The 144,179-nt window shown below is 45.4% G+C and overlaps 2 protein-coding genes and 1 pseudogene across 5 annotated transcripts; 1 reads left to right on the top strand and 2 right to left on the bottom strand.

Moving 5' to 3' along the window:
* Positions 1–17,477: 17,477 nt before the first annotated feature.
* Positions 17,478–22,061, bottom strand: LOC308434939 (large ribosomal subunit protein eL13-like; annotated as a pseudogene). Its single transcript has 3 exons — positions 21,873–22,061; positions 17,859–18,110; positions 17,478–17,717 (listed from the first exon to the last, which is right to left on the bottom strand). The product of its transcript is annotated as a large ribosomal subunit protein eL13-like (transcript).
* Positions 22,062–23,821: 1,760 nt separating this feature from the next.
* On the bottom strand, positions 23,822–60,232 carry DRAM1 (DNA damage regulated autophagy modulator 1). The gene is made up of 7 exons (XM_080935057.1): positions 59,995–60,232; positions 48,675–48,742; positions 43,161–43,303; positions 37,613–37,790; positions 29,981–30,039; positions 26,258–26,350; positions 23,822–25,757 (listed from the first exon to the last, which is right to left on the bottom strand). Exons 1-7 carry the CDS (start codon positions 60,123–60,125, stop codon positions 25,713–25,715), a joined length of 717 nt encoding a protein of 238 aa, XP_080791183.1. The 5' UTR covers positions 60,126–60,232; the 3' UTR covers positions 23,822–25,712.
* Positions 60,233–78,887: 18,655 nt separating this feature from the next.
* GNPTAB (N-acetylglucosamine-1-phosphate transferase subunits alpha and beta) lies at positions 78,888–138,233 on the top strand. 3 transcript variants are annotated; one of them, XM_080935908.1, is made up of 21 exons: positions 78,888–79,216; positions 93,457–93,542; positions 103,247–103,366; positions 103,887–103,925; positions 105,612–105,817; positions 108,436–108,503; positions 109,321–109,455; positions 118,068–118,229; positions 118,975–119,154; positions 119,356–119,526; positions 120,916–121,039; positions 121,999–122,202; positions 122,609–123,627; positions 125,056–125,255; positions 125,446–125,665; positions 126,378–126,491; positions 127,912–127,997; positions 128,239–128,337; positions 129,719–129,886; positions 134,723–134,813; positions 137,018–138,233. In XM_080935908.1, exons 1-21 carry the CDS (start codon positions 79,100–79,102, stop codon positions 137,093–137,095), a joined length of 3,687 nt encoding a protein of 1,228 aa, XP_080792034.1. In that variant the 5' UTR covers positions 78,888–79,099; the 3' UTR covers positions 137,096–138,233. The 3 variants fall into 3 exon arrangements, with proteins under 3 accessions (XP_080792034.1, XP_080792036.1, XP_080792035.1); XM_080935910.1 differs by lacking the exon at positions 93,457–93,542; XM_080935909.1 differs by lacking the exons at positions 78,888–79,216; positions 93,457–93,542; positions 103,247–103,366; ... (6 more) ...; positions 119,356–119,526; positions 120,916–121,039 and having other exon boundaries at positions 122,066–122,202; positions 122,697–123,627.
* Positions 138,234–144,179: the final 5,946 nt, after the last annotated feature.

Here is a 144,179-nt window from a genome sequence, read left to right as displayed (position 1 = left end):
GAGAGTAAGATCCTGTGCATTTTAACACAATCTTAGTTTTAACACTTTTTTTTTGCAATAGCCTGAGGCTATACAAAAATTTGAGCTCAGTGCATACATCTATAAAATGGATGTATGGGTTTGTTTTTTTAAGTTTCAAATGGAAATGTATATAAGCTTAATTATCTATCCTAGTGCAATAAGACTTGGGAAGAGAACAGTGACCGGCTATGATTTCTCTGATGAGCTGTTGATACCGTAACACCCACACCAGTGCAGCCAACATGACACTATGCCCCGGTGCCCTTGTGCTGCCATCCTTCCCACAATGTCCCAGTGCTTCTTCACCGGTTCATCTGTCACAAGATTCACAAAGGGACATGTCAACCACAGTGCAATGACAATCTTTAGTCTTTGCTTCCCCCCTGTGCTTAGCCTTAGATTATTCCAAAGTGCTTGAAGAAGTAAGCATCAGGAAATTTAGCTACCTTAAGTTTGCCAACCTCCATTCTTCCATCCCATTTACTGAATACCTACAGTGTTCCATGCACGGAGCCACAGTGGTGACAAGGACAGCCATCATTCAGTCATTAGGAGGTATATAGTCTCATGATTCATCTGCTGTGGCCATGTCTTTCATTACTCATCACCCTAAGCTTGTTTGTTTCTTTAGAGTTCATTTGTTTGTGAGTGTAGCATGCCTGAGTGCACATATGTATACCATGTTCACTTAGGAACCTGTGGAGATCGGTCAGAAGAGGGCATTGGATGCCCTGAAATTACAAGTACTGAAGACTATGAACCATCGTATGAATGATGTGAGCAAAACCCAGGTCCTCTGCAAGAATAATAAGTGCTCTTAACCTCTAAGCCATCTTTCAAACCTAGGGACCACCTGGTATCACCAGGAAAAACTGATCTTACTCGTTCTAGTCAGTGAATTCTGCTTTCTTATTGGCAAAGCCAGGGCAGAGCAAACTTTACCACATCATATGTGTTTTTAGGGAAGTTGCTTCAGAAACCATGATGCTACCCCTTGAGGGATTGATATGCAAGCCCCCCCTGGAGATTCTGAGAAGCAGTAAAATGTCACTCAGAGCCTATGGTCTGCCGTGGGACCCTGGCACCCACCTCCTCCTTCTGGATTTTCTGAAAACATGAATCAGAGTCTACTCAACAAGTTAGTGGGTACCTGTTGGCACCCAAATCTAGTCTGTCATCAAGCTAAACATGTAAGTTGAACCACAGAGTTCCCTATGACCAGGCTGCAGATAGTTTGAAAATGGTTACTCTAGATGGATTTCTGTAGAGAAATTTTAATCCAGCAGTATGGCAGCTCTGACAAGGGATCACATCCAAAGACTTTTTAGGTCTATAGGATCCAGCCATAATGCAGACTTGATCATACTACAGTATGATCTGGTTGGGATGCATACTCACACACTCTTAGTACACATCTTGAATCCCTAACAGTAAAGGCAAAGTTAGTTTGGAGAAGGAAGCAGCCATATTTGAAAATGACATGTAGTTGAGGGGCAGACAAAGTGATGAATCAGAGAAAGATTTGACAGAAGGAGTCAGAGATAGGATACACCCAACTCACACAAGAACAACTCAGGAAGGAGGGGTTTCTAAAAAGCAGTGGGAAGGATCTGTGGTGTGTGCTTGTGGCAGTTTTTCCTCATCTTATCCCATCATCTGAGGAAATAAAAGTGAAATTCATAGATATCAAGGCCTGTCCCCAGCTTCCTTGGCTGGGAGATGAACTGAAAGATAGGTGCAATGTATGGGCTTGGTAGATGTTCTTCATGCAACTGGGTACCAGGTTACCCCACATGCACTCACACACACACTCCCCCCACCACACACACTTGCTACCCTCCCCCTATTTCAGCAATAAAAAATCCTCTCATTTTTAACTGGTCATAAGGTCATACAGAATAATGTCTGTATTGACGTTTGCTACTGTAATTAATGGGATCAGTTGGGATCAATGTATAGTGCAGAGCTACATGTAGGACTAGACTAATAACTAACCAACTTCCTCTCCTGTCCCTGTTGCACCCCCTACTTCTTGTGTTATAAAGGTGGTGCTGAGGCTCTATAATCTATTTTCCATGTATATATACATGAAGAGCCCTGGGGCAGAGCAGGTGCCTTGAGTGTAGTAGAACCCTGCGTCCTGACCTGTCCTCCTCTAGAGTCTGTATAAAGAAGAAAATGGCTTACAGAAAGCTTCAGCCATGCTGTTTGAGGCCCTGTCATAGATGAATGAATCCTCACTGATACTGTTACCGTGCTTGGATGTGTGGATTCTGTAGTTAGACCGTCTGGGTTCCACCACTTAGAAGCTCATGGGCTGAACTTGCTTTTCTTATCCCCTTCTGTAAAGTAGGAGTGCTAAAGACGGCGTGATTGCCTTCTGTGGTGATTAGAAAATGGGCTAAAGCATGCAATACCTAAGATGTATAAAGCCCAGTATGTGGTGGGTACTTAATATATATGGACTTTTTAAACATCGGCTATTTAATATATGAAGCTATTCCCCAATGGGGCAAGGTTGAAGGTTAGTCTCTAACATCTGATGCTTTCTCAACCTCTCCCATAACAACAATAGCTATAATAGTGATATTCTTTAAACATTGAGCTGGAGATACACCTTAGTGAGAGCATATACTCAACATGCACAAGGGCTGCACTGATTGGTGTTGTTTGTTTGTTTGTTTGTTTGTGTCAAGTTGATGTAGGTCAAAAGCATCTGAGAAGAGGGATCGGCTTAAAAAGTTTCTCCATCAGTAGGCAAGCCTTTGGGGCACATCCTTGATGGATGACCAAAATGGACCACCATGGGAGGTGCCACCTCTGGGCAGCTGGGTCTGAGGTTGTACAAGAATACAGGCTGGACTGAGTGGTGGTGACTCACACCTTTAATCTTAGTACTTGGGAGGCAGAGACAGGTGGATCTCTATGAATTTAAGACCAGCCTGCTCTACAGAGCAAGTTCCATGACAGTCAGAGCTACATGGAGAAACCCTGTCTTGAAACAAATAAACAGAAATGCAGGCTAAACAAGTGGTGAGGAGTAAGTCATGGCTCCTGCTAGAGTTCCCACCTCAGGGCCCCTCCTGGAGTTTCTGAGCTGAGTTCCCTACTGCTCCCTAGTGACACATAAGACAAAGTATACCTTCCTACCCAAGTTGGTTCTGACCACAGCCATAAAAAGCAAACGAGGACAGGGCTTTATTCCCTTGTACCGGTAAATAAGCACTTTTTTTTTTTTTTTACGTAGCATTTAGTACATTTACCTAATTGTAGGTATTACCGTTGCTGTTGCTTTGAAACTGAGTCCTATTGTATAGTGCAGGCTGGCTGGGACCATGCTGTGTAGACCAGCGCATGAGCTCATAATCCGTCTCCCTCCCACCTCTCAAATGTTAGCTTTAAAGGCACACACCACCATGCCTGGCGAGTTAGGTATTATTACTTTTATTTCACAGAGAAGAAAATTGATACTCAGAGAAGTCAAGCCAAGGATTACACAGTTGCTAAGAGACACTGTTGATATTTAAACACAGATCTTTCACTTCCAAATCCCCTACATTTTCCACAAGCTGTCGTTTGTTCTTCCTTACAAACCACTGCACCATTGACCGCCGTGTCTCCCTCCGTGTGATCCATGTGTACGAGTGTTCTAAAGGACTAGATTTTTTTTCTACTGAGAAAGAGACACATGGAGTGTGCAAGTCTGTGTAAGAAATGGTGTTTTCTCATTCCTGGCAAAGCCCTGATGGGACTAGGCCCTTCGTGTGTTTACATAAAATGTTAGTCCTAGAAAATGCTTTAGAAAGCAGATCCAGCTGAGGCTTGGCTTGAGAGTAAGAGGGAAGATGAGCCTTTCTCCATCTTGATTGCCGTCTAGATCCCCGGACTTGATTTGGAGTAATATTCAGGCTAAGCCTGAAAGGGGTTCAAACAACAGTGGAGCATCTGGGGTGGGGCCCAGCTTGAAGACAGCGCATGTGTTTTGAATTGGCAATTCTTTTAACAGAAGCAATTTGGAACCCAGACAGGGAAGTTGCTCTTGCTGGGACTGTTACAGCCATTTTCCGTGTCCCCTGAGGGCAGTGCCTCTGAAGGGACTTCAGTTAGATGCTAGGGAGAACTTCTTTTCACTCTGGTGGTTGTGAATGACATTCGAAAGTTCGGGGGGGGGGGGGGGGGGCAGGGTTGTTTTTTGTTTTGCCTCGGGTTGGAACTAAAAAGTGAAAAGGGGTACTGTTGATAAAATGGTTCCCAGCAATGACATTGTCATTTGACAACCTAGTCCAAATCCTAGCTTACTGGTTCAGTAACTGGGGTCAAGTTTGTACTCCACGGTGAATCTCGGTTTCCTCACCCAGAGCAAGGAGACTGAGACTTTATGGAAGGTGTTCGAAGGGTACTCATTTAATCTTTTTCTTACGAAGCTTTTCCTAGGCTCTGACTCTATGATTCAGCACTTCCTGGAATTCTAAGGCACCAGTAACTTTCCAAGAGTGCAAACCGGCTCGCCTCTAAGGTCCAAGCTCTTCCCAGCAAGGCTGTGAGAGAGGTGAGGGGCAGCGACTGATCGGAGATCTGCACACTGACCTTGGTGCTCCGCGTCGGTGGACCCTCACGCTGCATTTCCTCTTCTGCTCCCATTTGGACAAAGACGGAAACTGTCAAAAACAAGTTGTTTCACAAGGTAGTGGAATCCTTGTGGGGTGTGATGTGATGCCTCGCACCGCATGCTGCGAGTGAAGATTAACATCTGGAATCTCTGGACCAGCCAGGACTGGGTCTATGGTTGTACTGCGAGGCTGCACCCCTTTGGGAACAGGGGTCAGGACCTCAAGCACTAGTAAGGCTGGTACCCATCTGCCTCCTTTGAGACCTTGGTCACCTTATATATACAAAGAAACAATGCTGTTAGGTGAATGGTGAAAATCCTCCAAACTCAAATGTTCCTGTGGACCAGTCATGTACAGAGTATCTCTGTGCGGAAATCTAGCCCTTGTCTGTGCCTATGGGCTACCCTCCAGTTCCCGCATACACTTTCTTTGGAGGGAAAGCTTTTACAAGGCTATGTAAAGGATTCATCCCAAATGGAGCCTTTACATACAGGGAATATTGTTTGGAAAGACAGAACATGCACAGAAAGAAAACAGTAACCTGCTAAGTGTTTGCTGCTGACAAAGGGCTTGAGTGTAGCTCAGTGGCAGAGATTTTTTCCTGTATACACAAGCCCCCAAGTTCAGTCCCCAGCACCCAAAACTGAGAAAGTCACCCCATGAGTTAGTTGTGTTTAAGCTGGACTGCCTTCCTTAATATGTGTCACATGACAAAGAAGATAAAAAGATACGTATGTCCATTCCCACCCCCAAGCCCCTTATAGCCTGTCACGCCATTAAATGCAGCAAAGTTATAGAACATTGAGTTTTACTAAATAAAAGAAAAATCTATCTTCTAAAGAAATCTGTCTCTCCTCTGTATGGATAGCAATATTTAGCCCAGGCCATCCTCCTGCCTCAGCCTCCTGACTGCCAGGTTTAGAGTCATGCAGATCTCGCCCTGCTCCCTCCTTTTTAATTTATAATAAAAGAATTTATCAAGAAAAGAATAAGGCCTTCCATGGTCAACTGCAACTGGCTCAAAGTGGATGAAAAGTTTTGCTTTGTGTGTGTGTGTGTGTGTGTGTGTGTGTGTGTGTGTGTGTGTGTGTGTGTGTTTTGTCTGTCTCTGAGGATAAAGGGCAGAAGCTATTTCTTTACTGGATTCTCTCCCTTACCACCACCACCACCATTACCGCCATCCAGAAGAAACAGAAACCCAAAAGGAATAGGAGCAAGCTCTCAGTAGCTTTCCATTCAGTTGAGAAAGGAACTGCCCAAGTGCCTCTGGCTGCCACAGTTCGGGTTTGCCTGTCCTTGCCAAGTCTGCAGTGTGGCAGCCATTACGACAGTGCACTAGCGCCCCCTGTGGTCCATTCTAGGAAACTAGCCATGACCTATAAACTGCCGAACCTTTTAAACCTTTCTAACAAATCTCAGGATTTCAAAATCATAATTGCAGCTTTTATTCCCCGAGGAACAACTGGAAACCACGTCCCATGATTATCTCCTGGACATACAGGATTCTGGGCGGTACCCCCTCTGAAGCACCCAGCCATGGAACAGAGAAAAAGTATGAAATTAGAAGCATTATTACGTAAGGCAAACGGGTTGGGAAATGCTGGGTTAAATAGAATTCAATAAAAATTAAATACAAAGGCTGTTTTCTGCTCTTCTTTGGAGCATTTGACACAGAGTTTCTATCTCTCAAGGGGAAATGATATCTCCCACTGCTAGCAGGAAGTGTAAAGAAATTGTCACTTAGATTTGTAAACTGAGTCCCAGGAAGGTGACAAAGGTTCCTTGGAGGTGGGTTTTTACTACCATACACACACATACACACACACATACACATATACACACACACCTACACACACATCCACACATACACACATACACACATACACACATACACACACACCTAGACACACACACACACATACACACACACATATACACACATACACACATACACACATACACACACACCTAGACACACACACACATACACACACACATATACACACATACACACACATATACACACATACACACACATACACACATACACACACATATACACACATACACACACACCTACACACATATACACACATACACACATACACACACATACACACACACACATACACACATAAACACACATACACACATACACACACACATACACACATACATACACACACACACAAACATACATGGGGTGAGGAGAGAGGGGGGAAAGGAGGAAGAGGGAGTTCAGTGTTGTTATCAAGCACAGTTATTTGTAGAACAGAAAATGGCATTGCTTTCAACCAGCATTATTGGGAAATCAAGTAGACCCTTTTTATGTTCAGTTTGGTCCACCTCTTCACGGAGGATTGTTTCCAGTTCTCTGTTCCGAAAAAAACAAACAACAACAACAAAAAAACTCTGTTGTTATATGCAATTACCTGTTCAATAAATACTTATTAAGCATCAACTGAATACACAAGCAAAATAACACATGATCCAAGAAGAACAAACCTTTGGTGGATTAGGTTCTGGAGCTGCCGTGTGCTAGCTGTGTTCTTGGACAATCTATTTCTTGTCCGTAAGAGGCCAATAAAAATGATAATAATAGCTCTTTTAAAAAAAAAGATTTACTTATTATATATAAGTATGTATTACTTATATAAGACACTGTCGCTGTCTTCAGACACAGCAGAAGAGGGCATCAGATCCCATTACAGATGACTGTGAGCCACTATGTGGTTGCTGGGAATTGAACTCAGAACCTCTGGAAGTCAGTGCTCTTAACTGAATAATAGCTCCTTTGATGGAATATGCGAAGGCTTTAATCAGGGATTCTCAACCTGTGGGTCCATGACCCTTTCACTGGGTTTCATACCTGCATATCCTGCGTGTCATATATTTGCTTTGTGATTCCTAACACTAGCACAATTACTGTTCAAAATAGCAATGAAAATAATTTTATGGCTGGGGGTCACCACAGTGTAAGGAACTGAAGTAAAGGATCATAGCATTAGGAAGATGGAGAACCACTGCTTTAGACAGGTAACATCCACAGAATGGCGAGCACAACGTTAGCATATAGAGGAGACTCAGTGAATATGTACCCCTTCTGTTATTGTTCTTATTGAGATAATTCAGGAATGGCCTCTGCCCTCAAGGACCTGATCGTCCCATGAGAGACAGGTGACAGGGACACTTGCGTAGCAGTATGAAGGAATGGGTCAGAGAGAGTGATACCACTTGCCCACTCCGTCCTGCTTTTAGTGACTACCTCAAATGCCATTTAAATTCCATTCTTGATGACTCAGTGGTTAAGAGTTGTGGCTGTTCAACTCCCAGCAACCACATGGTGGCTCACAACCATCTATAATAAGTTCTGATGCCCTCTTCTGGCACACAGGTGTACATGCAGATAGAGCATTCATACATAAAATAAATAAATATTTTAAAAAATTAAACTTTATCCTTTTCTAAATTTGTTATCGGCATGTATTAGTAGCACATGATAAATGGGTTGTATCGTGATTTGCACATGACATAATTCACTTATGTTCTTTCCCCATTAACTTCCTTCACCCCAGTTCTGTTGTACTCATACCCTTTTCATCTTCTCCATTATCTTTTACTTTCTTCTTTCTTTTCCTTCTTCCCTTCCGCACTGCCTAGTTTTATATCAAGTTGATATAAGCTAGAGTCATCTAAGAGGCGGGAACCTCAACTGAAAAATTACCTCCATAATATTGGGCTTCAGGCAAGGCTGTTAGAGCATGACCTTAATTAGTGATTGATGGGGGAGGGCTCCGCCTCTTGTGGAAGGAGCCATCCCTTGGATGGTGTCCTGGGTTCTATAAGAAAGCAGGTGGAGCAAGCCAGGGGAAACAAGCCAATAAGTAGCATCCTTCCATAGCCTCTGCATCAGCTCCTGCCTCCAGGTTCCTGCCCTGCTGCACTGACTTCCTCCAGTGATGAACAGTGATCTGAAAGTGTAAGCTGAATAAACCCTTTCCTCCCCAACTCCCTTTTATGGTGTTGCATTGCAGCAATAGAAACCCTAAGTAAGTTACTTTCTTTCCATCTTTTCCTCCTTTCTTTCTTTTATTTGACAATGTCTCCTGTAGCCCAAGTTGGCCTTAAACTCTTGAACTCCCTGGCTCAGCCTCCTAGAACGTCTACACAGCCCCACCATGCAGAGTGTTATTCAGATTCTCATGCCTAGAGTCCCAGCACTTGGGAGGCCAAAACAAAATGGCCACCAATTCAATGCCACCCTTGCAAATCAAGGCCTTGTTTCAAAAATAAAAAGCACCCAGTAGTACACCCTTTAATCCCTGCATTCAAGAGGTAGAAGCTAGCAGTTCTCTCCCAGTTCCAGACTAGCTAGCCAGAGCTACATAGAGATACTGTATCAAAAACAAAACACCCCACCCAGACCCCCATGGATGTAACTCAGTGGTAGAGAATTTATCCGGAATGCATAAGGTCCTAGGTTCAATCCCTAGAAAAACAGAGAGAACAAAGCTTTGACAGCTATAGAGAGGAAAATGTCACAGGAGAGTGGGGCAGAGGTATGTGGTCATGTGGCACGTATTTGCTGTTCTTAGAACAAGTGATTAAATGATTAGATCAATAGATTCTGAAGGCGGGCAAACTGATTGTCCAGGAGGGTGAGCTGGTCTGGAGTAAAATGGAAAACAGTAACCCGAAAGGATACAGTTGTGTGAGTAAAAGGGTAAGACCCAGCACATCCTGTACAGGGATAGCAGATCTAGAGGGTTTGATGCTAAAGGTTTTCTTTGTAGCTATGGTAACTGGAGATACTGCACGGTTCACCCACCATCAGATGGGCCGCCTGTGGTTCTAATGAGCTCCCTCATATACATGGAGTCTAGATCTGAGGGAAAACAACGCCATTCTGTCTCTAGTCACAGCTCTGCTAGGAAGCTGGGAAAAGGTCTTTGTCACAGCCCTTGCTCTCAAAGAAAACTCCTCCATGTTAAGTACATATACTGCAGACTCCTGTGTCCTCCTTATGAATATCTCCCATCATGCATCATAACCCTGGGAATCTAAGCTTCCCAATACATACACATGGGGTGGGGGGCTCATTGAAAATGAAGAAATTAAGAAGCAACCCATCAGAAACTACAGTATTGAGGCATGGGATGCTTCTCTTCTGTATCCAGCACTACAGTGGCTTCAGGAGGATATTTCTCAAAGGTGACTTGTTAAATCCACCCAATAAGCATGGGAAGCTTTGATCTTCCTAACCTGTGCTAATGAGACCTTATCCATCCATTTGTTTCCGTTTGAGTGTCCCCTGTGCAGATGGCACCTCTTTGCTAGGACTTAGTTGGTTACAAGAGGTGGGGTCCCAGTCAGACTCATCTAAGAGGAGGGGGATATTAACTTGGTGAGCATGAAATCCCATGGATAGGAATGTGCCTGGGGCTTAAAAAAAACTATAACCAGGTGGTGGGGGTAAATACCAGAGGACTGCTCTCTTTCTTTGCTTGTTTCTTAGGCTCCCTCCCACTCAGCTCCTGCTAGAGATCCGTGGTGAAAGGCATAGGGGCCAAGGGCTCCTAACTTTACTAGTCCACTGCAAAGAGACTAAATGTTTTCTCTGGTTCCAAGACAAAATGTCCCAGCAAAGACCTCTTTGACATAGCATGAGTCAGTCCAATCTGGAGAATCACGAGATGAGACAATTCAGCAGTTTTCGTGGGAGACGGGGGTGGGGGGCACAAAAGATAGGGGTCGGAGAGGTGAAACCTCCAGGAAAGGGGAGACTGAAATGTTAGGCAGCCAATATAAAGGTGCCTGCTGTGTTCTTTCCTAGTTCTCACACAGTGTGGCTTAAAGGTGAAGGTACTTTCATGGATCTCCAGTTGGCAGTGACGATCCAGGATGTGTTAGAACCGTCAAGGGGAAGAGAGTTGCTGGGGTGATCTTGGAAAGTGATCTTCAAGGCTGGTTCCAGCCTGGGCTTTCTGCTTCTTGATCTAGGAAGATGTCTATACACCGCAGCACAGGTTCCCATGATGATGGTTAGATAGCCACTGAAGCCAGAACTCAGAAGTGACCCTTTCTCCCAGAAACTGTTTCCATTTATTGTTCTCTCCCAACAGCAAGGAAAGCAATATACACAGCAGTTTAACTTAGCAATTCTTCAGTTGTTCAGCCGACCGACAATTCTATTAATTTAGTGAGCATCTACCCTCTGGCTCGATGCGTGCTATAGGTGAGGGTCGGTACTAGGTCTTAGGAAACTTTCAGTGCTTTTTTTGTAAATAATCTGTTCCTCCAGGGTGGGGGGGGGGATGCTAAGCATTCAGAAATAAAAAGAAATACAAAATATGCTTGGCCTGGGATCCTTAGCAATTCATCCTACAACTAGAGAAAGAAAATTGTCCATGTAGCAAGCTGTATGTCATCCATGATGGGGCAGAAGGTTCCAGGTTAGAGAGGCCAGAAGGGTCACTCAAGAAGAGCATCTTGGACACATCGATGGTTTTGCAGGGTCTTTAGAGGGTAAGGGAGCTTTGTTTACAAGTGCATGTGTTTAGCATCCAGTATTTTCACAATATTGCACCAAGTAAGACCATCTGCATCTGGAGCCATTCTAGGGCACAGCCTGCAGCCAGCAGCCTGGTCCTTGTTCAGAGACAGGACTGCCACCCACAACTCTCCTGATAGTCTTGTTTTTAGTTGTTATGGCCCATTGGATCAAAGCCGCTAAGTTTGATGCAAGTTCAAAATAATTTCCTTCAAGGATTAACTCATCTTTCTGGGCTTGGGGAGCTACACAAGCAACATCTGGTACAGCCTTCAGAGGGCTTTTTCACCCAAGGAGTTTCAGATTTCAATATGTGAGCCATCCTGCTGAGTAACACCGGCGGGGGAAACAGCTCTGAGTGCCTTTATCTTGTAACAAGAGCCCCGCAGAACGCCCCCACAGCCGTGTTTTGCACACGACCATAATAAATGGGTGCAAACCGTAACAGGTTCCTTATCACTCCGTTTCTTGCCAGAGTGACTGAATTCCAGCTGTTGGGCTGCAACCCCCTTGTGAGTTTTCTCTGGGGCTATTCCATAGCCCATCCTAGGACTATGAATAACACCCTCCCATGTACTGACTAGCCCTTTGCTCACATTTTAATGTAGCCTCGGGGAGTCTGTTGGGTGGTTCCTATCATCAAACTCCATCTACCACATCCGTGACTGCTTATGTCTGCTTAGGACCATCTCCTTGCCTCTTGGTAATCCCTGGCTATTTTTCTCCACGCACTATGTTTGGTATTCCCTGCTCTTTCCTCTGCAACTCATGGTCTGGTCCAGCCATCCCTGGAGTTTTCTCTTCTTAAAGATGGGGCATTACAAAGTTGACTCGGGTATTGTAGCAGAGATACTCAGAATGAAAATAAAGATATGATGCTGTGCCTGGAGCTGGATGGTTAACAGTACATACTGATCTCTCAGAGGACCCAAGTTCGATTCCCATCACCGACCTCAAACTCACAACCACCTGTAACCCCCATCTCCACAGGAATCCAATGGCTCTGTCCTCCTGGGCATCTGCGCTTGTTACGTATACCCACACAGAGACACATAATTGCAAACAAAATAATTTATTTTTAAATCACATCTGGGTCTTGAGAGATGGCTCAGTGGGTAAAGGGTTTGCTACACAGCATGGAAATCTAAATTCTATCCCCAGCACCTGCATCCAAAATATTTAGTTGTTGTAGTACTAGTGAGGCAGAGACAGGGAGACCCCTGGGATTGACTGACCAGTCCAGTCTAACTGGGTCATTAAGCTTTAGGTTCAATGAGACATCCTGTCTCAATAAAATAAAATAAAAACACCCAGTGTAAACACCTGACATGCACACATGCACACGTGGGCATGCACGTGAACATATATACATAGTCACATACATACTCAAAATCAGGTCCTTTTTAAATCTGAGCCTGCTCTTTTTAAAGTATAAATATAAATAAAATTATCTGGATATAAATGGCCATGGAGGTTTCTCCTTCCAAATGAGGGGGGAAAGAGAAAGGGGAAAAGAACCCTGAGAGTCATGGCCTGGATTCAAAGGAGACACGGTCAGCTGTGTCTAAAGCAGCGAGGTCTGACAATACAGATGTTACTGGCACCAGGAAAGCTGCTAGCAAATGTCTTCTCCCCCAAATGTCAGTAGTAGGTCTGGAAAAGGTTTCTGAGAAGAGGGTAGAGAGTACAGATCACAAACAAACAGACAGAGAATTGTTTTCATCCACTCTATTGGAGAGTCTGGGCCTGGTGCCCAGGGCTCATGTCCTGCTGTACCGTCTAGGTGATGCTGGCCCAACTGGAACTGTGGGGCTCTGCCTTCACCATGCCTCCAGCCTAGGTCCAGTAATCCCATTAGAACTGGCCTGTGCTCTGGGCTGTGTCAAAGCTCTCCCAATGATTCTGATGTGCAGCCGTGGTTGAAACCCGCCGCTGTGGAGAGAGGAGACAGTTGCTGGAATGGACCAGGGAGGAACGGGAGGGCTGGTCCATGACAGGAGCTCCAGCCGGGCCAAGCATGGTGCAAAGGCTTGGTTGGCTCTGCAAGTGTCCACGATCATGTGGGTCATGGAACATGCTCTTAGATGCTTGGACTCAATGAATGGCTTTGTCAGGGGGTTGTAAGGACAGGGCTGTGACTCAGATGCCACCATAAGTCCTTCCTTGCAGTTACGAACACTGTGGCATGAAGGCAAGGAAGTGGGTAGAGCTGACTTTAAAAATGAGATTTTGTTTGGTTTGGGTTCTTTTGGGAGGGGTATTTTTGTTTCTGTTTGTTTGTTTTTCAGTTTGGTCTGATTTGATTTGGTTTTTGTCTTTCAAGGCAGGGTTTCTCTGTGTAGCTTTGGATTTCCTGGAACTCGCTCTGTAAACCAGGATGGCCTCGAACTCTCCGAGATCTACCTGCCTCCACCTCGCCTGGGTGAAAACGAGGTCCTTTCAGACAGAATACTAGATTTTTAAAGGGAAATATAACAAACTTTTTCTCTCTTTTTTTTTTTTGAGACAGATTCACATGCATCCCAGGCTGGCCTTGAACTCACTAGGCAGTGAGGATAACCTTAAACGCTGGTCCTCCAGCCTCTACCTTCCAAGTGCTGGGACTACAGGCATCACATTAAGTCCTATGCGGTGTCCGTGTTGGAGCCATGGCAAATGCTAAGAAAGCTTTGCTGACCAGGCCACACTTTCAGCTCTGTAACTGTGTTCAGTGTATTGTCCAACAGTACCCAGAACACTGTATGGCCAACGTTACTACGCATCCCCAGAAATCTCTCATTTTACCAGACAGAAACTCTCATCACTGCCTGCCCTCCCCCACCCCTCCCACTCTTTGCCTTCATGAATCAAATACATGTTCTTTATCACTGGTTCACAGTGGGTCCCAAAAGAGGTGATGGGTCTGAATTTGACCAAGGGATTTCCTCGAATTTATGGTGTCTCTAAGTTAGCCACACCTTCTATTTCCAAAAGATACTGCCTTACTCCCAAGTAGATTCTCTCTTGTACATTCCAACTCCTCTGAGACTTGTACCTTTTCCCTCACAACCCCACTCACTTAGCACTAACTTGGCCCCAACCCCATCCCAGTCACTAGCCAAGCGGGACCAACCTGAGAGATCTAAATCAGATACTCCAACCAGTGTGTCCTCGTAGACCAAGGTTTCAAAAAGAAAAACAGCAACTGGATTGGCTTGTGAACGCGTATGTGTAGATCCAGTGAGCTAGGTGCAGAGGCCTGAAATTTCTTTTGAGCTCTCCAGTGAGGGTGAAGATGGTGATAATAATGATGGTGGTGGTGGTGGTGGTAGAATGGTGAGGGTGAGGATGGTGATGAGGGGGAGGAGGGTGATGAGGGGGAGGATGGTGATGAGGGTGAGGGTGAGGACGGTGATGAGGGTGAGGATGGTGATGAGGGTGAGGAGGAGGATGGTGATGAGGGGGAGGAGGGTGATGAGGGTGAGGAGGAGGATGGTGATGAGGGGGAGGATGGTGATGAGGGTGAGGGTGAGAACGGTGATGAGGGTGAGGATGGTGATGAGGGGTAGGAGGAGGATGGTGATGAGGGGGAGGAGGGTGATGAGGGGAAGGATGGTGATGAGGGAAAAGATGGTGATGGGGGTGAGGATGGTGATGGGGGTGAGGATGGTGATGGGGGTGAGGAGGACGGTGATGAGGGGGAGGATTGTGATGGGGAGGATGGTGGTGGGGATGAGGAGGACGGTGATGAGGGGGAGGATGGTGATGAGGGTGAGAAAGAGGATGGTGATGAGGGGGAGGAGGGTGATGAGGGGGAGGATGGTGATGAGGGTGAGGAGGAGGATGGTGATGAGGGGAAGGATGGTGATGGGGGTGAGGATGGTGATGGGGGTGAGGAGGACGGTGATGAGGAGGAGGATCGTGATGGGGGGAGGATGGTGATGGGGTGAGGAGGACGGTGATGAGGGGGAGGATGGTGATGAGGGTGAGGAGGAGGATGGTGATGAGGGGAAAGATGGTGATGAGGGTGAGGAGGAGGATGGTGATGAGGGGAAGGAGGGTGATGAGGGGGAGGATGGTGATGATAAGGGGGAGGTTGGGAAGGAGGGGGAGGATGGTGATGAGGGGGAGGATGATGATGAGGGGGAGGATGATGATGAGGGGGAGGATGGTGATGAGGGGGAGAATGGTGATGGGGGAAGATGGTGATGAAGGGGAGGATGGTGATGAAGGGGAGGATGGTGATGAAGGGGAGGATGGTGCCGATGACTATGTAGCCAGTTGTCAGCCCCCACTCTGTGTTAGTGAAGCCTGTGGCTGAACTCCTTCACAGTGATACATTTTACTAGTATCCAGGTGGCTAATTCTCACTAGTCCATGGTAAACATCTTGAGAACAGAACTCTATCTCTTCATTATGTTCCCAGACTCCAGAGCTGTGAGTGGCTCAGAGTGGCATTTAGGAAATGCTGAGTGAATGGACAAACGAAGGAGCTCAGAGGCCGGAAAGATTAACGGGATCTGCGGGGAAAACCTCCAAAGCTGTCCTGGGATACTCAAAATGTATCAACTTACCGGCAGCCACCAGAGGATTTTAAGTGAGCACACAGAATGTTAGATGTGTGCCCCCGTGTGTGATGTGTAGAAAGGGATTTAAACTGGAGATGATAGCAACCTGAGTGGTTGTCAAATAACTAGGAAGGCAGGAACTAAAGCCGTGACGCTGGGCCTGAGGAAGGAACGCACGCAGGAGCACACACCTAAAATTCTGGCACTTGAGCAGCAGAGGCGAGAGGATTTCAAGTTCGAGGCCAGCCTAAGCTACATTGAAAGACCTCTCAAAACAAAGACAGATCAGATGGATGGGCTAATCACGCATCTCCACTGCCTTCAGAGCATTTGTTCTGAGTATAATTTGTTCTGAGTATAATTTGTTCTGAGTATGGTAACACCCTCCCCTTCATCCCCCAAAGCACCGGGTTTAAATGGTATTTACGTGTCTGTTCTGTACATGGAAGATAAAGTTAACAGACCCTGAGGATGTGGGGAAGTATAGAAGAGTCTGGGATGATTCTCAGTTTTCTACCCTGATACCCAGCATCATTGACCAAACCACACTGCCCAGAAAATGGAGACCTCACCTGTCTTTGAATGCACTTAACTTGGAGAGTTACTGCAGCGTGGAACACAGGGCAAGGAATTGTGTCAGAGACACACAAATGGCTGCTGTTTGGAACACAGGTTGGAAGGCATTACCCAGGGAGAATATCTTCCGGGAAGCTCGGGGTTGAATCCGTCCCAGAGATTTTATTACAGTGGAAAGCTGCCTTGTTGGCTCTCGAGACTGACCGAAGGAAGGGTGTCAAAAGCGTAATTCATCCCGGTTCCCATTTTACTCTCCTCCCTGCAGGTCAGCAACATGACTGCTTCTGTTGCTGTTCCATGCCTTCTGAGTGTCTTTGCCGTGAACTGGACCAGTTGGCCGCGGTCATTTACACGGCCGGTGTTAACTACTTGCCACATTAAGGCCCGCTTATTTGAGTTGGAAGAATGTAGACCCTGGTTTGGCGGTTCTGAGCCAAAACTCAGGGACACAAAAATGTCCTCCCTCATTTATAAGCCCCATGACCCAAGACCATTACTAATCCCTAACCATCCGTGCCAGAACAGCACTTTCCACTGCCCCTTCAATGTGTCAGCAACTAGGTAATTACTTAATAACATCAGGAGACCGCCTTGTGCTTCCTCGATTGGCAAGTGATAAGTGAGTTTCCCAGTTTCAATTTCAAGGTGGCCCTGACTTAAAGGTTCTGAACGCAGTCAAACGGAAGAATAAATACACCTGCGGCCACCGTCGAGGGACCATTAAAACAATACTTGACTTTTCAAGTACTAAGAAGAAATGAAAGACAGCTAAGTTCTCTGTCCATTTTGATGCGTGTATTAAGATTCTGTTAGCAGCTGGCTAAGTGCTGGCCAGTTCTTAACATACCACTGAGCTTCTTGAATCAGATGACTACAGTGGTACCCAGAACTCTAGGTTACCCCAGCTGAAGCATTGTGAGAAAAGGTAAAATCTGCCTTTTAATATTCTGATAATATTAGAATCATTGGTTCTAATCGTATCCTGGTAAAAGGTCGAGCAAGAAAGCTGAAGCCCAAAATAACATGTCCCTCTGAGCTGAGTCTAAACTGTGTCAGGAGTCAGATGTCAAACCTGGATGTTTGAAAGTAAATGCTGAGTTAGTTACACAGCCAAATTCCTTTTTATTTTATTTCTGTATCTATTTATTGCTTTATGGAAAACTTATTGCTACTCTACAACCGCGCATTACTTTTTTCCCCAAATTCTTGTTCTGCAGCTTCCTTCGCCCTTTTTGACCTGATGCCAAAGAGCAGGGCACTGGCATGGGCCATGTGAAGACTGGCAAGAGCCTTAAGGTTCTTTTCTTCTTCTGTGATGACTCTAGTCTTTTCCTTTTCATACACATTCTGGATGGACATCACAGGTCCTGTTAGCTGGGTGGCCAATTTAAGTTCTTCAGCAGAACTGTCTCCCTTCTTTGGAGCAGAAGGCTTCCTGGGGAGAAGTATTAGCTGGGAGTGACACTCTTTCAGGTGCTACTCGTTGGCCTGGAGTGATTCTGTGGATTTGTTTCACCTCCTTGGGTCCACAGAGATGCCGACAGTGCAAACCATTTTCTTTTGGATACCAGCCACCCTGAGTTCCTCCAGGCTAAAGCCCCTGCCAGCCTGGCCCTTGGTGTGGTATCAACTGTAGGGCATCTCACTATGGGCCTGATGGAACTGGAACGGGACAAGGGGCAATGGGGCGCGCTTTCGTCTACCGGGCCTTGCGTCTGCTGATCTTGCGTGCCGTCTGGTTGAACCAAGTGTCTGCTTGTGGAAGTGGGGCTTCAGGCCATTCCGGCCGGGCGCTATGGCTGCCTCCTGTACAGGACAACAGCCGAGCAGAAAGGCACAGCCCAATTCTGTTGAGGTTTAGTCTGTTGCTAAGTATTGTACTGGCCCCAAGATCTGGTTGCCCCCAATGAAGAGATCCTTAGAGACAAGGAGATCCTCAGGTATGGCAAATAATGCGGTGTAACCTTGTGCCCCAAGTTATCTCCGATTGGTCAGTTTTAAAAATGCTTACAGCCTGCAGCTGGGCAGAAGAGAGGAAGGCAGGACTTCAGTTTCCCGGCCTGGAGTCTGAGGAGAGACCACGACCAGAGAGGAGAGAGAGGAGAAGGAGGAACTCATATGGTGTGGGTAGATCATGTAACCATGTTGGGGTAGGAGCGGCCCAGGAGGAACACGGCAAGTGTATCTCAGGGTTACTGACAGGGAAGCAGCTTCAGTGCTTTCAGGCTTATTATAAATATAAACACTTTGTGTCTTTAAAAAATATTTATTTTATATATAAGTACACTGTAGCTGTCTTCAGACACACCAGAAGAGAGCATCAGATCTCATTACAGATGGTTGTGAGCCACCATGTGGTTGCTGGGAATTGAACTCAGGACCTCTGGAAGAGCAGTCAGTGCTCTTAACCACTGAGCCATCTCGCCAGCCCGGTTTTGTATCTTTTAACAAAATAATCTAAGGTGGGATAAAAACTCCCAATTAAGAATTACTACCACACAGTCCCAAACTAAGCAAAGTACTTGACTAGGTATTTCTCCAGAAATAACACCCAGCGCCTCTAATCACTTAGGAAAATGGAAATGAAAACAAACAAAACGGAGCCCCATCTCACACCTGCTATGATGCTACTATCAAAATCCCAGAGAAAGGCCAAACAGCAGAGCTCATAAGGAGAGACTGCAAATGTGTTCACTGAAAAAGATACAATCATTGTGAAGACTGTGTAGACTCTCCTACAAAAGTTATAACCGGGAGTATAGCTCAGTAGCAAAGAAAGGGAGGAGAGGCCTAGAGAGGTGGCTCAGCAGATACGAACACCGACTGCTCTTCCAGAGGTCCTGAGGTCAATTCCCAGCAACCACATGGTGGCTCACAGCCATCTGTAATGGGACCTGATTTCCTCTTCTGGTGTGTCTGAAGATATGTGTACTCATATAAAGAAAAGAAATAAGTTTTTTTTAAAAAAATGGAGAGAAATGACAGACAGACAGACGGCCCTAGACCGAGTGGGGTAGATAAAACCAGGCATGGTAGCTCATACTTGCAACCCCAGTACTTGGGGGGCTGAGGCAGGAGGATAACATTGAGTTCCAGGCCAGCTTAGTCTGCAAAGTTAAACCCTGTTCCAAAAAGCCAAGGGGTGGGGGAGGGAAACATGATTTGCAAGATGATGTAACAATCACACTTGAGAGTATATACTCAAAAGACTCTGCGCAGCTGTGTTGACAGCAGCGTTATGCATAATGCGGACGCAGCTAGTGTCTTTTGGCTGGTGATGTTGTGCAGTGAGGTATTGTGTGGCCTTATTGATACTGTCACTTGCTACAAGGCAAAAGAACCTGGAGGACACGTGAAACCCGTGCCAAGTGAAACAAGCCAGTCAGTCAGAAAAAGGGGAGGATTACCTGATTCCAAGTTCTAGAGGTGGGAAGTAAAATACTAGTTTCTAAGGCCTAAAGAGACTGAAGAATGGAGAATTCTTGAATGGCCTCTTCTGGTGGTGGTGGGGGTGCGGAGTAATTAACTAAACCTAGTGATATATACCTATAACCCCAGTCATTGTGAAGAGGAGGATCAGGAATTCAAGGCCAACCTCAGCTACATTAGAGAGTTTGGTAGCAGCCTGGTTTATATGAGACCCCATTTGAGAATCTCCTTGAGGGCGCTGCAGGGGTGAGCTAAACAGTCTTCTTTCTGAGACTTTTCCCTTAGGAATGCTAAAAGCACATGCTTCTTTGTGAACACAGCCAACTCCTGGACCATCCTGCTGTGCCTCCCAAAAGTGGAGATTCCAGTGGTGCCCCAGGGGCCTGAGAAACACGGAAAGCCCCAACCCCAGTCAATCAAACTCCTTGATCAGTCAGAGCTCCTCCTCAAAGCCCAAGGGTGCTAGAGAGCTGACTATAACCCCACCAGATAACAGCCTAACAAGCTCTCTCCTTCCTGTTTCTGCTGAACCCACAATCTTAGATATCCACAATCCAACCAGGAGATCTACCCTGTTAAAACAGCAGGTGGGACAGTTTACCTGTTTTCCCAAATCAATCTCTCTCTCTCTCTCTCTCTCTCTCTCTCTCTCTCTCTCTCTCTCTCTCTCTCTCTCTCATTTATGGAACTAAAATGATGGTTCAGGGGTTAAGAGCACTGGTTGCTTTTGAAAAGGACCTGGGTTTGGTTCCCAGCACCCACAAGGTGGCTCACAACTATCTTTTTTTCCCTTTCCCCCAACCTACCTCCATCCCCCCCTCCACTTGTCTTCACAAAGGTGCACTCCCTCCTGATCACCCTCTCCACCCCATTGCCCTGTCATTCCCCTACGTTGGGAAAACGTGCCCTCCCTGGACCAAAGGCCTCTTCTAGCATTGATGACAGACACTGCTGTCTTCAGCTACATATGCAACTGGAGCCATAGGTCTCTCCATGTGTGCTCAAAGGTTGGTGTTTTCGTCCATGGGAGTTCTGGAGGGTTTGTTTGGTTGATAATATTGTTCTTCCCAAGAGGTTGCAACCCCTTTCAGCTCCTTCAGTCCTTTCTTTAGCACCTTCATTGGAGTTCCCGTGTTCAGTCCGACAGTTAGCTGCAAGCATGCTCAGCTGTATCTGTATGACTCTGACAGAGTCACAACCATCTTTAATTCTTTAATTAAGCTCCAGGCTTCCCTCCCTCTCCTTTCCCTCCCCTCCCCTAGTCTCGCTCCTAATTTTTACTAGATCTGGATCATATTCACCCTCTCTCCAGCCCCATGACCTACCTTCTCCACCCCCATTTGTCCTTTGTTGTGTTGTTGTCGTGTTGTTGTCGTTGTTACTCATCAAGTCCAACTTATACATCATATATTCTGGGGTGTGTGCCCTTCTGAGGTTGCTCGACTCACTAGGGGCTTCACTCTTAAAGAAAAGTCTCCTTCTCCCTGCAGAGATCAGTTGCCAAGAGCTCCCACCTCCTTCCCTTCCTCTCCTTCTCTGTGCTGAGATTTCATTCGTAGACCTTATCTTCAGGGAAAGGGATAAAAATGAATAAATGGGGACACTGCAAAGCAAAATGGCTTCTCGGGGCATACACCGTTTGATGCTGCTGTGAAGCTTACCTCAGCAATATATTGTTGAGTCAAAATGATTCAAACGGCTAGGAATACGCACGACCAGATCCCACTTACCTCGGAATTATTTTCTGACCATACAGTGAGCAGCAGTAGGGGACAGAACTGTCATTGGCAGGACCCCAGCTTAATTGTATCAGTTGGGAATCTTACAGGCACAGCGTCAGAATTGTATCTTGAGCTGGCTATAACGGCTCCCACCTGTGACCTCGGCAGCTCGAAGAAACCGGATTGCTGCAAGTTCGGGGCTAGAGAATTAGCCTCAGGCCAGCCTGGGCTCCAGAAATAGATCCTGTTTTCTTTATGGATCTTTCCTATCAGAGAGCAACAATCCACTTCTCGCTGAAAAGAACAGGTTAAGGGACCTGCTCGGGGCCGGAGGGAAGCACACCCGATTGCTTGCTGAAAGGGTCTACATCACAGGCTTCCCAAGGTACCTCTGGGCACCCTGGCCTCAACTTCATACAGATTGCTGGTATCTCCCTCCGGCCTTTTGCGAGCATCGACTTTGGAGGTCGCTGCCATCTCCAATATAAGAATGGGGGTTCTGTTGCCCTTCGATTTCGACCTCGAGTCCGCTGGGGGGGTGACCAAGGGGAGCCAGAAGCTTCCCCTCCAGGGCCTCAGTGCGGTTGTTCTCTTGTGCAACCGACATGAGGCATATGCATGACATTCTGGACTCGGGAATGTAGGGTATTCAGAGCCAGACCAAGAGTATGTGTGTGGGGAGACTGCTGGCGTTACAGCTTGCCAGAATGCGGGAGAGGGAGAGGACTGGAGACCACTTATCTCCCTCCCACTCCCCTCTCCTCATTCCAGGCTCAAACACCAGACCAGTACGTCTCCAAGCAAGAAAAAGAAGAAAGAAAAAAAAAACAAATGGGAGCACGGGACAACGCCACACGTAAGGGATGTTAGGAAACCCAAACACAGTTCAGCACTGATGTACTTAATTTGGTTTATAAAATGCAATTTGCAATTTCTGTGGAATCCTGTGAGTGTTAAGAGGGAAAACAAAGGGGGCTCAGTTGAATAGAATCGGGAAAACAAGAGTCGGGACTGGAATCTGTCACCATCATCTGACTGGAGTCTGGCTGTCAAGCCGGAGACTGCTCACAGGTCGCTGGACCACTCTGTTAGTCTCCTCGTCTGAAAAACGTGATCATTGCCTAGTCAACTTTACAGAGGTCGGATAGAAACGTGGGAGCCTTGACTTACATGGTAACAAAAGGCATGTGTGTTTCTGAAATGACTTATTTCTACTTTTTAATCTGGAAGATTACTAGTGAGTATAGCTTGGTTTACTCTCAAGCAACTTGGGCTTTTGTCTGTTGACCTGTCCAAGGCCTGTATCCTACATCCTTTCTTCAGAGGAGAGCTTTACGCGGCATAGACCCAGAGGTTTTGGATGGTGCTGACTATTCCTTCGCCTAGAGGTAGACATGTGGCCAATCAGAGCAAACCCTCCAGCCACATGACCAGAGCTAACCAATCAAGAGGCAACAAATTTCAAGTCTGAGCATTTTGGTGGAACTGGTTGGTGAATCTCCTCGCTGGAGCAGGCTGCAGACTCTAAGAGTTCTAGAAGTCTCCTCACTCCTCGGGAGGAAAGGCTGCCTAAAAAACAGTAAGCAGGACGAAAACAGGGCAGCAGGTGACGAGTCCTAGTGGTGCCTTTTGATCCGGCAGTCCCTAATCCCTGATACGCTGTGACCTGAGATCCGATGCTCTCGTTGAACAGAAGTGGATTTCTGAAGCCAAGTACCCCTAGGAGTCTTGACTGATTCAAAATTCTAAGACAGTCTGAGAATCTACAAAGACGAGCCGATCGCGCACACGTACAACCACACTGCGTGAACTAAGAAAGGAAGAGGGTTAAGACACATCTTTATTTTTATGCATCTATTTCTGGGGTGTGTGTGTGTGTGTGTGTGTGTGTGTGTGTGTGTGTGTGTGTGTGTGTGTGTGTGCACAAAGGCCAAAGAGTATCAGGTATCGGCTTCTTACCACGCTGTCTCATTCACTAGGGACAGGACCTCTCTCTGAACCCAGTGCTGTTTTTCTGCTATGCTGCCTGACCAGCAGGCCACAGGGATCCTCCTGACTCCCGGTCCCCTCTCAACGCTGGGGTGGCAGACTTCACTGACACGTTCAGCTTTTATGCAAGTGCTATGGAGCCAAACTCAGGCCTTCATGCTTGAGCAGCGGGGGCTCTCAACCACTGAGCCATCTCCCCAGGCCAAGCCACACCCTTACATCATCATCCAGCAATCCAGAATCAGCCCAGAGAGCTCTACTTCATAATAGCCCCCAGGTGACGGCTTATAACATAACCGAGACAAATTACTAAAATAAAGAGATAATTTATTTTATTTTCTCAGGTACAAAGTCCAAGGAAATACACATTTGTAGAAATTAAAAAATAACACCAAAACTGGGGATAATATTAGAAGTCGCGTGAAATCTGCAGAGTGTGACCTGGGGTGATTGGGGGCATTCTCGGTTTGCCAAGACAGGTCTAGCCTGTGTAACAATTTCTGTGGTATCTGTCCAGAAGAGAGTTGTTACAGAATCACGAAGCCCACACAACTGGAACAGGTTAAAAGGAGAATAGTTCACAAAGCGAAAACAGGCATTACTAGTTGTCACAGACTAGCTGTTGGCATTAGGATGGCCGTGAACTAGAGTAAGTAAACCCCTGAGCACCTCAAACATCCCTAGTCACTACTTGAATTGTTCGTTCATTTATGCATGCATACATTCAACGGGTATTTATTAAGCACCTATTGTGTGCCACGAGGCACTGTGTTGCACCCTGGGTAAAGGCGCGTTGTCGGGTCCCCAGTGGGAGCGAAGGGAGCCATGTGCATTCTGGGAAAGCATCAGCAATGCTCCCCCTCAGAGCAAAGAACAGCATGGACTCGGTCTACCATGGCTTCCAGTGGAAATGTATCAGGCCCCTCTTTCTCTTCAGAATGACAGCCACTGTCTTTCTGCTTCAGGATTACACAGAGGATGCTCGTTAACTGTGTGAAGTTACAGGGGACTCGGAAATGGATGTCGGTTGCCACGTCGGCACACTGAAGAAGACACAGGTTGTCATGGCGAAAGTGGCTGCTGAGCCACACCCATCACTTAGCAACCAGAGGAGGCACTGCTGCACACCCCTCGATCTCCGGGTGCCCCTTCACCAAGGCTGCCCAAGGGGCTGCTCCGCCCTTGGCATGTGCTCCCACTCGCCCAGACTTAGATGTAGAACTTGGGGGTCTTGTTAGCCACTTCTTCCTCGATGACAGCTGGTGTTCCTCTGCCATTGGTGAACGGGATGAGAGGTGGAGTCTCGGGGCCTGACCCACCCCCCTATAGTGTCATAGAACAGTGGCCACAGGCATTGAACCAAGCACATAAACAGTAGCCTACCCCTGGAAGTTTCTGTGGTCGCTCGTTCTTTCTCCCTGATTTGGATCTGCTTTCTCTTTGACTGGCTTACAGGGAAACTGAGAAGGGAGTTTAACTTGTGATGCCGGGTCACAGTGGAGGGCAGTTTTATCTTTTCTAAGCTGCCCTGATGAACCCATTCCTACCTGGCATTGGCTCTCAGGCCCACCAGTGAACAGCAGCATTAAGCTGTGGTTCCCTGGGAGAAGCATATGAAGAGGCTGAATTTTCAAACCGAAGTCTTCAAACATTCACTGGTTTGTGTGCATTGGAAATGGTCTTGAGACCTTAACTGTAAAAGCACTTGTTTAATGCACGGAACATTCAGAGTGATGCAAGTGTTCATTTATTACCTAAATCTATACCATTAGGATACATAATCACTATGGATTGAATTGTATAAATGCTCTTGTGATGAGAATATATGCAGGTGACTGTAGTGTAAAAAAAAATAAAATTTTAAAGTGAATGTCCCCTGATTTGGCTTCTTTAATAATAAAAAGTACTAAACTTAACATTCTTTTCCTCTTAGTGTACTTTCATAAATCATTCCTACATAAAAAGCCCAAAGAATCTATACAAGAATAATCCTCTTCTCTCTGTAATGCCTCATCTTCTCTGCATATAAATTCATTCCTAAAAGATTGCCTAAGAAAATATAAAAATATTGCTACAGTGTCTCAGTACTGAACATTGTCCAGGGAAACATACCTTTGTAAATTAAATAACTACTGGGAATACTTAATGAAATTCAAGTCCCAGATGTGCCACAGATATGTCCCGACCAGGATGACATCCAAGCCCGTCCATCCTCTGTCCACTTCCAGAAACTGTGACACTCCCTGAGGGAGACAGGGTTCTCACTCTTTCAAAAGTCATCATTGATTTCTGTGGATATCCTTAGGGTGGCATTCTACAGAGACGGGGGGAGGGGGGGGAGAGGAGTATCAAAGACAGAAACAACTCCAGAGTTAAGACGCTCTCGGAAGCCTTCTCCCACCTAACAGTCGACTTCAAACCGGATCACAAAGGATTCTCTTGGCTTTATCATCTTAGTCAGTGACTCACTGGTTCTAGGAGGTGAGAGTGTCCCTGGGGTCAAATGTCCTGTATTACCATCCCTGGGTCTTTGGCATGCTTTTCAACAAGATGACTTTTTTTTTTTAACACACAGTCATGTTTTCTGGCCTTTGGGACTAGTGAGGTCTACCTGAACACAAGCTATCGAATGGCACAAAGCATCAAAGGAACCTGTTACAGATGTGTCTAACGCAGCCCCCTTTGGAAGCAAGCACCCAAGCACATTATAAGGGGAAAGGGGAAGTGTCTCTCAAAAATCAGGAACTTTTCTAAATTTTTATTAATCCTAATCATCAGGGATTCATAAAACATTTGAACCGATTAAATCCTTACCTGAAAATCTTGGATGAATGTTAGGAAATAGAAAATAAAACCAAAAGCAACGGTCCATTCACAGATGGCGCTCACCACGTGATATATATAATCCTAATAGCAACAATAAAGAAACAAGAAGTTTAGCCAAAACGACCTCATCGGAACAACATCACCTGGAATAGGAGATAATCAGACCAGAGGACAAAGCTGTCCAAAGACATAAACTGTAACCTTGAGGAAACGCCAGATCCTTCAGCAAATCCTTCAGCCCAGAGGTCAGAGACTGGCCCCTGCGGCTGATGGGAAGGAATGCAAGCCGCGCCCAAAGTTCTTTATAGCTCTCACTTCTAGTTCAAAGTAAGCTGCAGAAGTTCTAAAGGTAAATTAAGAATGGCTGAGACCACAAGGCATATTTGGACCGCGGTGAAGAACGGGTTTGGTTTTGTTGCCCTGCCCTGGAAACCCCATAGTTGAAGGACTCTCAGAAGTGTCTGACCTGCTCTCCCAAGGATCTCCCCAGAATGAATGTGCGCATGCCTAGAAGACCTGCTTGGCACCCAATAGCCTTTTATGTCTGTTACTGTGGGTTCTGATTCTGCAGAGTTCTGCTTCGCACAGTAAGGCGAATACAGCTGCAGAGCAAATGCCAGCAGCAAGACACCGGTCAGATGACTGTTCGGGGAGAAAATGGATGCCAAGAATCAGCTGTGTCTGGAGTTGAGCAATAATGAAACAGGTGGTGGCTGCGCTAGACAAGGTCAGACCCCGTGTTTCATCAATTCAGCCCATTCCTTTTATTTTATTTATTTTAACATTCATGTTTATTTATTTATTTTTGTGGTGTTGGGGCTTGGACCCAGAGCCTTGCATAAGCTAGGGAAGTGCTCCTACCACTGAGCTACACTGCCAGCTGACAACACTTCATCTTCACAAAATAGGAAAACAATATGCCAGTGCCTTTTCTGAAGTAAAAAGGCCTCCATGTATACATGAGTATCCCTCTGTCTGTCTGTCTGTCTCTGTGTTTGCCTTTCCCTCCCGTCTTCCTGTCTGCATGTGTGTATGCGTATGTGTGTATGATGTATGTATGTCTGTTCATCTGCTTTTTTAGATACTATGATTTATTTAAAAGTACTCTCAAACTCTCAAACTCAAACAAGCATTTTTTTTTTTAACCTTCATCTGCATTCTGATCTGCTTACATGCCAAGACTATAGACACTTGGTCTGAGGCCTGTGCTGTCAGGTAAGCAGGTCGGTTTTAGGGCGACGACTCTTTCTTTGACCTTCTCCTACTCATCCACAAAAATTTAAAGGATGACATCAGTCTCTGCTCTACAGACGTCCTCACCCAAGGTCACAGCGGAGGAGGGCCTGGCCAGTCTGATTAGGGACAAAGAACAGTGCCCACTCACTAATGGCTGGTGCCAGCAGCAGGCTCAGAGGTTAAGAGGTGCCCTGCAGAGGATGGGGGAGGGGGGCCTGTTTCCCAGCACTCACATGGTGGCCCACAAGTGTCTGCATCTCCAGTTCCAGGGGATCCTAAACCTCTTCTGCCTTCGGAGAGAGCACCAAGCACGCACATGGTGTGTACACATACGTAGAGGTAACACACACACACACACACACACACACACACAATAAATATTTAAAAACTAAATAAGGGTAAGACTGGCGGGTGCCTCGTGTTTAAGGCACTGTGGCCAAGCCTGATGAACTGAGCTCAGTTTCTGGGGCCCACATGATGGATGGAAGCAGAGACGTGTGTGCGCACGTGTGTGTGTGTGTGTGTGTGTGTGTGTGTGTGTGTGTGTGTGCGCTCGCAAATCATTTAAGAAAGGTGGGGCCACATGATACTGAGAGGGCATGGGATCAGAGTTCTAGCTTCTCCACTCTACTCTAAATGCAGAATAAACTATATGAATTGCAATGAGTTACATCCTCCCCTTCAGGTACACCATACAAAGTATACAAGGAAAACGTAACACACTACACGGAATTCACGGCAGGGCCTGACTATTACACTATCCAGACAACTGGCTAAAGCATTTGCCCTGCAGCCATTGACACTGGAAACAGAACGGCATCTGAGTGCTTCAGTAAAGAGAAAACCAGACACTAGATAATTTTATGATCGTTTTGTTAAGGCGAAAGTCTCTACGTAGCCCAAGCTGGTCCTAAAGTCCTTCTGCCTTGGCCTTTGGAGTCCTGGGATGGCAGGCATGAGCCACACACCGTGTCCTGCTCCTTTTCACGATTTCATACAGAAAATGGAAGACGCTAATAGATTTTCAACAGCCAAGGGACCTGATGAGCCTGTGACTGCACTTGATTTGTGGTGAAACACTCCCACCTAGTGGTTATAAACCTAAGTGCATCTGAACTGCTCTATGGACGGCATTCCTGTCAGTCTCCTTGTCCAGAGAGCTAGTCAAAAGAATCGCTTTTAGAAATCCTAGCTGGAGTGTTCTGTCCTTCGGCATCGTCCCTGTAGCTGTTTTGATGGCTTCCATCGAGTTCCAGAATCGTCTGTGCTTTTTTTTGACAATTCTTGCTCTAATCACACCCACCTGCCCCTCAATGAGCCCACGCCCTTCCTCTCACCTTTTACCTTTGGCCTCTCACTCAACGTTTTGCCAAAATTGCTTTTCTGAAAAACACGAGTGACTTACTTGCTGCTCAAATCCAGGACCCTCGTTCCCCAAACTGCTCAACAGTGCCAGCCACGGACAACTGTTTCCTTTGTTTTAAAATGTCTTTCTCTTGGTCTCTGGGACAGATACCCTGCCCTAGTCTGAGGTAAGAACGAACTGTTGCTTCGGTGGTTCTACTACACACCATCGGACTTCAGTTCAGAGGACAGCTGCTGTTTGCCCACTGAACTCCAGGCCTCCTTGGGAACCCACTTCCCCACAGCTGTCCTCCCCCTGGACATTCATAAACTCAGTTCGTGAGAACTGTCTGAGACCAGCACAGTTCTGGTTCTCACACTGGCCTGTTTGTCTTCTTGTTTGCTTTGGAGGGAGACATTCTTCTTGCCCCTTGAAAAGTCCCATCCACTCCTATCTACCTGTGTCCTGAGCATCATCTACCGCTCTGGCCAAACACAGTAGGTAGATCTCCAAACTAACCAGCTTCCCTGAAAATGAGAGATTCGAGAGTCAGGGTTAAAAAAAAAAAAAAAAAAAAAAAAAAAGACCTTTTGCTTTTAAGAAAACCCAAATGCTGGGCAGCGGTGGCACACACGTTCAGGAGGCAGAGGCTGGTGGATTGCTGTGAGTTCAAGGCCAACCTGGTCTATTCAGTGAGTCCCGGGATAGCCAAGGCTACACAAAGAAGCCCGGTCTGGAACAAAGAAAAAGCAAAAAGAAAACCCAAAGCAACAACAAACCCCATGTTCCTGTACTGCACACCTGCCCTGATCATGTCCTGTGCATGCGTGCTCTCGAGTGTGTGTGTGTGTGTGTGTGCGCGCGCGCGTGCCACAGCTGCTCTGGAGTACTAATCTTAGACCAGAAGCTGCTCTGGATTCACGAAATGCAAACAGTGGCCAACTGCACCTGTACCTCGCTTCCCTGCTGACTTCTGGAGCTAATTAATTATCACGGAACACAGCAGGAACTGACTCCGTGGCACGTCGAGTCTACATTTTCCCGCCCATTTTAAGAAAGGACAGTGATCCTTCCTGGGATTCACCAGCCACAGACTCGGGATCAGCAACTACACTGAGGGGAAGGGTTACCTTTTCTTTTGGATTCCATTCCAGCTTGGTTATAGGAATTAGGGAAGCACAGGCAATCACTTATAAATAAAAGGGGAGTTTGTTAAGGAAACAGCAGGAGAAATCGGATCCTTTATTACTATTAAAACTATCCTATTAACATAATGATTATACAATCTTTAAACATAACTTTTCTACCAATCAGACCAGCGAGATGAACATCTTGGACTAATCTTAGACCTTCAGTCACGACAGTAGCTAATTTACAATAAGGAGACAGAACATTGCCTAGCATTGCCGTGGGTTCCGTTCCCAGTACCGTAGAGAAAGTGCATAAATCAATAAATAAATTATAGTACGGAAATGCAATTATTCCTTAGCAATACTTTTTGGATGCTTTGGCGGTTTGGATAAGAATGGCCCTCCTAGGCTCCTATATTTGAATGTCACCAGAGAGTGGTACCCTTTGATGGTACTAGAAGGATTAGGACTGTGGCCTTGTGGGAAGTCACAGCCCCACCCTCAGCCCAGTATCTTTTTCCTCATCAGCTCTTGGATCAGGATGTAACCCTTAGTTACCTCTCTGGCACCTTCCATACCTGCCTGCCACATGCTCCCACTGCCGGGATGATAGTGGACTAAGGCACGCCCCCAATTAAACACGTCCCTTTGTAAGCACTGTCATGGTCATGGTGTCTCCTTCACCCTGCTGACACCGGACAGGCCTTTTTTTTTTTTTTTTTTTTTTTTTCCATTTCTGTGACTGAGAACGTATTTTTTCTAACATGCCATTTTTCAAGGTGGAGAGCTTTTGTGAAAACTAACAGTTTATATACAAAAATAAAGCTACTAAAGGGCTGGAGAGATGGCTCAGTGGTTAGGAGCGCTTCCTGAGGATCTGGGTTCAATTCCCAGCATGGCAGTTCACAATGGACTGCAACCCCAGCTCCAGGAGATCGGACATCTCACACACATACATACAGGCAAAACACCAATGTGCATAAGTGAATTATTTTTTTAAAAAAGGGAAATAGAAAGCTCTGGAAAAACAATTTTTAAAAACACAGGGTATCAGTCTAAAGTGCTGAGCCAAGGCCACGTTTTAAGCCTTCTCTGCTGAATTCAGTCAGCCCGGCCTTTCCTGGCCCCTTCCCCTTTATGCTCCTGTGAAACTCAGCACTTCTCACTTTCTCGGAATAAAAGCAGCCGAGATCATGGTTGATCCCTTGATTGTCTAATGACCTGCTTCTACTAGTTTCAAAGTCTATTAATTCATCTAATTACCCGTGGCTCCCTCTTGAGGGAGCTTGATACCACGCTGAGAGTAGCCCGGAGTTCAGTTAAGCAGACTTAGACAAAGCCCAGAGACCACGGTATGCCCAGAGAGAGCAGGACACAGAAATGGCTCAGATAAAGAGACATAAATTCATAAGCCCTGGCATCTGGGGTGCCACTGAGTGTGTCAGAGTTCAGCTTCATCTGCACTATCAAGTTTGAAGGGCTCTCTAGAGCAGCCCCAAGCCCACAGAACTATAATCTGTTAAGTTTACATTTGCTGGTACCTACACTTTTTTAAAACTAAAAAGAAGGGGAGAGGACATGGTGTGGCATGCCTTTTCAATTTCAGTACTTGGGAGACAGAAGTGATCATATTTCTTAAGAGTTCCAGGCCAGCCTAATCTACAAAACGAGTTCCAGGATAGCCAGGGCTGTTACACAGAAAAACTCGGTCTCAAATAATTTAATGAGTGAATGAATTGATTGATTAATTAATGCAATGAAGAAGGAGGGGGGAGAGGGAAAGGGAGAGGTAGAAGGAGAAGAAGGAGGAGGAGAAGGAGGAGGAGGAGGAGGGGGGGGGAGGAAGAGGAGTAGGATGAGGAGAAGGAGGAGAAGAAGGAGGAGGAGGAGAAGGAGGAGGAGGAGGAGGAGCAGCAGCAGCTGGGAGATGGCAGCACACACTTTCAATCCCAGCACTTTGGAGACAGAGGCAGGCAGAAACCTGTGGGTTTGAGGCCAACCTGGTCTGCAGAGCAAGTTCCAGGACAGCCAGAGCTACACAAATGAAAAGCCTCATCTCCGAAAACAAATTAAAAAATTAAACATGCTACTTAACCCAGCTTCCTGTGGCTACAGTGATACTGATCGATCATTTGGTGTTATCTTGGGAACTGACAGGAACATATGTCCATTTACCCTGATATGTCGACTAATCCTGACAGCAGTGACACAGGAGACACGCCTCATTGTTACGGTGTGTGCTCTTCCTCCAGAGGACATCGATTTGGTCCCCGGCACACATGGTGAGCAGCTAACAACCACCTATAAGTCACAGTTCCAGGGGATCTGATGCCTCTTCTGGCCTTTGTGGGCACATACACACAAACACACACGCACACACATGCGCATGCACACACACACTTATTATTATTAATTATATTAATAATATTTATTAGTGTAAGATGGATGTGGTGCCTCGGTACAGTAATCCTAACACTCGGAGGCTAGAACAAGAAAATCCAAAGTCTGAAGCTAGCCTGGGCTACACAAGGAGTTTAGGTGTTTAAATCCACTCCCCACCACTCACACAAATAAATGAATGAATGAATGAATGAATGAATGAATGAATGAATAATGAGGGGGGGAAAAGGAGGGCAAGCTAATGAGGTCAGGGGTCATCTCCTCAACAAAATTCCTCTTCTCTTATCAAATCTTTGAAATGACTGTGTACTTTAGATTTAGGAAAGATCTCAATCTGGGCTAGCCATATTTCAAGTATGCAAAAAAAAAGTTTCATAAGTACCATGCTGAACCAATAGCCCAACTCTAGGGTAACCCCTGGGATGAGCACAGCAAACTTAGAGAAGAGGAAGCCGCCATGCCTAGAGGGGGAAAGTGTGTCACAATGCAGCTGAAGAAACAGGATCTGGAGTCTCAGATCACATGTCTCACGAAGCCTGTGAAGGTACTTTCCTTTTTTCCCTCCATTCCTTTCTCATTTTGTGTGGTTTCTGTTTGAGGCAGGGGAAGGAGGAGGACGGTGAGCAGGGTCTCATTATGTATTCTGTCTGTCCACTTTGTAGACCAGGCTGGCCTTGAACTCGGAGATCCACTGCCTCTGCCTCCCAAGCGCTGGGATAAAAAGAACAACCTACCCATGTTCAGCCTTTTTTACTTTCTTCTCTTTTTCTCCTTCCTTCCTTCCTTAGTCAGGTTGGGGCTACTACCATTATATTATGCCTTGCTTCTGTGAATTTTTTTAAAGTGTTAGAAGTTGAGGCAAGATAGGTCAATAAGCAGGAGAAATTTAGAAACCTAATACAAAATGACTGATGAACCCCACACTGCGGGTTCGAGGCCAGCCTGGTCTACAAAGAGAATCCAGAACAGCCAGAGCTACACAGAGAACCCCTATCTCAAAAAACAAACAAAAAAGAAAAGAGAGAGGAGGAGGGGAGGGGAGGGAATGGGTGAGGGAAGAGGGGAGCAGAGGGGAGGAGGAGAGAAGAGGAGGGGAGAAGAAGGGAGGGGAGTGGAGGAGAACAGAGGAGAGGAGAACAGAGGGGAGGAGAGGGGAGGGGAGGGGAGGGGAGGGAAAGGGAGGGGAGGGGAGAGAAGAGGGGAGAGGAGAGGAGAGGAGAGGAGAGGAGAGGAGAGGAGAGGGGAAGGGAGGGGAGGGGAGGGGAGGGAAAGGAAGGGGAGGGGAGGGGAGGGGAGGGGAGGGGAGGGGAGGGGAGAGGAGAGGAGAGGAGGGGAGGGGAGGGGAGGGGAGGGGAGGGGAGGGGAGAGGAGGGGAGAGGAGAGGAGAGGAGAGGAGAGGAGAGGAGAGGAGAGAGACTGAAGGACTAGTCTCATTCAGTGGTTCAGTTTCTTCAGGGGTCAATGAGGCTGTTTTCTGTCATAAAAATGTTAAGAAGAAACACCGGTGTTTTAAGGAGCCTTAAGGTCTTTCCAGAGAAACATTACTACCATAGAAAGACTGAGGGCAGAGACTTTTCACGAGGAAGCTTGTTGACTTCATTCAGCTTAGCCTGTTGCAGGGACATACAGAACCTGACTTTGGTCTCTGACCCGTTGGCGTGGCTAAGAGTATGAACCTCCTGGAAATGGAAATGATGGGAAGGGAAACTGAGGCTCAAGGGTCCCGGTGTGCTGTGACTTCCTGGTTTTAGGATCGAGAGATTTGCCTCTAGGAGTTGGAAGCAAAGAAAGATTTCCTACACAAGAAACTTTACAACACAACAGATACCACTTATTCATACACTTGGCAGTCAGCGTGTCCTGAAGATTTAAGGAAGTCTATTTTGAGAGAAAGTATGAACATTTTTCAAACTATTAACAGAACAAGGAAATGGGGAAGGGATTGTCTTAGAAAAAAGGCATGCGTTTGGTAGTAAATTTCTCAGTGTCAGGGCTTAGTTCCGCCCTGACAGTAAATCTTATAAATTTTTTTCCCTCAAAACTGGGAGGAGAAAAGCAGGCAGGTGGTATACGCCTGCAATCCCAGCACTCAGGAGACTGAGATAAAAAGGATAGCCACAAGTTTGTGGCTAGCCTGGGCTACAAGTAAGACTCTATATCAAAACAATAAGAAATAAAAGCAAAAGCAAAATTGCATACTTAGTCTATCTGGTGTCACTTCTATTTTAGGAGGAAAACAGAGGCCGGAGTTTGGAAGGACACAATGTGCTCCGAGGTTTGACCACTACATACCATGACCTGGCCTTTATTGCTTACAAAACACTGTATTTTTTTTTCCCTGCAATCTGACATAAGATCAAAAGATGGAGAATTTCCACCCTCGAAATACCAGATCAGTTTCCTGTTCTTGGCTTAAACACTTCATTAAAGAAACAAAGGGAGGCAGGTACGCAGCAGTCACAGTGCATAATTGGGTGAGATGGGTTGGTTCCTGGCAGGCCTAACTTATAGAACAAGACCCTGTGTCTCACACACACACACACACACACACACACACACGAATGGGGGGAGGGATATTTCTCCTTCTTTGCTTTTTATTGAAAATAGGCTCTTCTCTCATACAACCCCACCTACCCCACATCCTCTCCTGCCTCTATTTCCCTTTGGAAAAGAGCAGGCCTCCAAGAGACAACAAAGAAACAGGATAAAACAAGATAGAGTAAGACAGGGCAGAAGCCCTCCTATCAAGGCTGAACGAGGCAACCCAAATAGGAGGAAGAGATTCTTGGCTTTGGTTTGGTTTGGTAAGACAGGGTTTCTCTATGTAGCCCTGGCTGTCCTGGAACTCACTGTGCAGACCAGACTGGCCTTGAACTCAAGGATCCTGGGTGAAAGGACAAAGGTCTTTCTTAGGATGCCAGTCCCACAAGCCTAGTCTGATCCCTGCCAGTGTTACAGTAACCTCTCCAACCTAAATAAGCCCGTGCAAAGAAAACACAACTCAATTAATATGAACACAAGCAGTGTGCCTAGATTGGGCAGATCTACCCCTACACTACTCTGTTCCCCAGCTGTGAGATTCCTTATAACTTGACGTTTCTCCAGGCCGCGTGCTTCAGCTCCACCTTCCTTCCACCTCCTCCTCCGTCGACACCCCCCCCTTACCTTCCCCTCAAATTTTTTTCCCACTCCACCTTTCCTTCCCCTGGCCAGTCACCAGCTCTAGCCTTTATTTCACAAGTTAAAATGGGGAGAAGGGTCCGATGAAGTCACCAGAGTATATGACTAGGCAGTCCTTCTTGGGGAAGCGGAATTATCATCAAAATACAAACAGCACCAAGGCAACCACAACATGTATCAGGCACTAGAATTACATACAGCCTTGAGCCACCATGTCCCGATTTCTTTAATTTCTTTTAGGTCAAAATACACAAACATGATTAAATATTCATTTCCTTCTTCATTGCTAAATTAGAAAATGAGTGAATTTCATATCGGAAACAAGACCACAAAAAAGGCTAAATGCATTTTGGGTTGACTTAGGTCATAAGCAATAGGAATTTAAAACGAAAGCCCTCAGTACAGGTTAGTAAGTCAAACTGTCCTATCCCCAGCAAGCATGAAGTCTGGGCTCTTGGGCTACCTCAAAGCTCATTCCTTTAATTACAGTGCCAATATTTGATGTCTTTAACCAAGCACTACAAAAAGTTTCATAGTTTCATTTGCCTTGCTTCCTGAGGAAGGAAGGCAAACAGACTCAAGTGCTCCTGGCTTTGTTTCTCTTCCCCTCATTCACTCCTTTCCCCCAAAAGATGTTTGAATCTAATACTTCTCTAGTGTCCACTTTTCTCCTAAAGAGTATGGACACTTGGTATGGCTTCACGGGCAGGGGTGAAGAGAGAACATCAAACTTCTGGAACACCGGGACAAAGATTCATTGCTTAACTGAACTATGCAGCCGGGATCCTGAACCTCCTGGGCCCATATCAACATAAAGAACAATTTAATTAAAATATAAATATGAAGAAAACAAGATCACCTTAACTACATCCTGATTAAGGTTAGTTAAAGTTAATGTGGTTTGAGTAAGAATGGCCCTCATGGTTCCTATATTTGAATGTTCGTTTGACTCTCAGTTGGTGGAACTACTTGGGGAGGATTTGGTGGGTGTGGTCTTCTTGAAAGTGTGTCAGTGGGAGTGGGCTTTGAGGTTTCAAAAGCCTGTGCCATTCTCGGTTAAGCCCCTCTGCCTCATCATTGTAGACCCAGCTACGGCACTCGGGCCATGTGTAGCTGTCTGTCTGCCTGCCATAGTGCCCACACATCGACAATCACAGACTCTCATTCTCTGAAACTTTAAGTCCCAATAAACTCTTCCTTCTATAAGTTGTCTTGATCATGGCGTCTTCTCACAGCAATAGAAAAGTTACTAAGATGGTTAACTCTAAAGTGTCTCCATCTTACCCCCAAAGGTTCATGTGTCAGCTGGGGGCTTGTCCCCAAATGGGGACACTACTGGGGAGAGCTTGGACTTATCTGGAAGAAGCAGATCACTAGAGGTGGGTCCTTGGGCAAGGGCTGGGGGCATTATGTCCCTGACTCCTCCACCACCACACCTGACTCCTCCTGTTCCTGTTTCTGTCCCTTCTTTTAGCCCCTTCCTCCCCCTCTATCTTTTGCTTTCTCTTTCCTGTTCATGAAGTGAAGAAATTCTGCCCCCATATGCTCTGGTTACCATAACATTCTGCCTGAGCACGTGGTCTTAGTGACCATGGACTGAAGACTCAGAAACAGTAAACCAAAACAAAACCTTCCCTTTCAGTTGTTTGCATCAGGAATATTGTCACAGTGACACCAAGCCTAGTAGCCCAACTGCCTCCCCATTGGTGTGAGCCCCCTTCCCCCTTCCTTCACCATCCCTCTCCCTGCCCTAAGGCTGCCTGATTTTCCTGAAATGTCTTGTGCAAGAATCCCATCAGGGAAGTTTAGCCACTTCATGTTTTTTCCTAGTTCTCTTCTACACCGCAACCCCCAAGCTACTCCCTGGTTATAAACTCCCACTTACCCATGCCATATTCCATGAACCTCTCCCCACTGCAAAGACCCCATGTAAGTAGCCCCTACTGTAGCTAATGCTATGGCCAGAAGTTAAAGCAATCTTCCCTCTCCCTCGCTGGCTGCATGTTTGTTTATTTGTTTCTTGTTTTTACAACAGACCGGTGGAAAGGATACTGGGGACGACAGCTGCACAGGAAACCGCAGAGATGGCCATCCTGACGTGGCACATGGAGAGGCTGTTCCACTGGGGACATGATTTGTAGGAGATGATCGATTGCAGGAGCGTGTACAGCACACCGCAGATGAAAGCCAGAAGCGCACCGCCATCGTGAACCACAGGCACAGCTAACTCCTGCGGACATCACAGAGATGGGCTGGTACTCCGTGGGAAAGTGCTAAGCAACCCCTGCAGGAAAGCTCTAAAGCAATGGCTCTCAGCCTTCCTAATGCTGTGGCCCTTTAATACAGTTCTTCCTGTTGTGGTGACCCCCGCCATAAGATTGCTTTCATTGCTACATCATAGCTGTAACTTTGCGACTGTTATGCACTGTAATGTAAATATCTGTGTTTTCTGATGGTCTTGGGTGACCCGGACCAGGTGAAAGGGTCTTGTTCAACCCCCAAAGGGGTCAAGACCCATAGGTTGAGAATCGACATCGGTCCTCAGGAAAGTGGTGCCCATCTAAAAGAAAAGCTTCCAGCTGCTGATCAATGCCAACTGCCTAAGACAGTCCTCCTACTCCGGCATCCTAACTCTGCCATGAGATCTCGTCCTTAAGGAAATTACAGCCTCCATCTTGGTCCTATCATCAGCTCAGTCAAGACAATATAAAACTTGTGTTTACAAGCCAAGGTGAGGCCGTTTAAAGCCTGTAATCCCAGCACTTGGGAGAATGAGGCAGGAGAATCACCGTGAGTACCAGCCACAATTGCAGCCACATCATGTTACTCTCCTTAACTAGGATATCTAACATGGGCGTATGGATATAGTTATATATGAAAAAGTAAGGAACTTTCTATGCATAGCTGTGTCCCTTTAAATACTTACAGAATTTAAGAAGATAATCACTGGATGATGTAGAGAAATATGTTGAAGATGAGAATCCTATATATGTATGTCTTACCACAATTTAAACAATGAAGAGAAACAAATCCATGTTGATGCTTGAGTGTGAGGCGTATTTGAGCGAGGTCAAAATAGAAATTAATGCATTTTCTGCTAAAGAGTCACTTTCAGGAATAATCAGAATTTTGGTACTTTCCACTTTTCTTTTATAAGAATAGACATCCTGAATTTCAATACTTGGTCCCTCCCACTGTGAGGAAATTTCCTTCCTCTGCCCTGGCCATTTTGACACACCCTTTGGGGCTAAATTCGAAAACTTGGAAATGTTTATCCTACCATGATCTTATTTAAAGTCCCCTGTATCTCTGATGTGTCTTCTTCACAATGACATGTAGTTTATCATTAACACATAGGACAGCAAGAAAAGAGGAATCAAGGGTTCAAGACCAGCCTGGGCTACATAGTAAAATCTCTCAAAATTCTCCATTCCTCTCTCCCTCCCTCCCTCCCTTCCTCCCTCCCTCAGTCTCTCTCTCCCTCAGTCTCTCTTTCTCTCTCTCTCTCTCTCAACAGAGCTTGATGTAGCCCAGGCTGGCCTCAAACTCCCTCTGTTGTCAAGGATCTTGAATTTGTATTCCCCCTGACTCTACCTTCAAAATGTCATCAGCAGACTTGCACCATGCCCAGAATTTAGGACGTTAGGATTTTGTGCATGCTAAGCAAGCATTCAACCATTTGAGCTACATGTCTAGCCCCTGTCTTTTAAAGGGGGGATGGTTCTTAGGTCAAACATAAATTTGGGGTGGATGACGTGAAAATTTGGCATATTCTTTGGACTCACTGTTAGGAACATTTTGCAAGTTTCAAGGCCAAAAAAAAAAGCACACACCAAAAAAAAAAAAAAAAAACCAAGAGAGTTGAACCTTAGATTTTTTTTTTTTTTTTGGCTATAATGAACATCTCAACTTTAAAAAGTTAGTTTTTAACTTATATATTGTTTATGTAAGTTCTGTATATGTTTATCACGTGAAATGACTAAGATACTGTATCTATAACTTATATCTCTGGGGTGCAGGGCTTACAGATGTGTACTACCATGCCTGGTTTGTTTTATTTATTTATTTGGGCAGGTTCTTGCTATGTAGCTGAAACTGGCTTCCAACCCATAATCCTCCTTCCTTAGCATCCGGAGTGATAGAATTGCAGGCGTAGGCCACCACACTTGGCTCACAGTTGGTTTTTGTAAAAGAGACAGAGAAACTGTGTGTGTGTGTGTGTGTGTGTGTGTGTGTGTGTTCTCACCTGTGCATGTGCATGTCATTGTACAGGGTCAGAGGACAACTTTGGAAGTCAGTTTCCTCCTTCATGAAAGACCTTCAGCTGATGAGCCATCCCACTGCCCTGGTTTATAAGGGTTTACTTTCGTTTTGTTAATGCTTGCCCACTTGCTTTCCTCGTTTATTTATTTTTGGTTTTTCAAGACAGGGTTTCTCTGTATAGCATCCCTGGTTGTCTGAAACTTGTTTTATAGACCAGGCTGGCCTTGAACTCACAGAACTCTCCCTGTCTCTGCCTCCCAAATCCTGGGATTTAAGGGGTGTGCCACAGGTCCATAGCTTACAGTTTCTTTTAAAGAATTATTTATTTTATTTATGTGAATATACTGTAGCTGTCTTCAGACACACCAGAAGAGGGCATCAGAACTCATTACATATGGTTGTGAGCCACCGTGTGGTTGCTGGAAATTGAACTCAGGACCTCTGGAAGAGCAGTCAGTGCTCTTAACTGCTGAGCCATCTCTCCAGCCCCCAGTTTACCGCTTTTTCCCTCTTGTTCTGGAATCAGCTACCCTTGTCTTACATAAAATAGTGTTCTCATTTCAGCAATTCCAAATTCTGTGCGTGAAGGAGATCACATGATATATGTCTTTTTGTGTCTGGTTTATTTCATTTTGTGTAGGGTGATGATCCTAAAGTGTGCACATGTGTGTATGTTCATGCGTCCACATGGATAGCAGATGTCAACCTCAGGTGCCCTTCCTCAGGAGCCACCCACCTTGATTTTTTGAGACAGGGTCTCTTACTGACCTGTAACTCACCAATTAGGTTAGGCCAACTGACCAGGGAGCCCAGGGATCTGCCTGTCTCTGTTTCCCCAGCCTCGCCTGGACTCCATGGGTCCTAGAGATTTTAACTCAGGCCCCCACGCTAACCCAGAGACACTTACTCTGAAGTCAGAGAAAGCTCCCAATTGATCACCCAGCATGTTCTACTTAACACGTCAATGTGCTATGTATTCATCTCAAAGGACAATTTCACAAAGAAAACCTCTTGAGAGACAATGAAACGCTGTCAGAAGAGATAACAAATGAGACAAACACCAGGCAGACGACCTGCCCACCCTGTTGGGGAAGTGGGTTATGAACATCTGGTCCGTGGGGTTTGTGTGATCAAGAACTTCCAGAGACTCTTCTCCAGATCTGCATGCTAAAAGGTGAACCCTGAGACCTCAAGCAAGGAACAAGTAGGAAAACATGTCTGGCAGTATTGACAAGGTAGACAGTTGACTCCCGTGCAGGTTGTAAACATCCTACGTCTGGAGTTTGTATAGACTTACCTCAGGGAACCCTTAAAGGAGAGTGGAAAAGAAAATCCATTATGTAAACATCTATGTTTTCCTTATAAAGTCTGTCCTCTGTTATTTAAAAAGGACCGCATATGTCTTATGATGCTTTTCGGGGAGAAAGTGATGGGATAAAATGTTTACCACCTTCCCACCCAACAACTTATATTCACACTGAAAACTAATCTTTGGCATTCTAGGTCTCCTCCCGTCTTTAGCTTACTTTCTGATGGCAGGCCCGTCATTTTTCATGATCCAAGGTTCTACGAACCCTTCTCCATCCCTGGACTGTGTGGGTCACCCCTGAATGTGCTGTACCACAGAAGGAAGGGGGTTTACACCCTCACTGTTGGCCAACAGCCCTGAGTTTCCTGAGATGCTTTATCATGATACCCCTACCCATGTGCTGACAGAGGGCATCTCCCCAGAACAATGCAGAAATGGTGACTCTGTGGGGCTCATGAGATTCGTGTCAAACTGAGGTCACCGCAACCACGTGGTTCAGTTCCGTACAGGAGTAGACATTAGAGACGAAAGGACAACAGCTCATTAGAATTAAAGCCTCCATCTTTTTGTTAATATAAGCATCATACAAGACCATTGCTGGTGGGGAGAAGGGTAAGGAGATTTCCCCCTGGGAAGTATCCAAGGCCACCTATAGTAATGCACCCTGCTTTCACGTGGAGGCAACAGTTAAGAAGAGAGCAGAACCATCACAGTGTCTGACGAGGACAGCCCCTAAGTATGAACTGCTGGCTGCCGTACCCTGGTTCTCTCCCCAAACCCTTACAGCAGTCTTATGAGCTGGGTACCCTCAGCAGTACGAAACACAAAGTCCAGTGGATTTTTCTAAGACACTAAATAGCTCTCCGTACACAGACAGGTCAAACACTTTCTTGCAAAAGATTATGGGATGGCTGGAGAGATGGCTCGGCGGTTAAGAGCACTGACTGCTCTTCCAGAGGTCCTGAGTTCAAATCCCAGCAACCACATGGTGGACACAACCATCTGTAATGGGATCTGATGCCCTCTTCTGGTGTGTCTGAAGACAGTTACGGTGTATTTATATGTAATCAATCAATCTTTTTAAAAAAAGAAAAGATCAATGTTTAAAATAAAAAGATCATGGGATGAGCAGGAATGTACAAATTAGAAGGATAGTCACTGGAACAGTAGCTGTGTTATGGCAACGCAGACTAATTCCATGGAATAAAGCTGAGCTAATGATCTCATCCCCATAGACCAGTCTTCAGCCACAAAAGGGCGTGGTCAGGTGCTTCTCTTGGAATTCCAGACAGATCACATCCAGTGGTAGATCAGTGAACTTGCACCCTGAGGAAAACCACTTGCAAAGTGGAAATAGCTCTTGCTTTAGGCTATATGAACTGCAAAGCCAGACGTGGTATTTCATGTCTGTAGTCTCTTAGAAGGCTGAGGCTGAACTCAGAGTTACTAGTTTTAAGGATAATATATGCATTTGGGTGCATATCTGGTGTCTGTGTGCATACATGAGTGTGTGTGTGTGTGTGTGTGTGTGTGTGTGTGTGTGAGTTCCAAGCCAAGTTGGGCCAGATATGGGGGTGAAAAAGAACTCTTTAAAAAAGTGAAGAAGGGGGTTGGAGAGATACTTCAGTGGTTAAGAGCACCGAGTGCTCTTCCAGAGGTCCTGAGTTCAAATCCCAACAACCACGTGGTGGCCACAACCATCTGTAATGAGATCTGATGCCCTCTTCTGGTGTGTCTGAAGACAGCTACAGTGTGCTCATATACATAAAAAGAAATAATTATTTTTTTAAAAATGAAGAGGGAATGGCGCCAAACCTGTCACGCCATCGCAGGTCTACGCTCTCATCTTGCAACTATAAACCCCTTCTCTCCCAGTTCCCAAGCAAGATTGGCAGTCATGTCAAAAGCTCATCAAATCCTCATCCACCGGCCATCTCATGGTTCTGTCACACAAGCTGGCTTCTCTCATGCATCTTTCTCCACCGACACTCGGAGCCCCCCCTGCCCCGCAGCTCACACAGGCCGTACCTGGAAGTTGGCTACGATACCCATCCCAATGCATCCCACCAGTCCGAGCACCAACGACAGCAAGTTAAAAACGGGAGTGCTGAAGTAGCAGGTCTCGTTCTGCTTCTCCACTATCTTATATCTTGTGTACATTGTCGCTGCACCTGGAAAAACAGTATGGTTTGATTACCTGATCCTTCTGATGAAATGCAAGAGCACATCGGAGAGTTACAGCTGGGAGTGTGACATGAGGGTTTGATTCCCAGCACACACATACACACATACACACACATACATACACATACACACACATACACACACATATACACACATACATACACACACACATACACACACACACATACACACATACACACACATACACACACATACACACACACATACATACACATACACACACATATACACACACACATACACACACATACACACACATACATACACATACACACACATATACACACACACATACACACACATACACACACATACACACACATATACACACATACACACACACATACACACACATACACACATATACACAGATACACACACATACACATACACACACACATACACACATACACACATATACACACATACACACATACACACACACATACACACACACATATACACACACATACACACATACACACACACATGCACACACTTACACACACATACACACACATGCACACACATACACTCACACACGCACACACACACTTGGCTATTTTCATGTTAAAGCCATTCCATTACATGTGTCACACTATGACACGCTTTTCTCACTTAACAGTGTACTGTGAAGATCGCTGTGAAGTCAGTCTCCATGGTGATTTTTGGGAAGTTTCTCTATGGTTTGTGGTCTTATCTCTATTTCACCCTTCTCTTATAGACGGATTTCTACTCTGTTCCCTGGGTTTTCCAACCATAAGCAATACTCAATCAGCATCCCTGATTTGTAGGTTTGGGGCATGTTTTCAGAGTAGTAGTCTAAGGTTTAAAAAAAAAAAAATTAGGCGTGATCAATATGCTGAGATATTTGCTCTGACTCAGCCGAGGTAGAAGAATAACCACATACATACACTTTTTCAATAATCAGCCCTCTAATGAGGGAGTGAAAACTGGAATCTTTAATTGGCATTTCCCCCCAGTGAGGGTTAACAATTCCAGCCTTCTAAAAACTGACTTTCGTCTAGTTGTATGTCCTCGGAGACATACTCGGCCTCATTTCTCTCAGTTTCCCCCCTTGGGTTTAAACTGTAATGGCTTTGACACATTCTGCACGCCAGAATCCGGTGTGCTGCAAAAATTACAAATTTTCTTCTGGTCTGCCTTTAAAATGTACAACACACATTATGGTAAGGTGGACTTCATATGTATTGACACAGTTAAGGCGATACTGGGCCTTATCTCCAATCTGTAAAAAGTAAAACCCTTAAGAAAATGTAAAGGAGGCTAGCAAGTTGTGGTGGCACATGGCCGTATTCCCAGCCTTCAGAAGGCTCAGGAGAGAGAATGGCATGTTCCACCACTGATTGTGGTAAAACAATTACTTGCACCTCTAAGCCTGGTTTCAAAGACCCATAAACAGGCACTGGGCCTGGATGGCCCTGTATTTCTTTCTCCCTCTCCTTTCTTATCTCCAAACCCAAGAGGAAGCTCCCATGAGTGGGTGAGCCAGTGAAACATTAACTAACTTCGAAAGTGGCTTGCTCCCTCAGTGGGAGTCCCAGAAGTTCTCCTGGCTTCTCTACAGGGAAGAGAGGGAGGTGAGCGCTGGTTTCACAATAGGCCCTGATGGTTCAGCAAGGCAGAGGATAAAGGAGGGGCTGAGACCTGCATCAGATACCCATACACTCAGGTCCTCCAGTAGAAGACAGTTTTGAATCAATGGCAAAGTGAATGGAGTCAGTGTGTTACATTAATTGGCTCATGATGAGATTGCATCCCGTCAACTGAGTCTGCAGTGTGTCTGAGTTATTGAAAACAAGCAAACAAACAAAAAAAATCATGCCTGGAACAGATACAAGCTAGCTTGGTTTTTCTGTTTCCCATTACTCCTAACAGATCAGCAACTCTCAATATATAGAAAGCATCCAAGTCCCCTAAACTGGTTTGGTTTGGTTTGGTTTGGTTTTAATGCATGGTACTAAGAATCAAACCTAGTACTGCTTGCTCACAGGCTGTGATGGTTTGTATATGCTCGGACCACGGAGTGGCACTGTTGGGAGGTGTGGCCTTGTTGGAGTGAGTGTGTCACTGTGGGTGTGGGCTTTAACACCCTCTTCCTAGCTTATTGGAAGTCAGTTGTCCACTAGCAACCTTCAGATGAGGATGTAAAACTCTCAGGTCTGCCTGCACCATGCCTGCTTGGATGCTGCCAGGTTCCCATCTTGATGATAATGGACCGAACCTCTGAACCTGTGAGCCAGCCCTAGCTATATGTTGTTCTTTATAAGACTCAAATAGGCCATGGTGTCTGTTCACAGCAGCAGCACCCTAACTAAGACACATCCCAAGCAAGTGTTCTACCACTGAACTACCCTGGCTCCAAGTGCATATTTGTACCAATATTCTATCCCCCGGTAGATCTGTAAGGTGCATGCAAGCTGCCCTCAGAACACATTTTTAGACCCTGCTTTCTGCACTGGATTACACAAGTGCCTTGGATAGACACAGTTTTTTAAAAACAAAATTACATGAGATTGCAAAGTTTCTGCAAGTCTGAGGACACTGTCAAGAAAACAAAATGGCAGCCAACAGATTGGGGAAAGATCTTTACCAATCCCACACCTGATAGAGGTCTAATATCCAATATATACAAAAAAAAAAAAAAAAAAAAAAAAAAACTCAAGAAGTTAGACTCCAGAGAATCAAATAATCCTATTTTAAAAAAAAAAAAATTCTCAATTGAGGAATATCAGACATCTGAGAAGCACCTAAGGAAATGCTCAACAACCCTAGTCATCAGGAAAATGCAAATCAAAACAACCCTAAGATTCCACCTCACACCAGCCAGAATGGCTAATATCAAAAATCCAGATGACAGCAGATACTGGCAAGGATGCTGGCAAGGATCCACTGTTGGTGGGGTTGTAAGCTGGTACAACCACTCTGGAAATCAGTCTGGCAGTTAGTTCCTCAGAAAACCAGACAGTACTACCTGAAGACCCAGTTATTCCATTTCTGGGCATATACCCCAAAGATGCTCCAAAATACAATAAAGACAAATGCTCCACCATGTTTATAGCAGCCTTATTTATAACAGCCAGAAGCTGGAAAGAATGCAGATGTCCTTCAGTAGATGAATGGATACAGAAATTGTGGTATATTTACACAATGGAGAACTACTCAGCTATTAGAAACAATGACTTTATGAAATTCCTAGGAAAATGGATGTATCTAAAGAATTTCATCCTGAGTGAGGTAACCAAGTCACAAAAGAACAGACATAATATGCAGTCACTGATAATTGGATACTAGCTCCAGAAAACTCTGAATACCCAAGAAACAACTCACAGACCATATGAAACTCAAAAAAAGAAAGGCCAAAAAGTGGAAGCCTTAGTCCTTTTTAGAAAACAAACCAGTAAGTGTATAGCACCCTCTCAGAGTGAGGTACACCTAAACCTTAAATCATTAATAACTCAAGAGCTAAGAAGATAGCCTTGTGGCAATTTTTGGTATTTAAAAAATACACGTTTAATCTTTACACACCAAGAAAACGTTGACTATTTCCATGTTATGTTTTGTTTTACATGTATTTTATGCTTATGGTAACTAGTAAGATTTCGATGCATACTATCAAACCTTTAAAAAAATCAAGTACTGACAAAAAATATATTTGTACAGTTTTATGCCAAAATGCTTTAAAAAATCTGTACATGTATGTCTTTTTTTTTAATAAAGCTGTAAGAAAAAAAAAACTAAATTACACTGAAAATCTACTTCAGGGCTAGAGAGATGACTCAGTGGTTAAGAATGCTTGTTGCAGGTCAAAGGTTTTGTAGCTGGGTTGGTGTCCTGATCCCAACACTCAAAATCTTGCCTGACCACAGAAGATGTTCAGTTCAGGCTCCAATATGGTTCATTATTACTAGGAGTCCTCACTAGGGTCACAGTGAGGTCATAGATTTGGGGAAGTTTCCACTGCACTAGGTTTTTCCATAGCCCCTCAAACCCCCCTTATTACGGTCATCTCACCCAATACTCTGTCACATCCCCATGTGTCCCAATTTTTCCTCACCCCCAGTTCATTCACAGAGTCTGTTCTATTTCCCCTCCCAGGGAAATCCATGCGTCCTCCACCCCCACCCCCCACCTGAGCCCTCCTGTTACTTAGCCTTTCTGGGTCTGTGGGTCATAACATGGTTATTCTTTATATAACAGCTAATATCCATTTATAAGTGAGTATAATGCATGTTTGTCTCTCTGGGACTGGATTACCTCACACAGGATAAGTTTTTTTTTTCTAGTTCCATGCATTTGCCTGCAAATTTCCTGATGTCATTTTTTGGACAGTTGAATAATACTCCATTGTGTAAATGTACCACATTTTCTTTACCCATTCTCCAGTTGAGAAACATCTAGTTTGTTTACTCTTTCTGGCTATTATCTTGTTGTGACATGTTTGCTTGATGTCCGGTTGATATCCCTGGGGTGCCTGCTCTTTTTCTGAAGGGAAATGGAGAAGCCCTGGACCTGGGAGAAGAGGGAAAGTTGGGGCGGTAACTAGAGGAGGGAGAAAAATTGTCAGGATGAGAAAAGAATAAATACATTTTTCTATCAAATGCTTGTTGCTCTATCATGAGGGCTAGAGGTCAGATCCCAGCACCTACACTGAGTCACAAGGGACTGTGACTCTAGCAGGTCTGACTCCCTCTTCTAACTGACACATGCATGTTTGTGTATACACACAAATAGTAAATATATATATTATAACACATGCACATTGATTGGTACATGCACACAGAATAAAAATAAATCTTTTTGGTTTGGGGGGGTTTGTATGTTTTATGTTTTTTGGTTCTAAGGGTTTTATTTGGTTGGGGTTTTGTTGTTGTTGTTGTTGTTGTTGTTGTTGTTGGTGGTGGTGGTGGTGGTGGTGGTGGTGATGGTGGTGGTGGTGGTGGTGGTGATGGTGGTGGTGTTGGTGGTGTTGGTGGTGGTGGTGGTGGTGGTGGTTGTCTGTTTGTTTTTCTAGACTTTCTCTGTGTAACTCTGTGTAACTCTGGCTGTTCCAGAATGCACTGTGCAGACCAGGCTGGTCTTGAACTCAGCGATCTGCCTGTTTCTGCCTCCTGAGTAATAGGATTAAAGGTGAGCCCCACCACTGCCTGGCATAAAATAAACATTAGATAGAATAGAAATTTTAATCAGACATTTGTGATTTAAAAGTACCTCTTAAAATTCTGCCTCTGATTACCAGTACACTCTTTAATGAGGCTATACATAATTTAAAATAAAAAAAAAAAAGCTTCTCAAAATAGTAAAAATTCTACTTACCAAGAAATGCAGAGAAGTTTATCATGAATCCAAAAATACCACTCTCTGGAGGAGTTGTTCCTGTGTCACTGAGAAAGAAAATAATAAATATTTGAATTATTTCAAAAGGAATCTCAACTCCAACACCTTGGCAGATAATTGGTCCATTTTATATTGATCTTTAAAGGTGTCTAGACACTGAGTTGCAAAAGTATGAACCAAATTCATCCTAAAGAATTTTTGTTTGGCTTTTTTTCTACCATAAAAAAAGATTACATATAGGGTTAAGAAGCTGTTAGGGAAGTGCTCCTTGGATAAGCATAAGGCTGTGAGTTTAATTCTCAGGACCCATGTTAAAAAAAAAAAAAAAAAAAACCCTCACATTCAGAATCCTAAGGGAGCTGCCTGGCTGAATCAGTAACAAACTCTGTGGTCTGAATGAAATTGGCCCATAAGGAGTAGTGCTTTTAGGAAGTGTGGCCTTGTGGAAGTAGGTGTGTGTGGCCCTGTTGGAGAAAGTGTGTCACTGTGGGGGTGAGCTTTGAAGTCTCCTAAGCTCAAGCTAGGTCCAGCAACACAGTCTCCTCCTGCCTGCAGGTCAAGCTCCATTGCACCGTGTCTGCCTGGACACCGCCATGCTTTCCACCATGATAATGATGGACTGAAACTGTAAGCCAGCCCCAAGTAAATGTTTGCCCTTATAAAAGTTGCCTTGGTCATACCTTGCCTAGTGTCTCTTCCCAGAAATAAAACCCTAAGACCGAGATCTGGTCTTGAAAACAGATGTCACGTTGCACACCACAAGCATCCACACCTGCACGTACATATGCATTCGTTCACACATACAGGAGGACACTCCGTACACCGATAAAAGCTAGAAGATGTTTAAAAACATGACTGCTTCTCAAAAACTAAGTGATACTATTCATCCCTACTGAGTACTTATGGAAAACCCCACCACAAGGAAGCCTCATTCATAGCTGTCCTCAACCTCAAGCAGTTTTTAAACCATGAGTTGGAACATACTCGTTAGTTAGTCTGATTGATTATCTTAAAAGAGGTTCCCATAGGAAAAAAATAGGTCTTAGGTGCAGTCTACCAATTCCGGAGGTGACTCAGAAATAGTACTGAAGACCTGGGAGCAAGGCTCCGTATCAAAGTGCCTAGGGCACAGGCACCCCCGTTCCAGTCAGAGAACTTGTTTGGCACGTCCCCTATTTCCTTTTCACTGGTATCAGGTTACAATAGGTCAAGCTGCTCACAAAGCTAGCTACCTTCCTAGTTAAAAAATGTTGGGACAATGGTGTTTCCGACGTGAAGCAACTTGTACCGGTTCGGGGGTACTTCCACTTTTAAAAATAGCTCTGAAATGTATATGTTGAAAACAGGTCGCGTTGAAAAGGCACACTTCCCATCGTGTGGAAAATTCCACCAGAAGCCCTGTCCCAACAGAAAGCAGGAACCTCTTGAGTTTTGCCGACAGAGAACTTTTAAAGAGGCTCGCTCTGCTGGTTAACAAGCACCTTGACTCCCTGCTGTTTTCATTGTTACCTCAGAGCCTGACAAGGAGGAAATACCCCCACGTCTCCAGCTTCCAACCCTGGAGGAGGGCTGGAGCGGGCGACCAGTGCAGGTTGCCCCTTTGAGCCCAGGGCTAAGTGGCCCAGGGGGAAGGGACGAGAGCCAGGGAGCCTGAACCCTTGGGCAGCACTTTTGCCAGATGATTAAGTCTGTGAAGCCTTCCGGTCTCCACCTTAGGGTATAGAAAAATAACCGCCAGGGAGGCGAGGCGCAGTGCTTGACAATCCTCTACCACCTCACACAGACACAGGGCAAGGACAGGAGCTAGGGCACCTATGCCTGTGTTTGGAAAGGGAAGGAAAGGATGACGTGACAGGTTGGTATTCAAGAAAGTATGTGGTTGGGGTGTAAAAACATTCTGAAAGGTCATGAGAAAACAACTACAACTTTACTGCCGGTAATTTCATCCTCGTGAGCCTAGTCGAATGTGTACGGTGTGTCTTCAACAAACTCCATTTTATTCAGGAAGAAACCATATATTTGAGAGGGCTCACTGTCGTTAATTAGATTTCTCGGCTCATGCTCGGACAAACCGCACCGAACCAACACGGTTCCACGTGGAGAGGTTTAATAGAATGGGACGGGGCAGGGGTCAGGGTCAAGGGAAGGAGAGAGGGGTGGGGAGGACGACGACGAGGAGGAGGGGCTTCAGTCTTTTATAGGGGTAGTGACGTCACTTGCTCCCAGGTGAAGGTGGGTTTTTGAACCGAGGTCTCCTGAGAGTGTTTTGGCTGTTTCCATGGCGATGGATGTGCCAGGTTCCTGTCACCTGTGGGTGGCGCCATCGCTGGGTAGGAGCCGTCCTAATGCCACAACTTGTTCAAGTCACAGAGGAATCTATAGCCAATGTCCTGCTCCGTGATTCCAGCGGCAGTCAAGCAAAGCCCTCAGCATGAATGGGCAGAGGAACCGTGGCGTACAGACGAAGGCCATTAGCATCTGCCAAGTACTTGGGGCAAAGGTATTCGACGCGTGGAACATAGACTACCAAAGTTTAAGACGCGGAACATGGAGTTAGAAAGAGAAATCCGTGGATGGCTCTCGGGAGGGATGCCTGCTGACCCCAGCACACCAAGGGGAAGTACAGCCCCAGCACACCAAGGGACCCCCGTGCCTTTGCTGTGCACCAGGAAAGGATTAAGTAGGCGAGAGCTCTAAGCTTCTCAAGTAGCTGAATTAAACTGTACAGTCTCTTTGACAAGCAATGGCATGCATGCTATATCCGATTTCTCTCCAGAATTGTGAAGGCGAACAGCCACTATCGATCTGTCGGCCCATACCCAGTAGGCTCATACACCACCCCCACTTTTTCATCACCATAGGTGATTGTCAACAACACAACTACTTAAAAAAAAAAAAAGAAAGAAAGAAAAGAAAAGAACTTTGCCATGACTCTACAAATAGCATTATGATTTATTCACTTATGGAGAAAACATACTCAAAACAATCAATTTGTCAACCAAAAGTGGGTATGGTTTGTTTACTCTGTTTTCAAAGCAGATGAGAGGCTAAGGCAAGAAGATTACCTCAAGTTCAAGACCAGCTTAGGTTTATGGTGTGAAACTCTCTCTCTTCCCCTCTCTCATATATCTCTCGTATATCTGATAGATAGATAGATTGATAGAAGGATAGATAGATAGATAGATAGATAGATAGATAGATAGATAGATAGATGGATGGATGGATAGATAAATCCCTGGACAGTAGGAGAGAGACTGGAATTCCACACTAGGTACACTTTAGCATAAAGAACTCAAAACCCACCTGCACAATACACACTTCCTCAAACAAGGCCACACCTCTTACAATAAGGCCACAGGTCCTAATAGTGCCACTCCCTGTGGCCAAGCATTCAAACAAGTGAGACTATGGGAGCCAAATCTATTCAAACCATCATACATGAACACATGTACGTATATGTATATATGTATGTATGTATGTATCTATGTATGTGTGTGTGTATTCCATAACTGAACTTGTCACATTGTATGCTAACAATAGTAATATTATTATATAACTATTAATAGTGATAATAATAAACAATAGTATTGCTTGTTCATCGTCATTACTAAAAGTGAAAGGATTCGTATTATCTTGGGTGTGGTTATGCATACCCCAAACCCAGCACTCAGGAGGCAGAGGCAGACATATCTCTGTGAGTTCAATGCCAGCCAGGGCTACATAGCGATACCCTGCCTTGTAAAAAAGAAAGGAAAGAACTCTTCATAAATCTGTCCGGTCTCTGATATTGCATATTACATGGTAAGTAATGTTGAGTAATACCTTCCACTTGATGTGCAAATGCAATGAAGAAATCTTATGGGTGAGCCTTTTTTATTTTCCTGTTTAAGCTCAAACCCAATGATACCATCACACGAGGTTGGAGGGAGAGTAGCTGGCCAGCTATGGCTGTCGACATATATATTGAATTCAGGGAGTTGGCCAAGCAAGAATCCAAGACCCATTTTGAATTGCATGTATACTGAGTTCCCTTGTCATTATCTTCTAAACATTACTTTTCATTGGCTTTTTTCATAGTGTTTACTTTATGTCCTAAGTAATGTAAAGATGACTTAAAGTATACAGGATGCTGTTCAGGGTTTTAGGCAAACCCTAACACATTTGAGCAGGCATGGACTTCAGTATCCTCAGAATCTTGTACCCTGAGGGTGTCTAGGAATCAGTCCTTCACAGATACCAAGGGATATGTTTAGGTTATATAGGTATATCTGGGTGCCAGATTCAAGAGACTGGGAACGTGAGAAGGCAACCCAGCTGAGATAGGTTCATCTTGCTCCCAGCCGATCATTCTTCATCATGTGGCTTCCCAGAGTGCTTGGTCCTACCCTAATCCTACCCATTTTACTGGTCTTCTTAAGGGGGTATTAGTGGCAGCAACTAGGTGAGAGGAAGTAATGTTTCATTTGCTGGTTTAGAAGCTGTTGAAGCCATCCTACACACAGTAATTTTAAAACAAGTTGTACCTGGGAAATCGATTATGACCATATTTCCTGTGTTTGCATTAATATAAATTAAGCCAACTTGGGATAATTCCAAGAAATTAGAGGAGCATACTCCAAACTAACTGTTTGCTAAGACAGTGAATAATCACTTTATGCTGGAATGATATAAAAAGCAGATGTCTAGTGGGACATGCCTTTCCCAAGCATGGACAACCGGCATTCTTTATCACCAGATTCACGTGATTTTCCTGTGAAGCCAGGGGTTATGGCTTAGTGGGGGATGTAGATGCTGAGCACATTATATAATATTATATGTCTTGAGGCTTGTTAGTCTAAGACTAGATTCAGTGAGAGACCACGTGTCAATGGAGTAAGGCCTCTGGGTATATACATTGCCACCCACTTTGCATACGCACCATAGACAATAAATAAATAAATATAAATATAAATATACAGGCACCAGAGGAGTGTCTAGTGACAGCCTAAACCTGGACATCCAAACACTGAGGTGCTAAAGCAGGGAGATCACGAGTTCGAAGTCAGCCTAGGGAATTCTATCTCCAAAAGGCACAACTCCTGGAATGGCTGCTAATGTTCAACCTTTAATCTCAACTTGAAAACAGGAGAGCTCCTAAAGACCTCTTGACACTTCAGTCTATGGAGAACACATTAGAGAGCTATCGTAAGCCAAACTCAATGACGGCTCCAGAAGAGCCTGCAAACCTCTGACTGCAAGCACACAGGCTATGCTTGAAGGGCAATAGGGGAGGGAATAAGGAAATGCAACATAGGCCAGTGGATAGGAGTTCCTAACTGCGTCCATTAAAATTAGATCTAGATAGTTCTAGATAGTTCTAGATGTTCAACCTGTCTTCTCACTTATACAGCATTGAGCAAGTCGCTTTTTAAAGAATTTTCTTTTTGGTTTCTGTTTTTGTTTTTTTTTTTTTGGGGGGGGGGAGATGGTTGTTTGTTTGTTTGTTTGTTTTGTTTTTTGTAACAATGCTAACTACTTTGCATTGGGTCTTTTGTTTTTGTTTTGAAGTTGTGTCTCATTCGATAACCCTGGCTCAATTGGATTTCACTATGTAGAGTAGAATTTACAGTAACCCACCTCCACCTACCTCTCAGGTGCTGAGATTGTAAGCACAAACCACCACACTCAGTTTTATTTTTGCTTAAGACAGGCTCTTGCTATGTAACTGGGCTGGCCTTAGACTCCCAGAGATCTACCTGCCTGTGCCTGCAACTGAAGGTGTACACCACTACATCCTGTCATAATTATGATTTTAAATTAAAAAACCGGGTCAAACTTTTTAAAAAATATTTATTTAATTATTGTATAAATGCACTGTAGCTGTCTTCAGACAACCAGAAAGAGAGCAGATCTCATTACAGATGGTTTTAAGCCACCACATAGTTGCTGGGATTTGAACTCAGAACCTCTAGGAAGAGCAGCCAGTGCTCTTAACCACTGAGCCATCTCTCCAGCCCCTGGGTCCAACTTTTTATGTCATTTACTCTGAAACTCTGGTTCCCACTTTAAATGGTCTGAATTCTATAGGTCTCTCGGTTTCTGCCCCTTGTTTATTGAGCAGAAATTATGGTCACGAGGAACAACATAGGTGGTTAAATGCTGCATAGTCTGTTGAGCGAAGCCAGACTCCTCATAAAAAAAGTACTTACAAAAGCCCAGTTCAGGACCCAGAACCTACAAAACCGTAAGAGTATGGGATCACATGTCAGATACAACCACACTTCCAACAAAGATTTAAAAGGGTAGCCTAGATGTTATGAATGGAAGCCCATAAGGATAAACTGATACGTGAGGGCCCGGAGAAGAAGACACTCTAAATTAAGCATGGTTGGTGGTGCCTGAGAACGTGGTGTGGCCCAGTCCCGTGGCTTTTATTTATTCTTGGTTTTGATACCCTGGCATTGATGGGTTCGCAATGCACACAGAAAATATGTTATATGACTCCAACATTCTACATGTAGCTGATGTCTGGTTCCAGGTTTTAAAGTAGTAGGATAGAGGGCCAATTTGTTTAAAATATTGAAAACACAAGGAAAAATATGCTAGGAACAGTCTTCCTGTTGTGACCTCAGTGGCCCTCTGTTACATACATTTTTATTGGTCTCTTTATTTGAGGGGGCTGGTGATTCATCTAGAACCTGGTGCATGCTAAGCATTTCCTGTTTGGTTTTCTGTTCTTGAGCACTGCCTTAGTATGCTGTCCCATCTGTCCTGCAGCCATATAAACCAGGCTGGCCTTGAACTCATAGCTGAAGCCTTCCTATCCCAGCTTCCCCCTCAGACCTGAGTACTCTTGCCTCTGCCCCATGAGTGCTGAGATTCAGTACCACAGCTTCTTCAGGCAAGCCAATAACAAGTGTGTATTATTTCTCTCTTTTTTTTCTAACTAAAAATAGCAAGCTTTGCTCAGCCTCTGGCTTTCTCTCCCATGTAATAATGGATCCTGGAGATTTAAAAGCAACAGGGATACAGTGCTTCAAAGAGAAGATACCAAGGCAGCTCTGACCGGAAGCACTGCATTCTCTGGCTAGTCTATTTATTTAGCAAGTTCTTTGTTATGGCTACTTAGAAAGGTTTCCCGAGCTTACTGTAGCTTAATGGGAGAGACCTTGCCACACACTCTAAGCTTGAGATTGCTCCCTACCACACACAGAAAAATAACTAAAGGCATGACCCGGAATATGTGAGCCACCTTACAGGTCTGCATTTCTTTTTTTTTTTTTTTTTTTTTCCTAAAGCCCTTCCATAAACATGTAAAAGCAGGGCTGGAGAGAAAATCCAGTGGCTAGGAATACTGTCTGCTCTCCCAGAAGACCCGTGTTTGATTCTCAGCACCTCCGTGGCTGCTGACAGCCGTCGGCACTCCGGTCCCAGGGGACTCGAAACTCTCTCTCCTCTCCAGGGGAGAAACATGACATACATGCAAGCAAAACACCCACTCACATGAAAAATAATAGCATTTTAAATTTACATGCCTGGGAAAAGGTCTGTATCCCCGTCTCCATTTCCCACCCCCCCTCACTCCCCACACACACACACCCCCAAACCTCAGCAACAGTGTTATCAAATGAAGCATAGCATCAGTGAATTCCAACTGGAATCCTTTCTATGCATGACTTTGAGTATCTTTCCAGGGCTCAGAATCACCTGACCATTTATGCAACACACTGAAGACTAGCAAGGCCTATTATCTCAGCCCTTGAGAGGTGGAAGCAGGAAGACCAAAAGTTCAAGGTAATCCTGGCTTCTTGTCAAGTCTGAGACAAGCCAGGACTACTTGAGACTTGATGTCAAAAGACAAACAAGACCAAAAGAGAGAGACCAACAGAGTCTCAAAGAGAAGTTATCTGATAAGGAAACTAGACTTTAAGGTCATCCTGAATAGTGCTTTTCCTCTCTTATTTCATAAATGAGCTAAAAATACCAGACCACCACAATGGCCAAACAGTAACGGAAACTCACTGAGGAACGAAGCATCCCCAACCAAACACTCAAATTGGCTGGTCTTATTTCACAAGGATCCACCATGACCTTGGGTAAACAGATGGGGAAGGGGTATTATTTTTCACATATTATCCATGTGGAGCCGGACAGGGCCCTGAAGGCAAACGCGCTTACCACTGGGTTCCTCCCTACTTTCCAAGCTTTTATGAATCAGATTTCTGATTTGTTAGAAGGCAACGTGTGCTAGGGTGAATAAAAGACTGGGAATAATGCATGTGGTCGGCCTCTGTCGCCTTCAAGCAGTTGGACTATAGATGTGGTTGCCCCGCAGGAGCTGAGGAAACGCCTTGGAGATCCACAAGCCAGTGAACCACACCCTGGAAACATGAATATTAAAAGCATATGGCCTCAAAGATGGGTCGGTGGGCAAAAGCACTTGCTTGCACGCGGGAGCCATGGCTCAGCGGTTAAGAGCACTCACTGACTGCTCTACCAGAGGTCCTGAGTTCAATTCCCAGCAACCACATAGTGGCTCACAACCATCTGTAATGGGATCTGATGCCCTCTTCTGAAGGGTCTGAAGATAGCTACAGTGTACTCATATACATAAAATAAATCTTAAAAGAAGAAGAAGAGGAAGAAGAAGAAAGAAAAGAAAAAAGGCATTTGCCGCCAAGCCTGATAACCACATTGACCCCTGACCTCTGGAAACCACATTAAGAAGAGAACTGAGTCCACCAAATTGTCCTCCGGACTTCATTTGTAAGCCATGGACTCAGCACACACACACGCGCAGATTGGTTCTAGGAGTCCAAGGATGGTAGGATGCTATTTTAAATCTTGAGCTACCTTTCCAGGTATTATCTTTGCGAAGGCAAAGAAAGGAGAAAAGCTCTGAAGGGATGTGCATGTGTCTACCACATAGGGATTGCTGTAGGCAGTGTTCCGTGGCAGAACACTTGCCGTGTGCCCCGAGGTTCCATCTTCAGCACCAGAAGCAACAGCAAAAGCAAAGAAAGCTCCAGGATTTGGAAACCAGTGGTTTTTAATCCCAGTTACTTGGGTTGCTGAGTCAGGGGGATGGAGACACCAGCACAGGGTACAGGGCGGGGGATGGGGGGATGTCCAGTTTCAAAAAAAAAAAAAAAAAAAAAAAAAAGGTGAGGGAGGAGGAGACATGGCTGAATATAGTGACCCAAGCCTGGAATCTCAACGCTCAGAAAGCTGAGGCTGGAGGAAACGGCACATGTATGAGGCCAGTCTGGGCTGTGTAGCAAGACCCTGCCTCACAAACACAGACTCAAGACACACATAGAAGGAAATATCAGTGTGATGAAGTACAGAGAGGAAAAGAGAGAAGAGAGAAGCGGAGAAGAAAGAAGGGAGGGGAGAGGGCGACCCAGAAGACCCACTGAGATAGGTGAGAAACAGAGGACTAGTTTTGTTTGTTTGTTTGTTTTATTTTTTTGTTTGTTTGGTTTTTTTGTTTTTTGTTTTTGTTTTTTGTTGTTGTTTTTGTTTTTGTTTTTTTTTCTTTTTGAGAAGGGTCTTCCTTTGTAGCCCTGAATGTCCTGGAACTCACTATGTAAACAGCAGGCTGTACTCAGAGATTGGTCTGCAGAGGGTTTTGGTAAGTTTTTTTCCTTTGTCTTGCTGTTCCGAACTGCTGGGGACTAAGCCCAGAGTTTTGTACACGCTAGGCAAGTGACCTATCCACTGATGTAGCCCTGGCTGTCCTGGAACTCACTGTGTAGACCAGGTTGGCCTCGAACTCACAGAAATATGGCCTCTGCCTCCCAAGTACTGGAGTTGAAGGCGTGTGTGACCTTTCCCGCCTTAGTTCTAGATGTCTGCTTCTAGATGTCTAGCTCTTGCCTGCATCTAGCCAATATATCAAAGGCTTAGAGACAGTCCAGTGCACACACCCGCTGCTAGAAAGGACCGGACAATCCCAAATCTCCAGGCTCCTACCAATGTGGGGTCTATCCTGAGCCGCTCAGGCCCATAATCCAGCACGCCTTAAAGCCTTCCTTGTCCGTGTGCCCGTGATTTCAGTACGCCACAGCTGTGTCACTCCATCCAGTTCATTGCTCCGCTCTGATTATCTCCCATAGATAGCCAGAGTCACTTTAAGGGAAGGTCACTCCAAACCACATCAGATACTGATTCCAGCCTTGCCTCTGACGGCCTGGCCGGCGGACCCACAACACATATTTGTGGGGAGTGAATGTCAGAGCTAGGAAAAACATAGCTATTACCTTCTCAGGAGGGGAGCAAGGATAAGAGCTCATCTGGGTCTTGATCTGTTAATGAGAGAAGGGGCACGGATGCTGGGACAGGTACCCTGGACTGAGATGTGCTCTAAGGAACTATGCCAAGGGTTTTCCAGGGACACAAGACCAACTACTAAAGTCTTCCTCAAAGGACACGGCTACCCCCCATCACTAAATACAGAAACATTAAAGAGGATCAAGCTGTTGTCCCTGCCGCAGATCAAGTGACCCTCAGGAAAGACTAAGTAGGATGGATACAAAGTAATAAACCAGCACAAGAAACGCCATCTTGAGGGCGCTGACTTCAGAGGCACCCGGTCCAGAGGAGTCTGAGGCAGATCCATCCTGGATGTGCTGCTGTTGGCACAAGGGGGACCAGGATGTGAACTCTGTAGCATTCACACCAGTGTCCTAGGGGTGTATCTCCACCAGTTTAACACTTCATTTTCTTTCATGGAAAAGAAACTTAGCAGTTGAGGAACGACCCCACCACCACCCCCCGTGGTGGTGAAGACATTTCAATCCCAGCACTGGGGAAGCAGAGGAAGGTGGACTTGTGTGAGTTCAAGGCCGCCCTAGACTTCAGGCCAGCCTAGGCTACATAATCCAGTCCCAGAGACAGAGGGAGGAGGGGGAAGAGGGAGGGGAGGGGCAAGGGGTTGTTGGGAAGGGAAGTAGGCAGCAGTTTGGCACATGCCTGGATCTACTTATAAGAAAGGGTATCTTAGAAACTCTCCTTGTCTGGGTGTCATCTGAGAAGGCTCTTCCCAAGATTTTATCCCTTACCACAGAAGGAAAGGGGCTACTAGCCTGCTGCTCATGTGCTTATCCTCAGACGTCCCCTTGAAAGCTCTGAGCACTGTTTCTCATTCAAGACAGAACCCACACGTGCTTCCTGTCTCTCTGACCATGCCCCCCCCCCGGGGGGGGGGGAACTAGGAGATTATCTCTCCTTCTCACACCTTTCCACTACCTCAAGCATTTCCAACACCCAGGCCTGACCTGGACGCCCTCCCTCCCTCTCAGCTCCCCGCGTCCCTCACCTGATATAGGGGAGAAAGGGGTTGACGTGCCCAGTGAGCACCGCGACCACGTAGGAGATGATGAAGGCTGCCGACGACCAAGTCACCAGGAGGAAGGGGACGAAAGCCATCCCCCTGAGGAAGCACAGCATCGCGGTGGGAGGGCGCTGAACTCGTCCGGACACGAAGCCGCCTTGCTGCGGGCTGCCTGGAGGCGGTGGCCAAGACACAGACAGCTAACGCGCAGCGGGACAGAGGCTCCGCGACGGCCGGGACAGGCCCAGCCCCGGAGGGAGGGAAGCGCTCAGAGCCGAGAGGGCGGAGGGCGGACGGGCAGCCGAGTGGGTGGGGCGCGGGCCTTCCCGGCTAGTTGCGAAACCGGAGTAGTCACAAAGCCGCAGCCTGGTCCCGCGGAGCTAGAGCGCGCGGTCACCTCCCCGCCCACGCCACGCCACGAGGGACCGCTCGGCTTCCTTTCGCTTTTGCTTGGGACAGCGACGGGTGGGTGCGGCGGGAGACGCGGGACCCCGCGGGGCTGGCCAGCTATTGGGCAAGTCCCGCCGAGTTGGCTGGATCCCCAGCTCCTCCTTCCCCTGGGGGTTTCCCCTCTGAGCTTCCTTTCCGCATCTTGCCACAGGTGATGCCCACCCCATCAAGTCGCAGTGTGGGTGCAGGGGCTCAGTGATGTTTGGGCCACTGGGCATGGACATCACACAGACCTGTGTGATAAGCCAGTGGGGCTGGAGGGGAGCCAAGTCGCATAGTAGCCAGGCCTAATAGTACCCGTCTGTCATCGGGCTGCCTGGCTACTAAGGAACCTGAAGCAGGAGCATCACAACTTGGAGGCCAGAATGGGCAGCTTGGTGAAACAGACTGGAAATGTAGCTCAAAGGTAGAGAGCACTTGTCTAGAAGGGACAAGGGACCTCATTCAAGCAAGTGACCGAAAGAGTCGGATCCAGCCCTGACCCACCACCGAAAGCTATTTGGAATATTTGTCTGTCCGCACCAATGCTATTCGTTCCTAGCAGTGAGAAAAGATGACTTGATCCGTTTCAGGTCTACCCTAGACTCCAGCAAAACCAGGCTGAGCGATGTTCCTAAAACACAGGCCAGCTCTGTGGATCCGAGCTCTAGTCTGGAAATTCTGGGCCCTACTTTTGGCCATAGATGGATTAAACACCATCAGAACTAGAAAAACGGATCTTCTGGCTACGTAGAACCGGATTTTAAAAGTGAAATAGACCAGATCAGAGCTGGGGACCCTAGACAATCACAGAGCTTTTAAAGGGACCTCTGGGGAGGAGCACATGACCTCCGGCTAGCACCCTGCCACATCCCTAACTCCAAAAGGAAATAATTAACCAGACTAAAGCAAGACAGTCTTGGCACCCCAAGGAGACAGCAAAACTGCCCACACTGTAAGTGCTTGCTTCTTTAAGATACTTAAATACCCCTGAGGCAAGGGGTGACTTGGTTTTAGCCAGATGTGGAGCTCACATCTGTAATCTCAACACTTGGAAAGGCTGAGCGGGACAAAGAGCTCAGAGGCAGTCTGGGCTACACAGTGAGTCCTAGACACACTTGGGCTACAGAGATCCTGTCTCAAATATAACTCAATCATGGGGACGGGGGTGGGGCTGTCTTTGGAACCATTTAAAAATCTTAAGCCAGAACTTCTCCCTACAGCGTCTAGAGTGACAGTCCCTCAATCACTTAAAGCTCAGGGAAACCTGGTCCTGAGGGAGGGCTCCGTGGCTAGAGGAGCTTGTTGCCAAGCCAGATGACCTGAATCTTATTTCACAGAGCCATCTAATAGGAGAGAACTGACTGCCTATCTTAGACTTCCACACATATGCTACAAACAATACCCCTCACACACACGTGCACACATGCACCCAACGATCTTAAATATCAAAAAAGCTGTCACTCACCGGGTGTGGCAGTGCACTCCTTTAGTCCCAGTAGTTTGGAGGCAGAGGATCTCTTCCATTTCAAGGCTAGCCTGGTGTACCAAAGAGTTCCAGGACAGCCAGAGAGGTTACACAGAGAGACCCTATCTTGGACCTCCCCCGCCTTTCCCAAAAGAAACAAACAAAACAAAAGAATCAGGAACAAACAAGCAACCCCCTACAACAAAAACATTGTCAATGGGCCACGGTACAGGTACTCAAGGCCCCCAAGATTGTTTGGGGCTCCTTTTATGGGGTTCAAAAAAAAGGAGGCACTGGATGCTAGGGAGCATGGTTTTGGTGTGTCTCTGTTTTTGGATGATAGCTTATATTTTTTTCTTACTATGTCCCTTTCCAGCTGACTTTAATCAATGTGTGCCCAACGATGCATAGGCGTAGATGACAAATGGGAGAATCTTCCTAAAATTTCCCTGAGGATACAGCTTTTCTTTATTTCTTATGTATCCCAAATCAGTTCAGACTGGCTCGTCCCTTCTATTTTTCCTATCTGGACACACCAGGAACACACTAAATAGAAACCATCTAAAGTGTTACTAAGGACATTTGTGATATTGTTCGGAGCTAGGAGCCTAAAGTACCCATTTGTGGCCCAAGGAAGGTAAAGGGAGCCAAAATTACACATAAGCAAAACCAAGTAGAGGCCCAGGTTAAACTACCTCTATGTTTGCCTGCCACAGACAAGGAGGGAAATATGTCCTGTCTGGCCTCATAGAACTACTAGGTAGGTCTGGCTTGTCTTCCTCTAGATTTCTTACATATAAAGAAGAAACTTCCGTCTCGTACAAACCACTATTTGTGAAGTTTTTCTTTTTTTTACATGTAGTCTCAACATTTGCCTCATTTGACTCAATTATTCTCTTGTATAGAAGCCTTAATTGATTTAAATATTCTCTTTCTAATGTACCAAACCCTCCTGGGGGGGGTGGCTTTGTGCACTGTGTACTCAAATGCTGATTTCTGTACCCCAGAGATCTGGTTACAGTCTGGACCTTGGCACTGCCAATTTTATGAAGCATCTTCTGTCTCAACGTTGTGTTAAAATTTTTCTCCTTCACCTCTGATTGGTTAATAAAGAACTTATCAGCCTATAGTTGGGCAAGAGCGTTAAGACTAGACTCCAGATCTCAGCGAGGAGGTCCCTGGTAGAGAGAGAAGAAAGAGGTTGTCATGAGAGTCACCATGACACTGGGACAGGAGCAGCCAGGGTGAGACTAAGGTGGCAGGCAGCAGCATGCGGCTGGGAGTAGGCATCCTGGATTAGACTAGATGAGCATCTACCCAGCTATGCAGAGCATGAAAGTAATATAATCATTCTCCATGTCGTTATTCAAGAACAAAGATGGGCAGTAGAAAAGCTCCAAATGATAGTGCTTCTTACAAAACCAGCTAGCTGCATTCCTAAAGAATTGGGTATAAATTCACTTTTCCAAATATCTTTGAAATACAATCATAAGTCCAATTATTCCCAAATTTATTCCTTTTGAAAACCTGTACCTGCACATGCTGCAACTGCTTTAAAAGCTCTGTGAGTCCCTTCTCCCAAATCATATTTGTTCCAAATTTACACGACAGCTCTCTTGTGTCTTCCTTACATATTTCTCATTGGTGGCTCCAAGGGTCACAGTGGTGCTGTAGGCAGGCCAGTGGTCCCAGCGCCACATCATGATTTCCTGTCTCAGAAAATTATTCAGGCACAGCAAGATCATGAAAACTGAGGAAAGACTTAAGAAATTGACACAGGCTAAGTTAATAAATCGCTTACTAAGGCTGGATCCTGGAACTTAGATGGGACATTAGTAAAAAAGAAAACCACTAAGATTCAAGTAAAGTCTGTCCTTGATGAGGGTCAACGAGCAGATGTTAATGTCTTTGATGATGTACAATGGTTATATAAGATAGCAACATCAGACCAAAAAATAAGAAAATATATACAACCCTTTAATCCTAATTTTTCTATAAATTTAATATCATCCTCAAGAAAATATTTCTTCTAAAAAGAGCTACAATAATTTATATGCAATGAACTCAATGAAAAGTTCTTTAAATATAACACACACACACACACACACATACACACACACACACACACACACACACACACACACACACACACACAATTTGTTCCAGAGCTTTGTAAGTGCCAACCACAAATTCACCAAATCACAGCTCCTGAGATTAGCTTTTCATATTCCTAATTTCACACCTCCAGCCAGGAGTGGTGGTCTTTGCAATCCCAGCACTTGGGATGCAAAATTAGAAGGGCCTGGAGTTCAAGCCTAGCCTCTGATATATAGGACATCCAGGGCTCCATCAGACCCCATTTCAAACAGAACAAAAACTTTCATATTTTAAGTCTCTTAGTTTATATTGGGAGAGCTGTCTGTCACACATACAAGATCCTAATATCAGCAGATCCACGGTCTGGTAAGCATCTCATTTCTACTGTCCACCCTCTTGTGTCTTTACATATCAGGAGCCTTGGTCTTTGGTGTTTTCTTCTAAAAAGCACATGTGCTGAGATACTGGTTTCAACAAGGATCCTGAATCAGCTAAGAGACAAGGCTCTTAAAGGGGTGTGTAAAAGCATTTCCAGAAAGGATTAACAAAGGTGACCTGTCCCTTCCGAGTGAGATAAGGAGGTGGGAAGAAGAAAGCAGTTTTGCTTGCCTGCCTACCTCTGCTCCCTGTTAATGAGCATGCTGAATAGATCCCTGTTGGCCCTTCTGCATTCCTTTCCTGACATCAGACTCTAGCTTCCTCAGCTCTCTGGCAATCTTTAGGCCTATAGCCCCAAATCAGAGTTGCTGACACCCTCCCCCAGCTTCATAGATTGAGCAACTATTGTGTTCTCTGCCTTTACACTTTGTAAACAGCCATTGTTGGACCATTCGGTTAACCCACCGCTATTATAATACACAGGGCTCTATCCCCATGACCTAACTTGTTCCCAAAGGTTTTTCCATCTAATACCATCCCACTGAAGTTTCAGGTTAGGGCACAAACATGAAGAACAGAATGTAGTCACGACGTCAGTGTTTAGTGGGCAAGGGTTATCCTTGTATTTTTCAAATGCTGACTTCCATGCCCCAGTATCTGATTGCAATTCTTATTCTAAGAATCTCCTGTCTCAGTGTTGTGCAAACATTGCTCCCCAATTATTCCCTGATTTGTCAATGAAGGTAGCTGATCGGCCCATGACTAAGCAGGAAGAGAACAGGGATAGACTTCCTTCCGGGGAAGTGGCTATCAGCCTTGAGAGAGTCCAGAAGAAAGCACAAGAAAACACCTGGAGCCCCCAGAGCCTGATCATCACTAAACTGCAAGTATCTCAGGGATTCTGGCTGGGAGGCAGCCAGATTAGCTTGGGGAATTAAAGTAGAGCAATACGGCTCAGTTGTTGCACCCTTAAAGCTGTAAAATAAATGTAATAGTCTAGTCTCAGTGATTTGGGAGCTTGCTAGGTTAAGAGAGAAACTGAAAGACAAGTGCCACTAGAAACATCAGGGTCACTTTGTGGCCACCATTTTACTTTTTGTAAGTATGTAATGGAGGCAGAAAACATCAGCCACCCAAGTAGTGACATGAAGACCTTTTATTATGAAAGCTTGGCCTTCACTTAGACTTCTTCCCAATTAGATCTGATGCTTAAATTGGCCCATTTATACTAATCTGTATCCTGCCACATGGCTCATTACCTCCTGAGTACCAACATCTCTGCCCAGAAGTCTTGCCTATTCTTTTTTGTTTTACTATGGGCCATCAGCTCTTTATTAAACCAATCAGAAGGTGATGGAGAAGATGCTTACAAAACACTGAGATAGGTGATGTGCTGGGGACAGCATACCATGACAGGGACTTTCTGCAGCAGGTCGGGATAAAGACATATCAGAAGCCTGTGGCAGCTTCTTATTAAAAAAAAAAAAAAGGATGGTGTCTGGGACACTCTCTTAGTTAGGTTTTTACTGCTGTGAACAGATACCATGACCAGGGCAAGTCTTATAAATGACAACATTTAACATTTAATTGGGGCTGGCTTACAGGTTCAAAGGTCATCCTTTGTCATCAAGGTGAGAGCATGGCAGCATCCAGGCAGGAATGTGCAGGAGGAGCTGAGAGTTCTACATCTCATCCAAAAGAATCCAGGGACAGATTGAGCATCCTCACGCAGCTAGAAGGAGTGGCTCCAGGACCACCCCCAGAGTGACACACTTCCTCCAACAAGGCCACACCTCCTAATAGTGCCACTCCCTGGGCCAAGCATACCCAAACCATCACAGACCCTGAGAAGCAAGAGACACATTCCTCCAAGGGACAGACTATCTCAAATAAGGGATTGCATGCAGTAGGCTGGGACGGAGATATCTCAGTAACCCAAGGCAGCTATTTGTTTTATATATATATATATATTTTTTTTTTTAAAGTTCTTTGCATTTCTCATAACCTTAGCCCTGAACAATGGCTGTATAGATTTCATTTGTGTGAATTTTTCAGTTGGCCATGGTGTGCAATATTCTATTGTATCTGACTTTCCTACTCCCATTTGCTCTGGTGAATTCTCTGAAACTAGATGTTCCTTGATGTAATGATTCTCAAACAATTAAAAATTGAGGCCCAGGGGCCCAGCACAGCACAGTCCTAATGGCCCAGGTGCATGCTGTGTGTTACCATCTTGGAAACAGTGTAATCACTACACAACGGTAGTTCTGGATTGATGTTTGACTTGCAAAGAAAGTCTGAAGAAATTACTAGAAAATGAAACAGAGCCAACATTGGGATCCTGGAAGGGAAAAACTATTGAAGTCATGAAATAAGTTTCGAACATTTGAGAGTGTTTCCTGAATGATCAAGCATAGAATGCACAAAATTATATATGAGTAAAACAAATTCAAAACACTGGGAGTCATTGTGTGCGCTGTGCAGAAGCAGAAAGCTAGCGGAACTACTGAGTGAAGGGTTATCTTGACCCTTTCTGGCCACTGCCTGGCAGCTTTGCCCATGTCATTTATCACTAGAGCCTCACAGGAAAATGTTTGGAGCTCTGAAGTATAAATTAAATAATAAGTTTGCAATTATTATTATTTTGGCCACAGTCTTGGGAACAGTGGAAGCTTGAAACTTTGGGGGAATAATTGTAATTCTCTTTCTTTGTGGGATATGGTTATTCTTTTGAATTTGGTTTGGCAATGATTATACAGTGTCTCTTTTTTTTCCACCTGCTTTTGAGGATCAGTAGAAGACTGGGGTAAGAGAAAGGCGAGAGAGCGAGTGGAGAGAGTGGGGTGTGCATGAGATGTGTGCGAGATGAGTGTGTGGAGAATGTGGGCAGAGGGAGTGTGGAGTGAGTGTGTGGAGAATGTGGGCAGAGGGAGTGTGGAGTGAGTGTGCAAGACAGTGTGAGGAGAGGGAGACTGAGGTGTGCGTGGAGAGAGTGTGTGTGTGTGCATGTGTGAGTGTGAAAAGGGGAGCAAATGAGAAAGCACAATCCTCAGCCCAAAGAGAGAGCAAAATCAGCTTCAAGTTGAGAGAGAGAGAGAGAGAGAGAGAGAGAGAACAACTTTAAGCCTTAAAAACTGCCAGTTTGTACCCCAAATGTAGTCAGTTTATTTATTATGCGCCTTCCAGTTGAGAACTCTGATCCTGTGTCGAGACTGGCCCCCCGACAGTGATGCTTCATTCAAGGACAACCTTTACACAGTGCACAGGAGGTCATCCCAACACTGGGCTTTTGAGCCATGTTTTCACATTCTTACGCAGTTTCCTGGTCGGCTACCGTACAGACGTCAGCTCACCTTCCCACAAGGTGACTGAGCCATCCTACCCTGCCTTCCTCACCATGACGCCTTTCCCTGAAACCATGAGCCTAAGTAAGCCTTTCCTCACCGGGGCTGCTTCCATCTGGTGTTTAGGCACAGCAGGGACAGAGCAACTAGTACAGAACAAAGTCTGGTCCACATGAGGGTGCCCTCATCTGGACGGCAGCCAGATCCTGGGGTTCAGTAGGTAGCATCACCAGGTCAACCCCCAACAGTTTGAAGCCAACCTGAACTAGATTATAAAACCCTGTCTCAGAAAGAAAACAGGAGGAGGTGGAAGAGGAGAGCAAGAAGAGAAGGGGAAGAAGGGAAGAAGGTGGAGGGAGGAAGAAAATGTCAATGACACCTACACGTTTATATATTTAAGAAAAAAAAAATCAGAAGGGTCATTCTTCAGAGTCTCCATTGAAGCGCATGTATTTGCGTGTAGGTGCGCCATTGTCTGGAAGTAACTTTACATGGCAGCCTGCACCACCTCCTTAGAGAGCGTCATGGTAGTGGCTTCTTTTCCTGGCTCTGAAATAGAGCACTTTGATAAAAAGCAACTTAAGGGAGAGTTTATTTTGGCTCACAGTTTGAGGGTGCAGTCCACCAAGGCTGGGAAAGCAAGACAGCAGGAGCCTGAGTCAACTGGTCCCATCACATCCACAGAGAGCCAGAAATGCTGGTGTTCGGGTAGTTTTCTCCTGTTTACACAACCCAGAACCCTGGCCCATAGGATGATGCTCCCCACACTCAGGGCAGGTCCTTCCCTGGGATGGTGCACCCCACATTCTGGGCAGGTCCTTCCCACTTCAATTAGCCCCTAGCTAGACAGTCCCCCACAGGTGTGTCAGAGATTCGTCTCCCCTGTGACTCTGGATTTCGTCAAGCTGACAGACTTACCCACTGCGATCTATGTTATTAACTCTAGTCTCTCCTGTTGTGTGTGGTGCTGGAGCTCCGGTCTGGGACCTTGCGAATGCTTCTTTCTTTCTGTGATCAGAAGAAATTTTAAATGTGCTCTTGAAGATGGGGTTGCGTAGAATCTGTTACACGCATTGTGGTTCCCGGGAATGAGTCCTTTCAAAATAGGGACTGGGACCAGAAGAAGGCTATCAATGGTTACTATGTGAGTGACTGGTGTGTGTGTGTGTGTGTGTGTGTGTGTGTGTTGTATATACAAGCATGTTCCTGCATGCACACATAAATGTTTTCCACAGTGAGAAGGTCCCTGGGCTGTGAATAGTTCTGACTTTTGTTCCCAGATATGCAGAGGTCGCTCTTCAGTATAGAAAGTCAGGAAGTTTCAACAAGTCACATGTTTTAGAGCTTACATAGGAAGCTTGATTTTTCTGGCCTCTAATCTGTACACACTTATTTTATATAGTTCACCCCACCAAATGTGGACTTGATTCTTTTTAGAATGTCCCTCTGCTTACCTCTGTTCTTTGAGTACGCTGTCTTCAGACACACCAGAAGAGGGCATCAGATCCATTACAGGTGGTTGTGAGCCACCATGTGGTTGCTGGGATTTGAACTCAGGACCTCTGGAAGTGCAGTCAGTGCCCTTAACTGCTGAGCCATCTCTGCAGCCCAACTTCTGCTCTTTCTCAAGGCTGTGTCTTCTATATAGACTCATTCACAGTCCGGCCTCCAGATGTGAAGCCACGCTGGATGCAGGTGTTTTTTGACCATTTGCCTCAGAAATAGCCTTCTTCAGGAAATCTTCCCTACCAACCCAGATGTTTGACCTTTGAGCGCTTCTTTGCATCCTGGGGTTATTTTTATTTCATACTCCCCAACGTTGACATGTTACCCTACCAAGTGGGTTCTAATGTCTTTGAGGGTAGGAATTGGATTTACTAGATTCCTATCACCAGTGCCAATAACTGACACGCATGGATTGGTTAATAAATGCTTGTTGAAACAATATAGGGAAGTGGATGCTTGATACTAGTTTAATCCTATTACAAAGACAACCCGACTTTTTCTGTCTGTACATGCCAGCTGCCCATTAGTATCTGAAAAGAGGGACAATGCCCTTGAGCATAGAAATCAGAAGAACGCCTAACAACAGTCACTCTAGTTACAGAGTGTACAGCGCCCCCTTCTGGCCTCCACAGGCACTGCACGCATGTTTGCATAGTTTGAGACGCAAGCAAAAAACATCCCTACACATAAAATAAAATGAAAATGAATCCTCAGGACTGAAAAGATGGCTCGGTGAATAAGAGCACTGGCTGAATGTTCTTTCACAGGTCTTGGGTTCACTTTCCAGCGCCCGCTTGGCAGTTTACAACCCCAGTTCCAAGAGATCTGGTTCCCTGTTCTGCCCTGAATAAGCATCAGGTATGAATGTGGTACTCAGACATACATGCAGTAAACACACACACATAAACAAAAAATAAATTTCAAGGAAACACATGTTTAGAAATGTCAGATCCTCAAAGAGACAGAGAATCAAACTCCTTAGTGACCACTGTAATGACGACTCAGTTGTTCAAGGAAATGCCATTTAGGGCAATTGCATCTGAGACTTCCTCAATTTCATAATAATCTCTGGCGAGTGGTTTTTATTAAAGCTATGAGAAAGTACTTCTGAGAAATCTGGGGATTTCCACTAGGACAATGATGATGAGATTGTCTTAAAAGATTTAAGAGGTTGTTTTTTCCAGTCTTCCCCTTATGCACGGTTTCTAAGTTAAGTCACAAATATAGAAACTTCTATGAACTGAGTTTCTTGATTTGGCTAACCTCAAATCTTCACTCACTTTAACAGATATGTATAGGGTTTGTCTTTTAGATGAAACTCATATCCAGTTGTCATTATCTATTGAAACCCAGAGGAATGGTGCTCTTATTTATAAAGACCAAGAACACACTGATTTATCTGCCCACTCGAGTCCCATTAGAGGGTTGTTGTTTTTCTTTAAGATTTTGTTATGTATATGAGTACACTGTAACGGTCTGAGCCACCACATGGTTGCTGGGATTTGAACTCAGGACCTCTGGAAGAGCAGTCAGTTCTCTTAACCTCTAAGTCATCCATTTACCCCCATCCCCACCCCAACCACCACCCTTTTAAAATGTATTTATTTATGTGTACAGCATTCTGCCTGTATGCCAGAAGAGGGCACCAGATCTCATTACAGATAGTAATGAGCCACCATGTGGTTGCTGGGAACTGAACTCAGGACCTTCAGAAGAGCAGTCAGTGCTCTTAACTTCTGAGCCTTCTCTCCAGCTCCACCATAAGAGGTTTTATGTGGTACAGACTTCACAGAAAAAAAGACCTCTGCTAGTTGTCTCTTCTCTTGATAATCTATAAGCATTGAGAAACATTTGAAAAGAGGCCAGGGGGCTGGAGAGATGGCTTAGTGATTAAAGAGCACAGACTGCTCTTCTAGAGGTCCTGAGTTCAAATCCCATCAACCACATGGTGGCTCACAACCATTTGTAATGAGATCTGATGCCCTCTTCTGGTGTGTCTGAGGACATCTACAGTGTACTCATATATAACAAATAAATAAATATTTTTAAAAGATGTATTTAAGAAAGAAAGAAAGATAAAAAAAAGAAAGAGAGAAAGAAAGAAAGAAAGAAAAGAAAGAAAGAGGACAGGAAGATGCTCTGTGGGTAAAGGCATTTTCCATCAAGCCAAGTTTGACCCCAGAGACTCACATGGAAAATGAAGCAAACTGATTTCCACAAACTTTCTATGTGTGCTTGGACACACACACACACACACACACACACACACACACACACACACACACACTTAAAAGAAACTTGAAAAGTTGAAAAGAGTCAAGAAAACGACAGGAACATCAGGCCAGCAGCAACTGCTTGACTCCCATTTCCAAAAATCAAAAGCAAGCTTGGGGCAGGAAGCTGGAGAGACGGCTCAGAGGGTAAGAGCCCTTGCTGCTCTTCAAGGGGCTCAGAGTTTAACAGCCAGTACTCACGTCGGGCAGCTTATAAACCGCCCATAACTCCAGTTCCAGCTGGTCCACTGCTTGCCCTTCTCTGGCATCCGTGGGCACCTGCACATGTGTCTGTACACACGCCAAAAAGACATATACACGAAAAAGAACCCAAAGTGTTCAAAACAACCTTTGGAGGGAGAGATTTCTTTACCGAAGTATTTTATTTTTAACTTTATGACTAATGTTTTACCTAGTACGCAATAACCCAGAATGTAAATGTGTTTATTTAAAAACACATTGATTGAGGGGTTTTTTTTTTTTTAATTTGTCAGAATCCATGCTTTGTGATTGAATTAACCTTATTTGTCAAGGAGAAGCTACTAGGTCCTATTTGACCCCAGGTCTATTTGTTTAGGAGAAGCTACGTGGCAGAAACAAACACATACAAGGCTGGGAGAGAAGGTTAGATATTTACCAAGAAAGCAGTACGGAGAGTTAGGTCATAGGGTGGTATCATTATTTGATTGGTTGATTTTTGTGATAACTATAGCAATTCACAAAGGACAGAGACAGCATTATCTCACTAGCAAGAGCACTGGGGGATTAAAGGTGAGCACTTTAAAGAAATGTTAGCCTAGTGTGGAGGTCGCCTGACTCCCAGCAATGGGAGAACAAAGGCAGGAAAATCAGGATTCAGCACCAGCTTTTAGCTACACTGCAAGTCCCGGACCAGCCTGGACTGTGTGAAACCCAGTTGAAAAACAGAAAAGAACCACTAAACATATAAGACTGTAGATTGTAGGTGGAGGAAAGAGATTTGGTTGTTACCTTTTTGAGAGGGATAAGAAAAATGAACTGGGGAGACAGCGCTTGTGTCTTGCCTCAAAGGCTTGGTAATTTTAATCATTAAATAAAGCTGGAGAAGATAAATGTCTCAGGGTTGGGAGTTTCGTTTTAGAATATATAGTCTGGGGGCCTGAGAGATGGCTCAGGGGTTAAGAGCACCTCTTCCAGAGGTCCTGAGTTCAATTCCCAGCAACCACGTGGTGGGTCAAAACCATCTGTAATGGGATCAGATGCCCTCTTCTGGTGTGTCTGAGGACAGCGACGGTGTACTTATATGTAATCAATCAATCAATCAATCAATCAATCAATCATATGGTCTGAAGTATCTGGGAAATATCACCATGAAGACCAGAGCTGGATGGGAAATGGAAGTGTGCTCAGAAGTAGGGAGATCACTGTAGAGCAAACACTGTCCTGGGATACTGAGGAAGTTCTCAGGGAAGGTGAGCTGCGGCAGACACCAGCAGACACCGGCTTCTCCAGCCAGAACTCTGAGAGACCAGTGCAAAGAGAAGTTGGGATGCTGGACTCTGCAGGCATAGCAAAAGTATCTAAATTCATAGAAATCTGAAACGCCCCCCTACCGGCTCTTGTCTTGAATACACTGTTTCCAAAGGGTGCCCGCTGTGAATGCAGAATCTTGTGGAGAGTTAGGAATTAAGGCCTACCTGCCTAAGTAGGTCACTAGGGGTGGGCCCTGGAAGGTTATGTTTCCTCACCCCTCCCCATCCCCACCCCCCAGGTTCCAGTGTGCTTTCTGCTTCTTGGTTGGTGCCACAGGAAAGCGTCTGCCTTACATTCTTGACCAGCATGGCAGGCTGAGGTGTCTCTGAAATCCCGGGGGCAAAGGAACTTTCCCTCCTTTGAATTGTTCTTGTCTGGCATTTTGATCAATCAATACAGCCGACCTAAAGAGAATGTCTCTGAACGGGTGGACTCACATACTTGTTTTTCCGAAGTTCCAAAAGCCGCGGCGGAAGGGTCGCTACAAGTAAGTTCAGAGCTAGCCTGGGCTACCGTTTTTCTTTACCAACCAACCAGTCAATAAATCAATAAATAAAATATAAATTCTCTGACCTACGCTTTGTAACACTAGATCATAGACTCTCCCCATCCAGTGGGATTGCCCATTACCTGAAGGAGGAGAGGCTACCTAGAGAAAGAAAGGGAAATGGGACAGACAGACCTTGTTGGGCTCCCCTCCCAGTCTAGAAGCAGTGGGATGAAATCTCCGTAATCCCACAGGGATTAGGGTCAGAGAGTGTCTGAGTAGCCGAACATCTTCTGGTTCCTAAGAGTTGGTACATCTGAAGAGGGAATGCAGCCAACAGATCCCTTCCCCCTTTCTGTCTCTTCACTTTCACCCATCTTTTCTTTTTGGTGATGGAACCTGCACATGGTTGGCAAACACTCAGTTCCTTAGACAGTGGTTTTCTGAGGTACCAGGTCTCAATATCCTCAAATTTGTGACCCCCTGCCTCTGCTTCCTGAGTGCTGAGATTATGCAGGCGTCACCACGCCTGGTGCCTTAGTTTACACCTCTGTTGTTAGGATAAAGTACCGTGAGGGGAAATGGGTTTATTCACCTTACAGATTATAGTCAGTCAGCCAGGGGAGCCACAGAAGGGACTCAGGCTAGGAACCTGGAGGAACTCCAGTTATTGGCTTGCTGCCTGTGGCGTGTTCAGCTTGCTTTCTTTTGCAGGATGGATGGACGGGTTCATCTGATCAGGGTGATACTGCCCAGAGTGCCTGGGCCCCTACCACATCCATTATTAATCAATCAATCAATCAAACAAACAAACAAACAAAACGCTTTGCACACAAGCTCACCAGCCAATCCAATAGAGGCATTTTCTCAGTGGAGGTCCCTCTTCCCAGGTGACTACAGCCTATGTCTAGTTGACAAAAGTGAAGGGAACACCTAGCCAAATTGTAGCCTCTGTAACCCTCACTATAGTAAAGCAGCAAAGCAAGAAAGTTATTTCCTGGCTGGAGAGGTAGCTCAGCAGTTAAGAGCACTGACGGTTCTTCTAGCGGTCCTGAGTTCAAATCCCAGTAACCACATGGTGGCTGACAACCATCTGTAATGGGATCCAATGCCCTCTTCTGGTGTGTCTGAAGACTCGCACTCGAATACATAAAATAAATAGATAAGCATTAATAAAAGAAGACGAAAGTTATATCCTGCATTCTGTTCAAGCAGATTGGTGAGATGGGGTTACAGGACAGCGTGAGAGTAGAGGGAAAACCGGGTATTGTCGGTTGAGACAAGTTCTGATCGTATAGATCAGAACGGCCTTCAGTGTTGTGCCAGGAATTGATGACTTTCTGCTCCAAATTTGTACCTCTGAAAACCACACAAATTATGTGATTAATGAAGATCGCCTTTGCCCTGGGTGTGGTATTGAGTTTGGCCAGTAGGGGGCAGTAGAGGAGTATTGCAGGAACAGGCTGTTGCTTTCTCAGGAATCTAATGTGTGGCTTTTGCTTCGTATTTTTCCAGCTGCATGGTAAATTGGTGTGCAAGCATGTGAGAACGGCCGTAGTGATCTGCCCCAGCCTTGTATGCCTAGAAAATAGTCTTATCACACACCGTCTTGGTGTATGTTTGCTGACCTCTCTCTGCCATCCTTCCCTGGATGGAGACACAGCCACAGGGTGCTCCGGGCTTGACATCCGAAGCAGCAACACCTCCCTCTACTCTCATTGAGAATCATCTCAGTGAGATGCAATAAAAATCGATGCTGGGCTGGAGAGATGGCTCAGCGGTTAAGAGCACCGACTGCTTTTCCAGAGGTGCTGAGTTCAAATCCCAGTAACCACTTGATGGCTCACAGCTATCTGTGATGAAGTCTGATGTTCTTCTGGTGTGTCTGAGGACAGCTACAGTGTGCTCAATCCCACAAGGTCTCCAGCAGAAGGTGTGTCCCAGATTATAGGTGTGCACCACCACACCTGGATGGATCTGGGACTTGCTTTGTCCCAGACTGACCTTGACAACCAGGAATAGCCACTGCAGGTACAAAACATTGAAATAGAAAGCCTGAATAAAAGAGGTGGGCTCAGGCCAGAAAAAAGAAGAAGAAGAAAAAGAAGAAAGAAGAAGAAGAAGAAGAAGAAGAAGAGAAAATGAAAAACCATTATGCTTAATCTTTACACACCAAGAAAACTTTGACTAATTCCAGGTAACATCTTGTTTTACATGTACTTTATGCTCATTGTAACTAGTAAGATTTTAATGCACACGATCAAACCTTTAAAAAAACCAAGTACTGACAAAAATGTATTTGTATACTTTTATGCAAAAATGCTAAAATCTGTACATTTATCTCTGTTTTTTAAAATAAAGTTGTTCAATTAAAAAAAAAAAAAAAAAAAAAAAAAAAAAAAGGTGGTCTGGTAGAGCCACCCTGTAATCCCAGTTGGAAGGAAGGGAAGGGAAATGCCCCAAGAATTCTCCAAGTGAGTTTGACTGGAAAACTTAGTTTACTCTTTATAACATTCCAGTTCCCTTTTTAAAAATAATCAATGACAATTCAATTAATCAAAATCACGATCACGCCAATCCTTTCACTGTTCTCACCAGTGCAAAGAAAGGCCACATAAAATGCAATTTCTTCACGTGGACGCCCAGAACAAACTTTTTTTTTTTTTTTTTTTACTTTGGATGTTGGTTTTTCATTGAATATGAGTGGAGGAGACAATCAAGGCTGATTGTTGTTTGTTGGTTTGTTTTATTTTTGGAGACAGGGTTTCTCTCTGTAGCCCTGGCTGTCCCAGAATTCACTCTGATGACCAGGCTGGCCTTGAACTCAAAGATCTGCCTGCCTGTGCTTTCTGAGCACTTGAGATTAAAGGTGTGCACCGACGCCACCGCCACTGTCTGGCTAAAAGTGATTTCTTTTAAAAAAAAAAAGGTTATAATTTCTGAAGCAAAATTCTTATTTTCTTCTGAATTTTGAGTACACTGAGAAAGCTGGTATAGAGTATGGGGGGATGGACATTTTGTCCTGATAACATTAACTGAAGCATGTTCTTTTACATCCTCGGACAGAGAGGCAGCCTATTTCATCTCTGAGTCAAACACACTTCCCAGGTCCTAGCCTCAATGTAATCTTGTGGCTAACCAAGTGACTTAGACATCTATAGTAGATAAGAAAAAGAACATTCAGATAAACGTGCAAACATATAAGAAATAGTGTATGTCCTCCAAATGTCATGGGATGTTCTTAGATGCACGTTGACTTCCTTTAAGATTCATTTTGCTCTTCTGAAATTCAGATTTAACTGCAGAGCCGTCTCCCCGGCTTAGCAGCATTTCTCTGAGATTCAGATGTAACTTGGTACTCTGCATCTGGCAACTCTGTCATTGGTCTCGGTTTACTGCCTCTGAACTTTCCTGAGATAGTTTGGGTTTTTGTTAACATTCTTCACTGCCTCTGTGAGAAAGTTCTTTATTTTTAACTTAGCTAATTAATCTCCAGAAAGTGTCTCCTATGCAGCATTGCTGACTTTGAGGTTGCTGTGCAGATCCAGCTTTAAATTCAGACATGTGTCTACCTCTGCTTCCTCAGTGATGGGATTAAAGGTGTAATGTAGATGTATGTGTTTGTGTATATGTATAGTGTGTGTACCTGTATGTATATGATATATAGTATATGATATAGATGTATATACATATATATCGATACACACACACATATATATATATATATGAATAGATATACACATATGTATATAGAAATAAATACACACATAAATATATGGATAAACACACACATATGGATACACACACACACACACACACACACACAGTGAATGAGTAAAGTTGAGTTTCAGAATATCCACCCAAAATGTCTCTCAAACAATATGATGATGGGTCAGGGTGGGGTTCCCTACAGCTGCTGCTGCTGTTTCTTCTTCTTCAAAGATTTGTTTATTTATTTTATAAGTATACCATGCACACCAGAAGAGGGTATCAGATCTCATTACAGATGGTTGTGAGTCACCATGTGGTTGCTGGGATTTGAACTCAGGACCTCTGGAAGAGCAGTCAGTGCTCTTGACCACTGAAGCATCTCTCCAGCCCTACAGCATCTTCTTTAAGTGCCCTGTACAAATTATGGTTTCCTAGGTAAGTACAGAAAAGATACTTTGTTGGTAATATTTGCTTTGTCCTTTTCTTTCTGGTGCTGGGAGTGAATATAGGTCTTTCTCCCTGTGAGGTAAACAATCTATTACCGAGTTACTTCCCAGTTCAGATAAAGTCGTGTATACAAAAATATTCATGGCCTTCCATCCCAGTTCCCAGACAGAAAATCAGCACACAAAGCCCAAACCGCAGACCTTTGTGATTATGAAGAGACACAATTGTTGCAGACCAGCTCCAGATTATCTTGGGATAGTTTGAGTTCTTTTGAAAGAGCTGGAGATATCAGTAGTCAAGAACACTGACTGCTCTTCCAGAGGTTCTGAGTTCAATTCCCAGCAACCCCATGGTGGCTCAGAAACATCTGTAAAGGGATCTGATTTCATCTTCTGGTGTGTCTGAAGACAGCTACATTGTACTCATATATTTATAATAAACAGGTCTTTTAATAAAAGACACTGTCATCTCTATGTCTGAGCTAATAACTTGGTGACTATATCATTCAGTTGTAGTTCCCTGAAATGGCTCAGCAGGTTAAGGTGCTTCCAAGCCTGACTATCTGCCAATTCCCTGAACCCACAGCATGCAGGGACAGGAACGACTGACCCTCATCCTACACACACACAGGAGTGCCCGTGCACACACAAACACAGATGCAAATAACTAAATATAGAAAAATAAAATCCAACCCAATAATATACGTTCTTCGCAGTTCACCCATCAAAAGCTAAGGCATCAGATAGTATCTAAAACCGTTAGTTTGCTTTGCCACAGTCGGTCTACCTGTGACCTCAAAAATGCATTTGGTAAATGCCTTGATTAGTGACTTTTTTTTCCCCAAAACTAATTATACCTCGTGTAAGAACGTCCAGAGTAGACTATGTCATTTGGGGCAAGCCGAATGTGCATTCCCTAGCCACGATCTTCCAAATTTTCTTACAAAGATAAACTTGAGAGAAGAGCTATGTTGTTGTTTTTTGACCCAGCAGGCTGCCCATGGGCATACCCCCAGGGGCAGCCAGGGCTGGTTACCTGTTGATTGGGTGGGTCCCACCCAGAGGAGGGCCGAGGGCCCAGAGGGCAGGGCCCGTGGCGCACGCGCAGATGGGAGGCGCGCGCCTGCCCTTGTCCCTCCGCCCTCCAGGTGGCGCTGGCGACCCGCCGCCGCCACTCCGAGGCCAACCCCGGGCGGCGCCGGGCGCCTTGCGGGCCGCGGGTCCGCCTCCGTCGCGCCGAGGGCGTGGGCTCCGGGCTCCCGGAAGCGGCGGCCGCGGCGTGGAGCCCAGCGGGCCGTCGGTCGCCGGAGCGACCATGCGCGGCAGCCGGGGGCTGTGAGCTAAGCGCGGCGGCGCGGCCGGGGGCCCCTGAATGGCGGCTCGCTGAGGCGGTGGCGCGGCGCGGGCTCCTCCCGGCGTGGGGTGGCGGGGCCGGGGTGATGCTGCTTAAGCTCCTGCAGAGACAGACCTATACCTGCCTATCCCACAGGTATGGGCTCTACGTCTGCTTCGTGGGCATCGTTGTCACCATCGTCTCGGCTTTCCAGTTCGGAGAGGTGAGTAGCGGAGCCCGAGCCCCGGAGCCGCGTGCGCAGCCCTCCCCGACCGAGCCCCGCGGTGCTGGCACCCCGAACCTCCCCATCCTCCTTGCAGCCTGGGGACCACCACACGGCCCCCGGGTCCCAGCAGCTGTGAGCGCGCATCCTCTCCCCGGCTGGCTTGCAGGCAGCTGGACTGGACGCCCGGGCCAGCGTGCGTATGGTTCCCCTGCCTTCAGGGTGTCCCCAAGAGTCCTTCAGTCCTTTGATTTCGGCTCTCAGGCCTTGCGCTGGTGAAACTCTCTCCTAGGGTTTGTATTTTTCTGTAGCGATCCTTCATTCGGTGGCCCTCCCTCTGATCCAGTCCTGCGGTGCCACCCTATTAATCTTTCACCTTTGACAAAACGCCTTATTTTCTTGTTTCTCCTGGATCTCAGACTGTCGTAGAGCACACGCGGTTTTGCATGTAAATTTTGCAGAGTGGAAGGGGAAAATTTTTTTAAAATTAACTTTCCTTTTTCATAATTGCTCCGTACGGGTGCTTGTCAGCGGCTGGAGGGAGGCCTTACTAGTGAGAATGCACACGCGGACGGGAAGCACCAAGTGCTTATCTCAGACGAACTGAGAGCCGGGGCCCTTGTCAGGTGACTAGGACTGCCTGCAGGATCTTGGGCTCCAGCCCCGGACCTCTTGAGAGCCAGCACAGACCCTTGCGTCACGGGCTATGGGCTACGCTAATACGTTTTAAGTCGCTGGTCCTTTTTGGACTGAGAACTGCGCTCAATGGATGTGCAGTAAAGCAGTTTGTTCAGACTGTAAACTCTTCAAAGGGCACAGACAACCGGTTTGGGAGGTGTGAGACACCAGGTTAGATGAATTTTATCCTCCTTTGGAGGCATACCGTGAACATTTTGGGACTGCATTTACTCTTCGGTTTAAATTTCGGTTATCTGATTCTTGGTAGTCTGATTCAGTATTCTGCAAAGGGTGTGAGCAAGTCAGAAATGTGTGCCATTCAACCAAACACTGCCCCTGGAGACAGGTAGAGTTTGAAATCGTCTCCCTGTTTTATCTATTTGCTTATGTTTTGATAAGAGGTTTAAAGGGTTTTATCATTAACCGAATGCCTTTAGAAAACGGCACAATACACATGTGTGTGCTCTGAGCCTGCACCGAATTGTAGAAGTGTGGAATATTTTAATATCCCACTACCTCCTGATCAGTCTGCATTTCATGTCTTGTAACTTGATATGTTTATGCATAGTTAGTGCCTTACTACTTTTGGATGGCTTTTGATTTCTAGAAAGAGCCTCACTAAGTTGCCCAGGCTAGCCTAAGTTCACAGCCTTTCTTTCGAAGCCCTTCTGAGTGCAAGGGTTCCTGGTTTATGTATTTACCCTGGTTCATTTTAAGTGAGCTGCTTACTAGCCAAGATGCAAAATACACTTGTTACAGCCTTGAAGAGTTTTAGACAGGGTCTCAGTGCACAGCCCAGGCTGGGCTGGAACTCCCTATGTAGATCAGGCTGGCCTTGCACTCGGATATACCTGCCTCTGCCTCCAGAGTGCTGGGATTCAAAGTGTGTGGCAAGAGACCTTACCTGGCTTGTGGGCACAGATCTTGAGGTTTAGATTGAATGAGAGAAATACGAGTAAAGAGTGTCACCAGGTAGCAGGAGAGGTGGCAGCTGGCCTGTGGCGGGAGGAGGGCTGGGGAGAGCTGATCTGGGTGTGACTGGTAGCTCCAGTTAATACTAACCATGAAGATAAGGAACATACTCCTTACTGGGCAGGTGATCTCCTAACTGCTCTACACACTTATTTCGTCTCCACAGCATCATCGGGTATGGGCAGTGGTATTATTACTTAACTTGCCTCACAGGTTATGCAGCTGAGGCGTTTGCCTAAGTTAACACAGCTCGTTCTCAGCAGATGTGGGTGCTTCACACTTAGACCACTAGCTTTGACGCCAGCCTCATCATAGCCCCTTAAAGATCTGTTTATCTACTTATTTTATGCACATCGGGCTTTTGCCTGTATGTGTGAGCAAGGGTGTCAGATCCCTGGGAACTAGAGTTACTGAGACAGTTGTCAACAGCCACGTTGGTTGCTGGGAATTGAACCCAGGTCCTCTGGGAAGAACAGCCAGTGCTCCTAACCACTGGGCCATCTGGCCAGGCCCCAATAATCCCTCTTTTAAAAAAAAGGTTTTATTTCACATACATATGTACATACATGTGGTGTACATGTGTCACTTTGTGGTTCTCTCTGCACCCTGTGGTTCCCAGGAGTCAAACTTGGGTTAGGCAGCAGGTTTCCTCTTCCCCAAAACCTTTCTTTCCCCTGCTGAGGACAGAACCTGTGACCTGGTCCATCCCAGGAAGGAGCTTTACCATTGCTCTCCACCCCAGCTCCTGATGCTTTCTCAAGCAGCCCAGGCCTTGTTTCTCACATCTGGGAAAAGAAATCCGACCCCTCTCATCTTCCTCTTCTTTAAAATAAAGGCAAGACACTTTTCTTATTAGGGTTGCTGGTGGAGATCAGTGGTAGGGAGAACTTCGTCAGATTGATGGAGCACAGAGCAAGCCGTGGTTCAGCTGTAATAGTTGATGTTCTCACCATCAATTGCCTTGTCTCAGTCTCTACTTTGAACTGTTTCCTTGAACTAGGACCTGACTGTGTAGGTAACACCCAGTGTTAACTACTTGGCTGTGTAGGTAACACCCAGTGTTAACTAGTTGACTGTGTAGGTAACACCCAGTGTTAACTAGTTGGCTGTGTAGGTAGCACCCAGTGTTAACTAGTTGGTTGTGTAGGTAGCACCCAGTGTTAACTAGTTGGCTGTGTAGGTAGCACCCAGTGTTAACTAGTTGTGATACATATAATGGTTAAGAGGGTCATTGTTAAATTGTGAACTCATTATTTTCCTCCTCTTAGTGTAAGAGGTAAAGTGTGTGTGTGTGTGCTTGAGAGAGAGAGTGTGTGTGTGTGAGTGTGTGTTTAGACAAGGTGACTTGTACCCCAGGCTAGCCTCCAACTCAACATGTGCTTGAGGGTGACCTTGAAATTTTTCTGACCCCATTGCTTCAACCTCCCCAATGCTAGAACTGCAGTTGTTATAATATATAGGATTATAATTTTGTTCTTGAATTATTAAAGTTTAAGACCTCTATGCCCAGTGCTGGGATCTAATCCCAGGTTCCATGAATGTTAGGTAAGCACTGTATCAGTCCCTGGCCTCCACTGTCGCTTTTTAATAAGCCGTCTGAACACTTGTCCAAATTTTGAGGAAAAAATGGAATCAGGTACAAGATCTACTAAATAATTTGTTTTCCTTTACAAGTCAAGCCGAATACTTTCTAGAAGACCCCTGGAAATCTGCTAAAATAGGAATAAAGGTGACAATCTAGGGTGAAGTAGAGATACTAGTCTGAATAAAATAGGGACATGACAGCTCCAAGATATAGTTGAAAAGAAGGGTTTTTTAAAAAATATTATTTTATTTGTTTACATTTCAAATGTTGTCCCCCCCTTCCCTGTCTCCCCGAAAAGAAGATTTTTTTATTATGGGCATGAGGGAGAGAAGAGCCAGAGGCATCTGGAAGAGTCCGGAGTAGGGAGAGAAAAAGTAGACTGAACCTGGCCATGGGGTGAGGGGAGGGGAGGGGGCGAGGGGAGGGGGCGAGGGGAGGGGGCGAGGGGAGGGGAGACACCGTGAGAGAGAGCCCGGGGAGAGCAGAAGGCTGACATGGCAGGGTTATGTAAAGAAGGAGGGGGTGGAATGGGGAGAGTTAGGGGAGCCTTGGCCTCTAACAGGTACTTGTGCTGTTGGGAGAGCCTGGAAGCCCCTCCGTATTCTAATAGGCACCACGCTTAAACCATTTGTCCCAAGGGTGAGGGCAGCAGGGAAGAACTTGTCTATTGTGAGTCACGTGCATCTGGGAACCTGGGCTTCTTATCCTGAGCTCTAAATGGTGTCCGGAAAAATCCTTCACGGACTTCACGGACTCGTTCATGAATGTTTGATTGTGCTTGGTGTGGTATAACGTGTCTGTAATGTAAGCACACAGGGGACAGGCTAGAGAATTGAGCCGTGGAGGCGAGGCTGGGCTGCACAGTGAGACACCTCTGGCTTTAACTTTAGCATTTGTTCTTCCTTATTATAGTTGATATCCTGTGTCTTTAAGACAGACTTTAGAGAGGAAAATGTATTTCTGGCCCATCGTTTGTTTACAGTCCACACACCCTTTTCGGAAACTTCTACAACTACTACATTACCTTAACATTAAGTTTCTGCACTCTCTAAAGTGAAGGGCGTGAACTTTTCTACTCCTTGAGAAAAATACCGACTATAAATAGACTCTCGTCAGTTAGCTCAGGTTTTACCACCAAACAAGTTCAAGGCAGGTCAGGTAGGCTGCCCAGTGAGGAACAAAACCAAAACTGGTGTTTGCAGCTCTTTAGACTTTATGTTTGTGAAAAAAACGAGTCATAGGTTGCTGGGACGTGAGAATTTATATATGTGTGCCTTCTCTTATATGAACATACCACTTTCTTATGTAAACTGCACTCGGAAACGAAATTAACTCACTTAAGAGAGTCAGTCAGCGAGGTTAAAGTCCGCCCCTGGTCTATGAGAATTTCCCCCTTCCCTCCCTCCCTTCCTTCCTTTCCTTCCACTTGATCTTGATCGCATGGTAAATGAATGAAGTACTACTCTTTTTCCAATGATAAAAAGGGATTGGTTGAAAATGGGATCCAGCCAGTTACCTTACTGACCAGTTTCTTAACTGGCCCAATTTTGAGAAAGAATTGTGTTACCGTGTTTGTACTTGATTAGTTTTCCAATTTAACTGTTTTTGTGGGTTCTTGGTCAGAGGCAAAAAAAGGGGGTGGTGGCAGAGACTCTGTAAACAGTGAAGCAGAGACTCCATCTGAGGGGAATTCCATTCCCTGGCCTGCTCAGTGCCCAGCTGATCCTGTGGGTTGGTTGGCTACTTCTCTTTTAGGTTTTATTAAAACGGAATTATTTTGCTAGGCATGGTGGTGTACACCTTTAATACCAGTGCTTGGGAGACAGAGCCAGGTAGATCTTTTGAGTTTGAGGCCAGCCTGGTCTATGTGTATAATTAATTGCTGGCCAGCTAGGGCTATGTAGTGAAACCCAGTCTTACAGAAATTAACTAAAACAACAACATGGTTTTGAAATTACCAGCCAGCATATTCAAGGCCCCTCCCATTTTAATATTAAAAAATGTACACTATTGGAAACTTCACTTAAGAAACCTATACTGTGGTTGGGAGTTGGAACTCATGTAAAAGCAGAAGGAGATCCATCTGGTTTACACACATACGCGCATGCATGCACACACACCACACCCACATGTGTGTGCACGGGTAAAACAAAAATATAAAGATATATGAACTATAATCATGGAATTTGTGCTATGGAGAAAATGCTAAAGATCATAAAACTTTAAAAAAACATAACTGTTTTGGGGGACGCTACTATCAGATATCAGACACTAGTTAATTAGCAAAGCAGAGACTTTGTCTCAGTCACTGCTCAACTCTTGGTGAATGAAAATTGCTTATTAACCTAAAGGTGCCAAGTGGAGGGATGAATTAAGGGTGATTTTTAATTAGCTTCCTTTTACTCTGTGCTAATGAAGGTAAGTCTTATATTCTGATAGAATGTGTGGTTACTTTGTGTCTCTTAAACATAATATTATTGGAACTTGTTCGTTCTGATGTTCTGAAATTCATTTTTGCCCTAAGGAGATTTTCCCAGAACCCTGAGACCTGCACACGGTATGGCAGATGGTCAGGACTTACCTCAGCCTCTGCCTCTATGGCAGTGGTGATGGGCCCTGGGCTCTGTCTTACGTGTGACCCACGTCCAGTACATGGCACACCCATTTTGGGCTCCAGCTAGGGAGTGTGAGCCAATTCCAGGCCATCAGCTATCACCTTCCCCTGAGAACAGTTAGCTCACAGCCCTTTGTATTTCTCGGGTGTGAGGCAGGGCTGGCATTTACCAGCATCACTGCTGAGTGTTTTCCTTGGGCTGGGGGAGATGGGAACAGTTTCTGTTCTAGTCCTTGGATGGATGGATGGATGGGTGGATGGATGGGTGGGTGGGTGGGTGGGTGGGTGGATGGATGGATGGATGGGTGGGTGGATGGATGGGTGGATGGATAGATGGATGGGTGGGTGGGTGGATGGATGGGTGGGTGGGTGGATGAGGTGGAGCGGCAGTTACAGAATGCCAGTGGCTTCTGCAAAGCCTCCTAACCTCAGGGCGTTTATGCCATGATAGGGATGAGCTCCCATTGTATAGAAAACTCTGTGTCTTGGTCCATTACTTACTCAGCCCTGGAACGTGGTTGTATTTGGTACTTCAGAAGAAACTCGTGTTTTTATGTTTGCAGCAGCTCCTCGGTTGCAGCTGCCCCATAGTTGATGTAGCATGCTCAGGAGATAAAACTTAACTTCCCGTCCTGTACTCAGCAGCCTGGGCTCAGAGATGACGTCGCTGACCTTAGAATTCTGCTGTCCCCACAGAGTGCCAGGCTCATTCATTCAGTTAGGAAATACTTAACCAGGCCCCTGGGGACAAAGTCATCCAGGAGAAGACATGGTACCTGCTGACGAGGAGCTTGTGCAGTGAGGCATTCAGGGCACTCACAACTCTACCACAGTTGTGAGCAATGCTGCAAACGTGCAGAGGTGGGAGAGAGAGGCAGTGAGAACACACCTGTCTGGTGGCCTGTCAGGATGGCTGCCTTGATGCTGTATAAATCAACAGTAGGCCAGAACACTCAGAGGACCAACCGAGAAGGGCAGGGCTGACTCAGGCATTCTCACTTTTAGCTTGTGATATTTCCTCCAAGGGATGTTAAACAGCATCTGGAGAGAGACCCTTTATATTGCCCTAGCTGAGCATGGGATGAATTGTTGTGGCTGGCTTTAATGTGGAGAAGCCAGGGATTCTGTGAATATATGGGACAGTGCCCATATAATGTTCCATATGGGACAGTGCAAGGAATGGTCCAGACCCTACGGCGGAGGTGATGATACTGAGAAACTACCATTTCCCAACCAGAGAAACAGAGTAAAGGCCTTGACGTTGGAAAACAACCAAAGAGGGTAGATGAAAGAGTCATGGGGAAAGGCCTGTCACCAAGTCCAGTTGACCTGAGTGTGAGTCCCAGGACCCATGGAAGAAGGAGAGATCAGATTCCTGGTTCCCACAATTCCCTGCCCTCTTTATTGTATGCTGGGAACTCACAGCCCTCTGCCATATACAAAATAGACAAGTGAGAAGATAGATAAGGAGGTGTGTGTGTGTGTGTGTGTGTGTGTGTGTGTCTGAAGACCCTCGTGGCTAGAGAGAAAGCTGGTAGAAGGGTATAGTTGTAGTGACCTTTGCCCCTGTACTGGGGATTTTGGTACAAAAAAAAACCAAAAAAACCTGCCAGGGTCCCTTATCAGTGGTATAAGATTTGAGAAATCCTGAGAGATTGTGAGAACGGCTATGGCATGGTAATCTGCAGGAGTCTTGGGCTACACTGGGGACAGGGCGTGGACAAGTAGGTAGAACAGGATGCTTGCCAGCTACTCCGCTAACACCTCGGTCAACAAGAGTAAGCAAAATGGGCGGCTGGCTCCCCCAGCCCCTAACGGTAGGAATACTACGGCATCAAAACGTATTTTTGTTCACTGACAGTGCTGGCTGTTTTTCTGTCAACTGGACACAAGCTAGAGTCATCTGAGAGGAGGGAAGCCTCTATTGAAAAAAACATGTCTCCATAGGCTGGTAGGCCATTTTCTTAATTAGTGATCAGTGTGGGAGGGTCCAGGTCATTGTGGGTGATGCTGTCCCTAGGCAGGTGGCTCTGAGGTTCTATCGGAAAGCAGGATGAGCAAGCCAATAAGCAGCACCCCACCATGGCCTCTGCATCAGCTCCTGCCCTCAGGTTCCTGCCCTATTTGAGTTCCTGTCCTGACTTCCTTTGATGAACAGAGATATGGAAGTATACGTGGAGCACACACCCCTCCTCCCCAAGTTGTTTTTGGTCATGGTGTTTTGCCCCAGCGATAGTAACCCTAACCAGGACACTGATTGTGACTAAGCCTAGTGACGACAGGTGGGCTAAATGCTTGGTAGGAAGCATCCAATAAACACTAATTAAGTGCCATATGTCCTCTCTGGGGAGCTGTTCTAGCTGTGATGTTCATGCTGGCAGAACTGGGAGCCCCACTCAGCTGATTCCTGTCAAGTGTTCCCGAGACCGCAGAAAGGCTCACAAGGCCTGCCTGGGTGAGCCGTATTCTGTTCCCGGGATAGCAGAGGGGCAAGCACTTTGTTAATATGGCTTACACTTTTATAACCACGATGTAGATGTCTCCTCTAGTGGTTCCTTCTAGGACGCAGCCAGCCAGTGTTTGTTGTGGATGATGTATATTTACCGTATGCCCCTTTAAACCTTTCCAGTCTCGGGACCGTTCGCTCCAGTCTTGTGATGCAGATGGCAGTATCTTCAGCAGGTGATTAGTCAGCCTGTGGTTGATTCATCCACACAGCTCATTAAGCAAGAAGAAGGGATCTCAGAGACATCCTACAGACCAGGTGTCATTCAGACAGAGGGCACGGCTTTCGTGTGGCCCGCTTTTAAACTGATTTCTAAGTTTGATTCTTCTCTTAGGATTCTAGTTAATCCTTTCTCCTTGATGTGCCTGTTTACCCTTTATTAAAAGATGCACTTGTTTTTTTTTTGTGTATGCATTTATTTTCTATTTTTTAATTTTTTTTTTCCTTCAAGTATGTAAGTCATCTTCTAGTGCCCTTGGAGGTCAGAAGGAGACATCAGATCCCTTGGGACTGGAGTCACAGACGGTTGTGAGCCCACATGTGGGTGCTGGGAATTGAACCCAGGTCCGCTGGTAGCATAGCCAAGTGCTGCTAGCTGGAGATCTCTCCTGCCCTTGTATGGCTGCCTTTCTTTCCTTTATGTCACCCGAGTCCCTTAACCTCATGTCCATTTCTCACTTATTTCCACTTGATAAAAATCCTTCGCTGCAATTTCAGAAGATGTCTGCACGGAAGGTGTTTATTGTGGTCAGGCTCTCGGGTAGGACTCCACCTGTGCTCGAGGAACTCACAGTCCAGTGGGGAGACGGCCAGGAGAATGGATTCAAGTCTTTGCAGGGCAACCGTGGTGAAGAGGCCGAGTCAGTTCAAAAGATGTTGACGGAGAGGACCGCAGTCAGAGTGAACAGGACATAGAGAAGAAAACCAGAAATGGCGCAAGAGTCAGAGGCGCGGTGGGAGGAGGGCTGCTGGCACCTCCAGGGTGACCACCGGCGGCTGCACTGGCTCACAGAGCTGTGAGCAGAATTCTGAAGACAGTTTGGAAGGTTTGTTAGCCACACGATGAAAGGCAGGCACAGTGACTTTGATCTCCTCCAAGGGTGAGTTAAACCCACGTGAGAGGATGGAGATGGTGGCACGGGAATTGTCTGTATGAAGGGGTTGGCCGCTGATCACTGGGAATCTCACACTGGCCACTGTGAGGGATTAACTTTTGGTTAGGGAGGAGGTCCCTGTGTCACCGTCATGTCTATTTCTGGGCCGGCATCATTTCAGTGAAGAGTGACACCGCCGTTGACCAACCACTTATGGTCTGAACCTAGAATGTACTTGTTGGGTCCTTAACTTACCCCTTAGCATCATCAGAACACAGAACACCCTGGCAACATCAAAATACCAGGCATGATGGGACCCTGGCCGCAGCCCTTTGAAAACCTTTAGAAACTACAGTTGAAGCCTGGTGGTGGTGCGTGCCTTTAATCTCAGCACTTAGGAGGCAGGTGGATCTCTGTCTTGTCAAGCCAGCCTTGTCTGTCTACAGGGCTACTTCTAGAACAGCCAAGGCTACCTAAAGAAGCCCTGTCTTGAGTCCTCCTCCCCCAAACCCCAACAAGGCACTGATTTTTTTTTTTTTAAGAACAGTAGTACTGTTTGGTACTACTAAGTCCTGGGATATCTAGTCTCCGGTTCTAGGTCACCCAAACAGTGTTGGGTATGGGTTCCATCTCAGACTGGGCTTAAGTCAAATCAGTTATTGGTTGGCTACTCCTCCACGCTTTGACCACCATTTGCTTTATTCTACCCTTGCTGTAGCATATCTCACAGACAGGAGACAGTCATAGATCCAAGGGTTATGACTAGTGTGGTGTTTGCTTCTCATTTGGTAGCATGCAGTATACCCTCTTATACCAAAGGCATCAGAGCACTGGTCCTCAGCCTTCCTGATGCTGCAACCCTTTAATACATGTGCTGACCCTAATTATAAAGTTATCTCGTTACTACTTCATAATATAAAGTTATCTCGTTACTACTTCATAACTGTCATTTTGCTGTTATGAATCATAATGTACATACCTGATATATAGGATATCTGATATGTGAACCCCAAGGAGGTCACAGCTTATAGGTTGAGAACTGTTGCCCTAAAACCCAGGGGCAAAAGGTTCTACATAGGCACAAGCTTAATTTCTCCGTGTTCAGTGGGTTGTGTGGGTGCTGTCTTCATCAGTGAGACCTTGTTGTCAATTTATGGAGAGCAACCTACAGTCTTGGCAACAGCCTGGCTTGTTTAAGGATTCCCAGTGGACCCCCTTGGCCAACAACTCAATTAGATGTAACCCAGTCTTCGTACTGGAAGCTACGTTTGGTGGTGACAAGAGATGACCAGTTGGGACTCTGTCTCCCTCATTATTGGGCAATATCACTTAGCTTGCTTTCATGTATGTATATATTTTAGGAGGTTTCTACTATATTAGGGCTCCATACTACCCCACAAATGGCCCTTAATCTTAGCTGTCTCTCCCTGTATTTCCTCCCTGATCCCCCTCTTTCCTCCTGCTCATCTGATCCTCTCATTCCAACTCCCCACCCCTCGTAACCATCTCCCTTAACCCACACCCACCTCTGTGGTTCTGTGGTCTGGAACGTGGTTATCATTGTCTCAGCAGCTGAAACACATAAGGTAACACCAGATTTTCTGTCTGGGTCTGAGTTTCCTCACTCAAAATGATTTTTTTTTTTTCTGGTTCTATCTGTTTGCCTGTAAAGTTCATGATGTCATTGTTTCTTTGAACAGCTTAAGTAATGCTCCATTGTGTAAATGAACCACATATTCTTTATGCGTTCTTCTGTTGAGGGATATCTAGGTTCTTTCCAGTTTCTGGCAAGGCACATAGTTGAACAAGTGTCTGGTAGGATGAAGCATCCTTTGGTTATATGCCCAGGAGTGGGAGGGCTGTGTCTTGAGTCCCATCGTTCTGAGGAACCACAGTGGCTGTACAAGTTTGCACTCCCACCAGCAGTGGATGAGTGTCCGTGCCTTTTACTCCACATCCTCAACAGCGTGGCTGTCACTTGTGTTGTTGATCTTGGCCATTCTGACAGGTGTAAGATAAAGTCTGAAAGCAACTTGATTTGCATTTCTCTGATGGCTAAAGATGTTGAACAATTTCTTTGTTTCTCAGTTATTTGATTTTTCTCTTTTGAGACGTCTCCGTTTAGATCTGTACCCCCTTTTTAATTGGTTTTTGTTTTGTTTTGTTTTGTTTTTTGATGTCTATTTTCTGGAGTTTTTTTTTTTTTAATATATTTTGGATTAGCCCTCTATCAGATGTGTAGTTGTTTTCCCATTCTGTAGGCTGTTGCTTTGTCCAAATAAGGGACCCTCAGTTTCATAAGGTTGTTACAGGATATTTGAACCTGTTTATTGTTAGGGTGTGGCTCAGCCCTTACTACACACCTTTAATCCCAAACAATGAAGGTAAAGTTAGTTTGTAAAAGGAAGCAGCCATGTTTGATAGTGACTAATTGAGAGTCAAAGTGCCAAATCTGGGGAAGATATGACAGAATAGGATATGCCCAACTCACAGGAGAAGAGAGAGGAAAGGGAAGGCACTTAAGGGAGAGACAGACAGAACAGAAGAGAGCACAGTCCAGGAATATGGCAGAGTTTGTGGAGACAGTGCAGCAGAGTTGAGAGGGAGAGGAGAGCAGCGCAGAGGAGGAGGAGGAGGAAGAGGAGGAGGAGGCAGTTTTACCGGGAGAGTTTTATAGACACAGATTGAAGACAGAACAAGCTAGACATGGGTAAAGAGAATGAGAAGGAGCCAGATTAGATTGAGGCCAAGCAGAGCAGTTAATGAGAGGCCATTTGAGAGAAGCCAGATTGAATCAGTCAGCCGGGAGAGGAGTCTGAGAAGAACAACTGAGTTGAACCAGCCAGCCAGAGTTCAGAAAGAAGGAAGGGTGAGCTTACTCAGCAGCAAGTCTCAGAGGCTGAAAAACATTCTAGGCCTAGATTTGATTGTGCAAAGGCTAGAAGCTTCCAGGACTAGGCCTAGGTTAGCAGATGGAGGCAGTGAGCCTCCCAGACAACAGTTACTATAGGAGAATCCGTTACTTTTACCCGGTGTCCCATTTACTAATTGTTGATCTCAGTCTCTGGGCTAACAGTGTCCTGGTTAGGAAAGTCTTTTCCTGTGCCAGTGTGTTCAAGGCTATCTCTACCTTTCTTCTGTCAGGTTTAGTATATCTGGTTTTATGGTTAAGGTCTTTGATCCATATGGAGTTGAGTTTTGTGCAGGGTGATAATTATAAATCTGTTTGTATTTTTGTACAAGCAGACATCTAGTTTAATCAGCACCATTTGTTGAAGATGTCTTTTATCCAGTGTGTATTCTTGGCACTTTTTTTCCCTCTAAATCAGAAATCAGGTGTCGGTAGATTTATTTCTGGATCTTCAGTTTAATTGCATTGATAATCATGTCTGTATTTGTGTGGTGCCATGCTGGTTTTAGTATTGTAACCTTATAGTACGACACTCTTTAAAGATCTGGGGGACCGCCAGTGGGAGCGGGCACATGGAAGATGCATAGAACATGTCAGCTGATGTGACCCTTGGTGAGGTCATACACCCTCCCTTCCATCTACTGTATCTTCTGAACAACCCACTAGCCAAGAAAAAATTTGCTCTCTTAATTTTGTGGTTTGTTTTTCAAGAGAATTGCTATGTGTGTACTCAGTAAATTGATATTCATACAGTTTATACTAGTGTAAGTTGGCACACCTGTATTTCACAGTGTAGATGACATTTTATAGCTTCGAGTTTGGCTCTGTGTGATATCAGATAGAGCACGTTCCCTCTGCGGTTGGAGGACGGTTGTATGCACGTCTGACTTCAGGCACTGTGAGGATAGCAGCATCCTGGATCTTGCCAGGAATCCTACAGCCTTTTATCCATGGACAGCCATCCGACCTCAGCAGAGGAGCAGAAAGCTAGAAGGCATGCGGCAAGGAATCCTCCAGAGTAGTTGGGAAGGGGCGAGCTTCTAGAAAGAGGACCTGGTCAGCTCTCAAGAATTAAGGTAGAGCTAGCAAATGTCCTGGAGTGGACAGCAGAGGCCTTGATGGGCCACAGTGATGGGTGAGGACTCAAGTGGGGGAGTGGGCTGAGCAGAAAATAGAAAGGAGGAAAGACCATGAGATGCATGGGGCCATATTGACGAGGCCTGGAGCAAATTGTACAGAATAGGGTGTTTGCTAGGAAGGTATTTCCTTCCTCAGTGCTCAGGAACAGAGAAGACGAGACCTGTGTACAGATATCTGCGAATATCCATCCGGAGTCAGTGGAAGCCTCACTGTAAGGTCATGTTAGTCTCTTCTGCCATTGGTCTTCTTATGAGCTCTGAGGAGAACCCTTCCCAGACTTTAGGGGGTGCATAGGCCGTCCTCCAGAGCTTCTGCTAACCCATGCGCTACAGGGCAGCCCATAGTCAGGGCTCAGCTTCCCGCCCTAGCTTCGAATCTCTCCTGGTATCTACCTATTCTCTGCTTGAAAAAGTCAACCACAGGGGGCTGGAGAGATGGTCCAGCGGCTAAGAGCACTGGCTGCTCCTTTAGAGGATCTGGGTTCAATGACCAGCCCAGATGCCAGCTCACACCTGTGTATAACTCTGGTTCTTGGAGTTTCGACACCCTTACACAGACATACACATAGGGAAAACATCAATGTACATTTTGGGGACTAAAAGGAAGAAAAATCCAACCACACAGATTCCCTTAAGTAACCCGCCTTCTTCCAGCTTGCTGACGTCTTTCTCGTTGTCTTTTGTATTGAACTGTTAGTTTTTGATGCACAGAAAGTGTTGGTATTTTTCTTTTTCTTGTAGGTGGTTCTGGAATGGAGCCGTGATCAATACCATGTTTTATTCGATTCCTACAGAGACAACATTGCTGGGAAATCCTTTCAGAATCGGTAAGACAGGAGTCGTTTTGTAGAGCATCTGTTATTTAAATTTAAATAAGTCATGCATTAAATATGGTGGCTAGTTAAAGAGATCTCTCCAGGTTGCTTATGGCAACACAAAACACACCTCTCACATCTAAGGAAATAAATAATTTACTTTTGAGGCCAGTATAAGTAGCCAGGAATATGGATTCTAATTGTACCAAGTTATATGCTCCTCTGTGAAAAGGTTTATGAAGTTTTTATAGTTATGTAGCATAAGAAAATCATAAATGTATTTTTCAAAAACATCAGGTAAGTGGGTGTCATAGGGTTTTATTACTGTAAAGAGACACCATGACCAAGGCAACTCTTATAAGGACAACATTACATTGGGGCTGGCTTACAGGTTTAGAGGTTCAGTCCATTATCTTCATGGCTGGAAACATGGCAGTGTGCAGGCAGACATGGTGCTGGAGAAGGAGCTGAGAGTTCTACATGTTGATCCACAGGCAGTAGAAAGAGACTGTCTGCCATACTGGGTGTGGCTTGAGCATATGTAAAACCTCAAAACCCACCTACACAGTGACTTGCTTCCTTTAACAAGGCCACACCTCCTAAAAGTGCCACTTCCTGTGAGCCAAACATTCAGACACATGTGTCTGGGGGCCATGCCTATTCAGACCACCACCGTGGATTCCAGCAAATTGGGGGAATCTCTGCTACAGGTTTCAGGTGAATGGAATCTATTCCCAGCTTTTGGATTGATGGGAACTAATGATCTGTTAATATATTTTAAATGTGTGTTCCCTGGCAGTGACAAGGCTCTTAGATCTCACACAGAGGTTAGCACTAGATGGCTGTTAAAAATATTACAAACAGCCCAAAAGGCTGCGGCTCCTAATCTGCAACACTCCAACTCTCCATTATCAGATGGTTCCAAGCACTCCTTTGTTTTTTGTGTAGACTTTTTAATAGACGTGTGATTTTGTTCTTAGAACTGCAGGTTGTATATTTCAGAGTATATGTACCCACCTGAAGAAGCCTTTTAGTTCATCCTATTTTGTAGGTTAAAAAAAAAAAAAAAAAAAAAAAAAAAAACTCAGCATCCAAGAAATTATCTTGCCTAGAAGTGTTGAACAGGCTAAGCGTCGAGGACTCATTTTATGCCTCTAGTTCTGTGAGGAACAGGATAGGGAAACTAGGTAATCAATACACAGCCAGTAGGGAGCACTAGCCTGCGTGTGACACTGCTGTCACTCTCAGTCATGTGTGTTGTGTGCTTTTAAACACTATGTGCATTAGTGAATGGTATAAAAACAAGTGTTTAAAATTTCTCACACCTTAACATTTTACCACTGCATTGCTTAAAGGGAACAGAATAGGGTGGTTCTATGTACAAATGCTTGCGACGGAGCCGAGCAGTTATTAACCTAATTTTATGTTGACCCTTGAGTACACACATGCCTTTTTAATTAGTGTTTCTGAATCTGTGGGTCACAACCCCTTTGGGGATTGGATAGCAGGTACACTGCATATCAGATATTTACAATATGATGCCTAGCAGTAGCAAAATTATAGTCATGATGTGGTAATTAGATAATTTCATGGTTGGGAGTCACAACCACATGAGGAACTGTACTAAAGAGTTGCAGCATTAGGAAGGTTAAGAAGATGATGTTCACATTAAATGCATATTGATTGTTTAATTAAGTAGGCACCCTCGGGCAACTGAGTCACAAGCTCAACTAGCCACCTTTTTCATGTTAACTCTTATTACTTTATAGAGCCGACAATAGTATGTTTACTTGGACTTAGTTATTTTTATTCATCAATGAACACAGTGATTTTTGTCATTTCAAGGAAAGCAGACAGTAGTATTCATTAGTAATAATAACATTTGTGTTTTCAGATTTGTGGAACTTGCTTCCAATATGGAGACATTAATAACAGTTTTTGTGATTAGTTTTGGTCTCATCTCTGAAATCACACTGTTTAATATTAGTTAAGAAGATTAATAAAATGTATCAGCATTTGGCAGGTCTACTGGAGACCATTGGTTACCAGTGTGTAATGTTACCGAATCTTGCATTAATAATTGAGATGTTCAATGTGCAAGAAAGGCCAATGGGTTTTAATGTAAAGCCCTAGAATTTTCAGACTCCACACAGCTAACCCTTGGGTTGCTATGGCTGATCCTGAGTTTAATGTCAGAAAAAGTTATTAAAAGATGCCCTGGCCCATTTCTGTGTGAGCTGGAATTTTCTCCAAAAATCCTTCCCTTTTGGTTGGCTAACCAAAGCATCATATGCAAACAGACTGAAACAGGAAGCTGTGAGATGCTAGTAGCTAGCTTGCTTCTGTTAAATGGAACAGAACATTTCAGAAATCACAGAAAATACGGTTTCCAGGTTTCACAGATAGATCCTTTAGATAAAGTGCTTGCAAGTAATTAAAAAAACCCACATGATCCCCAGAACCCTGGGTCAAAATAGCCAGGTGCACACTTGTAACCCCAGTGCTAGGAGGCAGAGATGAGCAGATACTTCCTGGCAGCCTGTAAAACCTATTTGATAAGCTTCAGGCCATCTTGTCACCTGAAGAACTGAATGACCCTGGTGAGTGTCCTCTGGCCTGTGTGAGCACACACATCTTTTACACGTACATAAGACCACAATAGTTTCAGCGTTCGGTTCCCAGACTCAAACCCTTGTGTTGGCAGAGCAGCCATTTTGTCCCCACCCCCAGCCCAAGAAAATCAAGGTTTTCTTGACAAAAGTTATAAAATTAACATGTAAGGAAGCTCATAGCTCTAAGCTGTCTTGTTCTATTGGGAACAAATATGGGAAACATAACTACAACCTATATGCAACACTCCTGTGGACCTTGATGGTTCTCAGTGAGGCCAGCAGAGCCATGTAAGGCTGAGAAAGGTTCCCTAGCTACAGTGGTTATTAACTTTTGTATGCTAGGAGGGTGTGAGAAAAGGGTAGGGGGTTTTTGTTTTGTTTTGTTTTTTTGTTATTTTTTCCCCCTCGCCCTAGAACTTCTGAGTCTGCAGGTCTTAGAGTGTCTCTGAGAACTGAGTTCCTAGCCAGCTTCCTGATGGTCCTGAGGCTGCAGGCCCGGTGACCAGTGCTTCAGGAAAGGATTCGTCAGGAACTGTCACTTCCCTGCTTCTCTGTCTTGCCCGTCCACAAGTTGGTTCTCCCACCCCACCCCCACCCCTGCAAAAAGCTCCAAAGTGATTCTCCCCAACTCACACATTTATGGAGCACCTCCGTGTACCTCACTGCGTGCTTCGTGTTGGTGACGCAGACCAGTAAGCCTCTGCTTTGAAGAAATGCCAGACTTTTAAGAGACGAAAGCTAAGCTGTTAGGAAATACCATTTTCTTTTTTTGTTTTTTTTTTTTAATTCAGTAAGTTTTTAGAAAATTGTTTATCTTAATTTTAAATTAGGTGTATATGTGGTGGTGGTGGTGGTTGTGTATGTGAGTACATTGCCCACAGAGACCACAGGGCACTGGATTCCCTGGTGCTGGGATTGGAGGCAGTCAGGAGTCAGGTGCTGGGGGGACAGCGCACGCTCTGGCTTCTGAGCCCAAGTTCAGCGGTTTTCATGGACCACTCTTGTGTTCTTTCTAAAGACTTTTTTTGTTTTGTTTTGCTTGAGACAGGATCTCAGGATCTCATAATGTAGCCTGGAGCTTGCTGTGTAGACTGGGCTAGCCTCAAACTCAAAGACCTGCCTACCCCACCCTCTGAGCGCCGAGACTGTGGATGTGCTCGCTAAAGAGACTTTAAAAGAATATTGGTCTCAATATGTAGCCCAGTCCGGCTTCACATTAGATTCCTGCCCTAGCCTCCCAAGGGCTGGGATTGCAGGCTAAAATCTTGTGAATAATGTTTTCTTTATTTTTAGCTTGTACTTTGTACTGTAATGTTTAGTGAAAGCTTTCATTCTTTTGCTAGTTTTTTTTTTTTGTTTGTTTTGATTATTGGTTTTGTTTTTTTCTTCTTCTTTTATGGTTTATCTATTTCATTTATGTGAGTACACTGTAGCTGTCTTCAGACACACCAGAAGAGGGCATCAGATTTCATTACAGATGGTTGTGAGCCACCATGTGGATGCTGGGAATTGAACTCAGGACCTCTGGAAGAGCAGTCAGCGCTCTTAACCACACTGAGCCGTCTCTCCAGCCTCCTTTTGTTGTTGTTGTTGCTGTTGTTGTTGTTGTTGTTGTTTTGAGACAGAGTTTCATTGTGTAGCCCTGGCTGTCTTGGAACTTAATCTAGAGATCAGCCTGCCTCTGTCTCTCAGGCTCTGGGATCTAAGGCTCTCCCCATCACCGCCTACCCGCCACTGTTGGGTTCTCAGTGCCATTTGCTTTGAATGAAAAGGAAATCCCAGTTTGTGAGTTCCCTTGTTGCTAGTATGTAAGTCATCCATTGCTGATTTCAAGGCAGATGTTCCTTTTGGGGCTGTCGTGTGTAATGCATGGATGGGTATTCAACCATTTACATTCCGTTTCTACTGCAGGTCTGGGGTCTGGGAAGTGACTTTGTTACTTTTAGGTAGTGATTTGAATACAGTTGTATCACGAATTTGTCACCACCCCTTTTACTCTGAGTCACAGGCTTTTTTCTCAACTGGAAATCAAGAGTGTGGTTATAACTAAAGGCTCAGACTCATCTCTGCCAGGCTTGATTAAAAAAAAAAAAAACCAAAAAAAACTGACTAATGGCTGTGAGCCAGTCATGTGGTCTCCCTCAGGTTTTAATTTAGCCCACGTTAAACATGTGCTAACAGGCTCATTAGAAGAGCCAGTGTGTAAATGACTTATGAACCTGAGTTGTTTTCCTCAGTTGAACATTAGTCAGTATTTCTTGGTTCTAATAAAAACCACGATGAATCCTTCCTTCCATCTTCCCACTGAAAAGTATATTGAATCAAGCAGGGTTTTGGGTGGGGGTGGTTTTGGTTTTTGTTTGTTTGTTTACATTTTTAGTTTCTACATGCTTGACTCTCAAACCTACTGACTAGTGTGAGAACTGATACCTCAAGGTTGTTCTCTGCCCATCACACTCGAGCATGTGCCCTCTCTGCCACATAGAAGCAAGCATCCACACAAACACACACCACAGTAAAGACCACTTGGAGTGACCTTGAATAAGGTGTGTGGGTGTGCCGAGTCAGATGTTAATAGGGAACAAACATACATGCTGAAGAAATCGTAGTTACTGGGGCTACAGGAATACCTAGTGGTTAAGAGCACCGATTGCTCCCTCAGAATTTGATTTCCAGCACCCAGATGGCAGCACACAATTGTCTGTAACTTTGGTTCAGGGGACCCTTTTCTGACCTCTGCAGGCACCAGGCACGTAGAGGTTACCCAGACACACATACAGGCAAATCACCCAAAACATTAATAATAACTGTAATGAGATCATAGTTATTTATCTAACCGGTGCGTATTAACCCACTCCTAGGAGGCACTATTCTAGACCTCAGGCAAATAGTGCTGACCGAGAGGAATCCATTACTCTTACATAGAAGTCAGCTGATCTACAGCAACAGCAGCGTTAGCCCAGATCTTCTTCGAGAAGAGCATTCATTCCAAGGCCACTTTGGACCCTCACAGTTAGGACCTGGCGGAGAGCAGCAACCTGTTTATAAGTCCAGTGTAGCTGCTGGCTACTGTGTGAGGTAGTGTGCAGGGAACGCCTGGAGGGAATGTTTCTGAATACCATTGCTATGGGGAAAGAGCCTGGAGGTGCAAGAGAGAAAAGAAGGGACTGGGAAGGCAGTTCCTCTTCTGCCCTGGGTGCTGGCCATCTTATGGAAGATACGTGTGCCCGTGGTGGTGGTGGTGGTGGTGGTGGTGGTGGTATTGAGTGTACTAAGCCTCCCTTCAAGTATAAAGTGCTGGGGAAGATGCATGTTGTGAGTGAATTCTCTTCCGGGAGAATGGGGCTGAAGAGAGTGGATGGAGGAAGGAAGAAGTGAGAAAGAATGAGCAGCATCCTGCCAGTTCCTAGCCTACGTGGTGAGGGTGAGCGACCAGGTTGTCCTGAGAACAACAGATTGTGAAGCCTAGACTGCTGGGATCACACTCAACCGTGGCACATATGCGTCCTCACTTTCCTGACAAAGCATTTGGGACCCCGTTACCTCTCTGGCCTCCATAGCTAGTTAGGTTCTTCCGATTGATTGCTTGGTTTCCCCTAGTTTCTTGGATAAGCCCGCTAAGTGTGTGTCTCGGGGCACATGAAAATACCTTTTCCTGGTATGTTTCTTCCTCTTATCCAGCTCCCAAACACCATTCTCTACAATGCCATATTCTCAGCACTGTGCTGAAGTTGGAGCCATAGGCCTCACGCATACTGAGAAAATACTCTACCAGCGGGCTGCATGCCTACCCCGAACTGTTTCCCAGTAAGGCCATCTCTTATATCTCCATCTAAAAATAGTCTGTACATAGACCAGTTTTCTATCTTTTTCCCTGTGTCATTTAAGTGACTTCATATCTATTTAATTTTTACTTAGCTAGAACGTAAGTGCTGCATTTCTTTTGGGGGGTTGGGTGGGGGCAGGATTCCGGCATAACCCAGGCTGATTCAAGATCATCCTTTCTTGGGCTTCCTGAGAGCCTTACAAGGTACCGCCAATTCATTCACATCTTCCAAGCAAGATGTGGTGGTCACTGACTATTTTCCCATGAAGTAATTAATCCATGATGCAGTGTGTGTGTGTGTGTGTGTGTGTGTGTGTGTGTGTGTGTGTGTGTATGAGGCTGCAAGAAGAGCAAATGGAGCGTGTATTTCCTTGTTGCTGTGACCAAATACCTGACAAAGAACAACTTGCAGAAAGGAAAGGTTTATTTTGGCTGCTGATTCATAGTGGAAAGGTGTGGTAGCTCCAGGCTTTGCAGGTGGAGCAGTTAGGTGGACCCACATCCTGGGTGCTCCCCACCCCCATATCCCCCAGCTAATCCTACCCTGATGGGCACACTCAAGCCTGGGGACCTCTGAATCTTACCAAGCTGGTAATCAGAATTAACTATTAAAGAGGGCAAGCTTTGGAAGTTGGCCATAAAACAAACCAACAAAAACCCCATTTCCTTCTCCAGGGGAAAGAACCATCTAAAGTGTCAACAGGCAAACTTGAAGTCTGTATCTGCAGAGTAGTGGGATTGTGTGTTTGGGTTTTTCATTTTGTTTTTTCCTAGTTGTTGGGTTGCTTTGTTAAGTCAGTTGAACTAAAGAAACCTTTTGGTAACATGAAACCTGAACAGAAACACTAAGGCCATGCTAGGTCTTGTTCTTAATTTTCAGATGATTTAAAAACAAGCGGGTTGGGGGAAGAACACCATCCTCAGGCCGGGTGCTGAAGGCAGAGGGGTCAAGGGCTTTTCAGCAGACAGTGGCTGCTCCCATGCCGGGTGCTATGCTGCTACCTGAGACTTTGGGAATCAAAGACTTTGGTGCTTGTGTGCACAGGAAGGAGGTATGTAGCTAACTGAAGAGGTGGGAGGTTAGTCATTTAGATGTCATGGGCTCTGGGACAAAGGAAGAGAAGGGTTGGATGTAGAATGTCCATGGGGCACAGAGGTCTGTGGCATTACGTAGGCCACACTTCCTTGGGCTGTTAGATAACTTCATCGTGCTCTTTAAATGTCTGATTATCTTTCTGTATTCTTGAATATCTTTTAATATTTGGCTGCATTTGATTGCCAAGGACCAGCATAGAGGGGGTTCTGAGAGTAGGGGTGTCTGGTTGGAGAAAAGCTTGACTCAAAGTCAAATCCTGGATCCAAGCTGAAGCCCTTGTTCTTGATGCAGCTTTTCCAGTGTGTGTGTATATGTGTGTGTGTGTTTGTGTGTGTGTGTGTGTGTGTGTGCGCGCGCGCGCGCGCACATACATGTGTTTCTATGTCTGTCTGTTCTCCAAGAAATTCTTTTTATCCTAAAAAAATTCTCAGGATAGCTCATCTCTAGCCAATACAAGTCCAGTCTTTTATTTTACATATCAATCCAGTCATTACTCCAATTCCTTCGAGAAGGGTAGACCTTTTCTTAACCTTGCAAAAGAATTCAGGGATCTGTCTGCCTCCTTTAAGCACAGAGATAAGATAGTTCCTCTAGACCTGCCCTACCACATTACTACCACACCTGGGCCTAACCTAGCCCTGTCCTAGGCTGACCTTGAACTCAGGAATCTGCCTTTGTATCTTTCTGACAAACTGGCTCATACTGTAGCTGCCTTTGTTTCTTTAGATTCTTGAAACCCCTCGTAATTCATATTGCATCCTTATATTTTGCATAGTTGAAAAAATATATATAATCTCAAACTCATGTACCTAGAGCTCTTTCCCATAACCTTAAGGGCTGTCCTGAAGGTGCCAGCATTAGCCACACCTTTATCTCCTGGCCTTGTGCTATCTGAGATTATCTTGGAGTCATTAATTTTAACCCCAAGGACAGTCCTCAGAGGAATATGAAGTATGCACATTATTGGAACAAGCCAGTCTAAGGGCTTGAGGCTCACACCTGGGGCTGCAACCCTGAAACATGTGATCCTGCCAATTCTGTGTTTGTGGAGTGTGTGAGTGATAGATTATCTAATCTAAACTGAGTTCTAAAACTAACACCCTCTACTCCCAGAACATCTTCACTCTTACCCTGCTTGACATTTTTTTTTTTTTAATATTTACTTTATGTATGTGAGTGCACTGTCGCTGTCTTCAGACACACCAGAAGAGGGCATCAGATCCCATTCCAGATGGTTGTGGTTGCTGGGAACTGAACTCAGGACCTCTGGAAGAGCAGTTAGTCCTTTTAACCACTGAGCCATCTCTCCAGCTCATGCATACATGTTAGCATTTTAGCCATTTTTACAGTGTTTGGTTAAAGGCAGCACCAAATTCATTCACAGTGTTGTGCGACTGTCATCACATCTAGTCCGAGAACTTTGTCCACCCCAAGAAATCTCCCTGCACCTGATGACCACCCCCTGCTGAACCCAAGCTCTGAGGCCTCCGAGGAGCTCTTTTTGTCTCTGAGAGTCGCCTTCATTAATCTTTATTACCACAGTCATCATCGTCACCATCATCCCGTGCATAAATGGTGGAGTGGCATGCCTTGGTGCATGTGTGGAGGGCAGAGGATAACTGGATTTTTTTTACCTTTCCAGGGATCAAACTCAGGTCTTAGGTTTGTGTGACAAGCACTGAGCTGTCCTGATAGCCCTGAAAATAATCTTTAAAAAAGGAAAGATATCAACTTTTTTAAGGGTGGTTGTGATGTTCAGATGATTCTATGAAGTTTCTAACATGACGACATTCACAGAGACGGTATTTCCCTCAGCGGTGGCCTCAGAAAGCACACAGTGCTTTCTTCTGGCCTGTGTATGTGATACCCCTGTGGCCTTTCGTTAGCTTTCTTTGAAAATGTCTAAATTTTAGCTCTTTCGTTGTTGTTTTTGTTTGTTTATTGTTTTTCCAAGACAGGGTTTCTCTGTGTGGCCCTGGCTGTTCTGGAACTCACCCTGTGGACCAGGCTGGCCTCACTGAGACTGGGGACCTGCCTGCCTCTGCCTCCCAAGAGCTGGGATCAAAGGTGTGCACCACCCCCAGCTTAAACGTAAACTCTTACGCATACGTTCTGTGAGTCTCTCCCCCAAGTGTTCTAAGAACCCTGCAGCTAAACTGGAGGACTTGTGGGTCTGCCCTAGGCTCTGTCTGCCCATGCCAATCGACGTGGTTTACACCTGGGTGAATGGCACAGACCTTGAGCTGCTAAAGGAGCTGCAGCAGGTCCGAGAGCACATGGAGGAAGAGCAGAACGCCATGCGGTGAGTCGCTTTAAAAACCCAGGAATGGCCAACATCCCAGGAAGGCGTAACGTCAGACAAGGGCAGCATGTCCACTCCAAGCTGGCTAGCCCTCTCTCGTCGGGAAGACTTGCTAAGAGCTTCCCCCTTCTTTATAGTATTCGTCAGTGTGCTTCAGTTCCGGTCGTTTGCACTCAATACTGCAATGACTTCTCTGTCTCAGGGTATAAAACAATGGCCACTACACCAAGTGACCAGCAGCCCCATTCCACGGTTTATAAGTAAAGCACCAGGTGGCATTCTAAGTGAACTTTATGGGTTGCAGTTGGAGGTTCAGGGTTATTGATAGCGTTTCATCCCCTCTCAGCAGTTGTGGGATTAGTCCGTGGCCTGAAGTTCCTGTGTCCCCGTGCTGAGATCTCAGCGCTTCACACGATTTGTCTACACGTTGTCAGTGCCCTAAAGCGTATGTGACACTTCCCATTGGCATATCAGTCCCAATGAAGTGAGTGTGTAACTAGGCGTCTTTGCTCTTTACTAGGGAAGTCCTCGGGAAGAACACAACCGAACCAACAAAGAGGTGAGCTTTTTTTTTTTTTCCAGGAATAAAGCCGGAGGAGATGAAGTATCAGGATTATCGCTCATGGGGCACTCGCTGTTTTATATTTAAGAGGCTGCTCATATGCAACCCCTCCCCTGCTATTTTGACACCCCATTAAGTGCACTCATTGGGGAGAATTGGCTGTGCTCTCCTCAGTGACTGGGCGCCCACGGGGTTTGTGTTCTGGCCGGCTGAGTCCGGCTTGGTTTTGGCAAGGCCAGAGTACTCATTCATCTGTCCCGTTGCAGATGCATTGTTCTCTGGGCCTCTTTAAACTAATTACACCCCACGTTTTACTGTCCATTGTGTGCCGGTCATTTATTTGTGTGCCTGTAATCCCGTATCTGTGAAGCTGTCAAGCTGTACATATTTAAGGACCTGGAAGGGGATTTAGCCCAGTGACAGGAACCAGATACATCTCTTTTGCTAAATATATTTATTCCAACCCCGCCTGGCTCTGAAGAGTCTCTTTCCCACTTCGATTTTAAAGGCGGCTGGCCATGACCCCCATTTCTCAACAGTCCTTGGCTTGTTTTCATTTTTTTGGAGACAAGGTCTCATCTAGCCCAGGCTGACCCTCACATAGCCTTGAACTCCTGACCCTCCTGCCTCCTTCTCAAGTGCTGTCAGTCACAGCTTGTGGCCTAAGGCCTTTAGTTCCTATGCCAATGCTTTATTTTCCTGCTTCATACCTCTCAGTATCTCCGGCAGGCATGTTCTAAGTATGTGTGTTTGTGTCATAATGTATATGTATATATACATAATGTATGTATATTACCGTATTCTATCTTTAAAGGACTATGAGGGACAAATGTTTGAGAGAGACAGATTTACAGTGCTTACATTAAGCCTGAGTCAGACACACCAGAAGAAGGCATCAGATCCCATTACAGATGGTTGTGAGCCACCATGTGGTTGCTGGGATTTGAACTCAGGACCTCTGGAAGAGCAGTCAGTGCTCTTAACCACTGAGCCATCTCTCCAGCCCGTCACTAGCTAAGGAGGTTGGGCAGTTTTAAACAGCAAGGTGCTAGTTGTGTTTCCCCTTTGTGAACTTTCTAGCCACGCTGTGTGCCCATTCCTTCTATACACGCTATTTTAAAGGAGTGTCTCTAATGCAGGTAGAAAAAATCTACATTTCACGTTGGAGCCACATTAGTGTCAGTGTAGTGTTCAGTGTGGTTCATGTTGTTCAAATTGGGGTAGGTAGACTGTATCTAGGAACGTGTCCTATGCAGAATCTCTTTCCCAATATGCTAACAAGAGCCTTCAGTGGACTACAAATATATATTTTAATAGTAATAACAAAGTACATAATTTCTTACAGATTTTTGAGTTAGTAAATTTTGTTGACAAACTTAGTTTGCCTCTTTTTTTTCTTTTTTTGGAGACGTGACTTCACTGTATGTTCCAAAGTGGCCTAGGATTTACAATTGGTCCTCTTGTCTTATCTTCAAGTAGACATCACCTGACTGGTTCTCTTATGACTAATAGAAGCTTGAAAATGGGATCTTAAATGCGTCTTGTTAATTTTATCCCATACTTACTAACAAAACTTCTTCACATTCTCGAGAGTAACGAATGTAGTAAGGTCTAAAACCGCCCTCGTTCCGTCGTGGCCAGAGTTCAGCTTTTCCTTGTGTGAAGTGCTGTTTGTCTCTGCAGTGAGAAGCAGCTGGAATGTCTGCTGACGCACTGCATTAAGGTACCTATGCTTGTTCTGGACCCACCCCTGCCAGCCAACTGCACCCTGAAGGACCTGCCAACTCTGTTCCCGTCTTTCCACGCCGCCACCAACATATTCAACGTCGCAAAGCCAAAAAATCCTTCCACTAACGTCTCCGTGGTCGTTTTTGACACTACTAAGGATGGTAAGATTTTTTTTTTTTCCTATTTTTTTTAAGTGTATTTATTATTTTGTGTGTACGAGTGTTTTGTCTGCATGTATGTGTGTACATCATGCCCAGAAGACAGATAAGGATGTTGGATTCCCTGGAACTGGAGCTGTGATCTGCCATTGGGTCTTAGAAACTGAACCCAGGTCGTCTGCAAAAGCAACAAGTCCTCTTGACCACTCAGTCATCTCTATATATTTTATTTTTATTATTTTTAGAGGCTTTGTTGTTGTGGCAAGGTCCCTCTATTATAAAGCCCAGGTTATCCTGGAACTGATATAGATCAGACTGACCTTGAACTCCCAGAGATCCGCCTGCCTCTACCTCCAGAGTACTGGGATTAAAGGTGTGTGCCACCAAGCCTTCCGGGTGCATTAAAAAAAAAAAAAACAAAACAAAACAAAAAAAAAAAAAAAAACTCTGTTATCACTGATGCTCAGAATAATAAAATTCCGAATGAAGAACTGTTTGATAAACTAAAACTGTCCAGATAAAACTGTCAGAAATGGGCCAAATCAGCATCTTCTTCATGCAAACACATCATACAATGTGCTCTAAGGATCCTATGAGAACCTTAGGTCTGGTACTCCAGAAGTACCTCCTCCTAGCTCAAAGTCATTCTGAAGACTTTTAAAAAAGCTATACAACATAACTACCACACACTCTATTCAGAACATGTCAGGCCATTCAAAGTAGCAAAAGAACAGCTACAATTAACAAATAAGTCCACTACACACTTTGTAGAAAATAATGCCACAGAGAAAACCTTTGCAAGTTGGTCAGGAAAGGGGACGAAGATCCTAAACTGAGCGGCAGAACAGGCTTTCTGAAGAGGATGAAGAAGGTGAGGGGCCCAGCAACAGACCTGGCTGGAGAATTCTCACAGAGGTAGAATAGCTATCGCCAAAGCTATGTACGGCAGGAGCATGGCTGCTGATACATTAGAGGAAGCAGGTGGAAGATGAGCCTGGAGAATCGGGGAGAACATGGCAGCCTCGTGGAAGCCAGAGCCTTTACCCACAGCGCGATGGCAGATCACTGGAGCATTTGGTTCATGTTCCGTAAGAACCAGTTTGCTGGGTGCAGTGAGTATAAACTGAGAAGGGACAAAAAGTATCCCAATCCGGGCCAGAGCGAATGTGCCCCAAACGTGAGGACTGTTTGCCTTCTGCCCATTTTGAAGGCCAGCCCACCTAGGTCTCTTGGTCTCTTGTGGTGGTTGTTTGTAGAACTGGCCTATGTATATATGTGGTGCCTATGTATATAGACTGTACCTTTGTACAAGCCTGCATTTTGTTACATCTGATACATCGCTGTAAGCAGCCACACATTTGGATAGTTGTTATCTAGGATAAGAAATCCCACTGGACTGGCGTGGTACACGCCTTTAGTCCCAGCACTGGAGAGGTAGAGGCAGGTGAATCTCTGAGTTTGAGATCAGCCTGGTCTGCGGAGGGACGTCCAGGACAGCCAGGGCTACACTGAGAAACCCTGTCTCAGCTTTGTCTGCCCATTTTATAGACACTTCCCTTAGCTTTTCAAAAGTTTGGTGTGGGGTTGCTGGAGACAACAACCACAGCAAACCTCTCAGACATTCTTGCAGGTTGGCTGTGGCTGTGTGACTCATCTCCCTCAGCCAGAAGGGGTCAGGTGATGCTCTCCTCTGCTGAGCATTCAGCCTGTGTGTCTCTTAAGAACAGGAAGGTAGCTTACCAGACCTGTTAGAATTCTGCAACTTACCAGGATATCCCTGTCGCCCTCTATGTCTGTGGACACAGGTAACCTGATAAATGTAAGTCAGGGTCACTCCAAATGGCCAGTGTTGCTGCTTTTAGGGGTGGGGTTGTTGTTGCTGAGGGTGGTGGTCTTTGGAGATGGGACACTGCCGGCTGGTCAAGCATTCACTGTGTACAAACTGGGATTGAACGCGTGACAGCCCTCTGGCAGCAGCTCTGTGGGTGTTGGGGTTGTGAGAGTGAACACCGCTTCCTTCACTTCCATGTTCGCAGGGTCCTGTGCACACCAGGCAGATGCCCTCTGCTCACTCAGCTACAGCCCGGGCCCAGCTGTTTTGATGGCATGCTCGAGGCTCTTGTCCAGGGTTGCTATCCACCTCCCCACACTGCAGTTTGTAGGACCTGCCTCATTTGTCCCTGGAGATTCCATTCTGGGTGTCAGCAGAACCTTCACTGGGTCCCTTGTACACTTTTCTTCACCCTTCTCCTTCAGTTGAGTGCTCACCAGCCCCGACCCTGCTCCACATCACCTGATGGATTTCTTTGCCTGTCCAAGCCCCCTTCTCTACGGCAGCTACTCTCACTTGCTAGTAATGACGTTCCCAGAGGTTTTACTGTAGCCAAATAATGCTTTCCTCTTCTCATCCAGGTTTGCTCTCAGGTCTGTGAGTTTTATACACTGCTCTCTAGTGTGCCTCTTTTGTTGAATGTGATGATTTTACCTTCCCAACTACTTCCTTGAACCCATGTAGTATTATGCCCTTTTCCTAGCAACCAAGATGCTTTGTGTAGCACTCTGACCGAAAGTATAGACGAGTGTGTTAACCCTATGCTTGCTTCTTGTATCGTTTGCTGTAGTTGAAGACGCCTATGCTGGACTGTTCAAAGGAAGCAGCAGCAGGCAGACCGTTTGGAGAGCCTACTTGGTATGTCATTTGAACTCCAGTTGTTTTTTTTGCATTGGACCAGAATCAGTTATGAGTAAGAAAGACCTTAGGTCTTACTGTGTAGTCCCAGCTGGCCTTGAACTTGCAATCTACCTGCCTCCCCCTGGGGATGCTGGGTTGCAGTCCTGTGCCACCATGCTTTGCTCCTTAGGGACCTTTTTGTAGCGGTAAATGTAAAAATTCATGTTCCATCCCACGCTACCGCCGGCTACTCTCTGGCCGCAGCGGCGATGCCATGGCTAGCCCCATGTAATGACTACCCATCTTGCAGTTAGCTGTCAAGTCAGCAAACTCAAGACTCTAGAGGCTTGTAATTTATCAGTCAGGTTTATATCCGTAAATCCTCACGCCACAAAACATCCACACAATAAACTCAGCCAATTGATATTGATATAAACTGCCCACCTAGATAAGTAAGACAAATTGTCTTGTAATTATCCATCCCTTATAAGATATCCATAGCTACCTGTGGCTACTTAAAGCCACTCAGATCTGGGTCAGCCTTCTCTTCCTCCATCTTCTTCTCCCCTATCTGTACGCTCTGTTCCATCTCTAAAGATCTCAGCCCTCCTTTCTTTTTCACTGCCCAATCACAGGCCTTATCTTGCACATAGACACCAACCCACACCTTTTCTCTGCACTAGCACACTAATGAGTGCTAATGAGTGTCCAGACATGGTGATAGTTTTCATTTGAAGCTCAGAGAACACAGCGGGGTTGCGCCAGTGTCTCCGCTGTCCGTTTTCACCAGCTTCGTGATACAGGAGTTAAGTCAAATGTTTTCTTTTTGCTCTAGACAACAGACAGAGAAGTCCCAGGCTTAGTGCTGATACAAGACTTGGCATTCCTGAGTGGGTTCCCACCGACATTCAAGGAGACCAGTCAGCTGAAGACAAAACTGCCAGAGAATCTCTCTTCCAAGATAAAGCTGGTAAGAGCAGAAAAAGAGCCACCAGCATGGCACAGTTCATTTCATGGATGAACCTTTCTGTCGTGACCCACGTTCCATTTTATTCGGAGTTTAGCTAAAAGAGGCAAAGAGTAACTGTCCTGTCACAGTATGCTGTGAGAAAGGTAGATCGGCGCAGAAGGTCCTCAGTGCTTGCCTGGTTTCTTGAGATTAGATCTCAGCCAGGTTGGTAATAACCTTGTAGCAATCCTCCTGCCTTAGCATCTCGAGTGCTGCTCTTACATATTTGTACCTTCAAACGAAACTCTGAAATTATTATTTTTATAATTTATCACTCACCTTTTTCTTGCTGTGTGCTCCTGTGTGTGTGTGTGTGTTGGGGAAATTCATACAAGTAGTAAGAACTCTTAACATGCCCATCTCTGAAAGCCTTCATTCATAAAGGGGTTATAATTCAGATATTTACGTTTGATAGTATGAGATTCTGATTAATAGCAAATCCAGGCATTGGTGTATTTAAGCTATAAGTGTATGTCTTACCCATCACCCCTGAGCATTCTTTTTCTGAGGGTTGACTTTGTTTGCTACCTGCTGTTGTAGCACACCCCAGGGGGTGAACAGGGACATCTTTCTCTTAGAGGAGCAGCTATGCAGCCCTTGCCTCTGGAAGGGTTGAAATCTGTCTCTCATGTTTTTGCTATTTAACAATTTATTTAACTGTGAGGGGATGGAGAAGGTGGGGTAGCGGGGAGTGGGGAGTTCATTCTCGGTTCTTGCAGTAGTCACTCCATCCCAGAGTTCCCTTCAACCTTTTCCTCCTTTACTGGCTTTGACGGGCTAAGATGCTTTGTATTATGTCTGAGAAAATCACATTGTTTTTCTCATTTCCTGTCTCCCTATAGCTAGCTTTGTCCCTTAATTTGTTTCCCCCTCTTTCTCCTCCTCCTCTTCTTCCTCTTCCTCCTCTTCTTACTCCTCCTCTCTTCTCCATCTTCATTTTTGTTTGGGGTGGGACTCACTCTGTAGTCCTGACCAGCCTGCAACTTGCTATGTAAACTAAGCTGTCCTTAAATTTGTAACCTTCCCTACTCTGCTTCCTCTTGGTGCTAAGGAACGCACCATTGTGCCCAGCTGTTCCTTGTAGCTCTTCTTCATCTGACTTTGAAACAATTCCATAAGAGGCAATTGTCAGCATGCAGTACTTGTATGGACCGGAATAGCACAGTGCTCATTTTGGGTTGTATTTGTGGTTAATCTGCAGTTACCCTAAAATAGAAACCACGTTTTTTTCCTTGCCCTGAGGTACTTTCAGTACTGATTTGAACAGATGAAACCGTAGATAGATTAGTTTTTGTTTCAGTCAGAGTTCGTTTGGCTTCTTGGCTTTTTAGTTGCTAGTCTCAGAATTACAGATAAGTGACTGCCAGCCCATCTCCCTTATATGGGAAGAATGGCTTTCTTGATTCGATTTCTGTAGGTCCGCATTAGTCAAAATTTGAAGAAGGAATGAGGAATTTATTCTGCCCCTCTGTCTTAAACTTGTGTGGGTATTTCACATCCTGCTGTGCTGAACCAACCGCTTTTGCACTGACATTTGACGTGCCTGCTGGTGACCGATGTATACTGGCATGGATACCGTCCTGAATACTGGTGGGTCTCTCTACAAACAACTCGTGGGCGGCCTGCTATGTGGTGTGTGCAGCTGCGTGTGAGGTGTAGTGGTGACTGGAGTTGCCAGAGAAACTGAGAACCAAGGAGTTTTTCAAATCTGCGTATGTTAGGGGAAAGTTCAGGCAATATTTGTTCGCAGGAACGTGCGCATTTATGTGTACGGTCATGGGTGTGTGTGGAGGCCAGAGGTTGATGCCAGATGTCTCCCTTGGTTATCTACTCCCACCCAACCCCCCGGTTTTTTTTTTTTGAGCCAGTCTCTCATTCAGTCTTTGGCCTTACCAGTTGGCCAGTCTGCCTGACCGGTGAGCTCTAGGGAATCTGTCTGTTTCCTTTCCCCCAACCAAGCACTGGGCTTCCAGGCATGTGTGAGTTCTGGGGATCAGAACTCAGGTCTTTATAATTTCATGCAGCCATTTCCCAGCCCCCAACTCTTCCATTCTTCCCGTGGGTTCGGCCTTCCGGTCCCATTATGTACCTTCTGAGAATGGTGGTTCCTGTCATGGGTTCCCAGTCCATCCAGATGATTCTTACTTACTTGTGATAATGTGAGGGAGAACAGAAGGAGTAGTTAAACCATCTATCTACTTGGGACTCGGACATCTCCAAATATAAAGTGTCCAAGAATGCCTGGGCTTTAGTCACATTAGGGGTTAAGACAGGCTTTGCAGCCTAGCTGGGTCCTAAACAGAGCTACTGTTCTTGGGCTGAGAAGGGGGTGCTCTGAGAACAGCCCGGACAAAGGGCTAGGGGCGTGGAAATAGTGTGTCTGGGGAGTTCCGAGAGGCAGACTGCCACAGGTTTCCTTAGGGGTGGGGCTGGGACAGGGAGAGGACAATCTGGTGTGTTTCCGAGGCACACAGTAGGGACCTGTGTGAAGGATGTTAGTGCTAGAACCGGTTCAGTCCTGCAAGCTTTTCCTATTCAGGGGCCTCTGGCCAAGGGAGGCCAGTGGTGGGAGTAGTTCCTCAGCCTCCTATGTTGATGAGCTGTTGGTGAGAAGCCTCAGAGCAGGAGGGTGTATACAGTGCAGATGGGAGAACTGCAGTGAAACAAGCAGTCGAGGCACGTGCCACACACGACAGGGACAGCCATGAGACACTGAGGGTCAGGACCTGAACAGTTCAATCACGTCACACGCCTGTGCTCTTCCAAGAGGACTTTGCTGAGGCCTGTGATCCCAGAGTCAGGGAGGGCCCAGCTGTGTCCAGCAGACACCACAGGCTGCATCTTAGAACCTTGTTCTTTTCACCTCTGTACCTCCACACGTGGGCTGAGCACCCCTCTTGAAGGACACTCACAGGATGCAGGCCTTGGACCAGAAGGGAAGGCCTGTCTGTTCTGTGGTAATCCACTCCCAGTAGGCTGATGTGTGCATACGCCTTCGCCTTTGTCCTGTTAAAGGAAAATGTGCTCCTGTAGCTGCAGGGGAGGCCTGGATGAGAGTCTGTATCACTAGGGGAGGCCTGGATGAGAGTCTGTATCACTAGGGGAGGCCTGGATGAGAGTCTGTATCACTAGGGGAGGCCTGGATGAGAGTCTGTGTTGCTAAGGGGAGGCCTGGATGAGAGTCTGTGTTGCTAAGATAATGGATCGGAATCCCTACCAGCCTTGTGACCACTCCCACCCTGTACCACAAACAACCCCTGTCAGGTTTTCTGTTCGGAGAAACCTGGAGGTGAGTCATCTTGTCATTACCCAAGGATTTAGCGGCAGAATTTTTAGATGTGACAAATACAGAATTGCTCTCTTGATAAATTGCCCACTGTCCTCGTTTTTATTCAAATCCTTCAGTGGTTTTAGATGTTTTTTCATCCACAGTGGGGCTTTTCCATTTACTTTTGGCTTGGTTATGTTCTATTCCTTAATATGTGAGGAACATTCAGGAAATCGTCCCGAACTCACAAGAAAGTGCTCACAGTAAATAATTCAGCGATGGTGGTTGCTGTGTGGGTATGTAGGTCTGCGCCCCTGCCTTCAAGTATTTAAATCGGGTTTGGAAGGACAGGACTTACATGACAATTATTTGGGGAGTGTGCGAGTAACTGAATAGACTGCCACAGAGTTGTCCTCTTATTTGAATAGAAATGTACCTCAGAGGCTCCTGTGTCCCAGCTGGTGGCACTATTTTGAGTGGTTGCAGAACCTTTGGGAGATGGGTCCTAGCTGGATGAAGTAGGTCACTAGGGAGCTGTCTTAGTCAGGGTTTCTATTCCTGCACAAAACATCAAGACTAAGAAGCAAGTTGGGGAGGAAAGGGTTTATTCAGCTTACACTTCTATATCACTGTTCATCACCAAAGGAAGTCAGGACTGGAACTCACACAGGTCAGGAAGCAGGAGCTGATGCAGAGGCCATGGAGGGATGTTACTTACTGGCTTGCTTCCCCTGGCTTGCTCAGCTTGCTTTCTTATAGAACCCAGGTCTACCAGCCCAGGCATGGCACCACCCACAATGGGCTGGGCCCTCTTCCCATGATCACTAGTTGAGAAAATGACTTACAGCTGGATCTCATGGAGGCATTTCCTCAACTGAGGCTCCTTTCTCTGTGATAACTCCAGCTTGTGTCAAGTGGACACAAAACCAGCCAGTACAAGAGCTTATAGCCCAGCCCTGCTTCCTGGTCTGTTTCTGCCTTCTAGTCTGCTGAGGCGTGAACAGGCAATCTCATGTTCCTGCCGCCAGCCTTTCTGTACTGTGATGGACAGCTCCTTCAAGTGGTGAGCCAAGGCAAACCCTCCCCCCTTAAGTCATCTTAAGGGATTGTGGCAAAGTCTAAAATGCTCCAAAATCCAAATATTCTAAGTGCCAGCATGACACTACAAGTGTAAATGAGGTGTTTGTCCTCACATAAAACTGTTTCATGTACAGTTATTTAAAACATGTTAAATTGTCTTCATCCCCTGAATAGCTCGTCACACATATATGTAAGTATTTGGAACTCTTTTTTTGAAACAGGGTCTCACTATGTAGAATTTGCTCTTTAGACCAGGCGCAAGATCTTTCTGCCTCCTGAGTGCCGGGATTAAGGGTGTGCTTGATCCTGCCGGTTCTGAAACACAAGTAGACACAAGTAGACACAGTGCCACAGTGGATCCTGCCTTTAATTCCAACACTCACCCAGAGGCAGGGGGGGGTCTCAAGGCCCCCATAGCACGTTCCAGGCCAAGCCGAAGCTGTACAGTAACACCCTGTCCCAAAAGGCAAACGGAACAAGTCAAAGACTCTACAAACCTTCTCGTCCCAGGCGTTCTTTTTCTAATGTAATATTTTTATTGATTATCTGGGAATTTACATAATGTCCCTCGAGTTCACACTCACTTCCCAGTCCTCCCAGGTCTGCCCCACCCCACTCTTGTGACCCCCACCACCATAGAAAAAAAACCAAGCAAGTCAGTGTGAGTTGCCCACACCTCCCTGGAGAATGGTCAGATCCCCAGTGGTCAGTCCCTTAAAGAAGGAGTCCATCCCCAACCCCTGCCGGAAGCCATCATTGTGCAGGGATGCACCTCAGCACCTCTGTCACAACTGTTCTCCTCAGTGGCTTCCTGTCTAGGCTCTCAATAGTTGGGGGAGTGGAGGCTTTTTTTGGGGGGTAGGGTGGAATTATCACAGAAGCCTTCTGTGTCTTCTCTTTCTCAAGTGTAAGTCTTCAGTCATCAATATGTCTGTAGAGCAAGTTCTAGGCCAGCTAGGGCTACATAGTGAGACCCCGTTTCAAAAAATAAATAAGACAGAGAAGTTTTAAATATTTACATATGCGTGATGAACTATTTGGGGGATGAAACTCAAGCCTAAATATGAAATTTTTTACTTTTTTTCCCTTCCCAACAGAGGATTACTCTGGCTGTCCTGGAATCTCTATAGACCGAGCTAGCCTCAGACTCACAGAGATCTGTCTGCCTCTGCCTGGAGCTGGAATTAAAGGCGCGGGAGACCGTTGCCCAGCCTCCAGTGTTTCTTGGTTGAGATTTTCCTTTTTTCTTTTTCAAAAGTGCGAATTTTTTTTCTAGAAATAGTGCAAATGGTAGGAACGTGTTTCAGAGTATTTCAGACATTTTTGAAGCTAAGAATGTGCCTCAGTAAGTTGGATGCCAGCACAGCATTCCAGAGGCCCAGGGTTGAGTTCCTCAAACTGCCCTAACAGACTGTAGCAGAAAGGCCTGCAGTCCCAGCTCTACAGAACTGGAGGTTAGACAACCAGGAGTTCAAGCTAAGGACTCCATCCTTTATCAGAAACCACAGCTACTCGATCTTACCAGAAAGCAACATGGCATTTGCTCAAAAAAAAAAAAAAAAAAAAAAAAAAAAAAAAAAAAAAAAAAATCCAGGATCAAGGTACATCTCAGAGCCTTTTCCAGCAGATGTTTCTAATACAAGTAATAAGAGTTGCAGGATTGGGCTGCCCCCTAGTGGACAGCAGAGGCTACTTCATGCTTGTTACTCCTGCCTCTTACAGAGGCAGAAAAATCTCTTGCTTTGAAATACCCTTTAAAGTTCCTTACTTTATCTCTTTTCATCTGTTGTGTGGCTACCATGAGAGGACTTCTTTTTGATTTTTGATGCTGTAGTTAGAAGCCAGTCCTAGGCAATATGGGATAACAAGATGACTTGGAGGTAAAGGGACCTTTGAGTTTGGAGTGGGAGCCAAGAAAACCTACTTCAGAGACCAAAAACTTTAAAATGAAAGCTTTATCTTACGTGCGCTCAGGGAGGCAGCCAGTTCAGGATCCACAAAGGAGATAGTTCGACATTTTCGCGAGGAGGGCTGAGGTGGGCTGTTGCATTGACCAATCGTATCTTGACACAAGGAAGTTAATGTTGGTGACTGGGCCTTATCCGAGTCACCTGGTTTCAGGGTCCTTGGGTCAGCTTTTGCAATCAGGTCCCCTCCTGGCCTCTGAAATTTAGAATGATAAAGGGAACAAAGGAGCCAGCAAGCTTCACGTAGTCAATTAAGTCATGACACGCAACACATTGATGTCGTGTGTGCCTTAGACTAGATAATGGGATAAGGGCAGCTTCCCTCTTTCCATCCTTTACTGGTTACAGACAGACCTGAAACACCTGAAGAGGCTGGACAGTTGTTCGGTTCTGCGACTGGGGAACATGAACTCATCCAGCAAGATGGACCTTGTTTCTAAGATGGCTGAACTCAGGATACTGTTCTAACGGGGCTTGCTGCCAGATCTTATAACTAGGTTCAGTCCTAGCGAGCTGCATGTTGGAAGGAGAGGTCAGACTGCTGCAAGCGCTCCTCTTGACAACCTGCCTGCCCGCGCCATACAAAGCCCCCCCCCCAAAGTACATAAAGTACATTTTAAATTACTTTAAAGTAAAAGTTTTAAAAGTTGCTAATTTGAGAATAATTTTTGATGAGATTCTTACCAAATAAAAGGCTAGTGCAAATTATAAAATGAGATGTCATTTTATAAATAATGCTGTGGATTTGGGGCTCTCTTATTAAGATTCTCAGATTGTCTTAAGACTCTCTGAAGCACTGTTTTTCTCTTTGAATGAATGTTGCTGGGTTAGAAGCAGAGACTCACACGAGCGTCAAGCACGCTGCCCAGACTGCATCCCCGCACCAGTTTTCTTTTTTCATTCATACAGCTGAAGCAGCAGCAACAAACCTTTCTACTTACTGGTTCACAGTTTAAAAAAAAAAAAAAGAAAAGAAAAAAGATTGTGTTTTGTTTTCCTTGTCTCAAAATGGAAGGCCTGGCCTTTCAGAGACAGCCGACTTCTCTGTGGTGGTTCGGGACTCCTTAGGAGCTGTGCAGTTATTTCACAGGGGACCTGGTGACCAGAGCTGAAAAGAGAATGACACTTCGTGAATTCAGAAAGGCCAGGTTCTGATTTATGGGGCTCAGCTCACTGGGCAACCGGACCCTCGGGTCCTGGATGACCTCAGCCAGCCTGCCTGCCTCTGTAGGATCTCCAAGTATCCCCAGTTCTGCCTCCCGCTTGTAGTACAGGGACCCGAGGGGCTGTCACCTATCCCTGTGTCTCGGGCCAGCTCTCCTATGATAGCATCTGCCTGGATGGGTGATCCACTAGGGCTCGGAGCAGTGCTGATCTGAATTTACACTTTAACCCTGGTACACTGATTGCCCAAGGCAGTGTCTGGTGCCCATTACATGCCCACTGAGTGGGAGAAATTGTAGTGAAAATGCTATAATTACCAAGTTAGAGAGTAACAGATTTGTAGTCTGTCTCAGAGGCTGGGGTAGGAGGGTAGCGGATCCGAGGCCTCTCCAGGTACCTCAGTGAGATCCTGTCTCAAAATAAAAGTAAGGAGGGTGGAGGCGGGAGATGAGGGCATAGCTTAGTGACATTTCTGTGAGGCTTCAAGCTTACTTCCAAGGTCAAAACAATCTTGATAGGCAACTTTAGGATGAAGGTATTTTCCCAGGCTGTCCTGGAACCCACTCTGTAGACCAAGCTGGCCTTGAACTCAGAGATCTGCCTGACTCTGGCTGCCTTCAGAGTTCTGGGATTAAAGGTACTTGTCACCATTTCCACTACATGTTTGTTTAAATGAAGAGCTCTAAAGAATTAGACGGATTTCATAAGAGTCAACATCCCAGGGGATGTAGCGTCTCTTGTGGGCACTGGGACATGGCTGTAGCTGTCAGGAGATGCCAATGTGTCCTGTTGACATTGTCTTCCACATCTTCCTGCTTGCATTCATCTGGGTAACACTCGGGTCTGCGATACTGTCTCTGCGTTTCAAGATTAAAAGTTTAAAAACACACCTGCAGTCTCAGCACTTGGGAGGCTGAGGCAGAAGGATTGCTATGAGTTTAAGGTCAGCCTAGACCTCGAAACCCTGTTTCAGAAGCAAATTAGTGAGTAAATGAGTAAAGGGCTCAATGTGGACCTGTGTTTACTTGGGGTGTGTGTGTGTGTGTGTGTGTGTGTGTGTGTGTGTGTGTGTGTCTGTCTGTCTGTCGCCTCAGTTGCAGCTGTATTCGGAGGCCAGTGTCGCACTTCTGAAGCTGAATAACCCCAAAGGCTTCCAAGAGCTGAACAAGCAGACCAAGAAGAACATGACCATCAATGGGAAGGAACTGACCATCAGCCCTGCGTATCTGCTGTGGGACCTGAGTGCCATCAGCCAGGTAAGGAGTGTAGACTCCACAGCCCAGGTCAAGAACTCACAACGTCTGCCGCTGCCGGAACAGCTCAGCCAGCCGAGCGGTCGGCTGAAGAATTACAGGGTTAGGATGCTTACGAGTCAGTTTATTACGAGGAAGAGGAGGGCCTGACCGAGAGGTGACCTGGTTAGAACTTTTCCAAACCTCCGTGCTCTACCAAGGGCTTTCTGCTTATGGAGAACAGGCCAAAGAGACGGCTCTTCCAGAGGTCCCAAGTTTGCCTTCAGCACCCACATTGGACGGCTTCTAACCTCCTGTGACTCTGGTTTCAAGGAGTCTCATACCTTCTCTGGCCTCCAAGGGCAACTGCATACACACACTCATGGTCACTCACACAAATGTAGCCAGAAATAAAACAAAGCTTTGGGCAGGCTAGATAGCACAGGCCTTTAATCTCAGCACTCTAGAGGCAGAGGCAGGCAAATGTCTGTGAGTTCGAGACCAGCCTGCCCTACAGAGTGAATTCCAGGACTGCTCTCCAGAGCTACCCAGAGAAAAATAAAAAAGGAAAAAAAAAAGAAAGAAAAATGAATTCCCAACCAGTCCTGCCTACAGCCCGATCTTTAGGCGGTGTTTACTCAGGTGAGGCTCCTCCTCTCAGATGACTCCAGCTTCCTGTCAACTCGACATAAAACTTACCCTCCTTAGATCCTTAGAGCTGGGGTTTGGAGTAGATGCCTCACGTGTCAAATCTCTCTCCCATCTCCAGTCCAAGCAGGATGAAGACGTGTCTGCCAGCCGCTTTGAGGATAACGAAGAGCTGAGGTACTCACTGAGATCTATCGAGAGACATGCACCGTGGGTGCGGAATATTTTCATTGTCACCAACGGGCAGATTCCATCCTGGCTGAACCTTGACAACCCTCGAGTGACCATAGTGACCCACCAGGTGGGTGACTTCGCACACGAGGCTGTGGTTTCCTGTCTCTGCTTCCAGAGTGGTACAGTGACCTCACGGTTTCGTGGCCCTCCCCTTCTCTGGTGCCATGTCTACGTTTTTGAATTGCCGGGCTCCTCTTTTCCTTCTTCTCCAATGCCCAACCGGATCAAAGCAGCTCACGTTTGTTCCCTGTGTGTTCTCTGTTAAAAGGACATTTTCCAGAATTTGAGCCACTTGCCTACTTTCAGCTCCCCCGCGATTGAGAGTCACATTCATCGCATCGAGGGGCTGTCCCGGAAGTTTATTTATCTAAATGACGATGTCATGTTTGGTAAGGATGTTTGGCCCGATGATTTTTACAGCCACTCCAAAGGTCAAAAGGTAAGAGATAGGTGGGCGCCTAGCTAGAAAGTCACTAGCAGATGAGGGAACCCACATGTACATTTCTGTATATGTACTAACAAGCAGGCATTTATGACTCAGCAGTTAGGCAGTAAGAAGACTACATTGAGAGATTGTTTTCCTGCAGTCTCAGATAAACAGAATTAGTCTCAGATAACCAGAATTCCTTTCTCTCTCTCTCTCTCTCTCTCTCTCTCTCTCTCTCTGACTGTCTTTCTCTCTCTCTCTCTTTTCTCCTTGACTCTTTGTATTTTCTACTATAATAAGACCACTTTGAAACAAAGTCCCAGCTAGAGTGCCAGCAAAATGACCAACATAGAAAATTAGCTCAACATAGTGCTTAAAGGGACGTGGTAGAACACACTTTGGTCCCAGCACTCAGGAGGCAGAGGTTGGCAGATCTGTGAGTTCCAGGCCAGCTTGACCGACAGAGTGAGTTCCAGGATAGACAGGACCACATAGAAATCTTGTCTCACCCCCCCCACCCCCCAAAAAAACAAAACAAATAAACTAGACACACACACACTAGTTGTGGGGGTGGGTTAAGTTTCTCACATAGGGTTGCCTGTCTGACACTTGGCTGTGTTGGGGACAGTGGGGGATGTGGGGGAGGAGCTGAAGGTTTAAATCAGGTGGCACTAGTTGACCACCCGTCCAAATTAAACTGGATATTTTTTTTACCCTGTGGCACCAGCCCCAAGAACTCACATGCCAAACCCTTAGCTACTGACAAGCTCTGGTTTCAGTTTAGATTTTAAAAGTAAACTCTGAATAAGTGTGGTGTAAAAGGAACAGCCACTTTAAGAGGGAGGATGTGCATTTATCATTAGTGGGTTTAATCTATAAAGTAACCATGTACCACACAGCTCAGTTTGGGAGCTCCGAATGTTATAGTGATTTGTCTAAACAAGGCCTTAGATATAATGCCTAGAGATAATGGCTCCTAGCATACTCTCCTCCTTCCCTCAGCGCTGAGCCCGGTTATGTGTAAATGCACACAGGGGTTACTAGTGAGTGTCATGGCTAGAGTGACTGACAGAGTTCCTCCCTTCTTTGACATGTTTCTTATGTGAGTCTGGCATTGGTATTTGATGTCAAAGTAGATTATAAGGGCATGTTACTAAAACTAACCCATGGAGTTCTTGTTCCCGTGGCAACTGAGAAACAATAGCCATGAGTACCATGAGAATAATTATGCGCATCAGCAGCCGGCCTGGGCCCTCCAGTGGGCCTCGGCCAACCTCAGGCAGTGCCGAGGACCACAGCCAGTCTTTGGGAGACCAATTTTTCTTAAGGCTTACAGTTAAATTTTAATTCAAGAGTAAAAAATGTCAGAATTTATTAGTTTCTGTTCGATTTTTCTCACAGGTTTATTTGACGTGGCCTGTGCCGAATTGTGCAGAGGGCTGCCCGGGCTCCTGGATTAAAGATGGCTACTGTGACAAGGCCTGTAACAACTCAGCCTGTGACTGGGACGGTGGAGACTGCTCTGGTGAGGATGTGCTAGGTGGACCTGTCCATCTTCTCATCCTTAATCCTAGGAACACGAGCTTCTGACACTCTAGAATTCAGAGATCCCCAGTTGATCCATGGGATGCATTGTTGAAGGCACTTCTCCGCTGTAGGCACTGTCCTTGGAAATATCTCTGTTATTACTTAAAGCATCTAATATAAACCCAACGATCGTTCTCACTGGTTCTGCAGGGGTCCCGCAGTAACTTTGAGTGGGAAACTGCAGTAGGTGTGATGTGGAATGGTCTGAGCTGCAGAAGCAATGGTGCTTATCTGGTTATCACTTCCCCCCTCTGCTGCCTCCCCCAGCCCTGCCCCCACCCCACTCCCTCCCCCAGCCCTGCCCCCACCCCACTCCCTCCCCTAGCCCTGCCCCCACCCCACTCCCTCCCCCAGCCCTGCCCCCACCCCCACTCCCTCCCCCAGCCCTGCCCCCACCCCCACTCCCTCCCCCTGCCCTGCCCCCACCCCACTCCCTCCCCCAGCCCTGCCCCCACAAACCGTCCTTGGACTTGCTGTTGTTACCTTTTGAAATATGTTCACTTAATAGCTTTCAATTTATTAAAGCACCAAATTCCAGAGCATTATTTGTTACCCATTTGGATTTTGGGGGGAGGGTCTGATAAATAGAGGGTGCACAGAGGTTGTCATCTCTGTGTTCTAGAAGAGCAAATGGGCTTGTTAGGGTGTTGGCTATTAGCTGAAACAAAATGTTGAAGTTACGTTTCAGTGTTCTCTGTCAGGTGCCCTGGCGGGAAACATAAGCACAGCACATGCGACAACTGTTAAGAGCAGCAGCATATTAACATGTTAGCATAACCGTTAACACTCGACAACACGGAGCCTGTGACTGGACACGGCTTATCTTAACCGCCACTGCCTGTTTTCTACTCTCTGTCAGGCTAGCCAGCATGACTCTCCCTTCCTCCTCCTCCGCAGGGAATAATGCAGGAAGTCGCTATGCTGCAGGAGGCGGGGGTACCGGGAATGTCGGAGTCGGCCAACACTGGCAGTTTGGTGGAGGCACAAACACTGTCTCTTACTGTAACCAAGGATGTGCAAACTCCTGGCTCGCTGATAAGTTCTGTGACCAAGCCTGCAACGTCCTGTCCTGCGGCTTTGATGCTGGTGACTGTGGACAAGGTATGTTTGTTGCGGTGGAAACATTAGGGACAAATGGCTAAGCCCACAGATGGAGGAACGCTCAATGGTTGTCACTCTTTAAGTGACATTCGATGGTTGTCATTCTTTAAAGTAATTCTTCTCAAACGGGCAAAAAAAAGTTGGGAACTAGCCATTGGTGTTTATTGACCAAAATCACTCCACGTCTTTATACTGGGTCAGGGTTGACATTCCACATAAAGTGCTGTGGTCATTTCAAATGGTCACATGAGTCACACACCCAAACCTTGTATTAAAATTTGTGAGCATTTTTAATATAAAATGTAAAGTCATCCTTAGACAATAAGAACTTGACCTCAGAGAATGAAAGCCAGGGAGTGAAAATGCCTAATTAAAAAGAAACCATCTTTGTGTTTTTTTCCTCTAGATCATTTTCATGAATTGTATAAAGTAACACTTCTCCCAAACCAGACTCACTATGTTGTCCCCAAAGGTGAATACCTGTCTTATTTCAGCTTTGCAAACATGGCCAGAAGAGGAATTGAAGGGACCTACAGCGACAACCCGATCATCCGTCACGCATCCATTGCAAACAAGTGGAAAACCATACACCTCATAATGCACGGCGGCATGAACGCAACCACCATCTATTTTAATCTCACATTTCAAAACTCAAATGATGAAGAGTTCAAAATGCAGATAGCAGTAGACGTGGACACGAGGGAGGTGCCGAAACTGAATTCTACAACCCAGAAGGCCCATGAAAATTTTGTGAGCCCAGTGACACCTCTTCCTCAGGCTGACGTCCCTTTTGAAGATGTTCCCCTAGAGAAACGCTCCCCCAAGGTCAGGAGACTTCATGTAAACGCAACAGGACGATTCCAAGAGGAGGTGAAAATCCCCCTGGTAAATATTTCACTCCTTCCCAAAGAGGCCCAGGTGAGGCTAAGCAACTTAGATTTGCAACTGGAACAAGGAGACATCACTCTAAAAGGATACAACTTGTCCAAGTCAGCCCTGCTGAGGTCTTTCCTGAGGAATTCACTGGATCCTAAAGTAAAACCTCAAGCTGGGACAGATGAGACGAAAGACAACCTGGAGGTCCCACAGGAAAGCCCCTCTCACCAACATCCACATGGCTTTGCTGCCGGACACAGATCAGAGACAGTGACTGTGAATGGCCGTGTCAACGATTCGAATACACCCCCGGCCTTGTTGACCAATGCAAGATTGTCCCAACCTGTACCCAAAGAGAACCTCTCATCGCTGATCATTCCCCCAGAAAGCCACTCGCCAAAAGATGAGAGAGCCGGAGCAGAGGGCACTGCTGATAGCCGCGGACCCCTAAATGGTGTAGTGCCGGGCAGAAGGCTGCAGCAGCACACACGGAGTTACCCAGGCTTTCTGCCCTGGGAGAGAAAAAAGTATTTCCAAGACCTCCTTGATGTAAGTTAGATCTAGCCTTCCTCTTTGTTGTACCCAGGAACACAAATCACTTTCCAAGTAACACAATGGTGACCTAGCATTGCCCTGTGACCACAACAGAAGTAAGTGCTTTTCTTGAGGGATTCTCATTGAATTTTCCCCAGTAGCCCTAATAATAAAACACCACATAAAATGTGAGTAGGGATTTTACCAGGGGCGGAGCCTGGGCAAGTGGGGAGAGCAGGGCTGACCTCTCCTCTCTCCTTAGCCTGTAGATCTGATACTATTACCCGCCTTACTGGGGAGAAAACCGGAGGTTCAGATAACTTTGTTAGTATATTCAGCATCAGTGGGACAAGCTGGCTCCTGTTCCTCATTGTCACCTGTGGCCTTCACTGTGACATGGGGTCATTTTTCTTCCATGTGCGGCCAAAGTGCTAAGCACTGGGGAACACACACACACACACACACACACACACACACACACACACAGTCACTCCACAGGAAGGCTGAGAGGCCACTAGGAAGGGGCACTTAAAGCTGATGATTGTGGCCATAAGGTATCTCTGTTGAGACTAGGCAAGGGCTCCCAAGGGAGACAGCCTCAGCTTTGCCCAAGGCATTAGGGAACTTCCAGGAACCAGGTCTGGTGAGCCGACCAGAGATGGGTTGGAGCTGACAGACCAAGAAAAGCTGGACATTGAAGAAGATGCTGAGGGGGTGCCTGGGCATCCCATCCTTAGTCCCTTTGGGAGACATCCTTTTGCCTTGCACATTAGACGCACTCTAATTGAGTGGAGGGAGGGCGGCAGGTTCTTGGCTATGTTTGTTTATACACTTTCCACACTTGCTAGGTTTCATCCTTGAAAACTTTGGGTCCTAAAATATGGCACCACCTCACATTTCCATCATGCACTGGGATGCTTGCTGTTCCATACACTAACCAGACTGGCTCTTATCTTTCATGTTTTCATCATTTGTGAAGCAGAAAATTCCTTCTATTAAGATTTGTTCGAATTCTTTGCCAATTTTCCTGGACCGTCCAATTCTAACTGGCTTTGTCTTTATCACACAGTTTCTTTAAATCCTATTCCAAACTCAAACAAACCTCCTTTGTCACCAGCCAAGGAGCTTGACCTTTAAGGTACTATAAAATTTGCATGTAAATAACTTTCCTAAATGTTGCACCAAATCGGCTTTGAAGTCATGTTTCCTGCAATTAGTTTTGAATGCACACCTGGCCTGTCACATTTCTGTGACTCTCAGGCTGGTGTTTAAGATCCTCAAAGTGACCTGACAGTGTGAATTTCCCTTGACTTCGAGGACTAGTTCATCTTTGGGACCAGTTGTTACGCGTTCTGTAACGCTGTGTGGTGGTGCCTTTATCGACTGTTAATAGAATCCACTCTAGACTAAGCACAGTGTTGAGTTGCGAAATTCTCCTTTCAGGAGGAAGAGTCATTAAAGACACAGTTGGCCTACTTTACCGATAGCAGACATACCAGGAGGCAACTAAAAGATACGTTTGCAGACTCCCTCCGATACGTCAACAAGATTCTCAATAGCAAGTTTGGATTCACCTCCAGGAAGGTCCCTGCACACATGCCGCACATGATTGACAGGATCGTGATGCAAGAGCTACAAGATATGTAAGTGTCCGGTGTGCCCGTGCTGCCTGTCTGTGTGCTTGGCATTTGTATGTTTGCCCTGCTGAGCCTATGGCCTTCCTTTCTGATGAGTCAAAGATACCATGTAAATATGACATGAAGACGTCTGTTTTCATAGACGCCCGATACTGTGTGTGCCCGGACCTCTCTGTATATTATTATATTTGGACAGGTTCCCTGAAGAATTTGACAAGACTTCATTTCACAAGGTGCGTCACTCTGAGGACATGCAGTTTGCCTTCTCCTATTTTTATTACCTCATGAGTGCAGTTCAGCCACTGAATATTTCTCAAGTCTTCGATGAAGTAGACACAGACCAATCCGGTATCTTGTCTGATAGAGAAATCCGAACACTGGCCACGAGAATTCATGATCTACCTTTAAGTTTGCAGGTAAATTATTATTTTAGCCTTAAGCTTGTGACATGTCAAGGGAAAAAATGTAATTCTGATATTGCCTCTTTTTCTGCTACATTTCAAGTAAAGAAAATTCTGAATATTTAATGTATAGTCTGGTGATCTATCCATCTATTAAAATCAGAATTAAACTAATATTTGCAATGTGTGTTTTGCGGTTATTTTTTGTGGCCCTACATTGGGATTAATCATCTATTATCTGAGGGCAGAGTTGGGTGGCAGACAACCTGCATACAATCCTTGTGACAGGTTTCTTCAGGGCCTGGAGGTGTGACTGACTGGAGTCCTTCCATGATCCTTAGAAATAGAAAACTCATGCATGGAGATACTGAAATGATTTAGCTACACAGCAGTCTCTCTTGTGACTCTGGGCCACCTTTTAGAAATGTGTCTTTTGAGAGTCATGTTCTTTCAGATGAGGATGAAATATATCATTTCCCTGTTGCCTTTCTATCCTCCAAGTCTTCTCATGTTCCTTCCCCCTTGTTCTTTTTCAAATTCATGCCCCTGTCCCCAATTAATGGGGACAGGTGTGTGTTGAGTGTGTGTGTATGTGTGTGTGTGTAAAAATATACATAGATACTACCTGCTCAATCTGTATAATGTTACCTATACACACATACTTTTTATTTTTAAGACACAGTTTTATTTATGATGTATATAATAGATTTATATTTTGCTCTGTTAGGATTTGACAGGTTTGGAACACATGCTGATAAATTGCTCAAAAATGCTCCCTGCTAATATCACTCAACTAAACAACATCCCACCAACTCAGGAAGCATACTATGACCCCAATCTGGTAAGTTTCATGTTAATCCTTGTAAGGTGTGTCTCCCCCCCAACTTCTGTATGTATGGCTCACCAAAATGTGGGGCAAAGTAGCAACGAATAAAACAATTACATCTTGCTTTAGAATCTCTTCCCGCTCTGCAAATATGTAAGCTAATAGTTAGATTGGTTACTTAGATTCCATAAACAGACTTCCTGGTGACCAGCAGTGGCAGCAAGTAACCCCAGAGCTCCCTTTTGGAACAAGAACCCTCCCAAGAAATGTCAGATGGGGTGCTGTTGGCCCTTCTGTGTTTTATGGGGGACAGCAATGCGTTCCACCTACCCATTGTAGCATCCCTTGTCCAAAGTAATCAGAAGATTGTTCATTATAAGAGATGTCAACATCTGAGTTGAATTGTCAAAAATTCCCAAGTACAATCCATCCCCTACTTAGAGACACAGAACACACTTACCTTGAGATACACTGAATCACAGACTCCTAGTATTAGCATCTTACTCTGTTCACCGTACTTTGTTCAATGAATAACTGTCATGATCAGAATAAAATTCTATTGTTTTTTAAATTACTATCGTAGAGAGGTGGCTCAGCAGTCAAGAGCACCTTCAGTTCTCGTAGAGGACCTGGGTTCAGTTCCCAGTGCCTGCATGGTAGTTTACCACATATAACACCAGTTCTGAGAGAGACACACAGCTGTTTAAGGGGTGTTCTTATTCAACAAAAGGCTGTTTATGTAATCCTGGACATTTTCTGCCTCTAGAGAGAATAAAGTCATTTTAAAACATAGAAATTAAATCATACCAGCTAACGAGCATTCTCAGAAGAGGTTTAAAATAATAACTTCTATTTAAAATGTCCCTAGATACCAATTTATTCAAAGCTAATATAGTGAAAGGCATATACAGGTTACTGACCTGGGTTTTGTTTGTTCATTTGTCTTTGTTTTGGGTTTTTTCTTTTTCTTTTTGCATCTGTTTTTAGCAAGACCTGGTGGTCCATGGCCTGGAATCCTACCACATAGGAGACAAAAGCAGGAGAATCCGAAGTTTAATATTAGCCTGGTCTTCTTAGTTCTAGTCCAGTTGGGACTCTTAGGGAGATGCTGATAGGAAGACAAAAAATAATTAAGCCAAAGATGGGTAATTAATTTTTCTTCATGTGCTTATCAACACACCCTTTCTTCTCAAGATGGAAGGTCGGCCCCTAGATTGCCAGCCCCACTGTCTCTTTAGGTGCACCTCAAGAGCGTTGCAAAGACAGCAGCCAAGAGGAAAGGATTCTGGGATCCTGAGCCATTTTCCCTTCAATATGTCCTTAGCCCAGTAGACTCTTGGAGACCCCTTAAACTCAGCACCCAAGACGCGTGCCTCACTTGCTCTGTCTTGCTTGCCCTTGATGTCTGTCTGACCCACTTGTGCCTTCTCGATAGCCACCAGTCACGAAGAGTCTCGTCATCAACTGTAAGCCGGTAACTGACAAGATCCACAGGGCATATAAAGACAAGAACAAATACAGGTAAGGAGCAGATGTCTCTTTGTTCAGCTTCAGAATACTTGGGATGGTCTGGCGTGTTTACGCCTCCACGGTGTTTTATTGGTTGTGCTTTTGTTTAAAGGTTCCTCTCGTAATCTTAAAAGATGCATGTATATCTGTTTATGTTGGGTCCAATAAGTACTCAAGAATGCTTTTCCTATTGAAAGGTTATTTTTCGTTTCATGTGTATTTATTAAACTATTAAAATATGTTTGACAATTAGGTTTGAAATCATGGGAGAGGAAGAAATTGCTTTCAAGATGATACGTACCAATGTTTCTCATGTGGTTGGCCAGTTGGATGACATCAGAAAAAACCCCAGGTACGAATCCTTTTTTCTCTTTCCAGTTGATTATAATTTTTTTTTTAAATTCTAAAAATAAATATGACTTGCAAGGGAACAAGCAGGAGTGAGGAGAAGGGAGTGACTTATTTCAGTTTGGAGTAAGTGGAGAAGCTCCCCGATAAAAGGACGTAGTTGTTCGGCTGAGCTGGCACAGAGAGCCCTGGGTTCAGTTGTTGGCTCCCCACGGAGGCCCCGCCCAGACCGCTAAGAGGTGGGTGGCAGCGGCTGTAGAGCCAAGTAGGCAGGGTCAGGGGGGCCCGTATACAGTGGTACACTCATTTCTTAAAAGGGTCCTCCTGAGCAGTTGCCATGGCAGCTAGACTGAGTCCCTGATACCTTCCAGGCATGCAGGAGGGGTCAATTAAGTGGGTTCTCTAGCTGCCAGGTTGGGGCAACTCTGGTTCTTTGATGCCCTGGGGCTTCTTAGCTTTCTAAATTTTTTTAAAAATTTTGTTTTAACTTATTTTTGAGACAAGCCCTCACTAACCCGTAATGTCCTGTAATTCAATAGAGATCCGTCTGGGCCTCCTGAATTCTGGGATACAGGCATTGCTTACCATACTTGGCTAATTTTCCTTTGCAACTCTTTCTTTCCCTCTTTTGTAAGGGGTGTGTGTGTGTGTGTGTGTGTGTGTGTGTGTGTGTGTGTGTTTTGTTTGCTTTGCTTTGCTAGCCTCAAACTCAAGAGATCTGCCTGCTTCTGCCCTGCCAGTGCTGAGATTAAGGGCATGTGCCACCACACTGTCCTTTCTGTGAGTTCTTAACTTGCTCCTACATCCTTTTCTTTATTTTTCCAGGAATTGGAAGTTGGACCTGTAGGTTTTATTAGGTTGGTTTGATTATTGTCGTTGTTGTTTTCAAGAGTGTTAGTGTCACGACTGATCGTGATCTTAATGGGACCTCAGCTTGTGACTTTGTCCTACCCTGCCCTTGCCGACCTCACAGCTTGGCTGGAAACACAGAGTTTACACTGCTGGGCACTGGCTCTGTGTGAAGCACCAACAGGAGCACACTACAACAGTCAGGTCTAAAGGACTGTACTCAGAGCTCAGTCATTTGCTCCCCAGCTGTGCAAACTCGTTTATTGAGCACATACACATTTCTGCACTGAATGGATGTCATTCATCGATTCCCACAGTTACACGGATCTTTCGCAATTATCTGCTCTAGCTCTCTTGTTTTACAGGGGAGGAATTTACAAGGAAGTTTTATAAAGTGCTCCTCTTCCAGGGAATGATGTCAGCAAGCCTGCCAACTAGGGGAGCTGGGCACACTGAAATATTCCTGGAACCCAGGTTTCTCACTTCATGAAATCAGGTTCATGTGTGTGATAAGCAATAACTCCCTGTCGTTTCAGGAAGTTTGTTTGTCTGAATGACAACATTGACCACAATCATAAAGATGCCCAGACAGTGAAGGCTGTTCTCAGGGACTTCTATGAATCCATGTTTCCCATACCTTCCCAGTTTGAGCTGCCAAGAGAGTATCGGAACCGTTTTCTTCACATGCATGAGCTGCAGGAATGGTAAACTCTTGTTTTTCATATACATATATTTGTGTGTGTGTGTGTGTGTGTGTGTGTGTGTGTGTGTGTGTGTGTGCACATGCGCTGGTGGTTCTTTATTGTATTATCTGCTATGTAATTTATTTGGAAAAATAGAGTCAGAATTTTCATTCTATTAAATATTTAAAATACCCTTATTGGCATTTCAAGAGATTTGAAAAAGATGTAACTGGGGTTTTTTTTTTTTTCAGTTTTACTGCATGAAGCTTCATTTAATCAATTTTCAGCTGATCAATATCTAAGTGAACAGCACTGGCAGGGAAATCTTGTTGTGCAGGGCAAAATGATAGGCATGTGAAATCAGCATGGGCTGACCAGACTTCTGGGCAAGCTTTCAGAACCAGTGGAAACTTCGGAGATAATGTCTGAAAGATTTAGAACTTAGAGGCAAAGGGGAGGGAGGACCAGGGAGGGGGATAACATTTGAAATGTAAGTAAATAATATATTAATTTAAAAACTATCTGCTGTAGTTGGGAAGGATGCGACGAGAAGTTAAAATTGACACGGGAGATCATACACTGTACCCCACCATTTCAGCCGTATGGCTCAGAGGCATTTATGCCGTGCAGCCTTTGAGCACACATTTCTCCATCACTTTACCCTCTGCCCCTGGTGACCATTTATTTGTCCTCTCTCTGAGTTTGCTTGTTCTGAATATTGCTTATGTAAGGACTTGTGCCATCTGACCTCATGTTTCTGACTTCTTCCCCATTAGGAGAATTGTTTGTTCTCTTAATGGCAAGACTCAAACCCTGGGTCTTGTACATGCTAGGCAAGCACTTTCCGACCAAGATACACACCAAGCCCTGGATTTTTAAAGACAGGGTTTTATTACATAGCTCATTCTGGTCTAGAATTCTCTTTGCAGCCCAAACTGGTCTGCAACTTGAGATCTGATCTTGACCTCTGCCTCATAAGTGCTGGGAGTAATTTGCTCACACTAAAGTAGGTGGCAGGCGGTAGACCAAGCCTGACTCATGTTCACACATTCTAGTACCTTCTGTAGCTGTTCTGTGTGCTTTTGTTTTTTTTATTCACTGTCATGTGGCAGGCAACTTTATCTCTGAATTTATGAAAGCGTTTAACCCTTCGCCTGCCTCCCTGGGTCGGGTGCTGGGATCCAAGGATGGAACATGCAGTGCTGTCTTTGAGGTTGCCTTCTGTCGGGGTGAGGGGCGTCAGAGAATATGTTAGGTGGGGCAGTAAGGTTTCCGAGGATATTGGTGGACTGGGGATGAGAACAGTGATTCTTTTGGGAAGGTGACACTTGGACTAGATTTTTGTCCTTATGAAACATACCTCTCACCCCAAAGGGAATAAAAGCTCACTCTTGGGCCAAATGAGAGTGATTGTGGCCTGGGAGATAAATTCAGGTTTCCCAATAATATGTTCCTCTATGCAAAGGTTTTGTGACGTTTCTGTACTCATAAAACAAAACAAAACAAAAAGATAAATAAAAGTACCTTAAAAACGAAGTGGTAGGAACAATCAGGTTAGCAGCTGTCTGCAGAAATCAGCTCTCATGTCAAAAGTACCTGAGTTTATTCTGGAGCCAAATAAGAGTGCCCATACCCTGGGGACAGAGATTGAAGTTGCCCCCGATTCTGTGTTCCAATGCAATAATAGTTAGACGATGTTTTCTGTAATAACAGAACATAGAGAGTCATAAATTAAGGTACTTTTAAAATGCATTGCTGGGAACACTAGATTGGTGGTTAAAATGTCTGCTGTAGGCTTTGGTGCTGTCTGTTGGCCTTCATGGGAATGCCGAAAGCGGTGCTCAGTTGAAAGAGCCTGGTGGGTGCGGCTGGATAACTGAGTCTTCTCGCTGCCCTGCCTGTTCATTCTCACAAGGAGAAGCTTCTCACCGTGTTCAGCATCCCCGAGCTTCCAAGTGTTAACCCCGCCCCCCAGTCCAGTTTCTATCTTCAGCGGCACAGTTGAGTAAGTGACAGGCTTAAGAGCAGTTTGAGCGCTTCTCCGAGGCACCTCCTAGGAGTTGGCTGCGTCAAGATGAAGCTGAGTCTCTCCTTTGCAGCCACCTGCTGTCAGAAGCTCAGAGTGGGTGATGAACGAAGCTGCATACTCTCTATGGGAAGCTGTAAAAGTATTCAGTACATTAATACAGCGGCTGTTCCTCTTCATCCTAGCTAGTCCCCCAATAACGACACAGAGAGACCAAGATTTATTTTCAACTTCAAGTACAATAACTAGGCATCATAACTCTATTCTAATCCTCTGACCTAATCTGCCACCTCCCAGCCAAAATCCCCAGGAAACTTGTGTTTTTGTATTGGTCTGGCCTTCTGGGCTTCAGGCGTGTTCTATGTTGATGTCTCTCCAGACCCTTCCTCTTGAAGAATCCTCTTCCTCCCCTCTCTCTCCCCTCCCCCGCCTGGCGGAAGTTCTGCCCTGTTCTCTCTATTGCCTAGTTAGGGGCTTTTCCAGCTTTTATATCGACAAGGCAGCATTGTTTACACAGCTTGAGATGGAGACCTTTTTTTTAAAGACTTATTTATTTCATGTAAAGGTACACTATCACTGTCCTCAGACACACCAGAAGAGGGCATCAGATCCCATTACAGATGGTTGTGAGCCTATGTGGTTGCTGGGATTTGAACTCATGACCTCTGGAAGAGCAGTCAGTGCTCTTAACCGCTGAGCCATCTCTCCAGCCGAGACGGAGGCTCCCGACATCAGACGTTGCCGTGTCTGGATGGCAACAAGATGCGAGGGCAGAGAAATCACTGTTTGAGTAACACAAGGATAAACTTTACACTGTGCACAATAACGTATGCCTACACAACTGCTTCTCCCATAGGCCATGGCAACGTGTGCTTGTCATGAAGTCAGGGACATTCTTGTCATAGAACAAGAACTGGAGAGAGGAAGTACCATTCTGATCAGGACTCATTGTGGGTGCCAACTGGAGTGTTCTCAATTTGGTTATTGCAAAGGAAGAAAGAAGAAAGAAAAGAAAGAGTAATTCCTGCACTGAGCCTGCAGGGTCTGAAGGCTTTCAGTCTCTCTGAACAAAGTTCCTGCCAATATGTTGTCAGAAAGCCCTTAACAAAGAAGCTAAGAAGCTCAGAACCAAAGCGCCCAAAGACTCTGTCTAGTCACTCCGTGTGTCCTGAAACACAGATGCTGGTGTATTGCTCTGAGGAATCAGTGCGCTAAGGAAAACAAGGAGGTGCTCCCCTGCCCCCCCCCCCCACTGTCTCAGCTTCTTGAGTGCAGGATACGTTCAGCATTTTTTACATTTATATCAGATGTCTTTGTTAGTATACATAATAACATGCCTTGTTCTGTTCCCCGGCTCTCCTTCCCTGTCTCCCTGCCTTCTCGGTCCTCTTTCCCCCTTGAGCATCCCTTATTCCCTCACGATATGTGTATTCCCTTAGCTTCTATCCCCCACCTGACCCTGTAGGAGTTTCTCTTTTCCTCTCATGGTGACGTTTTAGGTTCTCAGTCTGCCTGCACACAGGAATGCAGAGGAAAATCCACGCATGAGAGAAAACGTGCGGTATTTGTCTTTTGAGTCTGGCCATTTTCCTGAGCATTTCCGGCATCCACTCTCTCGAGTACATCACAGTTTCATTCTTCCTTATGGCTCAGGAAATCCCTCGTGAATATGAGCCATATCTCCTTTATGCCTTCACTTGTTGACGGACTTCTATGCTGCTTCTGTGTCTTAGTCACTGTGACTAGTGCAGCTGTGAGCACGGCTGTGGCGGGGACCTCTGAAGCCCACATGCATCCCGGATGACCCTGCACACGGGAGAGTCCACAGAGCTGTCTGGGTGTGCTCACAGATGTTAGAAACACACAAATAACCATGTGCGGAAAAATAGGCCTTAAACTGGAGAGACGTCCCTTCCCAAAGAGCTATGAGGACCGGGACGAGGCAAAAACCCAAATGTAGTTACTAGTTTGTCTTTGAAACCACACGTCAGGCATTTTTACTGAATGTTCTTCACGGCACTCATCTCTTTATCCCCAGTTCTTGGCAACTCCAGGTCCCCTTCATTCTCCCCTCAGAAGGTCACTTTTGCTTGATATTTTTTCTTCTCACCCTAAAACAGCCCCTCATTCTTCGCCAGGTAAAAACGGACTGTGTGTCTTGCTTGTCTGTCTGTCCTTCAGTCTCCATAATCACCCTGCCTGTATGCCGCGGTTCATCTGCAGTCCTGTTAGGGTTTGACAGGCTAACCTCATTTCCAGAGTGGCCCCAGGTCCTGTCAGCCGTCTTCCTGTGACCCTGCTCTTCCCAGAGCTTTGTTGGCTCTTCGGGACTCTGGGCGGCCGGGGCCCCTCTGCCACGGTCATTTCTGACTTCTCAGCCGGAAGCGCCACTTCTCACTCAAGGCTAAGGGAAAGTGTGACGAGGCTGCTCCTCTCTCTGGGGGTTTCTATAAGACCTTATTTTGATGACGCATGTTTCTATCCACCTGAATGATGGCATGTCAGTGACTCCCCAAGTTTCCAAACACTTTCAGGCAGAAACGTTGGTTCATCCCCTCTATGTCCACAGCGATTTTGTTTTTTTCTGAAATAAATTAATGAAAATGAACAAACAAAATTAAATGTTATTTTTAAGGTCTACAAGTACTTTTGAAACAGAGGAAGCTTACTACCTGAAGTAAAGTACTTATTATAAGATAATAGATCTGAACTCATGTTAGAAATGTCTATTTTATTAATATTTTAGGGTCGACTGGATAGATCTTTTTGCTTCACAGTATGCACAGTGTGTTTTTTGTAAAGATCAGTGAGTAACTTCTGTTTCTGAACAGGAGAGCGTATCGAGACAAGCTGAAGTTTTGGACGCACTGCGTACTGGCAACATTAATTATATTTACTGTATTCTCATTTTTTGCTGAACAGGTAAGTTTTCTATGTTTCTCATGGCCTTTTAGAAATGATAGAAACTCACACCCACAGTCCTGTGGAGAATCCTACTTCTTGGGATGTTTGAGGATAGCCTGGGCTACTTAGAGATTGTATTGAAAATCTGTATCACCAGCCTCCCTTCCCACAGGGAGGAAAAAGAAGGAAAGGTAAGGGAAGTCGGTGTAAACAGAACATTTAAATTTATCCTATTGGCACATCACTCTGTGTCAGCGTGTCCAACACGTCCAGTCATGAAGTGCTCAGCCATCAGCTTATAGCCCCGTGTCAGTGTGTGCAGTATGTCCAGCGAACTTTTATTCATTTTTGTCTTCCTTTTTATTTTTGTGGACTTCAAACCATACCTAGAAGGTCTGTTTCCAACCCAAATTATGCCTAGCACCATTCTCTGGTACGAGTTTTCTTCCTTTTTTTTTTCTTAGAGAAGCCAGTATCTCCTCGGGTGCTTGTGGTCCTGTGTGTCCCTGGACACACACTGGCACTCTCCTGCTTACATCCCTTTGAACTGTCCTTTGTCCCTCCTCCTCAGTCATCAGCCTCTCCCTTCTGTCCACCTGGGTGTGCATTCAATTTCCTAATGAGGGCCCAGGAATGGGTGACATAGTAATAATAATACAGAAGTGACAAGAACCTTCACTGAACTGCAGAGGTGAAATACTGTGAAGGAAAAGATGGAAGGGGAGGAAAGGGGGTTCAAGCCTAGGGCGGGGCAGTGGGGGTAGAGCTGCCATTTGTCACACCCAGGAAACACACACTGGTAAGGAAGATGTAAATACACATCGAGAGGACGGGACAATGTGGTAGCTGGACCTTCATGTGCTACCCAAGTATCTAGACCATTCCCGATCTCCATTACCGTGTTCTTGTAGGGGAAAAAAAATAAACTTAGAAAAGAACTTCAAATAACAAAAAAACTACAAAACAAAATTTAGCAACCTTCTCTCAGCTGTTTCTAGATGAAGGAGAGGGACTTAGCTAAAACAAACCACTGGGAGTGTTGTAAGCTGCGTGAAGGCCGAGCCTTCTCTTGTGTCATTTGTCCCAGGAGCAAGGAGCTAGAAGGTTGGGAAGGAAGGACAGGGGGTTCCCGTCCATGCCTCTCCAGCACCTTGATCTCATACCAAATCAGTGTCCATCCTTCTCCCGCCCCTTACCACCCTCACAGACAACCTTCAACCTTGGCCTTACTCAGTGGGATACTCAAAAGGCCCAACCAGCCTCTACTTGAAGGGATGGACTGGGCTGGTCCTGTGTAGACGGGGAGAGGAAAGATAAAGTCAACAGCAGAATCCAGATGGAAACCGGAGAGAGATACACTTGGGTTTTTCCTCATAGCAGCTTCACAATGGCAGTTAGGGTTTCCATTTACCACAGCACATGTAACTGTGTTTCTGAGAGAAGAAGTATTTATTCAGGTTCCAAACAAATTCACAAATGAACTTTAAATGCATTTCTTATTACTTGTTTATTTTTATGTGTGTGGGTGTTTCACCAGCATGTGTTTCTGTACACCATGTATGTGCAGTGCCAGAGGAGGCCAGGGGAGGGCATCAGATTACCCAGAGCAGGACCCAGCCACAACATAGGAGCTAGACATCAAACCCAGGTCCTCTACAAGAACAGCCAGGATTCTTAACGCTGAGCTGTCTCTGTCTCCAGCCCCTGAAATGGATGTTTCTCATTGCAACCCAGTCCTAACCATTGTCTCTATTTTCAAATGCCTGTTAAGTGTAGAAAAATATACCAAGAGGATTTTAATGTATTTTTTTAACTGTCTTACAAAAGAGAATCTATTCAAACCAGAATTTGTGTTCTAATGATTAAACAAAGGCAGTCCAATCAAATAAAACTGGACAAAGATCTTGGAAGTAAATACCCTTAGCATTGGCTATGTAAAATTGGTCATTATCGATCTTCAAAAAAATGAATTGCAGGCCAACATAAGTTTAATCTTGCATGTCTGTGAGCACACACGGAAGACTATGTATGGCCCAAAGCAGAACTCGAAGGAAGTTTTTGGTTTTGTTTTTTTCTTATTGCTTTGTGTCCTTGCTATTGTTGTATCAGACTGTGGCAGTGATCGAGAATGGGCAGGTCACAGAAGAAAAGCTCCTTTGCTAACTAACAGTCTGTCATGAATTCTGGAAACCAATCTTTAATTTCTGTCCTCCATCACGTAGATAATTGCTCTGAAGAGGAAGCTGTTCCCCAGGAGGAGGACGCACAAGGAAGCTAGTCCAGACCGGATCAGGGTGTAGAAGATCTTCATTTGACAGTCACCTACCTCAGCATCTGTGAACATCCCCCTCCTCGCCACCACAGCGGTGTCCCTATGATGTGATGTGGCCCAGAGGCAGCCTCCTGGGGAGAAGGGACAGCATACAGACCGTGTTCTTCTGCGACGTGAAGCTAGCCCGCTAATCTGGAATTCCTCAGCACACTAAGAACTTGTGTCTATAGCTTGTGCAGCTTATACTTCTAAAGGATTTGCTGACGGACCTCTCAGCTTGTTGATAAACCCTCCTTGACAAGGTGCCGGTTTCTTCCCCCCATTACTGCAGACTGAGAAGCCAGGCCGGCCATCTTGAAAGCAAATGCGGAGGGAGCCCAGTCTTTGCATTCCAAAGCCATCGCCTAACTTCTCCTCGCTTCTCTCCCCCTTTGATTCATTTGTCCTTAAAACAACAAGTGGCTACTAAGTCATTCTCACTTCTGAAAATAACGAATCAGGATGTCAAAACATGTTTGTATAGATCTTATTTAAATAATGTAGAACAATTGCTTCAGCATATCTAAATTATTGATTTTATTAACATTCAAGTGGTCTTGGATCACTATTAACTACTGAAGAGCTCGAGATGAAAGTGCTTTGAGCTTGCTTAACTCATTCCCCAGGGAAACTGTGATGCCGAGTGCAGGTCTGGTTGCAAAGGGCTAGTGTCTGGTAGCAGTGCCGCTCGCTCACCGCATGTGATCATGTCAGAAATGTACATACGCAAACAAAAGTGCCTCACTTCAGAAAGGAGTAGTGCTGACGTCACCAGCACGTGACTGGTGTCTGGCGGGAAATCCATCCTACCTTCCAGTGCTAACCCTGCTTGCTTTATACAGAGCAGGGGCCAGCCAGCTTCTGCAAAAGAAAGGTAAATAACTTGACACGCATCCATCTTTGTCAAACAGTCTTCTTTGCTTAAATTTGTTGTTGTTACTGTTTTGGGGGATTTATTTTATCATTTGGCTGTTTTCCAAGACAAGGATTCTCTGTGTAGCCCTGGCTGTTGGGTAATTCACTTTAAAGACCAGGCTGGACTTGAACTTGGAGATCCACCTGCCTCTACCAACACTACCCAGCTTTTTTTTTTTTTTTTTTTTTTTCATTTTTCTTTTTGTAAACAACCCAGTTAAAAAAGACAAAAATCTGCTTTAGTTTGCAGCTATGCAAAAGCAGGCCTCAGCCAGACTTGTTCCCCTGGGCCATTTGTTGACTGACTGGAAAATCATTTTCAACAGGTGGGTAAGCAAACCCTGACATGAGCCACGCCCATTATGACATTATGCAGTGGTTTAGTGGAGATGCCCTCAATCATGATCTCAGTGGTACTCCTCCGAAATGGCACACATTTTTGTAATGAGAACTTGAAATGTAAATACTGTGTCTGTGCTATAAATTTTATGTATATCAAAAATTGAAGTCTCATAAAAAAACACATTTATTGAAACTTTGAGTTTATTGTTAGTATTTTGTCTGCATGTACCATACATATGCCTGGTGTTTTTGGAGACCAGATGAGGGTTTTAGATCCCCTAGAACTGGAGTTGCAGATGGTTGGGAGCCACCATCTAGGCTCTAGGGATTAAACCCAGATCCTCTGGAAGAGTAGCCTGTACTCTTAATCACTGAGTCACCTCTCCAGCCCTGTGCTTTGAGCTGTAAGTCTTTGAAGATTGGGGTTACTGTTGTCCAGATTGAACAGTCAATTGAATGGCTGTCAGTGTGGGTGTGCTTGGCTCTTAGGCTCTGCAGTGAACATTATTGAGTGTGAAGTAATGTAAGGTTAGATATGACATGCTGGAGAATGTTGCTTTATGGGGGTGGGGATAGATTCTGAATGGAATTTGTCAAAAAAAAAATAGTAAGGGCTATCTGGGTATTATTTAAAAGCTGAGATTTTATTTTGGGGAAGTTATTTAATGGACCTTTGGGAGTAATATAGGTTTTTGCAGTTGGATGAACTGAACCTAGTGAGAAGCTTGGTAATAGAGTGGGTAATTAAATACAAACATTTGTAGAATCATTATCTAATGATTCAGCAAGTTATTGGGACAGGATTTGATAAGCACTTAATAGCCAAAGACTTTAAAAGCTTATAAAAACTCTTCAGGTGCAATTCCATAACAGGTCAGAATGTGTCTTAAGTCAACTTGTGATACTAAATTAAAGCACAACATGCTTGTAATCTCTGCATGCTATAAGGAATATAACCGAGGATGGGTAATTTATGAAGAACAGAAATGCATTTTCCAGTCATTCTAGGGGTTGAGAAGTCTAGTGTCAAGGCGCAGGCGAGGTCCAGTTGTCTGGGGAGGGCTGCTCTGCTTCCAGTTGACAACTTGAATGCCATGACCCCCTAGGAGTGAAATGATACCTTATGCTGACAGGGAAGGAGGTAGAAAGACAAAAGGACAGATTCTTTTCATCAGGTTCACAATTGGTCATGTCACCAAGGTTCCTGTCCTCTCAACAACATGGCATAGCTGATTAAATTCCACAGAAATCCACCTGCCTCCTGTGTGCAGGCAGGGGTTAAAGGTGAGCGCCACCACAGCCACCTTATATCGTGTGTGCCAGTATACATTGTGTGAGGCATATGCACACCACAGCATACCTTCTGAAGTCAGAAAACCACTTGGTAGGAGTCAGTTCTCTCCTTGAGACATGGATCCCAGGAAACATGGGTCAGGCTTGGCAGCTTGTGCCTTTACCTGTTGAGCAAACTCACCAGCCCTGTCAGTGTGTTTGTCCTGACTGCCATGGTGATGCCAATCTATCCCAGAGTTCTGAAGGATACAGGTAGAAGATAGTAAGTTCAAGGTCTACCCAAGCTACTTAGCCAAGAGAGAAGAATGTGAGGGAATGCATATCCCAGATCTGATGATGTAAGAGGTTTCCTGTAAGCTGAACTGTTCTTCTGCCCCCCTGGTTCAAAGTCCAGCCCCAACTTAAAATTCAGTTCTCACTATTAAGTGGCAGCCAGCTTTCCTACTCAAGCCTCCATGAGTTCATTCTTCAGCACTGAAACGTGCTTGGATTGCAAGTGACAGATGAGCCCCAAGCGTCCTTTAGAAGAGGCTTACCTGAGACCTACCTGTGTGATACATAATAGCATGCACTTGCCAAGGCCTAGAATCTTCCAAGAGGCAAGTCTCTGGGCACAGATGCTAGGTATCATCTAGGTCAGGTGAACCAGTGGGAATATCCATCTTCCATGTGGACAGCACCTTTGTGGCAGCCCAGCTATAAGGAAGTCCGAGGGGAAAGCACTCTTGCCAACTTGCAGTAGCCTCTGTCAGGGAGCAGATCCACCTTGTTGACAGCCCCCTCACTGATGCCACTGCTGCCCTCCTTTGCTGGTACCCAGACCCAGCTTCTTCGGACTTCCAATGTAGATGAAGACCATTGGCTCTCCAGGAATCCCCCAGGCTTTGAGTGCCACAGTGGAACAGCCACAACACCCAGCCTCGTGGACTGAGAAGCTTCCAGAAGGCTGCTGCGGAGACATACAAAAAAAATACAACTTTTATATATTTATAATCCTTTAAAGCTCTAGATCTGGGCGGGTATCTACCCTCTAAGCTATTAGCGTCTACTTTCCCGTTGTTATCATAACCCCCCCGAAGTGTAACTTGCCATCTGGGTTGGTCTTAACTCCAATTGGCCAGCCCTCATGGCCAGGTTTTCATAAGCTTGTCTTGTCCTCTCTCCACCTTCTCCTCATGGTGTGTTTTCAGACCCCAGGCTCAGGAACCCAAACTCTGCCTATCTCTCTTTTGCCCACTTATAGGCCAGAGGCACCTTTAGTCACCAATCAGGGATAACTTTAGGGGCAAGGTCACAAAGCATCTCTTTGTGTGCAGAGTCTCTTGTTCCTGGGGTCCACCAGGCCTTGGGAGCCAGTATTTAGCAGAAGTCCAAACCAAAACACAGAGCAGATGGTATAAGCCAATCCAACAAACCCCCCTCTAATATATATTCATTCCTCCAATGGTCTTCCTCTCAAGACCCTTGATGACTGCCCTGCCAGGACTGTTGCTCAGCTCTGTCCATCCCTGACTTGCTTTCCCTATCAGTCCAGTCCCCAGAATGAAGGCATTCCTCCTAAATCACATCCCTCAGAGAGGCCAGAAAGTTCCCCTCTGGTCTAGTATATAGAACATTCTGATTGGGAACAAATACACTGATTAGCTTGCTCTAGGCTCTGTCTACTTCTGGCCTCAGATATAGAGCCTTTCACCCAAAGGAGGCTCACAGAGTCAACGAGGGAGCTGCCCTCCTATGAAGCTGCCTGTATAAGGAAGACCAAGTTGCTAGATTGCCCAACTTGAAGGCAGTCTAAGAGACTGCTGTCTCGTGAACTCTCTTCAAGAATGTATAACTTAACAGCCAGCCTGCCTTGTCTCCATCCCATCCTCCCATCAGATCCCAATTCAGGATGGTCCTTGAACCAGGGGTGAAGAAAGTCTGAAATGTACCCATACAAGACAATTTGGAGGAAGTAACAGTGAGAAAAGAACTGAGGAAAGCAATGTGTGACACCTTTGGAGGAGGAGGAGCTAGCAAAAACACTGCAAAGGTTCCAGCAGAGGGGAGTGGAAGGTAAGAGGTGTATGGAAAAATATCAAGGCCTGTATTAGAGACGGAATGAAAGAGAAACATCCGGGTGGTTGATGCTGTTGGTTATAGATGCATGAATATACGAAGCATTTTAAACTAAGCAAGATTTCTATATATTGCAGTAAAACCGTAAGGAGATGCAGAATGGGTGGGTGGGTTATATAGAGAGCACCAGCAATCCTACCTGTGCCCAAAGACCTGCAATGAGACTCCTCTCCTCACAAGGAACTGATTGCTCCACTGTTTAAAGCCATTTGGTTTTTTTTTCTTTTTCCTTCTTTTTTTTTTTTTTTTTTTTTTTTTTGGAGGGGGGATGGAGAGGGTAAATAGGACACGTACAGAGTCTCAGAAAGAGCCTGGAGGCTTTAGGCTCAGAAATAGCTTGGAGGCTTTAGTCCCCTTAAGGCTTCAGTTGGGACTTTGATGTGAATGAGCCAGAGACTAACTGAGGCATCCCAGCCAAGAGCTTGCATACTCCCAACCTTGTAAACAACTCTGCGGAGATGAGCTGCAAATGGAGGCTCACAGAATTCTGAGCAAATGCAACAATGGCCTTTCCTTCAGGCTAAGTTTTAGAGGGGTCTGTTGCGTAGCAATAGCTAAGTTGTAGGAGCTGAAAGATAGCAGAAAGAATGCTCACGAAGCGTAATTGGAAGCCCGTATGAAATATCTTTCTGTGTGAACTGGCCTGGATGCCTGCCCATCAGCAGATGACTGGATAAAGAAAATGAGGTCCATATACATACTGGAATTTTATTCAGCTGCAATAAAGAATGAAACTGTGCTATTTGCAATAAAACGGAAGGGACTGGGAATCGTGTTAAGTGAAATATGCCACATAGTGATAGTACATCTTTTCTCTCATACGCAGAATCTAGATTTCAAGTGAGTCTATAGGGCTGGAGAGGTGATTCAGTGATTGAGAATATGCACTGTTTTCGAAATGTTTCCAGCCAGTTCCCAGCACACAGAGTGGCAGACAACTGCCTATGACTGTCGTGATTTTATAAAAGCTAGGCAGATGTGGTGGCTCGTGCCTATATAGCCGGGGTACTGGTGGCCGAGCAGGAAGACTGCTGCAAGCTAGTGAGTTTTAGGCCAGCTGGGACTTCAAAGTGAGACATGGGTTCAAACGAATAAAATAAAAACCTGTTTCTTCTGCTGCTCTTTGGCATTATGTTGGATGATTTAGCCAATGAGATTTAGCACAGGAAAAAAGAGATATGAGGATTAGAAAAATATAAGATGGTCTTTACAGTAACATCAGAATGCACCTGAAGGACAGGAGAGATGGCATAAGGGGTTGTCTCCTGCCAAGTCTGAGGGTCTGAGTTTGATAACTGAACCCACACAGGGAAATGAGAAGCCAGCTCCTGCAGGTTATCCTTTGATCTCCTTAGTGTTCCCCATAAGCATGTGTGTGTGTGCACGCACACATACACACACAATTTAAGAAAATATGCTTGGGATACTGTAGAACAAACTTAGCCAAATATGAGAAAATTCTGCGTGTGGGCTATAAAAGCAGCATTAAAAAGAGAACTCCCAAAAGCTGAAGCCCAGTAGGTGTGGCCCCTTGTCTCCCCAAAGCTGACATGTTCTGCCACCAGGAGGCCAAAATGCACCAAGTGTCAGTGCATACTTGGCGGGCCTTCAAGATGCGCACAACCCCAGGGACTTAGAAATCCTGAAGTTGGCAACAATGGATGTGAGGACTCCAGATGTTTGCTTTTACATGATGCTTAATGAAACTGTTTGGTCCAAGAACGCAGAAGGGTGAAGTTTGACCTCATAGACCTTCATAGACTGTAATAACTCATAAGCAAACAAATACAAGTGTGGGTTAGAATAAAGCTCTGATAACCAGTTATAAAGCCATCCAAAATACAAACAAGACATTTTCAACGCCTGTACTTAGAACAGCACATGATGCTTTTCTTTTTTCTTTTAAATCTTTTTTACAAAGATTTATTTATTTATTTAATGTATGTGAGTACACTTTTGCTGTCCTCAGACAAACCAGAAGAGGGCACCAGATCTCACTATAAATGGTTGTGAGTCACCATGTGGTTGCTGGGAATTGAACTCAGAACCTCTGGAAGAACAGTGTTCTTAACCATTGAGCATCCCCACATGATGCTTTTCTAAAAGGGATTTTTAAAGAAAATTTTAATGTACGCATTACAGAAAACAACACAAGAAGCCAAAACCAATATCATCCAGTCACAAGCAGGTCAGCTGATGTGTCTGCCTGGATCCTGTGTTTCTGTGCAGTTAGGTGATTGAGCCCATACAGAATGTGTCATGCCTGCCCACACAGTGGGAAAGTGTACCAGCTAAAAACCCCATGCTACTTGAATATTTTTATAACCAACAATACACTGTGTCATCTCTGTCTGTCGGAAAAAATTGTTCTCCTCTCTTCCTTGATAATTTTATATCAACTTGAC

This window comes from Micromys minutus (assembly GCF_963924665.1).
Source record: "Micromys minutus genome assembly, chromosome: 22".
Classification (NCBI taxonomy): Eukaryota; Metazoa; Chordata; class Mammalia; order Rodentia; family Muridae; genus Micromys; species Micromys minutus.
This window is presented reverse-complemented; position numbering and strand designations above follow the sequence as displayed.

Bases quoted from the DNA above. Each gene is read 5' to 3' on its own strand.
- DRAM1 (XM_080935057.1), bottom strand. From the start codon at position 60,125: ATGCTGTGCTTCCTCAGGGGGATGGCTTTCGTCCCCTTCCTCCTGGTG. The intron at 37,791-43,160 runs GTACGGCCTGTG...TGATGTCCGCAG, and splicing joins GTATCGTAGCCAACTTCCAG to GAGTTAGCTGTGCCTGTGGT. The intron at 25,758-26,257 runs GTAAGGATTTAA...CCGTCTCTGTAG, and splicing joins CATTCATCCAAGATTTTCAG to AATGCCACCCTAAGGATATC.
- GNPTAB (XM_080935908.1), top strand. From the start codon at position 79,100: ATGCTGCTTAAGCTCCTGCAGAGACAGACCTATACCTGCCTATCCCAC. The intron at 119,527-120,915 runs GTAAGAGATAGG...TTTTTCTCACAG, and splicing joins GCCACTCCAAAGGTCAAAAG to GTTTATTTGACGTGGCCTGT. The intron at 127,998-128,238 runs GTAAGGAGCAGA...TTTGACAATTAG, and splicing joins AAAGACAAGAACAAATACAG to GTTTGAAATCATGGGAGAGG.